This window comes from Rhinoderma darwinii, chromosome 4, assembly GCF_050947455.1.
Source record: "Rhinoderma darwinii isolate aRhiDar2 chromosome 4, aRhiDar2.hap1, whole genome shotgun sequence".
In the NCBI taxonomy this organism is placed as follows: Eukaryota; Metazoa; Chordata; class Amphibia; order Anura; family Rhinodermatidae; genus Rhinoderma; species Rhinoderma darwinii.
Window position 1 is genome coordinate 334,499,275 of NC_134690.1, and position 144,179 is coordinate 334,643,453.

Genomic DNA, 144,179 nt, shown 5'->3' on the forward strand with positions numbered 1-144,179 from the left:
CAGCTTCTGGCAGTGCAGACACAGCCGTGTTCTCCAGAGATCACGCTGTGTCGTCACTCACAGGTCCTGCATCGTGTCGGACGAGCGAGGACACATCGGCACCAGAGGCTACAGTTGATTCTGCAGCAGCATCGGCGTTTGCAGGTAAGTCGATGTAGCTACTTACCTGCAAACGCTGATGCTGCTGCAGAATCAACTGTAGCCTCTGGTGCCGATGTGGCCGACACGATGCAGGACCTGGGGCAGGAAGTGAATGACGTCACAGCGTGAACTCTTGAGAACACGGCTGTGTCTGCACTGCCAGAAGCTGGGCGTTCTGAAGAGAAGTGGATGATACTTCTCGTCAGAACGCCCAGCTAGTAAAAGAAGTAAAAACGCCGCGATGTACGCACATAATACACGCCCACTTGGACTTTTACTTTAAACACCCCCACTTGGACTTTTGCAAGCCTCATTTGCATAAATACAAAAATGGTCATAACTTGGCCAAAAATGCTAGTTTTTTAAAAATAAAAACGTTACTGTAATCTACATTGCAGCGCCGATCTGCTGCAATAGCAGATAGGGGTTGCAAAATCTGGTGACAGAGCCTCTTTAAATCAATGTGTGCGCGGTCCGTGATTTGCGGACAGCCCAAAGCCGTCCTTGCTGTAATCACGCACCGAGGCCTTACTGTGTGCAGCAGGAGACTAGTGACATCTGTGTGGCTAGTTATACGTAGAATTTTTGTTCCAAGTCATATACATTGATAGTTGTGTTTTCTGTAAAATAAAATTTTTGTTAGAGGGTTGCACGTCCGGTTCACGTGGTGGCTTATGTTATTTCAGTTGAAGATGACGCAGATCAAATACGTTGGATGGTTGCCAATTAAAAAAATAATAATTGGTTATCTACAATGTTAACGTAGTACTGCATCCTTTAGATAACATTTTTGTAGATCTGATATCTTGGCCTTAAGCGAGGTAGTACTTTTAATCAAGCCCAACGACATGCAGCTAAAATGCAATACTTGGAACGACTGCAGCACTCCAGTGAAAATAAACCCAAGCAGGTGGTCCTGAAGTGGTTAAGAGCTTCATATAAGAAACCTGCGTAAACAAAACCATGCAAAATCATCATTTGGCTATGAGAATTTTAATCTTCATTTACAAGGGAATACAAAATGCAATACAAAAGTAATACAGATGGTTTTTTTTATTATTTAAAGAGCAATAAAAAAAAAAATCTATTAAAAACAGACTTTAAAAAAAAACCAGCAACATACTAATAAAAGCGCAAATCATTCAAGATTAATTTCAGTAATAACCTGCAGGGATACATTTATATAAAATAAAACTACTAAAGTTAACATTTTTGCCAAAAAGTAAATAGTAGCTTTCATCTGGATTATAAACAAATGGCACATTAAGAGGTATGAAATGGCCTCAAGTCTTACGCTCCCAATATAGCTAAATATATATATACCCTTATAATCTGTACAACTGTCCCCATTACTACAGAACACAAACACATTTAAAGTGCCATTGCCTGGGAGAGTATCAGAGGATCGGTCATAATACATATATCCTGCATGCACAAGGCCGTATTACAGCTCTATACCACCTCCGAGTTGTATAGAACCGTAATAAGGCACACAATACAGAGGCACAGGTCGTATGGAGCCACAATAACGCAGTGTGCCGTCATACAGCCTCCCGCATGTGACTGTGCCATTTGAATGAGGCTTAACCCGAACCTCGAGGCTAGTAAGGTTCACAGTGATCAGACTGACACAAATCAACGTTTAATGACCTATCCCAACAATAAGTCGTAAAACATACATTTTGGGAAAACCAGAACTATGAACAGGCAATTTTGTGTCAACAGTTTGTATCGAGCGTAAATAATGTTTAATCCAATAGATAACCTTTTTGGACTTACTTTTGTAGCATACCGACAGCTAATGCATGTAGTTTAACATCCGCTGTGTTGCGATAATCAGAGTTTCTGAAGTAATTTAAATTTAAGCACAAGTGTAGAACATGCGTATATGTCAAACATATCACAAGAGATTCAAAAATCCGATCAAGAAAAAAAAGAATACACTATTTCCTACATATCAAAAAATAACGTCTATGAAAATCATGCATTAGTAACCGTTCTGGAAACAAAATCCTATCAAGAAAAAAAATCCATTGGGCAGCAGTAGAATGTTAACCCCCTCCACACACACATCCCCATGACTCTAAAAACATAAGAGGGTGGTTTATAAAAACTTGGTGCAATTGCAAGCAAAAAAATAAATAAAAAAGTGATTAGTAAAACTATTTACATTTTTTTTAAATATGGGTTTATCCTCTACTTTAAAGCGTACCTCCGCTTTCAGTGAATAACTATTGTAGTGCAGGAGTGTGCATTATAATAGGTTTTCTAAAATCACTTCTCTTACCGATTTTGCTTTGAGCAGCAGCACGGACGGCCTAAAGTCTGCGCCGCCGGAGGCTCATAACCATGTAGTTAGAGAGAGGGGACGTCCTGCTCATCTCTATGGCTCCTGTATCCAGTGTCCGCCAGCGCTATAGAATCCTAGAGCGCTAATGACTGTTCTGCCTACGGGAGCCATGGATACGAGGAGGACACGGTCCCTAACTGCAAAGACTTTACACGCTCCGGCACCATAACAGTTTTTCACTGAAGGTGGGGGTATGCTTTAACCAAGTGTAATGAAAATAAAATAAATAATTAATTCAGTGTGAACACATTTATATGTTAAGGATTTTTTCAATAGTGTATATTTTTATTAAAGGGTTCCTTTCTGTAAAGAGGGATCCTAACTTTAAACATCCATATTAGTTGTGATATGCAACATACCTAAAAATCATATTTTTATGCAAAGAATTAAACAAGCCGGTAACGTTCATATGTAACATTCTAACTTAAACACTTGTAAAAATACTACAATGTCATACGGTATTCTATAAATAAGGTTCCGGCTTTCTAAAAGTTTGTTCATGGAAACAAAAGCATGTACGCGACTTTGGGCATCAGTCGCAGCAGGGACAGCAACAGCAGAGCATCTTCCGGCACGGATGCTTCCTCTTATATTCTACCGCTTGTTTGACTTGAGCTTTTGCTGCGCCAACATAATCTTTAACTTTTTCCATGTTTAACTCCACAACATTCAGAGTCTCCGCCTGCTCTTCAACCAATAAGGCCATCTGCAAGAAGAGATCATGGACCTCTTTTATACGCGTCTCCAGTTTGATCAGCTCTTTATGCCGTGTTTCTATTTCATTTAGTGCGGAACGTGCAACTTTAACGTCAGAAAGAAGGTTTTCAGAGAAGACATCCCATTTCCCTTGTTCAATCATATCTTCAATCTGGTTTCCGGAAACGTCCTTCCCCATAATCTCAAGCTGACGCTGGATTCGGATTTTGCAGTTCTCCCGTTGAACCATTTCAGCTTCATTGTATTCAACCATGGCTTGCTGGAAAGCACGCGTAAGGGTAACAAACTGAGCCTTGGACACACGCGCGATGACTGAACTTTCCCCATGCTTGTTTTCAGCATCTTCACTGAGGTTTTTGAGACTCTGGAGTTTCCGGTGGATACCTTCTCCCCGTAACTTAATATCTTTAGCGATACTGTTGGAGTCCCTTTTTATGCTGCTAAGGCGTCGCATAGAAGTAAGAAAGCGCGTGGTTTGCTTCCCCAAGCGTTTCACATCAACCTTTAACAAGTGGTTTTCTGTCCGGATGAGTTGTATATCTCGGTACAGGACTTCCAAAGAATGGTCCGTTTCAAACATAGCAAGGTCTTGCGGAAAGTCCTCATCACCACTCTCAACATATTGATTGTGAAGTCTTGCATATTCCAATAGCTCACTCAGACGGTCCTTCATGATTACTGCAAAAAAAAAAAAAAGTGTAAATATTGGTGAAGGAATAACAAAAGACAGTGTCCGTGATGTTGCCAAAATGAACAACTTCGAGATGCAGCAAATAAATAGTTGCCTTTCTTTCTGTGACTTCCTTTTGCACTCGGAGTGTGACCAGCTTCAGCAGTGTTACAGATGTGTGAGGTTTGTTCTTGTGTAATAAACCAGCTATGGCAGATCTATTAGATATGCCACCCATGCCTGATCAATGAGGATCTGACCGCTGGGGGCATCAAGGGCCTAGAAGAAAGGATCATCCCTTTAGAGGCTAATTCACATAGTCTCATTAGAGCTCAATGTCGTACAAATCTGTAATACGATGCCCACAGCCTGCTACTGACCCATACTATGTTTCTGTATTACAGATACATACAGTGGTTAGGTCCTGTGGATGGGACACTTGTCCCTGGATCCGGTGTTTGTAGTTAGCATGCCCAACATCATTAAGCATTTCATTAAATTCATAGGTGTTCTAAACTTTTGACAAGTTGTGGTCATATAATCATACATTTTCTTTAGAACGTCCATGGTTACATGGAGATACGCAGACACCTCCCTACTACAGTCTAGGTACGCAGTGCAGAAAAATACTGACCAGCGCGCCAAATGGCAATAAAAGGCAAAGTCTTTATTCAGTAAGGATTAAATACATATGCTGTGACCAAAGGGCCACGTTTGCCCCCAACTAGTAACATTTGGATGTTTAAAATCCTTGCTAAATAAATAAATTTGCCTTAGTTTGCCATTTGAAATGCTGGGCATGTTTTTTTCTTGCTGGTCCTTCTAGTACAACTGAGCTGTTCCCCCACAGAGTACTGGTGGTTCCATCATTTGCCTGTACCAAACAACTAGCAAGAGGGTGAAATGCTTAGTCTGTAATTTTCCATGTATACAGTGTGCCCATTGAGTGCCAATGTGGAGATGTGTAGGTCACAATACACTTCATCTCCATACAGCTGCAATCCCCAAGAAACATTGCAAGCTTTCAGTACAGGAGACTCTCTATATGTTAATAGTACAGGACCCCTTTAAAATAGGATAGGATTTTTTTTCACACCGTTGGCTCATGACTAGTAGGGAGCACTTTTCATCTTTGTTTGTGATGGTTTCATTCCATTAAAAAATAAAAATAAAATGGAATATAAAGCATAGGACATATCAAAACCAAAAGTTTTTTTAAATGATCTTATTAAGGCCTCATTCAGACAAGCATGTTTCACGTCAGTGTGCGGTCAGTTCATATAACGGACCGCACACTGACCCATACAATTCATTGGGGCTAATCACAAGTCCTTGATTTTTCACGGAACGTGTGACCGTTGCGCGCAACTCACTGCATGTCCCATTCTGGTCCAATTTTGAGCATCAGACTTGCCCATTGAAGTTAATGGGTGAGTGAAAGCAACGGACAGCACACGGACGACATCCGTGTGCTGTACGTGTTTCACGCATCAATTGCAGGAAAAAAAGAGCAGAAATTTTTTTTGTAAAACCATTAAGTGCTTGCAGAGGAGAAACACGGACAAGAAAAAACGGTTGATACACGGAAACCACACGGAGTCATATGCGAGAAACACTGCCCATTTTTTTTACGCACGCAAATCGGACACGATCGTGTGAATAAGGTCTAGGAAGCAGCAAATAAAACATAATAAGTCCCACAGCAAGAACAAACATTTTTCAAGCTTCTGGATTTTATTAGGATACCAAGATCTAAGCTATTGTCCATATATTCTAGTTGCGGCAAGCGTTTAAAGTTATTACAAATTACATCCGTCCTTTGTATTGAAAGGGTTAAATGTTTTAGTAAACAAACCCAAAAATAGAAAAAGTTTCTGTTTTCATTAGAGGTGCTTGCTTAAAAAAAAAAATACGTTTATTTCATAACAGCAGTAAAAGATGTGGTGTTTTTTTTTGTTTGGACTTCGTAGGCCCTGTTGACACTAATGATCTAGATATATCGCTCACCAGTTCAACCCCCCCCCCCCTTCCTCCCTTGTTACATTGATTGACAGAGGCCAGGCAGCGTTAACAGGCGCCTTCATGCCTGGCCCGATACGATCTGTAACACGGGCATGTCCCTGCTCTTTACTCAGCGCATGTGCAGTACGATGTTTCGGCTCTTCGTTCTAGTCGGCACTACTGCGCATGCGCCGAGTAAAGAACAGGGACACACCCGCGTTACAGATAGTACGGGGCCAGGCATGAACGCGCCTATTACGCTGCCTGGCCCCTGTCAAATCAATGTTAGGGTATGTTCACACGGCCTATTTACGGACGTAAATCGGGCGTTTTTGCCCCGAATTACGCCCGAAAATAGCGCCTCAATAGCGCTGACAAACATCTGCCCATTGAAAGCAATGGGCAGACGTTTGTCTGTTCACACGAGGCGTATATTTACGCGCCGCTGTCAAATGACGGCGCGCAAATAGACGCCCGCGTCAAAGAAGTGACCTGTCACTTCTTTGGCCGTAATTGGAGCCGCTATTCATTGACTCCAATGAATAGCAGCGCTAATTACGGCCGTAATTGACGCGGCGTTCAAGCGCCTGCACATGCCGGTACGGCTGAAATTACGGGGATGTTTTCAGGCTGAAACATCCCCGTAATTTCAGCCGTTACGGACCCCCGCCGTGTGAACATACCCGAACTGTCAAATCAATGTAACAAGGGGGGGGGGGGGGGGGAGCGACGTAAGAGCATTTAGGTGCAATGGTGACGCCCTCGTTGCACCTAAGGGTATGTTCACACGGCGGGGGTCCGTAACGGCTGAAATTACGGGGATGTTTCAGCCTGAAAACATCCCCGTAATTTCAGCCGTACCGGCATGTGCAGGCGCTTGAACGCCGCGTCAATTACGGCCGTAATTAGCGCTGCTATTCATTGGAGTCAATGAATAGCGGCTCCAATTACGGCCAAAGAAGTGACAGGTCACTTCTTTGACGCGGGCGTCTAGTTACGCGCCGTCATTTGACAGCGGCGCGTAAATATACGCCTCGTGTGAACAGACAAACGTCTGCCCATTGCTTTCAATGGGCAGATGTTTGTCAGCGCTATTGAGGCGCTATTTTCAGACGTAATTCGGGGCCAAAACGCCCGAATTACGTCCGTAAATAGGCCGTGTGAACATACCCTAAATGCTCAGTAGCATAAACCTAATAAAACAAATTTCTCTACAAAGGAGGCAGGAAGCACAAATTGTAACTACACTCTAGAAACAGGTAAGGCCCCATGCACACGACCGTGTTCGGTCCGTGATATACGGTCCGCATGTCGGCTGCATGTCCCGGACCGAACACAGTGCAGGGAGTCGGGCTCCTAGCATCACACTTATCTATGACGATAGGGGTCACTGCCTGTCCGCGGAACTACTGTCCCGTACTGTAATCATGTTTTAGTGTGTGACAGTAGTTACGTGGATAGGCAGTGACACCTAGCGTCATAGATAAGTATGATGCTAGGAGCCCGGCTCCCTGTACTTTGTACGGTCCGGGACAAGCGGCCGACATGCGGACCGTATATCACGGACCGAACACGGTCGTGTGCATGAGGCCTTAGTCTCCTCTACAATACCCTGTTACTAGTTTTATATGGACAGGCTGGTGACAATCCCTTTAATGACCATCTACATTTTTCAGGTTTTTACCTCTGGATTTCAGCAGCCATAAGGTTTTTATTTTCTCAATGATGTGGCCGTATGAGGCCTTGTTTTATGTGTGAGAAATTGGATATTTTTTTCACAGTTTGGAGGTAGAACTTTTTTTTTTTTTTTACTGTGTGAATATAGGAAAAAGCGATTCTCTGCATAGTTTTTCTTATTTATATTTTATCCCGTTCACGTTTCACGCGAAATATCCCACTAGATTCATTCTTCAGGTTATTACGGTCGTTTAGATACCTAATATGTGTAGTTTTTTGTTTTTATTTAGTGTAGTGGGCTCTAAAATATATTTTATGCAAAAAAAATTAGATTTTTTTTTGTTACTTTTTAAAAAAAATCCCATTAACCCTTTCCCCCTGTATGCATTCTGGGCCCTAATGACCAAGCAATTTTTTTAGTTTTTCCATCGTCACATTCGAAGAGCTATACCTTTTTTATTTTCACGTGGACATGGCTGTATGAGGGCTTGTTTTTTGCGGGAGGAGTTGTATTTTTCAATGGCACCGTTTTGGGGTATGTAGAATTTTTTTATTAACTTTTTTTTTGGTGGGGGGGGGGTATAAAAAAACCCTAGCAATTTAGCCATTGTTCTATGCGTTTTACATTTACGCCGATTACTGTGCGGCGTAAATAACATGCTATTCTATGGGTCGGTACAATTATGGCGATACCAAATATGCATAGTTTTACTACTTTTGCAGAATAAAAACACTTTTGAACTAAAATTATTTTATTTTGCATCGCCGCTTTCCAAGAGCCATAACTTTTTTATTTTTCCGTCAATGTCGCCATATGAGGGCTTGTTTTTGTGTGGGACTTCTTTGCTACCATTTAGGGGTACATGGGACTTATTGATTAACCTTTTATTATAATTTTTTTTGGGGGGGGGAGGGGATGTGAAAAAAAAATAGCAATTTTGCAGTTGTTTTTTCCGTTTTTTTTTTACGAGGTTCACCTTGTGGTTTAAATAATATGATAGCTTTATTTTTGGGGTCATTACCATATATGTGTAGTTTATTGTATTTTTACAGTTTTACTAAATACAAGTTTTTTTTGTTTTAATGTGTACATTAATAATTTTTTCAGCCTCAGGGTATGTTCACACGCAGTGAACAAAAACGTCTGAAAATACAGAGCTGTTTTCAGACGGAAAACAGCTCCAGATTTTCAGACGTTTTTGTAGCAACTCACGTTTTTCGTGGCGTATTTTACGGTCGTTATTGGAGCGGTTTTTCAATGCAGTGAATTAAAAAACGGCTCCAAAAACGTCCCAAGAAGTGACATGCACTTCTTTTTCGCGGGCGTCTTTTTACGCGCCGTATTTTGACAGAGACGCGTAAAATTACACCTCGTGGGAACAGAACACCGTAAAACCCATTGAAAGCAATGGGCAGATGTTTGTAGGCGTAATGGAGCAGTTTTTTCAGGCGTAATTCGAGGCGTAAAATGCCCGAATAACGTCTGAAAACACTGCGTGTGAACATACCCTCACTAGGAGATTTCACTATGCGACCTTTAGATCGCAGATATAATGCTTTGGTATACCAGAGAATTATTGCCGGTCAGTATAAAACGGACAGGCATCTATTAGGAAGTGCCTCTGGCACGTCCTCATAGGTATATAACCAGGGCAGACCTGGTGGCCTTTGTTAGGCCCTCAGCTGCCATGGCACCCTATCGGATGACCACAATTGCATTTGCGGGCCGCCGATGGGTGACAGAGGGAGCTCACTCCCTCTGTAAACCACTCAAATGCAGCGGTCGCTAATGACCGCGGCATTTGAGGGGTTAAACGGCCATAAGGGATAACTATTTATAAAACGTAATTTTTTACTTGTAATGTATTAGCATACTCCTGTATGCTGACACATCATACTGTGTCACTATGACACAGGGTGCTGTTAGGGCACACTATGTGCTGCCCTAACAGAAGGCAAACTGAACAGACAGCCCTGGGGTCCTTCCTAGGTCCCCAGGGCTGACTGCAGCTTTGACGCGATCAAAGATGGGAGTTCCCTTTGGTCTTGCCACTGTCACAGACCGCAGCGATCAAAGTGTTAAATAGCCGGGGTCCGAGTTTTCCAACCGCAGCTGTATTCAGCAGGCTGCTCTATGTTCAGGAGCTGTTAGTTACAGCTCCTGCTTAGAGGAGGAGTGCTCACAGCATCGCTCATCGGCCTCTTCTACAGTGACGCCAAAAGACGTCGCTGTAGACTAAGCACATGCACCGCCTGCCATCAAAAGATGGTGGGCGGTCGTTAAGGGGTTAAAGAGTAACTACACTTTCAAAAATTGTTATACAGTATGTCCGAGACATATCAGAAGTTTGGATCGGTGGGGTCTGGGTGCGGAGACTACCGCCATCACTGAAACAAAGTTAGAGAAGTGCTCAGCACATTCGGCTGTGATTGGTGCGCCGTGTTAGGCTGAAGATCGGCTCACATAGAACTAACAGGAGGCGCGGATCACAGCCGAAGATGCAGGGCACTTAGTTGAGCACTTCTGTACCTTCTTTTCCGCTACAGTGGGGGGGGGGGGTCGCAGTACCCGTACCCCCACCGATCCAAACTTCTGATATGTCACTCTGACCTATCAAAAGTTTGATAAAAGTGTAGTTAAAGAGGCTCTGTCACCAGATTTTGCAACCCCTATCTGCTATTGCAGCAGATAGGCGCTGCAATGTAGATTACAGTAACGTTTTTATTTTTAAAAAACGAGCATTTTTGGCCAAGATATGACCATTTTTGTAGTTATGCAAATGAGGCTTGCAAAAGTCCAAGTGGGTGTGTTTAAAAGTAAAAGTCCAAGTGGGCGTGTATTATGTGCGTACATCGGGGCGTTTTTAATACTTTTACTAGCTGGGCGCTCTGATGAGAAGGATCATCCACTTCTCTTCAGAACGCCCAGCTTCTGACAGTGCAGATCTGTGACGTCACTCACAGGTCCTGCATCGTGACGGCCACATCGGCACCAGAGGCTACAGTTGATTCTGCAGCAGCATCAGCGTTTGCAGGTAAGATCGACTTACCTGCAAACGCTGATGCTGCTGCAGAATCAACTGTAGCCTCTGGTGCCGATGTGGCCGTCACGATGCAGGACCTGTGAGTGACGTCACAGATCTGCACTGTCAGAAGCTGGGCGTTCTGAAGAGAAGTGGATGATACTTATCAGAGCGCCCAGCTAGTAAAAGTATTAAAAACGCCCCGATGTACGCACATAATACACGCCCACTTGGACTTTTACTTTTAAACACACCCACTTGGACTTTTGCAAGCCTCATTTGCATAACTACAAAAATGGTCATATCTTGGCCAAAAATGCTCGTTTTTTAAAAATAAAAACGTTACTGTAATCTACATTGCAGCGCCTATCTGCTGCAATAGCAGATAGGGGTTGCAAAATCTGGTGACAGAGCCTCTTTAAACTGTTTAGGAAATTAAAGTGGCACAGGAAACCGATTAATAGGGTGAAGTCATCTACAAACCAATAAAGGAAAAATGACTCACAAGTCATGACTATGCTTCTCCAAGCGAAACTTTTATGAAGATTTTTTTCTTTTACATGGAGTACTGGACTTCAACATTTTGTCTTGTTGTGGCCTGTAAATCTACGGTCTGTCCAAAGAATGAAGAAACTGCAAACATGAAACAAAATGTACAATGGGACACATATGGGACACCTCAGATGCTGCAAAAAGACGACCTGTGCAATATACGGTTGGACTTCCATGCTGCTGTGATGTTTACAGTGCCATGTTCAGTGGGTACTGGAGGAAGGGAGAGCATCTTTTAGCAGGCAACCAATTACAAAGCCCCCTTTGTTCTTCATGAAAAGGGGGCCAAGATTAAAAAAACACAGCAAACAAACAAAAAAAAAACAAACCCCTTTAATGTGAAATGGAATGTACTGCACAACTAATAGCAGCAGACCTGAAAAACAGGCTTTGGGGCCCTACTTGAATTTTTATGTAAAGTTTTGAAGTCTTCTCAAGGGTGTGATCACTAACAAAATTTGTCAAGCATTTTTATGGACTATGAAAGATCATATTTTCAATGCAATATAGGATAAGATGTTAAATTTAAGGGTATGTTCACACGGCTTATTTACGGACGTAATTCGGGCGTTTTCCGCCTCGATTTACGTCCGAAAATGCGGCTTGATAGCGTCGGCAAACATCTGCCGATTGAAAAGCAATGGGTTTTACGTTGGTCTGTTCCCACGAGGCGTAAATTTACGCGACGCTGTTAAAAGACGGCGCGTAAATAGACGCCCGCGTCAAAGAAGTGCCTGTCACTTCTTCAGACGTAAATGGAGCCGTTTTCCATTGACTCCATAGAAAAACAGCTCCATTTACGTCCGTAATTGACACAGCGAAAAAGCGCCTCAACATGCCATTACGCCTGAAATGACGGAGTTTTTCTCCTGAAAACAGCCCCGTAATTTCAGCCGTAACGGACGCTGCCGTGTGAACATACCCTAATACAGAATAATGCAAATGTGGTTTTTGATGTGGGCATTCGCAAAAGCAGGGAGCTCTATAGGAGCATAATTGTGAGAGAAAAAAATTAAAGATAAATTGCCACTGGGGTTGAAGTCACGGGAAAAAACACCCCACAAACACCAGCTTCTTCATTCTGGAAATCAGCGGTGGTCCAAGAGCAAAGACTTTATCAACGTGAGCTTCTCACATGCGTCCATGTCCCTTTCAAAGGGAAACTGTCAGCAAAGTCATGCAGCCCTAACCACTCGCGGCCAGTGTTATGTATCGGGCTCAAGTAGAACAGCAAAATAATACAGCAATAGTGACAGTTAGGCCTAATTCACACGAGCGTATTTCACGTCCGTGTTACGCGCGTGAAAATAACGCACGTCACACGGACCTATGCAAGTCAATGGGGACATTCAGACATTGTGTTTTTCCCGCAGCGTGTGTCCGCTGCGTGAAACTCACTGCATGTCCTATACTTGTGCGTTTTTTGCGCATCACGCACCCATTGAAGTCAATGGGTGCGTGAAAATCACGGACAGCACACGGACGCACATCCGTGTGCTGTGCATGATTCACGCAACAGTTGCTAAAGAAATTAATTTGAAAAAGAAAAACACCTTCAGTTTATTTTGCGGACGTGAAAACGCGTGACATACTGATAACATACGCGCGTAAAAACCGCACACGCGCCATACACTGATATCACACGGAACTGCAATGCAGGAAAAACGCTGTCACTGTCACTTTATGCTGCCTTGTCAGCGTGCCAGTATTTAGATTTTATGGTTACGGCACACGCCCAGTTTCGGAGGCGACGAGGAGTCAAAGTATATGCATATATTCATGCTCCCCCCTCCAGCGGCTGATCGACACTTTTCTTCCGATAACTGACACTATTCTCCCTATGCACAATCAGTGGCTGAGCATGAATATATGCATGTACTTTGACTCAATCGATTCCGGAGCTAGCCGCGTTTCGCAAGTATAAAATCGAAATACTACTGAACATTACTAAATAAGTGATAGTACGCTGAAAAAAGCAATTCCTTATACTGCCCTCAGACAAAAGCAGCATAAAGTGGCTCACTTAAGAACTGCAAGAGCGTCCCTCATGTGGCAATTCGTTTGCAGGGGACATGTAAGGCCAAACAGAGCTTTTCCTGGCGATAACAGTTGATTTGCAAGGGTTTCAGGAGGGGAATATTTGACAATCTGTTTCTCACCGGGGCAGTTATACGTGCACTTTTGGCCTGGAGGACAGAACAATTTTTTTTCCTCTCCGCATCCCAGCACGCATTACTTTTTTATTTTTTTGTTTTTTGTATGGAGACTGTTTTTTTTGCAGGACGAGTTGTACTTAAAGAGTCTCTGTCACCACATTATAAGTGCCCTATCTCCTATATAAGGAGATCGGCGCTATAATGTAGGTGACCGTAATGCTTCTTATTTAGAAAAACCATCTATTTTTACCATGTAATTAGCGATTTTAGCTTTATGCTAATTACTTTCTTAATGCCCAACTGGGCGTGTTTTTACTTTAGACCAAGTGGGCGTTGTACAGAGGAGTGTATGACGCTGACCAATCAGCGTCATGCACTTCTCCCCATTAAATTTAGTCAGCGCATAGTCACTGCGTTGTTCGCTATGTGCGGTCTTATATACATATTAACGTTACTGAAGTGTTAAGACCGTGAAGACATTCCTTCCAGCCAGGACGGGATGTCTATTCACAATCCCTGCACTTCGTTAACGTTTCTGTGGTACTTAAAGCAGAGCAAAGCGTAATCTCCCTGTAACCTGTCATTTACAGCAGGACCTCGCGAGATTACGCTTGCTCTGCTGTAAGTACCACGGAAACGTTAACGAAGTGTCGGGATTGTGAATAGACGTCCCGTCCGGTCTAGAAGGAATGTCTATTCACTGTCTAAACACTTCAGTAACGTTAATGTGTCAGTATAAGACAGCACATAGCGAACAACGCAGTGTCACGATGCGACTAAATGAATGGGGAGAAGTGCATGATGCTGATTGGTCAGCGTCATACACTTCTTTGTACAACGCCCACTTGGTCTAAAGTAAAAACACGCCTAGTTGGGTATTAAGAAACTAATTAACATAAAGCTAAAATCTCTCCTAACGTGGTAAAAATAGATTGTTTTGCTAAATAAAAAGCACTGCTGTCACCTACATTACAGCGCCGATCTCCTTATGTAGGATATAGGTCACATAATGTGGTGACAGAGCCTCTTGTTAATGTCCCAATCAAAATTGCTCCTTCCTAATAGTTTAATTCATATAATTTTTTATTTGGGCAAAAATGCAGAAAAAAAATCCCCCCAAAAAACACTGTTCTGTTAGTTTATTTTTTTACCGCAAACACCAATCGTCATAAATGACGCTATACATTTGTCGTGCAGATGGTTATGGTCGTAGTGGTACAAAGTGTGTACTATTTTTTGTTTTGCGACTTCTATTTTGTAAAGTTATTTATTGTAAAAATGCGAATGAGTGTGTATTTTTCTTTTTACAGATTATTATTTTTTTTTTTTTATCTCATAGGGGGATTTTTCTACTTTAACGTACTGGCATATATCTATATGCCAGTACATTTGCCTGTGTACTAACAGTACACGGGCAGTTGTTAGGGCATAACTGTGTCCTAACAGGAAATCTGGTCAGAAAGCCCTGGGGTCCTTAAGTGGACTCTGGGCTGTCTGGCCATACAAGGCATGTCCCTCGATCGCATCACAGGGATTCCCTGTGACGCCATCAAAGGGGGGTCCACCTTCTCATTTACCTTTTAAATGCCGCAATCAGCTTTGATTGTGGCACTCAAAGGGTTAACTTCGAAGGGTAGCAGTTTCTTTTATATCCGCCGTTAGAGCAGGGCTGCGGCTGTGTATTGACTTGACCATGCGATTTGACCACTTGTGCCCGTGCGATCAGTGTGACGTCTATGGTAGTCATGATGTGGCCACGTCCAGCCACTCATGACTAGCATAGCCTTAAAGGTTTTATTCACACCGTTATATTATGGTTTTATGTGAATTCCAAATTTTCCTAGATTTCTTTGGGGGGGGGGGGGTACAGGTTTACAAGTGTAGTGCATTTCATACATATAAAACAAAAAGTAAAAAAATACGTAAACAGTCATCCCATAGTCCTACAATATTCACTTTTTTAAAAAAGGTGTCTGCATTTTAGATAAAACTAGTCAATACTTCCTACCACAAAGCTCAAGGAAGTTGCAACAGTCAAGATCAGCAGCATAGTTAACGGACTATTGCATTAGAAGAGAGCCCTTACAAACTAAGTGTTCTGACAAAACAAATATTTAGGAACGGTTTTGCAGAACAAGACAGACTAAAAAGGTGCAAAAACATTACTTTAAACTACTACTAACTGCAAACTATATGGCTGCCAAGACAAGCACTACATAGATGGGACTTTTCTGAAGGGACAGAATGAAAGCAATGCCCGGGGCAGCATATTGCCATCATGGAGATGTTGAAGGCCAATATAAACAATGGCAGTACTCAAGTAAATAGCAAAGGCATCCAGCCGTTGGGATAATGATCTCAGAATTATATTGATATCTGGTCATGAACGTACTGATTGAGCGGTCAGCATAATCTTTAAGGTGAACCAGCGCTTAGGTTTCTTTCTATCTCAGTTTAAGATGAATCCATTGTAGCTACAGTTCTGTGGTGCTACGTCCGGAGACAGAAAAAATAATTAATCTATTGGAAAAAATGTTAGCGTGATGTAAAATGCAGCGTGTTTTAAGATAGATTAAGATATGCGACAGGAAAGTTGATTCAGATGTCAGAACTATGTGCTTTGTAACCTCAACCACCACCTTTAGGCTGGGTTTCCAAGTGCCGGATACGCTGCGTAAAATTACAAAGCAAACCCGCAGCACATTCCGTCTGAAAAACTGCATACTTATCGCAGCCGTTGACACGTCCCTCCTTTGACGTCCAGTCCGGCCTTCCTGGATGACGTTTCATCCCATGTGACTGCTGCAGCCTGTGATTGGCTGCAGCGGTCACATGGGATGAAACATCATCCCAGGAGGCTGGACAGGTGGAAGAAGCTGGGAGTTCTGGGTAAGTAGAAGCTTTTTTTTCCCCCCAGAGTTGCAATTTTTGCGGTGAATCACTGCGATTCTGCCTCAAAAGTCGCAACACATGGCTATTTGGTGCAGATTTTGTATTCCTTCTGAATTCAATGGGGGAAAACCCGCAACAGAAAATAAACGAAAAACGCAGCATAAATGGACATGCTGCGGATTTAAATTCCACAGCGCAGGTCAATTAACATTTCCACGGCATCTTTTTTGCGCAGCGTGGGCATGAGATTTTAAAAATCTGATCCACTTTGCTGCTACGGAATTTCCGAACAGAAATTGCGTTGTAGAAATTCCGCAGTGAATTCAATGGGGATGCAAAACCCGAAAACAGAAAGTCAAGTGTTGCGACTTTTGTGGTGGAATCCCAGCGAGTACGTAAATCACAGGGGGTAAGCATGAACGACATTTCTTCACAGCGCTGCTTTCCGTAGCGGAAATTATATTCGAATAAACGCAACACCATGTGGGGCAACTTTTCAGACAGAATGTACTGCGGGTTCCTGATCGGCTACGCTGCATGATTTTCAACAATTGAATCCCCGGCCAGAGCATCGCAAAATCTCTGGCCGGGGACTTCAGTCTTGTAGCTAGCACCCCCCTGCCTGAAGATAACAAGCCCCCCCACCCATCCCCCGTAGATAACACGCCACTGTAGGTCCCTGTAGGAGTGGAATCCCCGGCGGCCAGACCCCGCTCTATGGGAAGCTACCAGCGTCACTAGCCATATATGGACAGTGACGTCAAGGGGTCACTCCTGGAGCAGAATCCCCGTTCCGCTCTGGCAGGGGATTCCGCTCTCCTGACGTCACTGTCCATATATGGAGAGAGTCACCAGGGGCTCCGTCTGAGGAATCCCCGGCCATAGGGATTCCGCTCCTACAGTGACACTATCTACAGGGGAGGGTGTGGGATCTACAAGGGGAGGGGTTCTATATATAAGGGGGTGCGCTTTCTACAGGGGGTGTGGCACTATCTACAGCCCTATTTGGACACAATGATGCAGAACGGCCATGAAAAACCGACAGTTGATCAGTTTTTAATGCCCATTTTTTTTTCCCCACAGTTGTGTGAACGTAGCCTAGGGGTCAGTTCACACAGTTTTTTTGGCACTTATTTTGACGCGGCAACCACGTCAGAATCAATGACAAAAACAGCCAAAATCGCCCCCATTGGTTTCAATGGGTGCCAGAGGTGTTTCTTGCTTACCTGCCACTGACCTCCCATTGAAATCAATGGGAGACAGAAAAAAAAAAAAACTTGCAGTGCTTGTTTCTGAGCGTTTTTCGCCCATGGTCCTTGTATCATCTTCAATGGCCACGGGCGAAAACCGCAAAAGAAAAAAAAAACGCAGGCAATTCAAAATCTGCCTCACAATTCTTGAAGGAATTCTGAGGCAGATTTTTTTCTGCCTGCAAAAAACGCAGTGTGAACAGGGCCTAACAGTTCCGGGATATAGATGAGACAAACATTACTGCGCATGCCTGACCACCAACAGCAACACAACTTCTAAACAGAGGAGATGTAAGTTGATAACTTTCAAAAAGTACAGTAACAAAAACAGAACTAGATTACCTCCATGTTTATTTTTTGATCATGCATCAATGTTTACCTATTTATCTTAGGCCTCATGCACACGAACGTGCTTTTTCGGCCGCAATTCTCCCGAAAATCCACGGGGGAATTGCGGCCCCATTCATTTCTATGGAGCCATGCACACGACCGTAGTTTACGGTCCATGCATGGCCAGGGAGCCCGCACCGCAGAAAGAACGAACATGACTTATTACGCCCGTGTACTGCGGGTCGGGCTCATTGAAAATAATGGCCGTGGCCATGTTCATTGCCCGCGATTTGCGGGCGGCTCGCGGCTGACAGTCCGCTGCTGGCCGACTCGAAAATCACGGCCGTGCACATGGCTACGGTTGTGTGCATGAGCCCTTAATGGGCAAACTCCTTTGAATACATCAGTTTGCTACAAAGTATCAAGTGTAGGTAAAAATGTATCAGTCTGAAGTTCAGCCTGCTAAGTTCACAGAGAAATACCTGGATTAGATACATTTGTAGCAAGTACTCAGTGTGAACTGACCCCAATACTGAGTTTTTTGGGCGCCGATTTTGACTCGGTAAACCGCGTCTGTAGACACACCAAAAAAAACACAGGCAAAATCGCCGCACATTGATTTCAATGAGAGGTAGAGATGTTTTTTTCTCAGGTGGCTTTTGGCGGCTCATTGAAAAAAAAAACAAAAAAAACGGCATCCTTTCTTGCTGCGGTTTCCACCTCTAACCTCCCATTGAAATCAATGGGAGTCAGAAAAAACCTGCAGCGCTCGCTTCTGAACGTTTTATGTGGCGTTTTTCCCACGGGAAAAAAACGTGTTAAAGTACATGCTGGCAGTTCAAAACTTGCTTTAAAATTCCTTTAGGAATTTGGAAGCAGATTTTTTTTTTTGTCTGCAAAAAACACACTGAACAGGGCCTAAGCCCTTATTCACACGACAGGGTTTCCCGGCCGGGAAATGGCCGTTCATAAAACGGCTGTCACACGGCTGCAGTAGGAACAATAGACCCCTAATGGGGCTATTCACACGACCGATTTTTTGACTGCCCGGTAAACCTGTCGGCCAAAAATAGGGCATGTCCCATTTTTTGACGGTTTACCCGGCCCCCATAGAAGTCTATGGGGTCGGGTAATACACGGCCATCACCGGAATGTGTCCCGAGTGACGGCCGTGTCTTCCGTCGCTCGCGCTCTCTCTCTCTTCCTCCTCAGTGCATGTGAGGAGGAGGGTCTTTTTTTGCTCCCTGTAGGAGTCGGAATCACCAATCACCGGCCGGGGATTGGAGATTCCGCTACAGGAGAAGTGAGTGACTACACTGTCCATATATGGACACAGCGACGTCACTCAGTTCTGAAGCGGAATCCCCGGGTCAGGGATTCCTCTCCAGGAGAAGGTCAGTGACTGCACTGTCCATATATGGACATTGAAGTCCGTGACTTCTCCTGGAAAGGGGGGATGGGTGCGACCTACAGGGGACTTGGTGGCATTACCTACCAGGGGGCTGGGTGGGATTACCTACCAGGGGGCTGTGTGTGGCAACAAATTGAAATGAAATTCATCAAATTTTAAAACGGACAGGGAAAAAAAAAAAAACGGATGCAGAACGGGTCAAAATCAGCAACACGGCCCGAAATGGAACGGATGCAAACCGGCCGGGAAAAACTGCCAATTTTATCGGCCAACACTCGGACCCTGTCGTGTGAATGAGGCCTTAGCCCTTATTCACATGACAGGGTTTCCCGTCCGGGTGACGGCCGTTCATAAATCGGCCGTCACCCGGCTGCATTAAGAACAATAGACCCCTAATGGGGCCATTCACAAGAGCGATTTTTTGACGGCCCGGGAAACCTGGCCGTCAAAAAATGGGACATGCCCTATTTTCGGCCGTTTACCCGGCCCCCATAGAAGTCTATGGGGCCTGGTAATACACGGCCATCACCGGAATGTGTCCCGAGTGATGGCTATGTATTCCGTCGCTCGTGCTCGCTCTCCTCCTCCTCACAGTGCAGAGTGCATGTGAGGAGGAGGAGGAGGGTCTTTATTTGCTCCCTGTAGGAGTCGGAATCCCCAATCCCCGGCCGGGGATTGGGGATTCCGCTACAGGAGAAGTGCGTGACTACACTGTCCATATATGGACACAGCGATGTCACTCACTTCTGCAGCGGAATTCCCGACCTGTGGCAGGGAATTCCTCTCCAGAAGTCAGTGACTACACTGTCCATATATGGACATTGAAGTCAGTGACTTCTCCTGGAATGTGGGGGGGGGATGGGTGCAACCTACAGGGGGCTGTGTGGCATCACCTACAAGGGGCAGGGTGGAATTACCAACAAGGGGCAGGGTGGCATTACCAACAAGGGGCTGGGTGGCATTACCAACAAGGGGCTGGGTGGCATTACCAACAAGGGGCTGGGTGGCATTACCAACAAGGGGCTGGGTGGCATTACCAACAAGGGGCTGGGTGGCATTACCTGCAGGGGGCTGGGTGGCATGATCTACAAAGGGCTGTGTGTGTCAACAAAGTTAAATGAAATTCATCCGATTTTAAAACGGACAGGGAAAAAAAAACGGATGCAAAACGGGTCAAAATCGGCCGTTAAAAACGGCAACACGGCTCGGAACGGAATCGGAACGGATGCAAACCGGCCGGGAAAAACGGACGATTTTATCGGCCGACACTTGGACCCTGTCGTGTGGATGAGGCGTTAGGGTTGTCAGTTTTATCAGATATCGAATGGAAATAAAAACAAACAAACATTGAAAAATTTAAATGAAAACACATAAAAAAAACTTAAACTTTTGATAATAAAATGGTTAAAGGCTATGTACACTTGAAATATTTTTATTTAAAAAAAGAAAAAACTAAATTCTGTGTTTTGTCCAACTTTCTTAATACTTTATTAAAAATTATTTTAACTTTTTGAGCTACAGCTGTTTTCTATCCTGTATACAGAGAGATACAGGTTTCAGCGCTAGATACAGCTGCTGTCAGGTCAGCGGCACTGACAGGGGTTCGGTGACAGCAGGTCGATACACAGGATCGAGCGTTTTTTCCGATCACATCTAAGTTCATAACTTAGATGTGATCGATAGCAGGTGGATAAAAAGTATTTAGGGAAAAAAAAAAAAATTTAAAAAAAGGTGGACATATATAGCCTTAAGCATTATTTACATAAACATCCCTTTAATTCTACTTGATTACAATTCACCATTCCCATCTTTATGTTTTAGAAAAGGGTCATGAAAAGTTCAGTGGAACTGCTAGATTTGGTGGCGATGCCGAGAGCGTTCTACCACTTTTGGGTCAAGCAATGTAGAGGAATGTGTATGGCGCAGAACTCAATCCTGTGCATACTGCTCAACAAAATGGAAAAAGTGCCCTGTACACCCACACACCGCAAGTTTTATGGCAAGCAACTAGCAAAACACGGATAGGTAGTTCAGAGTTACTTAGAGACCAGGTGAAACACAAGGTTATACAATGTCCATTGAATGAAGCAGCATTTAAAACACAGGGGTATTCCCAACTTGAACATTTGGCATATCCACAGCATATGCCATAAATGTCTAATAGATGCAGGTCATGGCTCGCTCCATTCTGTTCCATGGTAGTTACGGAAACCGCTGAGCAGCGTTTGGTCGGCTGTTTCTGTAAGGGTATGTTCACACTGCATTTTCGCTGCATTTTTTACGGCTGTTTTTGGCGCGGTTTTCTATTGAGTCAATGAAAAACGGCTCCAAAAACATCCCAAGAAGTGACCTGCACTTTTTCGCAGCCGTTGGAGCAGAACTGCATTTTTCCCATTGAAATCAATAAGGCAGATGTTTGGAGGCGTTCAGTTTCCGATTTTTGGGCTGTTTTTTCAGGCTTTTATGGCCCGAAAAACGGCCGAAAATAGGCCATGTGAACATACCCGAACTCTCATGGAACAGAATAGAGAGAGACGCACGCATGCGCATCCCCCTCTTCTTTAGTCCCCACCTGGAATCGGAAATTTGCAGCTTCCGTACCAGACGAAACGGGTGTCCAGTGACTCCTGTTCTTGATAAAAGGTGTGAATCCCAGAGCTAGGACCCGCATCAGACATTTATGGCATATCCTGTTTATATATGACAAATGTCTAAGTTTGGAAAAACCCTTTTAACTCTCCAAAGACAAAAACACAAGCAACACTAACCTGTATTTTGTGCCTGATCAATTCTTGAATCCTCCATCTTGCTACAGGAATAATATTACCACCATCGAGTAATTTGAAATGACGGATCCTACATTAAATCATTTATTGTAAGCCCACCGAGTCTTTAAAGCGTCTCAGACTGTGCACACAGCTGTTGGCTTATGAAGGGAGCAGCGTGCTATGGCTTCTTTTAAGAGACCAATCACATGACTTAAGTTACCGAAAAGGAAAAAAAGAGGATGTTTGATAAAGACAGAAATAGCATGCACTTCTCTTTTTTTTTTTTCTTTAAAAAGGACTTAAAAAATAAAACGTGGCAGGGAACATTCAGTAGATTAAAAAAAAGTATGTACACAAACGAGGCAGCACACAGAGTCTCTCCATGAGGCAGCAAACGCCCTTCTATAAGCGCTGCTTCTACGGGAGAAAGCAGGCCATGATTATTTTTCCCCCCAGGCTCTGTAGGAGTTTGGCTGTGCCGCTGTATAAAACCAGTGGCACACGGAGGTACCGTATGAGCCAATATCAGTCTATGTGCTCCATGTTCGATTCGCACAACCTGAGCCCTGAGACTTGTTTTATGCACACCGTGTTTTGATGAGTTTTTCATAGCATTTTTATTCACGTTTTTTGTGGTGTTTCTTTGGTACTGCTAGTGTTTTTTTGTTGTTTTTAATGTAACAGACATCCATAGTAAAAAAGTTAAACAAAACAAAAAAAAAATACACACAGTCGCTGCGCTATTTGCGGTGAGTAGCATTTTTTTTTTTTCCCACGTGCAGCATGCTCTGGGTGTTTTTTCCTTACCTCCCCCCCATAGACTTCTCTATAGGACTTTAAAAAAACATCAGAAAAAAATAATAATTGCATGTGCAAAATGACATTAGGTGAAAAACAGCACCCAAAAAATGCGGTTGTAACGGTCACATTTTTTTTCATGCAATTTAAACCGCCAGGAAAATAACAGGTTTGTGAAAGAAGCCTAATAGTATAATGCAGGGGTTGGGAATGGGGGGATAACAGCTTTAGCAAATTGCAGAGCTACTCAAATAAAAAAACGTTGCTAAATACGTTAACAAATACAGTACAATGAATGCTCTACGATAATAGTTTTCTGTGCAGTTGAAAATCTTTCTAGATTTAGCACTACACATGTAAGATTGTATTCACACGGTGCGGCTTTGCAGCATGCAGCTTTTAATGCGATTTGCCGCGGTTTCCATGCCAATTGCAAAAGCGCAACAAATCGTGATAAAACAAAAACCGCATACAATATAGTAGTGGGGGTTTCAATCACGCTGCAAAGGACATGGTAAAACCACACGTATAAATACACCCCAATGCTGGGTTGCCACGAATGTCCGCAACGTAATTCTGCAGGAAAGTGAATGGGATTTTAAAAAGCGAATACCCACGCTGTGGGAAAAAAAAAAAAAAAAAAACGCAGCAAAAATTGACCTGCGGTGTGGATTGAAATCCGCAGAATGTTAATTTATGCTGCGTTTTCATTGCTTTTCGGTTGCGGGTTTTCCCCTTTGAATTCAACGGGGATGTAAAACCTGCAACAAATAGCAAAGCTTTCGGCAGTCACATGGGCTGCAGCGTTATCCTAGGAGGCAGTACTGCACGACAAAGTAGGAACACAACGCCATGACTACGGCAGGGGTAAGTATGGACTTTTTTTTTAGCACGGCTTTCCGCAACATGGAGCGGTTTTTTTTCAGACAATGTGCTGCGAGTTCAGATACGCGGTGTAGTTTTATGCAGCGTATCTGACCCTGGGAAACCCGGCCCAAGGGTATGTTCCCACACCGGGTACAAAAGCCGCAGCATAAATTGACATACTGCAGAATTGAAAGTTGCACCCAGCAGAACACTTTCCACACGACTTTTCTGCATTTTTTTTTCCTACAGTATGTGGCAGGTTTTTAGCGAAATCTCATTCACTTTTCGGTTACTGTAAATGCTGCGGAAATTCTGCAACACTTACGCTACGTGGAAATCTAGTCTAAAGCGCCAGAGCTTAGAAACTCCTACCAGCGCTTAAACGTGTCCCAAACAATGTTGGACTTGTGAAAAATAAAATCCACGATGTTGTAGTGTACTTAAAAAGTAAATAAATAAATTCTCTTTTGATAGTTTCATGGAAAAAAAAAAAAAAAAAGAAGAAGAAGAAGGTGTCCAAGGGCCAGGACCACAGGAATTCAAAGAACACTAAAGAAATAATGCCTGCTGCAGCAGGCATAACAAAGTCTCACCAACAAAGGAGCACTCTGAGCATGAGTAACAGGTCTGGGGATCCTACACAATAGCTTTGGTGCTCTACTTCCTTACATCTCGATCACACCTGCATTGAAGGTTGGTGGGGGCCTCAATCGTAGATCCGGCCAAGAGTACCAGAAATACAATAGCACAGCATGCTGATGGAGCAGAGCAACCGAATGGCGAATGCTGGTGTGAACCCAGCCTAACAACCACATACTACATACAAAAAAAAATTAAAGTAAATAAGATTAGTGCGATACTAAATGTGTATATAGATATATATTTTTATATTTTCTGTGATGTGCTACTTTTAGGAAGAGAATATATATATTTTTCTTTTTGTTCCTTTTGTGTCGCTTTATTCTGAGAGCCATAACTTTTATTTTTCCATTTATGGAGCCGTTGAGGGCTTGTTTTTGTGGGGCGAGATAGTTATTGGTATGATGTTGGGGGACCTTTTGATCACTCTTTACCAGCAATGCTTGCATTGTGAATTTCTTTTCTATGACCTTCACCCGGTAGGTTAAATAACATTTTTACAGATGCATTGGTACTAATTAGTAGAGATGAGCGAACCGGGACAACCGAACTCTGTTTCGGTCCAAACATCGTGAAAAGTTCGGTTCGCAGCGAATCCGAACTTCACCGGGTTCGGCCGAACACGTTTTGACCGAACCCGGCTTATGAGTCACTGATTTTCCGGTACGCGACATCAGGAGATAGTCACTGTCCACGGTGCTGAAAGAGTTAAGCGATCGGCAGTAACTGTTTCAGCACCCTGGACAGTGACTTCCGTTCACAAGATACATCAACGTGTAAAAAAAATAAAAAAAAAATAGAAGGTCGGGCTGGATGCCGAAAGAGGGACGCGTCACCAAGGCAACGGTGACGCGTCCCTCTCTTGACATCCAGCCCGACATCCCTGGATGACGCGACAGTCCATGTGACCGCTGCAGCATGTGACCGCTGCAGCATGTGATTGGCTGCAGCGGTCACATTGGCTGAAACGTCATCCAGGGATGTCGAGAGGGACGAGTCACCAAGGCAACGGCCGGGAGACAGGACTGGAGGAAGAAGCAGGAAGTTCTCGGTAAGTACGAACGTCTTTTTCTTTTTTACAGTTTGCTCTATATTGTGATCGGAATTCACTGTCCAGGGTGCTGAAAGAGTTACTGCCGATCAGTTAACTCTTTCAGCACCCAGGACAGTGACTATTTACTGACGTCGCCTAGCAATGCTGCCGTAATGCCGGGTGCACACATGTAGCCATCAGTCATTACGGGAGCTCCATACATGATTTTTATGGGCTTTCTTGAATTACAGGTTTGGTCCGAACCAAACTTTTTCAAGAAATTTGCTCAACTCTACTAATTAGGTTTACTTTCTTTATTGCTCACATAATTTGTGAAAAAAAATGGGAAAAGGTTTTTTTTTCTTTTTAACTTAGTTATATTTTTACAAGTTTTATTAAAACTAGTCAAATTTTCTCTACTGGGACTTCTTTTCTTGGGCTGCAAAATATTGTAAAAATGTTAAGAAAGTAGTTCAGTAAAAATGAAAACAAAATGATTGACTGGTGGAGAGGATACATTTCAAATATTGTAGAAAACATATACACAATAATGATGCAGGGATAATTCGGCTGGGTTCACAGAGTTTTTTGCAGGTGGAAAATCTGCCACAAAATTCAGTTTGAAATTTTGAGGCAGATCTTGCTCTGCCTGCACGTCGCAGTGTTTTTCGCCCGCGGCCATTGACCGCCGGAGGCAAACAAACGCAGCAAAATACGCTTTCTCTGCCGCTTATTGATGTCAATGGGAGGTCAGAGACGTAAACGCCCGAAGATAGGGCATGTCCCTTTTTCCCGCGAGAAATCAATGGGAGGCATTTTCAGACGCGGTTTCCGCGTAAAAAAAAAACAAAACTGTGTGAACTCCCCCTTAGAGGCTACCTTTGCTCGGACTTATTTATTTATTTTTTTGCCGATTTGCTTTCTAGATGCGGAATTAAACAACTTTCTTCTCTCTTCTACTCTCCTCAACGTTGAAATTGCAACACCAGGAAGAGAAAGCCGTAAGGAATAGCAGGTGTCGCTAAGATCTGCAAATGATCACATTTTCAAGCAGCTAGCTCCAATCTGTGGCATGTGGGAGAGGCATAAAAGCCAGATTGAAAACAAAGTTTTTTTTAGCCACATGAATCCTTAAAAAAAAAAAAAAAAAAAAAAAGAAATCTGATCAAATGGTGTGGGATTATTGCGTGATGCCTCCTGTTCATTGACGTGCCAGTTAATCGCCACTTGTTGCAAACTGAGAAGGATAGAATCCTTCAACTGAGACACATTGGTTTATCACTCCGGCAGACCGCTACGCGCCTAGGCAAAGATGTCAGCACTGTTCAATGTTGCTTGTCCAGGGGGTTCAGAGAACAACAACGAACGGGAATGACCGCAAAAGGTGCGCGGAAGCGAACTTCTGCACGGACGGATCGGAAGAATGGCGCATAGTGATCCATTCTGTACTGCAAGTAAAATTAAATATGACATCCCAAGCCTAGGGCGGCAACCAGTGTCGACACAACCCATCAGAAGGCGTTTGCACGACATGGGGCTATGAGCCACACGTCCAGCTACAGGTATTTCATTGATCACACGCCACAACTCTCAAAGGCTATCAGGGTGCACAGCAAGACTGTAATAGAGATCTATCCTTTTCAATGATGAGTCCCGCTTTTGTCTCGGATGCAATGATAGCCTGATATTGGTCAGGTGACCACATGGGCAACACCACGAAGACGCCTTCACAAGGAACGTCACACCGGTCCTACTACCGGGATCATGGTGTGGGGTGGCATAACGAATTGTAGCCGGACCCCTCTAGTGTTCATTTCAGGTACACCAACAGCTTGGTGTTAATTTGGTCGTGGAACCAAATGGTACGGCCATTTCTCCAAAGTGTCCTAGAAGTCGTTTTTCAACAGGGCAACGCCAGGCCGCATGTTGCTCAAGCTACTGTGAGCAACTTGAGTGGCCTAAACATTCTACCATGGCCTGCAGAGTCTCTGGACTAGTCTCCCATCGAGCACATCTGAGACGTCATTGGTCAGCAATTGCAAAGGGAGCTGCTGGCAGCTGACTTTGATGATTTGCGTGCCCAAGTGCATTTGGCGTGGCATAGCATTCCTCAGACAACCATTAATAACCTCATAGATAGCATGCCAAGATGTGTAAGTGCGTGTATTGCTGCTGGGGTCGCTCATACTCTATACTGAATAAATCAAGATGTTTAGAATATTTTGTTTCCATTTTTTTTATCATTTGCATATCACTAACACGTCTATCGGTTCTGTGATTTCCACAACTTTACCTTCTTGGTGTTGCAATTTCAATGTTGAGGAGTGTATATAGTCTTTATTCACCCCTTCCCACTGCAGCCACTTTTGACCTTCCTGACAGAGACTTATTTTTCAAATTTGACATGTCACTTTATGTGGTAATAACTTCGGAATGCTTTTGGATTGAGTAGCTTTTTATTGAATAGTTTTGTGTAAATTTTGTTCACGAAAATACCAATAATACAAAATCGCAGAGTCCCATAAATTGAAAAACAACAATACAAGTATGTAAAGAATTAAGAGATTCGTAGAGGAGAACTCCACTTGTATTCTTAAATTAAATGAAATAAGTAATCTCTCCACGCTCAGGTGTACACCACCTATTGGATTGTAGAAATATTAGGAAAGGGGAAAAGAGGAAAAGGAGCGTGGAGGGTTAAATGTCGCCTTCAATTGTATTGATACCGACTGCAATAGGGACAGAAAGATTATATTATGTAATGTCCCCTTTTAATATTGCCACATTGTAAAATTATCAGTGTTACAATGTATAATTGCGACTTATGTCAGTTTTATCAAAGTAGAAATTCTATTGGTTACTTTCACCACTTTGATAAAAATGACGCGCGTTTCACTGACCGAGGTCAGCTTCTTCCGGGGGCGGGAGCATTTTGTTTCTGAGGCTATTTAAAGCCCAGAATTTGATTGACATTACGTATTGCCAATCAGTTACATGGTGATTCGTTAAACTATTACTCATCTAAAGGGAACTATAATTCTGTTCCCGTCCGTGATTGCAAAACAAAATAAAATCATCCCGTGCAGGATTCTCCTCAGCAATATTTAATAGGTTAACAAAACCTTTGATATTTATTTGTATGTCCAAACCATTAGGACATATTATATTAAAAGATGTCACTTCTCATGCTCTATGTTGTTCATTAAATTTAAAAGTAATATGCTACTAGACTGTCGTTAACTTTAATTATTCTATTATTGGACCTACAAAATCTTTATTATTTATTATTGTTTTATTGTATTTTATTTTTATTTTTTTATATAATGTTATATTAATTTTATTTAATTTTTGATTATTTTAACTTGTTTTTTGAAAGATTTTTTAAGGTTTTATGTAATTTTTATATATATTTATTGTTTTTGGTAATTTCTGACCCTTGTAGGAAAAATACTAAATTACATTCTTTTCTAAGTAAAACCCTATATACATACTTTGTATCAGTTAGATAAATTAACCCAAAAATTAATCTACCTTCAATAGCAAATGAATTCATGTGAGCAATATCACTGTTTCCCTGTACTCTTTAGGTAGATATTCCTTGAGATCATGGCATTTGGTTGCACACAATATACCAGGATCTCCTATTATTTATAATCTAATTCCATGGACTTATTGCAAATATATAATTGACCCAAGACTGTTTTGATAACATTGATTCCAGGTTGACCATTCTGGGAGATTGGAATTGTTATGGATGGTGTAATGGGAGTGTCACATATTTACAGAAAACAGCCAAAGTTGAAGGATTCGTTTAAACCATGTGGATTCACAGAGTTCATGTTGAAGATCCACTTACTCTCTTCTTGTAATAATAAGGAGTCCACATCTCCACCTCTGATTCCCGTAGTGAGGTGGCAAATCGCCCAGCCTGATAATTCTCTAAAATTGAGATTATGGCTGTGTTTAAAGTGTCTGGCCACTGGTGTTGGTTGGAACTGTTTATTTTGTTTTTTTGTCTCCATTTCCACTTTATCATAATTTCTTATGTTTCCAATATGTTCCCTTATTCTAGATTTCAGGTCTCTCTTGGTTTTTCCCACATAATGTAGGTTACACGTGCATCTTAGGACATATATCACCCCCTTGGTGGCACAGGTGATATGTTCCCGAATTTTGTAATAATCTCCTTGTCCATTTTTGAAACCCTGCTTTTTTATGAGGATTTGACAGGCTGTACATAGGCCGCATGGATAAAACCCTGGGTATTTTTGTTCTTTCTTTTTTATACAATCCCTTGAAAAATGACTTTTTACAATATGTTGTTTTATGGTGTTACTTTTTCTATAACCTGAGGAGATTGTTGTACCGAGATGTTCTTTAAGGTCTTCGTCCAGTAGTAAGATCTGCCAGTGTTTTGCCATGATATTATACATTTCTTGCCATTTATCGTGTAATGTGGTAATAAACCTTACTTTGTTGTCAATTTTCGACTTTATCTTGGTGACTAGCAGTGTGTCCCTGTCTGTCCTGAGTGCAATGTTATAAGCCTGTTTTATCTGATGTCCAGAGTAATGTCTATCCTTCAATCTTTGTTTCAAATCTACTGCTCCATCCTTGAAGTTTTCAAAGGTAGAGCAGTTTCTCCTTAATCTCAGGAATTCCCCTTTGGGGACCCCTCTAATTGTTCTTTTGAGGTGGGCACTATTAGCATCTAGCAGGCTATTGGTAGCTGTCTCTTTCCGATACAGGTTCGTAACAATATCACGATTAAGATCAGTACCAATTTTAATATCTAAGAATGTGACCTCCTGCCTGCTGTAATTTAGGGTTAATTTCAAGTTCAAATCGTTGGTATTAAGTTCCTTTATAAAGTCCAGCAATTCGCCCTCTGTACCACTCCAGATGAACACGATATCATCAATGTATCTTCGCCATGTCGTGATCCTATCTATGTACATCTGGAGTGGCTCCCCAAAAACAACTTCTTCTTCCCACCATCCAAGGAACAAGTTGGCAAAGGTAGGTGCACAGGTTGTCCCCATCGCCGTTCCTTGGATTTGTAGGAAGAAGCGGGAGTCAAACACAAAATAATTCCTACTTAAAATAAATTTCAGAATCTTGTTGACAAAAATCCTCCTGTTGGGGTTATAACCTTGTTCTCGTCCCAAGAAAAAATCCACAGCTTTGCAGCCTAAATCATGTCTGATACTCGTATAGAGACTCTCTACATCCAGGGTTACGAGAATTTCTCCCTCTTCCAAGTTGGCATTGTTTAGCTCTTGGAGTATTTGCATCGTATCCCTGGTGTAGGAGGGTAGTCTATATACAAAATCTCTTAATTCTTGATCCAGCCATTGACTGCACCTCTCAGTTAGGCATCCTTGGCCAGACACAATTGGTCTGCCCGGTGGATGTTCCGCATTTTTGTGAATTTTAGGCAACATATAAAAGGTTGCCACCTTAGGATGTCCAACCGAGAGAAACTTAGCCTCACCTTCCGAGATGGCCCTTTCTTCTACACCTGAATGAATAAGTCTCTCATATTCCTGTAGGAATTGAATGGTGGGATCCCCCCAAAGGGGTTTGTAGCAATCCTTATTATTAAGCTGTTTTTTGGCTTCCCTTGTGTAAAGATCCTTTGGCCAAATGACCACATTCCCACCCTTGTCGGATTGTTTGAATACTACATCCGTCCAGATTTTAAATTCTTCAAGAGCCTTATATTCGTCACGTGTGATATTATTTTGTCGTGGATTGTCACTTATTTTTAAAAGATCTTTTGTGACTAGTTCCACGAAAACTTTAACTCGTGGACATATGTCCAACGGGGGCATTTTCTTTGATTTTAACTTTAATCTCGGATTTAGCGTGTTGGTTTCCTCTAATGCTACTGTTTCGATTTCCAAGTCAATTTCTTCACTCAAATATTCGCCTTCTATAGCTAATGCTTCTAAGTCCTTCAAAGTTGCACTTTCTTGTGCATTAAGACTCCTATTGAGGGGGTCCATTAACCTAGCTCTTTGAGTAAAGATTTTTTTATATATTAATTTTCGACCAAATAAATGTAAGTCTTTTATAACCTCAAACTTATTTAATCTAGGTGTTATACAAAAGTTATAGCCTCTTTTAAGGATATTCATTTGTGCTTGCGTCAGCACATGTTGTGACAAATTAATTATTTGCATTGTGTTGTATTCACCAGGGTGTGTATTTATCTCCTTCTCCTGCCTTTGGGGGGACCTCCTCTGTCTCTCTGTTGTCCCCTGTATCCCCAACGTAATCTGTCCCGTAAAAAAGTCTGTTCTTGTAGTGTCTCTGGGTTTAAATAGCCCCTGGAGGTGCTGCTTTTTGTTCTTTCGGATTCCCCCTCTATTTCCGAAGAGTCTGAAACTTCAGATTCACTATTTTCTTGATTATAGCGAGAGAATCCTGGTTTAGCACTCTTTTGAAAATTTTTGTCAGCAGCCCTCTGTGATCTATTACCCCAGATATAAACTGAGTTCGACTTATAATCACGCTGGTCACGTAAAAATTTCCTTCTCTTTTTTTCTTTTATTTTGATTTCAATTTTATCAATCTGGACCAGGACTTTATCAAATTTATCCTCAAATTCTTTATTTTGTTTGTGAATTTCTAGGGCTTCTATTGTTTTGTTGAGTTGGGGTTCTATTTTTTCTAATAAGATGGATTCATCTTCCACCAAAATTGTCATCAATGTTCTAGAGCAGACTGTCAGAGCTTCCTCCCATCTAGTTTTTAATTCTGGTTTACTGAGTTCATAGCTTGGGAATAACGGTATTCTCAAACCTCTGGTGATTAGATTCAAAGACAGATATCGCTCTAGTGTGGACTTAGTCCACCAGGCTTGAGTCTGTTGTAGCGTTAAGTCCTTAAATTGCTTCAAAAGTAATGAAATATCAAAATTAGGATTATCCGCTTCATTTGTTAGTACATCTTCTGCTGAGAATAAATTCTGCACTGATGATAGTTGTTTGTTTTGTCGTTCTTTAATTTTATCCACTATATTGTAAGTAGCCATGAATTCAAACTAATCACCCTAAGTGGAAGATCAAGAAGTATCCTAGCAGGACACAGGTTAGTTAAGAGATTCGTAGAGGAGAACTCCACTTGTATTCTTAAATTAAATGAAATAAGTAATCTCTCCACGCTCAGGTGTACACCACCTATTGGATTGTAGAAATATTAGGAAAGGGGAAAAGAGGAAAAGGAGCGTGGAGGGTTAAATGTCGCCTTCAATTGTATTGATACCGACTGCAATAGGGACAGAAAGATTATATTATGTAATGTCCCCTTTTAATATTGCCACATTGTAAAATTATCAGTGTTACAATGTATAATTGCGACTTATGTCAGTTTTATCAAAGTAGAAATTCTATTGGTTACTTTCACCACTTTGATAAAAATGACGCGCGTTTCACTGACCGAGGTCAGCTTCTTCCGGGGGCGGGAGCATTTTGTTTCTGAGGCTATTTAAAGCCCAGAATTTGATTGACATTACGTATTGCCAATCAGTTACATGGTGATTCGTTAAACTATTACTCATCTAAAGGGAACTATAATTCTGTTCCCGTCCGTGATTGCAAAACAAAATAAAATCATCCCGTGCAGGATTCTCCTCAGCAATATTTAATAGGTTAACAAAACCTTTGATATTTATTTGTATGTCCAAACCATTAGGACATATTATATTAAAAGATGTCACTTCTCATGCTCTATGTTGTTCATTAAATTTAAAAGTAATATGCTACTAGACTGTCGTTAACTTTAATTATTCTATTATTGGACCTACAAAATCTTTATTATTTATTATTGTTTTATTGTATTTTATTTTTATTTTTTTATATAATGTTATATTAATTTTATTTAATTTTTGATTATTTTAACTTGTTTTTTGAAAGATTTTTTAAGGTTTTATGTAATTTTTATATATATTTATTGTTTTTGGTAATTTCTGACCCTTGTAGGAAAAATACTAAATTACATTCTTTTCTAAGTAAAACCCTATATACATACTTTGTATCAGTTAGATAAATTAACCCAAAAATTAATCTACCTTCAATAGCAAATGAATTCATGTGAGCAATATCACTGTTTCCCTGTACTCTTTAGGTAGATATTCCTTGAGATCATGGCATTTGGTTGCACACAATATACCAGGATCTCCTATTATTTATAATCTAATTCCATGGACTTATTGCAAATATATAATTGACCCAAGACTGTTTTGATAACATTGATTCCAGGTTGACCATTCTGGGAGATTGGAATTGTTATGGATGGTGTAATGGGAGTGTCACATATTTACAGAAAACAGCCAAAGTTGAAGGATTCGTTTAAACCATGTGGATTCACAGAGTTCATGTTGAAGATCCACTTACTCTCTTCTTGTAATAATAAGGAGTCCACATCTCCACCTCTGATTCCCGTAGTGAGGTGGCAAATCGCCCAGCCTGATAATTCTCTAAAATTGAGATTATGGCTGTGTTTAAAGTGTCTGGCCACTGGTGTTGGTTGGAACTGTTTATTTTGTTTTTTTGTCTCCATTTCCACTTTATCATAATTTCTTATGTTTCCAATATGTTCCCTTATTCTAGATTTCAGGTCTCTCTTGGTTTTTCCCACATAATGTAGGTTACACGTGCATCTTAGGACATATATCACCCCCTTGGTGGCACAGGTGATATGTTCCCGAATTTTGTAATAATCTCCTTGTCCATTTTTGAAACCCTGCTTTTTTATGAGGATTTGACAGGCTGTACATAGGCCGCATGGATAAAACCCTGGGTATTTTTGTTCTTTCTTTTTTATACAATCCCTTGAAAAATGACTTTTTACAATATGTTGTTTTATGGTGTTACTTTTTCTATAACCTGAGGAGATTGTTGTACCGAGATGTTCTTTAAGGTCTTCGTCCAGTAGTAAGATCTGCCAGTGTTTTGCCATGATATTATACATTTCTTGCCATTTATCGTGTAATGTGGTAATAAACCTTACTTTGTTGTCAATTTTCGACTTTATCTTGGTGACTAGCAGTGTGTCCCTGTCTGTCCTGAGTGCAATGTTATAAGCCTGTTTTATCTGATGTCCAGAGTAATGTCTATCCTTCAATCTTTGTTTCAAATCTACTGCTCCATCCTTGAAGTTTTCAAAGGTAGAGCAGTTTCTCCTTAATCTCAGGAATTCCCCTTTGGGGACCCCTCTAATTGTTCTTTTGAGGTGGGCACTATTAGCATCTAGCAGGCTATTGGTAGCTGTCTCTTTCCGATACAGGTTCGTAACAATATCACGATTAAGATCAGTACCAATTTTAATATCTAAGAATGTGACCTCCTGCCTGCTGTAATTTAGGGTTAATTTCAAGTTCAAATCGTTGGTATTAAGTTCCTTTATAAAGTCCAGCAATTCGCCCTCTGTACCACTCCAGATGAACACGATATCATCAATGTATCTTCGCCATGTCGTGATCCTATCTATGTACATCTGGAGTGGCTCCCCAAAAACAACTTCTTCTTCCCACCATCCAAGGAACAAGTTGGCAAAGGTAGGTGCACAGGTTGTCCCCATCGCCGTTCCTTGGATTTGTAGGAAGAAGCGGGAGTCAAACACAAAATAATTCCTACTTAAAATAAATTTCAGAATCTTGTTGACAAAAATCCTCCTGTTGGGGTTATAACCTTGTTCTCGTCCCAAGAAAAAATCCACAGCTTTGCAGCCTAAATCATGTCTGATACTCGTATAGAGACTCTCTACATCCAGGGTTACGAGAATTTCTCCCTCTTCCAAGTTGGCATTGTTTAGCTCTTGGAGTATTTGCATCGTATCCCTGGTGTAGGAGGGTAGTCTATATACAAAATCTCTTAATTCTTGATCCAGCCATTGACTGCACCTCTCAGTTAGGCATCCTTGGCCAGACACAATTGGTCTGCCCGGTGGATGTTCCGCATTTTTGTGAATTTTAGGCAACATATAAAAGGTTGCCACCTTAGGATGTCCAACCGAGAGAAACTTAGCCTCACCTTCCGAGATGGCCCTTTCTTCTACACCTGAATGAATAAGTCTCTCATATTCCTGTAGGAATTGAATGGTGGGATCCCCCCAAAGGGGTTTGTAGCAATCCTTATTATTAAGCTGTTTTTTGGCTTCCCTTGTGTAAAGATCCTTTGGCCAAATGACCACATTCCCACCCTTGTCGGATTGTTTGAATACTACATCCGTCCAGATTTTAAATTCTTCAAGAGCCTTATATTCGTCACGTGTGATATTATTTTGTCGTGGATTGTCACTTATTTTTAAAAGATCTTTTGTGACTAGTTCCACGAAAACTTTAACTCGTGGACATATGTCCAACGGGGGCATTTTCTTTGATTTTAACTTTAATCTCGGATTTAGCGTGTTGGTTTCCTCTAATGCTACTGTTTCGATTTCCAAGTCAATTTCTTCACTCAAATATTCGCCTTCTATAGCTAATGCTTCTAAGTCCTTCAAAGTTGCACTTTCTTGTGCATTAAGACTCCTATTGAGGGGGTCCATTAACCTAGCTCTTTGAGTAAAGATTTTTTTATATATTAATTTTCGACCAAATAAATGTAAGTCTTTTATAACCTCAAACTTATTTAATCTAGGTGTTATACAAAAGTTATAGCCTCTTTTAAGGATATTCATTTGTGCTTGCGTCAGCACATGTTGTGACAAATTAATTATTTGCATTGTGTTGTATTCACCAGGGTGTGTATTTATCTCCTTCTCCTGCCTTTGGGGGGACCTCCTCTGTCTCTCTGTTGTCCCCTGTATCCCCAACGTAATCTGTCCCGTAAAAAAGTCTGTTCTTGTAGTGTCTCTGGGTTTAAATAGCCCCTGGAGGTGCTGCTTTTTGTTCTTTCGGATTCCCCCTCTATTTCCGAAGAGTCTGAAACTTCAGATTCACTATTTTCTTGATTATAGCGAGAGAATCCTGGTTTAGCACTCTTTTGAAAATTTTTGTCAGCAGCCCTCTGTGATCTATTACCCCAGATATAAACTGAGTTCGACTTATAATCACGCTGGTCACGTAAAAATTTCCTTCTCTTTTTTTCTTTTATTTTGATTTCAATTTTATCAATCTGGACCAGGACTTTATCAAATTTATCCTCAAATTCTTTATTTTGTTTGTGAATTTCTAGGGCTTCTATTGTTTTGTTGAGTTGGGGTTCTATTTTTTCTAATAAGATGGATTCATCTTCCACCAAAATTGTCATCAATGTTCTAGAGCAGACTGTCAGAGCTTCCTCCCATCTAGTTTTTAATTCTGGTTTACTGAGTTCATAGCTTGGGAATAACGGTATTCTCAAACCTCTGGTGATTAGATTCAAAGACAGATATCGCTCTAGTGTGGACTTAGTCCACCAGGCTTGAGTCTGTTGTAGCGTTAAGTCCTTAAATTGCTTCAAAAGTAATGAAATATCAAAATTAGGATTATCCGCTTCATTTGTTAGTACATCTTCTGCTGAGAATAAATTCTGCACTGATGATAGTTGTTTGTTTTGTCGTTCTTTAATTTTATCCACTATATTGTAAGTAGCCATGAATTCAAACTAATCACCCTAAGTGGAAGATCAAGAAGTATCCTAGCAGGACACAGGTTAGTTAAGAGATTCGTAGAGGAGAACTCCACTTGTATTCTTAAATTAAATGAAATAAGTAATCTCTCCACGCTCAGGTGTACACCACCTATTGGATTGTAGAAATATTAGGAAAGGGGAAAAGAGGAAAAGGAGCGTGGAGGGTTAAATGTCGCCTTCAATTGTATTGATACCGACTGCAATAGGGACAGAAAGATTATATTATGTAATGTCCCCTAAAATTAATATAACATTATATAAAAAAATAAAAATAAAATACAATAAAACAATAATAAATAATAAAGATTTTGTAGGTCCAATAATAGAATAATTAAAGTTAACGACAGTCTAGTAGCATATTACTTTTAAATTTAATGAACAACATAGAGCATGAGAAGTGACATCTTTTAATATAATATGTCCTAATGGTTTGGACATACAAATAAATATCAAAGGTTTTGTTAACCTATTAAATATTGCTGAGGAGAATCCTGCACGGGATGATTTTATTTTGTTTTGCAATCACGGACGGGAACAGAATTATAGTTCCCTTTAGATGAGTAATAGTTTAACGAATCACCATGTAACTGATTGGCAATACGTAATGTCAATCAAATTCTGGGCTTTAAATAGCCTCAGAAACAAAATGCTCCCGCCCCCGGAAGAAGCTGACCTCGGTCAGTGAAACGCGCGTCATTTTTATCAAAGTGGTGAAAGTAACCAATAGAATTTCTACTTTGATAAAACTGACATAAGTCGCAATTATACATTGTAACACTGATAATTTTACAATGTGGCAATATTAAAAGGGGACATTACATAATATAATCTTTCTGTCCCTATTGCAGTCGGTATCAATACAATTGAAGGCGACATTTAACCCTCCACGCTCCTTTTCCTCTTTTCCCCTTTCCTAATATTTCTACAATCCAATAGGTGATGTACACCTGAGCGTGGAGAGATTACTTATTTCATTTAATTTAAGAATACAAGTGGAGTTCTCCTCTACGAATCTCTTAACTAACCTGTGTCCTGCTAGGATACTTCTTGATCTTCCACTTAGGGTGATTAGTTTGAATTCATGGCTACTTACAATATAGTGGATAAAATTAAAGAACGACAAAACAAACAACTATCATCAGTGCAGAATTTATTCTCAGCAGAAGATGTACTAACAAATGAAGCGGATAATCCTAATTTTGATATTTCATTACTTTTGAAGCAATTTAAGGACTTAACGCTACAACAGACTCAAGCCTGGTGGACTAAGTCCACACTAGAGCGATATCTGTCTTTGAATCTAATCACCAGAGGTTTGAGAATACCGTTATTCCCAAGCTATGAACTCAGTAAACCAGAATTAAAAACTAGATGGGAGGAAGCTCTGACAGTCTGCTCTAGAACATTGATGACAATTTTGGTGGAAGATGAATCCATCTTATTAGAAAAAATAGAACCCCAACTCAACAAAACAATAGAAGCCCTAGAAATTCACAAACAAAATAAAGAATTTGAGGATAAATTTGATAAAGTCCTGGTCCAGATTGATAAAATTGAAATCAAAATAAAAGAAAAAAAGAGAAGGAAATTTTTACGTGACCAGCGTGATTATAAGTCGAACTCAGTTTATATCTGGGGTAATAGATCACAGAGGGCTGCTGACAAAAATTTTCAAAAGAGTGCTAAACCAGGATTCTCTCGCTATAATCAAGAAAATAGTGAATCTGAAGTTTCAGACTCTTCGGAAATAGAGGGGGAATCCGAAAGAACAAAAAGCAGCACCTCCAGGGGCTATTTAAACCCAGAGACACTACAAGAACAGACTTTTTTACGGGACAGATTACGTTGGGGATACAGGGGACAACAGAGAGACAGAGGAGGTCCCCCCAAAGGCAGGAGAAGGAGATAAATACACACCCTGGTGAATACAACACAATGCAAATAATTAATTTGTCACAACATGTGCTGACGCAAGCACAAATGAATATCCTTAAAAGAGGCTATAACTTTTGTATAACACCTAGATTAAATAAGTTTGAGGTTATAAAAGACTTACATTTATTTGGTCGAAAATTAATATATAAAAAAATCTTTACTCAAAGAGCTAGGTTAATGGACCCCCTCAATAGGAGTCTTAATGCACAAGAAAGTGCAACTTTGAAGGACTTAGAAGCATTAGCTATAGAAGGCGAATATTTGAGTGAAGAAATTGACTTGGAAATCGAAACAGTAGCATTAGAGGAAACCAACACGCTAAATCCGAGATTAAAGTTAAAATCAAAGAAAATGCCCCCGTTGGACATATGTCCACGAGTTAAAGTTTTCGTGGAACTAGTCACAAAAGATCTTTTAAAAATAAGTGACAATCCACGACAAAATAATATCACACGTGACGAATATAAGGCTCTTGAAGAATTTAAAATCTGGACGGATGTAGTATTCAAACAATCCGACAAGGGTGGGAATGTGGTCATTTGGCCAAAGGATCTTTACACAAGGGAAGCCAAAAAACAGCTTAATAATAAGGATTGCTACAAACCCCTTTGGGGGGATCCCACCATTCAATTCCTACAGGAATATGAGAGACTTATTCATTCAGGTGTAGAAGAAAGGGCCATCTCGGAAGGTGAGGCTAAGTTTCTCTCGGTTGGACATCCTAAGGTGGCAACCTTTTATATGTTGCCTAAAATTCACAAAAATGCGGAACATCCACCGGGCAGACCAATTGTGTCTGGCCAAGGATGCCTAACTGAGAGGTGCAGTCAATGGCTGGATCAAGAATTAAGAGATTTTGTATATAGACTACCCTCCTACACCAGGGATACGATGCAAATACTCCAAGAGCTAAACAATGCCAACTTGGAAGAGGGAGAAATTCTCGTAACCCTGGATGTAGAGAGTCTCTATACGAGTATCAGACATGATTTAGGCTGCAAAGCTGTGGATTTTTTCTTGGGACGAGAACAAGGTTATAACCCCAACAGGAGGATTTTTGTCAACAAGATTCTGAAATTTATTTTAAGTAGGAATTATTTTGTGTTTGACTCCCGCTTCTTCCTACAAATCCAAGGAACGGCGATGGGGACAACCTGTGCACCTACCTTTGCCAACTTGTTCCTTGGATGGTGGGAAGAAGAAGTTGTTTTTGGGGAGCCACTCCAGATGTACATAGATAGGATCACGACATGGCGAAGATACATTGATGATATCGTGTTCATCTGGAGTGGTACAGAGGGCGAATTGCTGGACTTTATAAAGGAACTTAATACCAACGATTTGAACTTGAAATTAACCCTAAATTACAGCAGGCAGGAGGTCACATTCTTAGATATTAAAATTGGTACTGATCTTAATCGTGATATTGTTACGAACCTGTATCGGAAAGAGACAGCTACCAATAGCCTGCTAGATGCTAATAGTGCCCACCTCAAAAGAACAATTAGAGGGGTCCCCAAAGGGGAATTCCTGAGATTAAGGAGAAACTGCTCTACCTTTGAAAACTTCAAGGATGGAGCAGTAGATTTGAAACAAAGATTGAAGGATAGACATTACTCTGGACATCAGATAAAACAGGCTTATAACATTGCACTCAGGACAGACAGGGACACACTGCTAGTCACCAAGATAAAGTCGAAAATTGACAACAAAGTAAGGTTTATTACCACATTACACGATAAATGGCAAGAAATGTATAATATCATGGCAAAACACTGGCAGATCTTACTACTGGACGAAGACCTTAAAGAACATCTCGGTACAACAATCTCCTCAGGTTATAGAAAAAGTAACACCATAAAACAACATATTGTAAAAAGTCATTTTTCAAGGGATTGTATAAAAAAGAAAGAACAAAAATACCCAGGGTTTTATCCATGCGGCCTATGTACAGCCTGTCAAATCCTCATAAAAAAGCAGGGTTTCAAAAATGGACAAGGAGATTATTACAAAATTCGGGAACATATCACCTGTGCCACCAAGGGGGTGATATATGTCCTAAGATGCACGTGTAACCTACATTATGTGGGAAAAACCAAGAGAGACCTGAAATCTAGAATAAGGGAACATATTGGAAACATAAGAAATTATGATAAAGTGGAAATGGAGACAAAAAAACAAAATAAACAGTTCCAACCAACACCAGTGGCCAGACACTTTAAACACAGCCATAATCTCAATTTTAGAGAATTATCAGGCTGGGCGATTTGCCACCTCACTACGGGAATCAGAGGTGGAGATGTGGACTCCTTATTATTACAAGAAGAGAGTAAGTGGATCTTCAACATGAACTCTGTGAATCCACATGGTTTAAACGAATCCTTCAACTTTGGCTGTTTTCTGTAAATATGTGACACTCCCATTACACCATCCATAACAATTCCAATCTCCCAGAATGGTCAACCTGGAATCAATGTTATCAAAACAGTCTTGGGTCAATTATATATTTGCAATAAGTCCATGGAATTAGATTATAAATAATAGGAGATCCTGGTATATTGTGTGCAACCAAATGCCATGATCTCAAGGAATATCTACCTAAAGAGTACAGGGAAACAGTGATATTGCTCACATGAATTCATTTGCTATTGAAGGTAGATTAATTTTTGGGTTAATTTATCTAACTGATACAAAGTATGTATATAGGGTTTTACTTAGAAAAGAATGTAATTTAGTATTTTTCCTACAAGGGTCAGAAATTACCAAAAACAATAAATATATATAAAAATTACATAAAACCTTAAAAAATCTTTCAAAAAACAAGTTAAAATAATCAAAAATTAAATAAAATTAATATAACATTATATAAAAAAATAAAAATAAAATACAATAAAACAATAATAAATAATAAAGATTTTGTAGGTCCAATAATAGAATAATTAAAGTTAACGACAGTCTAGTAGCATATTACTTTTAAATTTAATGAACAACATAGAGCATGAGAAGTGACATCTTTTAATATAATATGTCCTAATGGTTTGGACATACAAATAAATATCAAAGGTTTTGTTAACCTATTAAATATTGCTGAGGAGAATCCTGCACGGGATGATTTTATTTTGTTTTGCAATCACGGACGGGAACAGAATTATAGTTCCCTTTAGATGAGTAATAGTTTAACGAATCACCATGTAACTGATTGGCAATACGTAATGTCAATCAAATTCTGGGCTTTAAATAGCCTCAGAAACAAAATGCTCCCGCCCCCGGAAGAAGCTGACCTCGGTCAGTGAAACGCGCGTCATTTTTATCAAAGTGGTGAAAGTAACCAATAGAATTTCTACTTTGATAAAACTGACATAAGTCGCAATTATACATTGTAACACTGATAATTTTACAATGTGGCAATATTAAAAGGGGACATTACATAATATAATCTTTCTGTCCCTATTGCAGTCGGTATCAATACAATTGAAGGCGACATTTAACCCTCCACGCTCCTTTTCCTCTTTTCCCCTTTCCTAATATTTCTACAATCCAATAGGTGGTGTACACCTGAGCGTGGAGAGATTACTTATTTCATTTAATTTAAGAATACAAGTGGAGTTCTCCTCTACGAATCTCTTAACTAACCTGTGTCCTGCTAGGATACTTCTTGATCTTCCACTTAGGGTGATTAGTTTGAATTCATGGCTACTTACAATATAGTGGATAAAATTAAAGAACGACAAAACAAACAACTATCATCAGTGCAGAATTTATTCTCAGCAGAAGATGTACTAACAAATGAAGCGGATAATCCTAATTTTGATATTTCATTACTTTTGAAGCAATTTAAGGACTTAACGCTACAACAGACTCAAGCCTGGTGGACTAAGTCCACACTAGAGCGATATCTGTCTTTGAATCTAATCACCAGAGGTTTGAGAATACCGTTATTCCCAAGCTATGAACTCAGTAAACCAGAATTAAAAACTAGATGGGAGGAAGCTCTGACAGTCTGCTCTAGAACATTGATGACAATTTTGGTGGAAGATGAATCCATCTTATTAGAAAAAATAGAACCCCAACTCAACAAAACAATAGAAGCCCTAGAAATTCACAAACAAAATAAAGAATTTGAGGATAAATTTGATAAAGTCCTGGTCCAGATTGATAAAATTGAAATCAAAATAAAAGAAAAAAAGAGAAGGAAATTTTTACGTGACCAGCGTGATTATAAGTCGAACTCAGTTTATATCTGGGGTAATAGATCACAGAGGGCTGCTGACAAAAATTTTCAAAAGAGTGCTAAACCAGGATTCTCTCGCTATAATCAAGAAAATAGTGAATCTGAAGTTTCAGACTCTTCGGAAATAGAGGGGGAATCCGAAAGAACAAAAAGCAGCACCTCCAGGGGCTATTTAAACCCAGAGACACTACAAGAACAGACTTTTTTACGGGACAGATTACGTTGGGGATACAGGGGACAACAGAGAGACAGAGGAGGTCCCCCCAAAGGCAGGAGAAGGAGATAAATACACACCCTGGTGAATACAACACAATGCAAATAATTAATTTGTCACAACATGTGCTGACGCAAGCACAAATGAATATCCTTAAAAGAGGCTATAACTTTTGTATAACACCTAGATTAAATAAGTTTGAGGTTATAAAAGACTTACATTTATTTGGTCGAAAATTAATATATAAAAAAATCTTTACTCAAAGAGCTAGGTTAATGGACCCCCTCAATAGGAGTCTTAATGCACAAGAAAGTGCAACTTTGAAGGACTTAGAAGCATTAGCTATAGAAGGCGAATATTTGAGTGAAGAAATTGACTTGGAAATCGAAACAGTAGCATTAGAGGAAACCAACACGCTAAATCCGAGATTAAAGTTAAAATCAAAGAAAATGCCCCCGTTGGACATATGTCCACGAGTTAAAGTTTTCGTGGAACTAGTCACAAAAGATCTTTTAAAAATAAGTGACAATCCACGACAAAATAATATCACACGTGACGAATATAAGGCTCTTGAAGAATTTAAAATCTGGACGGATGTAGTATTCAAACAATCCGACAAGGGTGGGAATGTGGTCATTTGGCCAAAGGATCTTTACACAAGGGAAGCCAAAAAACAGCTTAATAATAAGGATTGCTACAAACCCCTTTGGGGGGATCCCACCATTCAATTCCTACAGGAATATGAGAGACTTATTCATTCAGGTGTAGAAGAAAGGGCCATCTCGGAAGGTGAGGCTAAGTTTCTCTCGGTTGGACATCCTAAGGTGGCAACCTTTTATATGTTGCCTAAAATTCACAAAAATGCGGAACATCCACCGGGCAGACCAATTGTGTCTGGCCAAGGATGCCTAACTGAGAGGTGCAGTCAATGGCTGGATCAAGAATTAAGAGATTTTGTATATAGACTACCCTCCTACACCAGGGATACGATGCAAATACTCCAAGAGCTAAACAATGCCAACTTGGAAGAGGGAGAAATTCTCGTAACCCTGGATGTAGAGAGTCTCTATACGAGTATCAGACATGATTTAGGCTGCAAAGCTGTGGATTTTTTCTTGGGACGAGAACAAGGTTATAACCCCAACAGGAGGATTTTTGTCAACAAGATTCTGAAATTTATTTTAAGTAGGAATTATTTTGTGTTTGACTCCCGCTTCTTCCTACAAATCCAAGGAACGGCGATGGGGACAACCTGTGCACCTACCTTTGCCAACTTGTTCCTTGGATGGTGGGAAGAAGAAGTTGTTTTTGGGGAGCCACTCCAGATGTACATAGATAGGATCACGACATGGCGAAGATACATTGATGATATCGTGTTCATCTGGAGTGGTACAGAGGGCGAATTGCTGGACTTTATAAAGGAACTTAATACCAACGATTTGAACTTGAAATTAACCCTAAATTACAGCAGGCAGGAGGTCACATTCTTAGATATTAAAATTGGTACTGATCTTAATCGTGATATTGTTACGAACCTGTATCGGAAAGAGACAGCTACCAATAGCCTGCTAGATGCTAATAGTGCCCACCTCAAAAGAACAATTAGAGGGGTCCCCAAAGGGGAATTCCTGAGATTAAGGAGAAACTGCTCTACCTTTGAAAACTTCAAGGATGGAGCAGTAGATTTGAAACAAAGATTGAAGGATAGACATTACTCTGGACATCAGATAAAACAGGCTTATAACATTGCACTCAGGACAGACAGGGACACACTGCTAGTCACCAAGATAAAGTCGAAAATTGACAACAAAGTAAGGTTTATTACCACATTACACGATAAATGGCAAGAAATGTATAATATCATGGCAAAACACTGGCAGATCTTACTACTGGACGAAGACCTTAAAGAACATCTCGGTACAACAATCTCCTCAGGTTATAGAAAAAGTAACACCATAAAACAACATATTGTAAAAAGTCATTTTTCAAGGGATTGTATAAAAAAGAAAGAACAAAAATACCCAGGGTTTTATCCATGCGGCCTATGTACAGCCTGTCAAATCCTCATAAAAAAGCAGGGTTTCAAAAATGGACAAGGAGATTATTACAAAATTCGGGAACATATCACCTGTGCCACCAAGGGGGTGATATATGTCCTAAGATGCACGTGTAACCTACATTATGTGGGAAAAACCAAGAGAGACCTGAAATCTAGAATAAGGGAACATATTGGAAACATAAGAAATTATGATAAAGTGGAAATGGAGACAAAAAAACAAAATAAACAGTTCCAACCAACACCAGTGGCCAGACACTTTAAACACAGCCATAATCTCAATTTTAGAGAATTATCAGGCTGGGCGATTTGCCACCTCACTACGGGAATCAGAGGTGGAGATGTGGACTCCTTATTATTACAAGAAGAGAGTAAGTGGATCTTCAACATGAACTCTGTGAATCCACATGGTTTAAACGAATCCTTCAACTTTGGCTGTTTTCTGTAAATATGTGACACTCCCATTACACCATCCATAACAATTCCAATCTCCCAGAATGGTCAACCTGGAATCAATGTTATCAAAACAGTCTTGGGTCAATTATATATTTGCAATAAGTCCATGGAATTAGATTATAAATAATAGGAGATCCTGGTATATTGTGTGCAACCAAATGCCATGATCTCAAGGAATATCTACCTAAAGAGTACAGGGAAACAGTGATATTGCTCACATGAATTCATTTGCTATTGAAGGTAGATTAATTTTTGGGTTAATTTATCTAACTGATACAAAGTATGTATATAGGGTTTTACTTAGAAAAGAATGTAATTTAGTATTTTTCCTACAAGGGTCAGAAATTACCAAAAACAATAAATATATATAAAAATTACATAAAACCTTAAAAAATCTTTCAAAAAACAAGTTAAAATAATCAAAAATTAAATAAAATTAATATAACATTATATAAAAAAATAAAAATAAAATACAATAAAACAATAATAAATAATAAAGATTTTGTAGGTCCAATAATAGAATAATTAAAGTTAACGACAGTCTAGTAGCATATTACTTTTAAATTTAATGAACAACATAGAGCATGAGAAGTGACATCTTTTAATATAATATGTCCTAATGGTTTGGACATACAAATAAATATCAAAGGTTTTGTTAACCTATTAAATATTGCTGAGGAGAATCCTGCACGGGATGATTTTATTTTGTTTTGCAATCACGGACGGGAACAGAATTATAGTTCCCTTTAGATGAGTAATAGTTTAACGAATCACCATGTAACTGATTGGCAATACGTAATGTCAATCAAATTCTGGGCTTTAAATAGCCTCAGAAACAAAATGCTCCCGCCCCCGGAAGAAGCTGACCTCGGTCAGTGAAACGCGCGTCATTTTTATCAAAGTGGTGAAAGTAACCAATAGAATTTCTACTTTGATAAAACTGACATAAGTCGCAATTATACATTGTAACACTGATAATTTTACAATGTGGCAATATTAAAAGGGGACATTACATAATATAATCTTTCTGTCCCTATTGCAGTCGGTATCAATACAATTGAAGGCGACATTTAACCCTCCACGCTCCTTTTCCTCTTTTCCCCTTTCCTAATATTTCTACAATCCAATAGGTGGTGTACACCTGAGCGTGGAGAGATTACTTATTTCATTTAATTTAAGAATACAAGTGGAGTTCTCCTCTACGAATCTCTTAACTAACCTGTGTCCTGCTAGGATACTTCTTGATCTTCCACTTAGGGTGATTAGTTTGAATTCATGGCTACTTACAATATAGTGGATAAAATTAAAGAACGACAAAACAAACAACTATCATCAGTGCAGAATTTATTCTCAGCAGAAGATGTACTAACAAATGAAGCGGATAATCCTAATTTTGATATTTCATTACTTTTGAAGCAATTTAAGGACTTAACGCTACAACAGACTCAAGCCTGGTGGACTAAGTCCACACTAGAGCGATATCTGTCTTTGAATCTAATCACCAGAGGTTTGAGAATACCGTTATTCCCAAGCTATGAACTCAGTAAACCAGAATTAAAAACTAGATGGGAGGAAGCTCTGACAGTCTGCTCTAGAACATTGATGACAATTTTGGTGGAAGATGAATCCATCTTATTAGAAAAAATAGAACCCCAACTCAACAAAACAATAGAAGCCCTAGAAATTCACAAACAAAATAAAGAATTTGAGGATAAATTTGATAAAGTCCTGGTCCAGATTGATAAAATTGAAATCAAAATAAAAGAAAAAAAGAGAAGGAAATTTTTACGTGACCAGCGTGATTATAAGTCGAACTCAGTTTATATCTGGGGTAATAGATCACAGAGGGCTGCTGACAAAAATTTTCAAAAGAGTGCTAAACCAGGATTCTCTCGCTATAATCAAGAAAATAGTGAATCTGAAGTTTCAGACTCTTCGGAAATAGAGGGGGAATCCGAAAGAACAAAAAGCAGCACCTCCAGGGGCTATTTAAACCCAGAGACACTACAAGAACAGACTTTTTTACGGGACAGATTACGTTGGGGATACAGGGGACAACAGAGAGACAGAGGAGGTCCCCCCAAAGGCAGGAGAAGGAGATAAATACACACCCTGGTGAATACAACACAATGCAAATAATTAATTTGTCACAACATGTGCTGACGCAAGCACAAATGAATATCCTTAAAAGAGGCTATAACTTTTGTATAACACCTAGATTAAATAAGTTTGAGGTTATAAAAGACTTACATTTATTTGGTCGAAAATTAATATATAAAAAAATCTTTACTCAAAGAGCTAGGTTAATGGACCCCCTCAATAGGAGTCTTAATGCACAAGAAAGTGCAACTTTGAAGGACTTAGAAGCATTAGCTATAGAAGGCGAATATTTGAGTGAAGAAATTGACTTGGAAATCGAAACAGTAGCATTAGAGGAAACCAACACGCTAAATCCGAGATTAAAGTTAAAATCAAAGAAAATGCCCCCGTTGGACATATGTCCACGAGTTAAAGTTTTCGTGGAACTAGTCACAAAAGATCTTTTAAAAATAAGTGACAATCCACGACAAAATAATATCACACGTGACGAATATAAGGCTCTTGAAGAATTTAAAATCTGGACGGATGTAGTATTCAAACAATCCGACAAGGGTGGGAATGTGGTCATTTGGCCAAAGGATCTTTACACAAGGGAAGCCAAAAAACAGCTTAATAATAAGGATTGCTACAAACCCCTTTGGGGGGATCCCACCATTCAATTCCTACAGGAATATGAGAGACTTATTCATTCAGGTGTAGAAGAAAGGGCCATCTCGGAAGGTGAGGCTAAGTTTCTCTCGGTTGGACATCCTAAGGTGGCAACCTTTTATATGTTGCCTAAAATTCACAAAAATGCGGAACATCCACCGGGCAGACCAATTGTGTCTGGCCAAGGATGCCTAACTGAGAGGTGCAGTCAATGGCTGGATCAAGAATTAAGAGATTTTGTATATAGACTACCCTCCTACACCAGGGATACGATGCAAATACTCCAAGAGCTAAACAATGCCAACTTGGAAGAGGGAGAAATTCTCGTAACCCTGGATGTAGAGAGTCTCTATACGAGTATCAGACATGATTTAGGCTGCAAAGCTGTGGATTTTTTCTTGGGACGAGAACAAGGTTATAACCCCAACAGGAGGATTTTTGTCAACAAGATTCTGAAATTTATTTTAAGTAGGAATTATTTTGTGTTTGACTCCCGCTTCTTCCTACAAATCCAAGGAACGGCGATGGGGACAACCTGTGCACCTACCTTTGCCAACTTGTTCCTTGGATGGTGGGAAGAAGAAGTTGTTTTTGGGGAGCCACTCCAGATGTACATAGATAGGATCACGACATGGCGAAGATACATTGATGATATCGTGTTCATCTGGAGTGGTACAGAGGGCGAATTGCTGGACTTTATAAAGGAACTTAATACCAACGATTTGAACTTGAAATTAACCCTAAATTACAGCAGGCAGGAGGTCACATTCTTAGATATTAAAATTGGTACTGATCTTAATCGTGATATTGTTACGAACCTGTATCGGAAAGAGACAGCTACCAATAGCCTGCTAGATGCTAATAGTGCCCACCTCAAAAGAACAATTAGAGGGGTCCCCAAAGGGGAATTCCTGAGATTAAGGAGAAACTGCTCTACCTTTGAAAACTTCAAGGATGGAGCAGTAGATTTGAAACAAAGATTGAAGGATAGACATTACTCTGGACATCAGATAAAACAGGCTTATAACATTGCACTCAGGACAGACAGGGACACACTGCTAGTCACCAAGATAAAGTCGAAAATTGACAACAAAGTAAGGTTTATTACCACATTACACGATAAATGGCAAGAAATGTATAATATCATGGCAAAACACTGGCAGATCTTACTACTGGACGAAGACCTTAAAGAACATCTCGGTACAACAATCTCCTCAGGTTATAGAAAAAGTAACACCATAAAACAACATATTGTAAAAAGTCATTTTTCAAGGGATTGTATAAAAAAGAAAGAACAAAAATACCCAGGGTTTTATCCATGCGGCCTATGTACAGCCTGTCAAATCCTCATAAAAAAGCAGGGTTTCAAAAATGGACAAGGAGATTATTACAAAATTCGGGAACATATCACCTGTGCCACCAAGGGGGTGATATATGTCCTAAGATGCACGTGTAACCTACATTATGTGGGAAAAACCAAGAGAGACCTGAAATCTAGAATAAGGGAACATATTGGAAACATAAGAAATTATGATAAAGTGGAAATGGAGACAAAAAAACAAAATAAACAGTTCCAACCAACACCAGTGGCCAGACACTTTAAACACAGCCATAATCTCAATTTTAGAGAATTATCAGGCTGGGCGATTTGCCACCTCACTACGGGAATCAGAGGTGGAGATGTGGACTCCTTATTATTACAAGAAGAGAGTAAGTGGATCTTCAACATGAACTCTGTGAATCCACATGGTTTAAACGAATCCTTCAACTTTGGCTGTTTTCTGTAAATATGTGACACTCCCATTACACCATCCATAACAATTCCAATCTCCCAGAATGGTCAACCTGGAATCAATGTTATCAAAACAGTCTTGGGTCAATTATATATTTGCAATAAGTCCATGGAATTAGATTATAAATAATAGGAGATCCTGGTATATTGTGTGCAACCAAATGCCATGATCTCAAGGAATATCTACCTAAAGAGTACAGGGAAACAGTGATATTGCTCACATGAATTCATTTGCTATTGAAGGTAGATTAATTTTTGGGTTAATTTATCTAACTGATACAAAGTATGTATATAGGGTTTTACTTAGAAAAGAATGTAATTTAGTATTTTTCCTACAAGGGTCAGAAATTACCAAAAACAATAAATATATATAAAAATTACATAAAACCTTAAAAAATCTTTCAAAAAACAAGTTAAAATAATCAAAAATTAAATAAAATTAATATAACATTATATAAAAAAATAAAAATAAAATACAATAAAACAATAATAAATAATAAAGATTTTGTAGGTCCAATAATAGAATAATTAAAGTTAACGACAGTCTAGTAGCATATTACTTTTAAATTTAATGAACAACATAGAGCATGAGAAGTGACATCTTTTAATATAATATGTCCTAATGGTTTGGACATACAAATAAATATCAAAGGTTTTGTTAACCTATTAAATATTGCTGAGGAGAATCCTGCACGGGATGATTTTATTTTGTTTTGCAATCACGGACGGGAACAGAATTATAGTTCCCTTTAGATGAGTAATAGTTTAACGAATCACCATGTAACTGATTGGCAATACGTAATGTCAATCAAATTCTGGGCTTTAAATAGCCTCAGAAACAAAATGCTCCCGCCCCCGGAAGAAGCTGACCTCGGTCAGTGAAACGCGCGTCATTTTTATCAAAGTGGTGAAAGTAACCAATAGAATTTCTACTTTGATAAAACTGACATAAGTCGCAATTATACATTGTAACACTGATAATTTTACAATGTGGCAATATTAAAAGGGGACATTACATAATATAATCTTTCTGTCCCTATTGCAGTCGGTATCAATACAATTGAAGGCGACATTTAACCCTCCACGCTCCTTTTCCTCTTTTCCCCTTTCCTAATATTTCTTCATGTAAAGAATTAAGCCAACATGGCCTTTGTTCAAACTCATATTACATCAAATATATGATGTCGAACTCCTGCAAAATATAAAGCATATAAATGCAATCATATCAAACATCGGTAACTAAATCAGCGACATCACATTTCATACAGAAGTGCACTAAGTGTCCCCTTCAAAAAGAAAAAAAAAACAAAGAGGGAGGGAGGTAAGATATAGGGTGGAAGTGGATCATAACCATCTTTATGTATTACAAAAGTGTACGGTTCCTCCAGGGAGCCCAAATGCTGTCAAATTTTTCCAAAATACCCAAGATATTTGAGAGGCGGTCATTGACCATTATCCACGAGATCTTGGAGATCAACATCTCCATAGATAATGTAGATGAGTGCCAAGCGATAGTAATTTTAGCAGCCAAAAATACGTATTGGATAAATTTACGAGTGTAAGCTCCAACTGATGGGATGGGGCCGCACAGCAGTGCTGTAGTAACATCGATGGGAGGTTCAACTTGAATAACTTGTCGAAGAAGCTAGTAAACCGGTTTCCAAAAAGCAACGACTATTGGACACTCCCATAGAATATGCAAAAGTGTGCTCTCAGCACCACACTGCCTAAAGCAATGAGAATCAGCAGAAGGATTAAAGCGAGCCATACGAGTCGGAACCATATACCCCGCCTCAACCAGGGATGTATTAATCGATAATTTCGAAGTCAGACACGCCGTCTCCCTCCACTGTTCCAGGTCAACCACAGAGCCCAGATCATGCTCCCAACAGATCATGTAAGAAAGTTTACCCACGAGATCATCTTATGTCTAGTTCTAGGAAGCCAACAAAGCCATTCAAAAGGTAGCCAATGTACGGACATCCCCCATCTTGGACTTCCAGGCTAAGAAGAAGTGGTGTATCTGCATATATCTCAAATGTTCTGATGGGGGCAACAAGTGTGATTCTTTAAAGTAATCCAAAGTTCTAATGTCTCCCCTATAAAGAAATCCTTGATCCTGTAGAACCCTTTGTTAAGCCACCAGCGGAATTCCGAACTGCGCAGACCCGGAGGGAATGCAGGATTACAAGTAATAGTCATAATAGGATTATGAGGTGATTTAATATGAAACTTCTTTCTAAGTAAATCCCACAACTGTAGCATCTGAGAAAGCACAGGGGAGAGGACCGGAGGTCTATCTGAGGACTCCATCCACAACGTTTCCTGCGGGAAACGAGAACACGCGGACATTTCTATTTGTGTCCATTGTGGGCAATAGGGCCGTACATAAATATCTGTAAACTGAACCAATCAGGCCGCATGGTAGTAATGCCTTATATTAGGAACTCCCAATCCTCCCGCTAATTTCGGAGTGAACAAGGCTGTCCTCTGTATTTGAGCGTTTAGTGCCCCATATGAAAGATATAATAGGTGTTTGAATCATTTTAAGCGATTTCTGTGGGACCACAATAGGAATCGTGCAAAGTAGTAAAGTAGTCTGGGCAAAATAGTCATTTTAATTGAAGCAATACGACCAAACCAGGAGAGATTAAGGGGAGGCCATCTATTAAGATCAGCAGCTATTTGTTTAAATAGTGGAGGGAAATTTTCATTGTATAGGGTCGCTATAGTGGGTGTTAATTTGATACCTAAATACGTTAGTCTACGAGCATCCCAGTGAAAGTCAAAATTGAGTTGTAGGAGCTTAACTACCCTATCCGGCAAGGTAAGATTCATTGCTACAGATTTGGTATGATTAACCTTAAGGCCAGATAGTGCACCGAACTGATCAAGGATATGGAAAAGATTCGGCAAAGTAGAAAGGGGAGCCGACACAAATAATAGGATATCATCCGCAAATAGTGCACACTTATGTTCAGCTCCCCCCACCTTCACCCCCTGAATGTCGGGAGAATTCCTGATGAGATTGGCCAATGGTCCGATAGCCAGCGCAAAAAGGGAGGGTGATAGAAGGCATCCCTGATGCGTTCCTGTGTGTATAGGAAAGGCTCCCGACAAATATCCTCTAGAATATATTTTAGCTGTATGTATGCGATATAAGATCTTAAGAATAGACAAAAAGCTGGAACCAAAACCCATCCTATCAAGGACAAAGAACAAATAGTCCCAGGATAAAGAATTAAATGCCTTCTGAAGATCAAGGCTTAATAGCATACATTGACGTCCAGACGTAATATCCCATCCCGAGCGGACTGCCAAAATAATATCTACAGCCCGTCTCGTCTGATCCTCCGCCTGGCGAAAGGGAATAAAACCCTTTTGATCTTTGTGTATATAGGAGGAAAGGAAGGAATTCAATCTGACCGCCAAAATTTTAGTCATAATTTTAAGATCTACATCAAGAAGGGAAATCAGATGATAATTAGAATGATCGGTATGATCCTTATGAGGTTTGGGAATAAGATGTATGTAAGCCAAATTTGAAAAAGGAGGCAAACTGTTTCCCCCCTGATAGGCATTAAACAATTCTACCAAATATGGGGCCAGAACCTCTCTAAAGCGTTTGTAGTAGCCTGAAGAGAAACCATCCGGTCCCGTTGCTTTGTGAGCCTTCAGATTTTTAACAACATCAAGCACTTCATCCAAGCTAAATTCAGCGTCCAGCACCTCTCTATCCCCTTGAGAAAGATTAGTAGGGAGAGCAGTTTCCATAAGGGCTTCAGCTTTACGAATATCAAACTTAGCAAACCGAGTAATGCCCCAAATTGTGGCAATGGTCACAGTGACTGATATAATAAACCAGAAAGAGAAGAAAAGTCACAACCAAGTATTTGCAAAATTACAAACAATCTTTATTTCAGTCAAAAATACACAGAAAACACATTACAACTATACACAGTAAAAAGAATGAACCCTCATAAAGAGATGGAATCCGAACAAAAAAGCAGCCTGGTCCCCCAGATGTTAAAATGGTCAAAAGATCCCACAAAGAGCATAAATCAATATTATTAGGCAGGTGCTAAGCATAGTACATTTGCACAGATAGATACCTAAAAAAATATACATGCAAAGTGCAGTCATAGGCAAACTAATGAGCAGTATACCTACACCTACGTAGTGGAAAATGAGCAGGAGATCAGGACCGGGAGGGGAGACCGCTGCCAGACCCGACGCGCGTTTCGCTGGTGCTTCGTCAGGGGTGATATCAAACTTAGATGGTGCCGAATACAAAATTTATGCATGCTGTATAAAAATCATAAAAAGGCTTTCAAAACCTTTGTAGGATTCTGTGAAAGCGTTAAATCAGCTAAGCGTAATTTCTGAGGTGTTGAATCAACTAATCTAGGCGTGAGACGCCTAGCAAGTAATGTCCCCAGTTTATCCCCTTGTGAGAAAAATGTATGCTGTGACCACCTAAGGCTTTTCTCCGCCCAACTAGTCAGACACAAATTCAATTCGAGCCTCCGCAAGTCGAGCTTTTGTAGCGTCCGATGGATCTTTTTTAAATAGACTAGACAAATCTGTAAACCTTTTTTCCTTTGAAGCTAATAACTCTTTAGAACGTTTCTTATTTCGCGAAGCTATCTGAATGATCTTCCCCCTAATCACGGCTTTATGAGCCGCCCAATTGGATATCACTGAAGTGTCCTCGGCTTTATTGAGCAAGAAATGTTTCCAATGCCTGTTGAATTTCTTTGACTATCTCCTGGTCTGAAAGTAAGGATTCATTCAATCTCCAAGATGAGATAGGAGGTCTACCACAGAAAAATCGGACAAACTAACCATAATCGGATCATGATCAGACCAGGGGGTAGCCAAAATTCTAGCATCAGTGACCTTGGGAAGCAAATAGAAAGCAGAACATGATCTATGCGAGTGTGAATATTATGAGCTGAGGAAAAAAAGGCATAGTCCTTTGCAGTGGGATTTAAATCCCGCCAGATATCTATAAACATCAGAGTGAAAGAAACGCGCTACCTGAAAGCTAGTTGACGTAGGAGGAATATATCGCACCTGAGATGCATGCGATTTATCCATAGAAGCATCCAAAGCAATATTAGAGCCCCCCCCCCCCCACAGTTATCGGGCCCACGATTGAAGCTAACGCTACATTCGGTGGAAAAACCCGGTTGGTTAGAATTCGTGGCATCGTAGGTAAACAACGTTACAGGAGAGTCCTGTAACAGACCTGTGACCAAGATATACCTGCCATCTTGATCAGAGATAGTCTGATGAGGTGTGAATGGAACAGACCTAGCCATCCATATGCCTACCCCCCTGTGCTTAGTAGATGCGCTAGCCAAGAAGTGTTGTGTGTAATGTCTATGAAAGTATGATGGAACAGAGGAAGTAGGAAAATGCGTTTCCTGCAGAAACAGTATATCGACAGGAGTAGACTTATAAAATACAGAAAGGCTTTACAACGTTTGATCGGAGAATTAAGGCCCTGCACATTGTGAGTAAGTAAACCGTAGGCTTTAGTGATCACCGTGGTAGCCATCATAAAGCAGGATCTGGAACCCTACGCTAATTAATATCTTTCTATAGAGAAGAAGGGCAGAGATAGGGAAAAAGGGGAGGGAAAGGGAGTGAAAAAAAAACAAAAAAACAGAACAGACATAGAAAACAGTTAGTACTGGACATAGTCTACTGACTAGACAGTTAAGAAGGACTGCAAGGTGGGGGCAGCAGACCTTCGAGAGGGCAAAGCATATCCATAAGTTCAAGTGCAAATATTTGGACCATTAAAACATATTGTCCCGGAGTGCGTTTAGAAATGCATAACCATCAATGTCACGAGTGCATTTCCCAACTACTACCACATATTTAGCCCCAGAAATGATACTATGTGGGATCTAAGACATGAGGAACTGGCTAACATAAACATGGAATCACACACTGAAATCAAACATCACATCATATACTTTGCATATAGATAGCCATAGTGTGGTGATCTTTGGAGAACGAGTTCCATCAATGCTGCGCCCGAGCCCACAAACAAGGCACGAGATCACAGGTGGAGAGCCCCAAAGGGAGACATATGCATGGTGCAGTGTCCCCTAGGAACCGGAGGACTGCAACCGGTATTCGTTGTAAAGAACTGAAATCAAACTCAAAGTCGATCCTCTAAGACGTTATAATCCACAAAGGAGGATCCCTCATCCGCCATCCACTCATCAAGGAGGATTAGGTTGTTGGCGTCAAGAATTGATGCGCTGTTCCCGAGGTGCAGCTTCTCGACCTCCCTGCGTGCGCCATATCGGTGACAACGGAGGAGCTTGCAAAAACGATGTAGAGTGAGACGGATTGGAAGTTTCTGGCATCGGGAGGATGTTTAAGTCCCTCAAAAGCTCCTCCCCTTCCTGCAGTGTGGGAAAAACCATATTGCCTGTTGTTGCGCATACAGAGGAGGCAAAATGGGAATGCCCACCTGTACGTAATCGCATGGTATTTGAGGGTCTGCAGTATAGGATGTAACATTCGTCTTTTTTGTATGGTTTGTGGAGCCAAATCTGCAAAAATCTGAATAGTGGTGTTACAGAGTGTGATCACCGAGAGTTTCCGTGCCGTTTCCATCACTTTCTCCTTAACAGAGTAATACTGGAGTTTCACTATAATATCTCTAGGAAGTCCATCTCGCCTTATGGCAGTCAATGCTTTGTGAGCTCGGTCAATTTCCATATGAGATTCCGATATACCAGGTATCGAGCATACGAACCACCTGCGGCACATCTGTAGGAGATTCAGGTATTCCCCGGATCCTAAAGTTATAGCGTCGAGACTTTGTGGAGATCATGGTGGACTGCAGCTATTAAGGACCAGACCTCCCCCATCTGAGCTTGCATGGCTCTAGAGGTGCATGAGAAAATGGCTTCCTCTGACAGGGCGGATGTAATGGCCGACGGGAGGAGAGGGTACTGTACCTCAAGTGAGGGTGGAGGTTGCGCTGCTCCCAGTTCCGGAATCGGGATCTCAGCCATCAGACCCTCCTCAACTTCTCCAGCTGTCTGTGGGGTCCAATGTCTACTGCTAGCGTAATTATATGCTGGGTTGCCCTCACGAGGTGTGAAGCCTGGCTAGAAGACGTCCGCCATGTTCAGCTGCGCGCATGCGTCCCCCTTTGGAATGCTTTTACCTATCCAAGGGATTCGGAGATAGTTTTCTCATGACACCTTGGACTTTAAGTTAGTGGTAAAATTTGGTCGATACATTCAGTATTTAATTGTGAAAAAAAGGTAAATTTTGCGAAAAATTGCAAAAATGTGCATTTTTATCAATTTAAATGCATCGGCTTGTAAGACTAAATAGTTAAACCACACAAAATAGTTGCTAATTAACATTTCCCATATGTCTACTTTATGTTGGCATTATTTTTTGAACATCCTTTTATTTTACAAGGCTTAGAACTTTAGCAAAAACTTTTCACATTTTCAAGAAAATTTCAAAAGGCTATTTTTACAGGGACCAGTTCAGTTGTGAAGTGGCTTTGAGGGGCCTATACAATACAATCCCCCATAAGTCACCCCCATTTTAAAAACAGCACCCCTCAAAGTATACAAAACCGCATTTAGAAAGTTTCTTAACCCTTTAGGCGTTTCACAAGAATGTGGAGGTGAAATTTACAAATTCAATTTTTTCAGAAATTCATATTTTAATTTAAAAAAAATTCTGTAACACAGAAGGTTTTACCAGAGAAACATCTCAATATTTATTGCCCAGATTCTGCAGTTTTTGGAAATATCCAACATGTGGCCCTAGTGTGCTAATGGACTGAAACACAAGCCTCAGAGTCAAAGGAGCACCTGATGGATATTATTGCCTCCTTTTTATTAGAATATATTTTAGGCACCATGTCACGTTTGAAGAGGTCTTGTGACGCCAAAAGAAAGGAAACACCCCAAAAAAGACCATTTTGGAAACTACACCCACAAGGAATTCATCTAGTCATCTAGGGGAGTAGTGAGCATTTTGACCCCACAGGTGTTTCATAGATTTTATTAGAATTTGGATGTGAAAATGAAAAATTTCCATTTTTCCAATAAGATGTAGTTTTAGCTAAAAAACAAAAACAATGTCCACAAGGAATAAAGAAGAAAAAGCCCCCTAACATTTGTAAAGCAACTTCTCTGAAGTACGGAAATACCCCATATGTGGGCATAAACTGCTGCTTTGTGCAAGGGTCAGAAGAGAAGGAGCGCCATTTAGCTTTTGGAGCACAGATTTTGCTGGATTGGTTTCTCGACACCATGTCGCTTTTGCAAAGCCCCTAAACTACCCAAAAGTGACTCCATTTATGAAAGTACACACCTTGAGGAATTCATCTAGGGGTGTAGTGAGGATTTTGACCCCACAGGCGTTATAGATTTTATTAGAATCGGGCAGTGAAAATAAAAATCCTTTCTTCAATGAGACGTAGATTTAGCGCAAAATTTTTAATTTTCTCAACAAATAAAGGGAAAAAAGAACCCCAGCATTTGTAAAGCAATTTCTCCAGTGTCCAGTAATACCCCATATGTGGTCATAAACTGCTGTTTGGGCACATGGTAGGGCTCAGAAGAGAAGAAGCGCCATTTGGCTTTTGCAGTGCAGATTTTTCTGGATTGTTTTCTGGGCGCTATGTTGCATTTGCAAAGCCCCTTTGGAACTAAAACAGTGGAAACCCCCAGAAGTGACTTCATTTTGGAAACTACACCCCTCGAGGTATTCACCTAGTGGTGTAGTGAGCATGTTAACCCTGCAGGTGTTTTGCAAAAATTAGTGTGCACTCGATGTTGCAGAGCGAAAATGGCAATTTTTCCATAGATATGCCAATATGTGGTGCTCAGCTTGTACCATCATAACAAGACAGCTCTCTAATTATTAGGCCTCATTTACACGAGCGTATTATACGCGCGTGCGACGCGCGTGCTTTTCACGCGTGTCGTACGCACCTATAATAGTCTATGGGGCTGTTTAGACGATGCGTGATTTTTGCGCTGCGTGAGTGCGTTGCGTAAAACTCACGACATGTTCTATATTCTTGCGTTTTTCACGCAACACGCACCCATTGACTTCAATGGGTGCGTGAAAACAACGCATGCCACACTGACGGTCCTGCGTTGCATGCGCGAAAATCACGCAAGAGCTGTCAAACTCCTGAATGTAAACAGAAAAGCACCACGTGCTTTTCTGGTTACAAACATCCAAACGGAGTGTCAAATTCGAGATGAGCGCACCGAACTTCACCGGGTTCGGCCAAACTCGTTTTGACCGAAACCGGTAAAAAATGTTCGGGTACGCGACGTCAGGAGACAGTCACTGTCCACGGTGCTGAAAGCGTTAAACTGGTTCAGCACCATGGACAGTGACTTCCGCTCCGAAAATCCATGAACCTGTAAAAAAAAAAAAAAGTTCTGACTTACCGATAACTCCGGTCCGACCTCCCGGGATGACAGTTAAGTCCAAGTGACAGCTGCAGCCAATCACAGGCCAAGCACAGGCTGCAGCCAATCACAGGCCAAGCACAGGCTGCAGCCAATCACAGGCTGCAGCGGTCTCATGGACTGCGGCGTCATCCTGGGAGGTGGGGCCGGATGACAAGAGTGGGACGCGTCACCAAGGCAACGGCCGGGAGCCCGGACTGGGGGAAGCAGGAAGTTCTTGGTAAGTATGAAAGTCTTTTTTTATTCACAGGTTGGTGTATATTGTGTTCGGCATTCACTGTCGAGGGTGCTGAAAGAGTTACTGCCGATCAGTTAGCTCTTTCAGCACCTTGGACAGTGACGGGCGTCGACTAGCCTCATCTCTATGATGGCGGCTGCGCGAAAATCACGCAGCCGCGCATCATACACGGATGACACACGGAGCTGCCAAGTGCCTTTTGCGCGCGCAAAACGCAGCGTTTTTTGCGCGCGCAAAACGCACACGCTCGTGTAAATGAGGCCTTATGCTGTGTTTCCCGATTTTAGAAACACCCTACAATTGGGTCTGATCTTTTGCCTGAACATTCGAACAGGCTCAGGAGTGAAGGAGCACCATGCGAAATAGAGCCCTAATTTGGCAGTTTACAAAGTATTGGTTCACAATTGCAGAGGCTCTGATGTGAAGTAATAAAAGAAACTCCTGAGAAGTGACCCCATTTTGGAAAATACACCCTTCAAGGCATTTATTAAGGGTTGTAGTGAGCATTTTCACCCCACAGGTCTTTTCCATAAATGATTGCGCTGTGGACGGTGTAAAGTAAAAATGAAATTTTTTCCCTAGATATGCCATTTCAGTGGCAAATATGTCGTGCCCAGCTTGTGCAGCTGGAGACGACCCAAAAACTGTTAAAAGGGTTCTCCCGGATATGGCGATGCTATATATGTGGAAGTAAAAAGCTGTTTTGGTATTATGTAGGGCTCAGAATGGAGGGAGTGTCATTTGGAGCGTGGATTTTGCTTGGTAGTAGTTTTGTTTGGAGTTTTACCGCTATTTTAGTTTATAATGTGGGGGTACATGTAAGCCAGGCAGAGTACATAAGGGGCATAATCAGGTGGTAAAATAATGGGGTAAAAAAAAAACAAACAATAAAATAATCCATAGATGTGTATTACGCTGTGAAGCAATCCTTTATGCACAGGCCGGTGTTGCACTTAGAAATGGAGTCCTTACTTATCCCCCTTTTGCTCCACACTCCGCACCTTTGCAGTTTGGGGAATTTTGTCCTGGTATATTACGGGCACCCTCGCTTCCAGTAGATATGTTGGGGCCCTCACCTTCCTGGTTCCCTACTTTAGGGCCTTGATAAATCGCCTCTCGAAACAGAAGAAATGTTCCCCTCAGGCCTGCACAACTGCATATTTTTTATTACCGGACTTATTGGAGCCTTAACTTATTTTTTCATAGACGTAGTGGTATGAGGGCTGTTTTTGCAGAACGAGCTGTAGTTTTTATTGGTACCATTTTGTGGTACATGCGACTTGTTGATTACTTTTTATCCTATTTTTATGGGAGGCAAGGTGACCAAAAAACAGCAATTCTGGCATTGTTTTTTAGGTTTATTTTATACAGCATTTACCATGCATTATAAATTACATGTTAACCCCTTAGTGACCAACAATACTCCTTTTTAACGTTCGTCACTAAGGGGCCTTAGGCTAGGCTGACGCCTTTTAACGTGAGCCTAGTCGAAGGCTGGTCAATAGCGACCGCGGCATTTAACTTTGTTTACAGAGGGAGTGCGCTCCCTCTGTCACCCATCAGCAGCCCGCGAATGCAATCGCGGGTCTCCGATGGGTTGTCATGGCAGCCGGGGGCTTGATAAAAGCCCCCAGGTCTGCCCTGGACATATGCCTGTTAGGATGCGCCGGAGGCACGTCCTTACAGATTGCCTGTCGGATTTACACTGACAGGCAATAATGCTCTGGTATACGAAGTATACCAGAGCATTATAGCAGCGATCAGAAGATCGCACAGTAAAGTCCCCTAGTGGGACTAATAAAATAAGTAATCAATGTGAAATAAAGATTATTAATAAAAAGTACAGTAATAAAAAGTGGTTTTATTTAGTAAAAGTGTAAAAAAAAAAAAAAAAAAGTACACCTATATGGTATCTCCGCGACCGTAATGACTCCATTAATAAAGTTAATATGTAATTTAAACCGCAACGTGAACACCGTAAAAAAAAAAACTGCAAAAAACAAAATGGCGAAATTGCAATTTTTTGCCATTGCCCCCCAAAAAAGTAATAAAAATGAATCAATAAGTCCCATGCACCCCAAAACAGTACCAATCAAAACTACATCTCGTCCCGCAGAAAACAAGCCCAAAAAATCACTACATTGATGGAAAAATAAAAAAGTCCTCTTGGAAAGCAACGATGCAAAAACAAATAATTTTAGTTCAAAAGTGTTTTCATTGTGCAAAAGTCGTAAAACATAAAAAACCTCTACATATGCGGTATCGCCGTAATCGTACCGACCCATAGAATAAAGGTAACATGTTATTTACGCCGCACAGTGAACGGCGTCGATTTAAAAACGCATAGAACAATGGTGGAATTTCAGTTTTTTTTATAATCCCCCAAAAAAACGTCATAAAAGTTAAATAAAAAAAATTATATGTTCCCTAAAATGGTGCTATTAAAAAGTACAACTAATCCCGCAAAAAACAAGTCCTCATACAGCTATGTAGACGAAAAAATAAAAAAGTTATAGCTCTTTGAATGCGACTATAGAAAAACGAATAAAATAGCTTGGTCATTAGGGCCTAAAATGGGCTTGTCACTAAGGGGTTAACTTTATCCTGCGGGTTAGTACGATTTTTGCACAATAAAATTACTTTTGTAAAAAGAATGTATTTTTTGTTGCCATGTTGTAAGAACCATAACTTTTTAGTCGACCATTTTTGTATACAAATTTGTATACAAATTTGTATACAAATTTTTGTAGGGCAAAGTGACAAAAAAACAGAAATTCTGGCATTGTTCTTTATGGGGTTTTTTTCCGCCGTTCACGTTGTGGAATAAATAAAATATTTTTATATTTCGGTCCATTTGTCGTGAGTATACCAAATATCTATGGTTTATTTAGGTTTTTCAATAATAAAAGGACTTCATAAGGGGAAAAAAAAAAAAAAAAAAAGAAAGACCATTGTGTTTTACTTTATTACTTGTAATTTTTATTATATTTTTTACTACTTTTTTTGCACTTTGTTTTTAGTCCCACTACGGGACTTGAAGGTCCAACTGTCAGGTTTTTTTTTCTAATACATTGAACTACCTACGTAGTGCAATGTATTAGATCTGTCAGTCATTGACGGACAGCAAGCCGATTAGTCTTCATCTCCGGGCGGGGCCTAATCTGCTTCTGTGACGGCAGCCCTGCGATCGCATAGCAGGGCTGCTGATCTGCTGCCAACCACCAAGATGCAGCGATCGCTTTCGCACGAGCTTTCCATGACTTATCCATACAACAAATGTCGGGAAGGGGTTAAAAACTTTCATATTATTTTGCTGCTGTAGAGTCTGCATTGCTCCTTCACCTAGCTGGTGTGCTGCAAATCCAATACAACACTGTTCCTGGTGTCAGCTCTCTGCATGAGGTTTTACAGGGACGAGGAAAGCACACAACAGCATTGGTTTTGTGTTCTGCAAAACACTGGTCCATCGGACCGCAAAAAAACTTAGTTGTGCATTTGGGCATCAGGTCTCATGGATCCACAACAATTCACCAGTATTGGTGAATCCACAAATCTTGGCTATAAAATTACTTGTCTTGAGGCCCGTATTTGCAGCCCCTTACACTGATCCGTTTGCATGGGGACATAAAAATGAATAGATCCGCAATAATGCGGATAAAGTGCAGTCGCAAAAGCACGTTCGTGCGCATGAGGCCACACGGCGTAAATGATGCAGAATTTCGGCAATGGAATTCTCTGCAGAATTGCCGCAGCATTTACAGTGGCAGCAAAGTTAATGGGTTTTTCCCCCAAATCATCAAATTATCTCTGATTCACAGGATAGAGAATTTTCTGATCGCTGGGCCCCCCATCGATCAAGAGAACGTGGGGCCCGAAACCCCCATATCCTCCTCACTGCACCCCTTGAAGTAAGGAGGAGCTTGAATAGAGCGGCGGTCGAACGCGGTTTCCGTCTTTCCCATAGACATCGAATGGAGCGGCAGCGCGCATTGCACGGACGCCGCTCCATTCAAGCTTCTTCACAATAACAAATCACAGAACTAAATCCAAAAGGGACATCATGTTCTAATCAATGATCTGCATCAATATCTTCAACAAAACCTTAGACAAATAAGGGAGGTGGGAATCCAGCCTAAAGGAGACACTACCTCTCCTCATTTGAATGAACTCCTGGTTTTGGCTTCAAAAACCGTGATCAAAACCTGCACGACTACTAGCACTTTATGGGCGGGTTCACACATGGCGGAATTCCACTTAAATTCCGCTGCGGACACTCCGCAGCGTTAATCCGCAGCGGAGCCGTTTCTCCATTGACTTAAACTTTAAATTAGCAGTGTTCGTTTACACGATGCGTACAATTCCGCTGCGGAGCATAGGCTGCGGAGCGGAATTTGGTGTCCGCAGCATGCTCTGTCTGTTGCGGAGCAGTGGCGGACTCATGGCGGAATTTCTCCATTGACTTCAATGGAGATTCAAAGTTCCGCAATGAAGTCCGCAGCTGTCATGTGTGCTGCGGATACGTCTTGCTTTTTTAACTTGACATTTCTTCATTCTGGCTGGACCTATGTATTTCTAGGTCTACAGCCAGACTGAGGAAGTCAATGGGGCTCCCGTAATGACGGGAGCGTTGCTAGGAGACGTCTGTAAATAGTCACTGTCCAGGGTGCTGAAAGAGTTAAGCGATCGGCAGTAACTGTTTCTGCACCCGGGACAGTGACTACCGATCCCAATATACATGTATCTGTAAAAAAACATATAAGTTCATACTTACCGAGAACTCCCTGCGTCTGTCTCCAGTCCGGCCTCCCAGGATGACGTTTCAGTGTAAGTGACGGCTGCAGCCAATCACAGGCAAAGCACAGGCTGCAGCGGTCACATGGACTGGCGCGTCATCCAGGGAGGTCGGGCTGGATGCCGAAAGAGGGACGCGTCACCAAGACAAGGGCCGGTAAGTATGAAAATCGTTTCCTTTCACTAGGGAAAGTGCTGTCCCTTCTCTCTATCCTGCACTGATAGGGAGAAGGGAAGCACTTTTCCCGCAGTCTGCAGCAGCTAGTCCGCATCAATGTACTGCACATTTTGTGCAGATCCGCTGCAGAATCTGCAACGCAGATTCTGTGCGGCATCGATGCGGACAGTTGCGGAGGAATTCCGCCATGTGTGGTCATGCCCTATAGGTTATATTCACAAGTAGCGCTTAAGACTACATGCTTTTTTTTTTTACCGCGATATGGCGCATTTTTCAATGCAGTTGCTGTTAAAATAAAGCAACCGCATTGAAAAGTGCACTAAAACCGCATGAGGATATTTAGATGCAGTTTTTAACTGCACTTCTACTGCGATGTGTGGCCAGGATTGTAGTAGTATTTCCGAGGTAAAAAAAAACAAAAACCGGTAATTTTCTGTTACATATGAACGGGATTGTGACAATCCCATTCACATGCATCGTATGCGGACTGTTGTCGGATTTGACGTGGATTTTGCCAAAGAATCCACACCAAAAGCCGTGTCAAATTCAACACATGTGAAGGGGGCCTAAAATTTCAACAGCCAAATTAATTAGAATGAAAACCAAAGTAGAGGAGATTTGACACGGACTAATTTTATTAAAGGGGTTATCCAGTCGTAAGAACTGGATGGCCTATGCTCAAGATAGGCCATCAATATGTGATCGGCGGTACACGGTATTAATCTTCTCTCAGTCATTTGTATTAGGGCTGATTCAGACGAACGTTGCATTTTTGCGCGCGCAAAAAACACGGCGTTTTGCGCGCGCAAAAAACACTTGACAGCTGCATGTGTCATCCGTGTATGATGCGCGGCTGCGTGATTTTCGCGCAGCCGCCATCATAGTAGAGATGAGTCTAGTCGACGTCAGCCACTGTCCAGGGTGCTGAAAGAGTTAACTGATCGGCAGTAACTCTTTCAGCACCCTCGACAGTGAATGCCGATCACAATATCGAGAAACCTGTTAAAAAAAAAATAAAAGAAAAAGTTCGTACTTACCGAGAACTTCCCTCCCGACCGTTGCCTTGGTGACGCGTCCTTGGTGACGCGCCTCTCTTGACATCGGGCCCCACCTCCCTGGATGACGCGGCAGTCCATGTGACCGCTGCAGCCTGTGATTGGCTGGAGCTGTCACTTGGACTGAATTGTCAACCCGGGAGGTCAGACTGGAGGAAGAAGCCGGGAGTTATCGGTAAGTCAGAACTTTTTTTTTTTTTTTACACGTTCATGTATATTGGGATCGGAAGTCACTGTCCAGGGTGCTGAAACAGTTTAACTCTTTCAGCACCCTGGACAGTGACTATCTCCTGACATCGCGTACCGGAAATTTTTTTGCCGGGTTCGGCCAAAACGAGTTCGGCCAAACCCGGTGAAGTTCGGATCGGTTGTCCGGGTTCGCTCATCTCAAAGACACTCCGTTTGGATGTTTGGAAACAGAAAAGCACGTGGTGTTTTTCTGTTTACATTCATCCTTTTGACAGCTGGTGCGCGAAACAGTCGGTTCGCACGGAAGTGCTTCCGTGCGACCTGCGTGGTTTTCACGCACCCATTGACTTCAATGGGTGCGTGATGCGCGAAATACGCGGAGATATTGAGCATGTCGCGCTTTTTGCGCAGCGGACAAACGCTGCGCAAAAAGCACGGACTGTCTGTACTGCCCCATAGACTTGTATTGGTCTGTGCGTGGCGCGTGAAAACCACGCGGCCCACACAGACCCAATAAACGTTCGTGTGAATCCCCCCTTACTGTGAACCGCCGCTACAAGTGTGTCATGGATTTACAGTACGAGCAGTAATAGTAATGAAGGGGTTAGCAGCGCTTGTACGAGTGCCGCGGCCCTTTCAAAACAGCTGATCGGTGCGGGTGCTGGGAGTCGGACCGCCGATCAAAGATTGATGGCCCACCCTGATAGGCCATTAAAAGGGGTTGTCCAATTTTATAAAAACTGAGGACCTATCCACCAGATAGGTCATCAGTATATGATCGGTGCGTGTCCGACACCCGGACCCTGCACCGATCCGCAACTCCGGCTTCGCTCAGACAACTGCATAGCAGCCGTTCGGCGGAACTGCAGCTCTGCTCCTATTCACTTGAATAGGAGCAGATCTACAATACCGCCGAACAGCCGCTATTCTATGACAGGAGCCATCTGCTTCCGGCAACATCGTCCGGCGCCCGGAGGGCCAGATCGGTGTGGGGTCCAGGTGTCGGACATGCATTGATCATATACTGATGACCTATCCTGTGGATAGGTGATCAGTTTTCAGAAAGTGGACAAACCCTTTAATTTCTTACGACCAGACAACCGCTTTAGTCTAATCTATTTTCACCATCCCTCAGATTCCAAAAGGTTTTTGTTTGTGCTATACATTCAGTAACTATCCTGTTTATTCAGGTAAAATAAAAACATGTAGGACATATAAAGCCATATTCATAATTTTTCTAGTTGCGATTGTAAACCCTCAATAATTTGTCAAAAAAGATAATTTTCAGGTGTAAAACACCTCCACACACCCAGTCTTTAGGAAGAACTCAGGATGAGAATTAGTTTACATACAGATCTTTTGATTTTATTTTTTTAAATATGCGCCACCCAAGTGGAATTACCTCACACCTCCAAATATATACAATATTTACAAGGAATCTCCCTGGATTCCGGTTTGACAATTTTCCTCATTATGAGAACTCTATATGCTACAAGAATAGGGAGGGTACAGAGGTGTGCGGTCATAAGTTCATAAAAAAGCGATTACCGGTAAGTAATCAATCTTTTACCCTTTCACCTATGACAGCACCCCTGGAGATGTACAATAGAAGTTAATATTTAGGGTAGGACCACAGCTTGTAGTACCTTTCTACCAAAGGCCAAGTCAGAGGCTGTAATCGGTAATACTTAGGCGGTGTTCACATCAGCGCTGTCTTTTCGTTCCGGGGGAAACCCTCAATGGAAATGCAAATGGAAACCATAGCTTCCGTTTGCATCACCATTGACCTTAATGGTGAAGGAAACATTGCTAATGGTTTCCGTTTGTCACCGTCAAAATAACGGAATCCTTTCACAACGACGGAACACCTCAACGGAAAGGCAACGATGTAAACAGGCCCTTAAAGAGGATCTGTCACCAGTTTATCAATTCCCTATCTCCTAACTAATCTAATAGGCTCTTTGCTGCTGAAAACTAGTGTGATTTCTTTTTAAAAAAGGTTTATTTGCAAAATTATGAGCATTTTTCCAAATATGCTAATGTGGCTCTAATAGCCAAATAGGAGGGGACTCTTTCTTTTCACTCTGGGCGGTGTAATGTTTTCTGTATGACGCTGTCCAATCAGCATGCAGCTTCTCCCCCTTCCCTGCCCAGCAACAGTGATCATATAGTATACCGCTTACATTCCCAACTTGCGATATCTCCGGTTGTGTCACAGCTGTCACAACTGCGATCCTGGTGTCATATGAAAGATAAGATTCTCCTCCTTCATATGCCCCTGGAACCGCTGCTCTACGTGGTCCACAGCCCCGAGATATGACTATTTGAAGTGAACCCCCTTTCCTCCAGTTGTAGTTTCAGTGTGTGTGTGTGTGTGTGTGTGTGTGTGTGTGTGTGTGTGTGTGTGTGAAGCAGCTTCATGCTGATTGGACAGCGTCAGAGGCTGTGAGGAAGCTCCACCTCAGGAGAATCGCTGCTGTTACCTCCCACTTGTCTAATAAAGGCTCATTTACATATTTAGAATAATGCTCATAACTTTAAAAAAAAAAAAACTACCTTTATTTGCAAAGTAAATCACACTGTAGTTATCAGCAGCAAAGCGCCTATTAGATTAGTTAGGAGATAGGGAATTGATAAACTGGTGACAGAGTGACCAAGGTTTGAGGAGAGCTCCATGTAGCAGCCTTCCACATCTGATCTAGGGATGATTCTGCTCTCTCGGCCCAGGAAGTGGGCACAGCCCTGGTGGAGTGAGCTCCAAAGAACTCTGGAGACTGGAGATTCTGATTTACATAGGCCATACACTTAGCTTGTTTAATCCATTTAGCTATAGTAGATCTACTGGCTGCCGACCCCTTCAACAGAATAAACAGATTTTTAGAAAGTTCTTAAATTCTTTGTGATCTTTAGCTACTGGACCAGGCATCTACTTACATCTAGGCAGTTAAAAAGGGACAGTCACCAGTTTATCAATTCCCTGATAAAAAAATAATTATTGCACTGTAGTTAAAATCAAATCACAAAGTTATGAGCATTTTTCTGGATATGTAAATGAGCCTTTATTAGGGCCTGTTTACATCACCGTTCATTTCCATACCGGGGTTCCGTCGGAGGAATGCCGCAACGGAAAGTGAAAGCACAGCTTCCGTTTCAGTCACCATTGATCTAAATGGTGACGGAAACATCGCTAATGGTTTCCGTTAGTCACCATTCCGGCAGGTTTCCGGTTTTCCGACGGAATCAATAGCGGAGTCGACTGCGGAGTAACAGCAGTGATTCTCCTGAGGTGGAGCTACCTCACAGCCTCTGACCCCGTCCTATAAGCATCAAGCTGCTTCACACACATTGTGAAACTAAGGCTGGAGGGAAGGGGGATCACTTCAAACAGCCATATCTCGGGCTGGTGGCATATGAAAGAGAAGATTCTAATCTTTTTTGGGATCGCAGTTCTAGATGTGACAACCGGAGATATCGCCAGTCGAATACACAGTCAGGAATGGAAGTTGTATACTATATGATCACACTGTGTTGCTGGGCAGGGAAGGGGAGAAGCTGTATGCTGATTGGACAGCGTCATACAGAAATATTTAGAAAAATAACTTTGCAAATATATTTTTTTTTTAAAACAAATTACACTGTAGTTAGCAGCAGCAAAGTGCCTATTAGATTAGTTCGGACATAGGGAATGGATAAACTGGTGACAGAGTCCTTTTAAATTGCTGCTCCCTCTGATTTTTAGGGGAAATCACAAAAGGAGGGGAAAATAATCTCTTGGTTTAGATGAAATAGCGAGATTACCTTAGAAAGAAAACCTGGTAAGGTTTTTAAGAGGACTCTCCTCCATATACCCTACTATTAGAAGATAAAGGCAGAGAGGGCCTGTATCTCGCTTACTCTACGTGCGCTACGTAATGGATAACAAAAACGTCATTTTGAGTGTCAGCATCTTTAGGGTTATAGAGTCTAGTGGTTAGAACGGTGAGTTTGTCATAGCCTGGCGAACAATATTTAAGTTCCAAGGGGGAACCGAGGATCTAATCTGGGGTTTAAGCCTAGAGGAGGCTGCCAGGAATCTCCTGACCCAGGGGTGTTCCGCAAATCTGAAATTAAAAAAATGGAACTTAATGCGGAAATCTGAACTTTTCGGGTATTCGGCTTGAAGTTTTCATTTAATCCTGCCTGGAGAAAATCTAATATCAAGGCGATATCTGGTTTAGCTGGGGAATCTATGTATATTCCCACAAAGTTAATAAATGCTTTCCAGGCTCTCAGATATATCTCAGAGGCAACCGGTTTCTTGCTTTCTAGCAGAGTGGAAATGACAGACTCTGAGAACCCGCTCTGTCTAAGGATTACCCTTTCAGGTTTCCAGGCTGTCAGATGAAGTTTTGGTATTTCTGGGTGCATGACTGGGCCCTGGTATAGGAGATCTGGTATGGTCAGGAGAATCCAAGGCTGATCTGAGGACATTCTACTTAACGATGGTCTCTTCGGCCAGAAGGGGGCTATTAGTACTGTTGAAGCCCTGTCTTCCCTGATTTTTCTGATCACCCTTGAGAGAAGACATACGGGAGGAAAGGCATAGCCCCTCTCCTGATTCCAACACTGGGAAAATGAATCTATTGCTGTTGGGTAGTCTGTGGGATCCAGGGAGAAGAATTTTTACCTTCCTGTTTTCTCTAGACACAAAACACCCCACTTGTAAAAAAAAATGTCTGATATATTTCTACATTCAGTGACCATTCTGACTGGGACAACCAAGTCTGTCACCTGGTTGTCCCTTCCCTTCAGGTGGACGGCTGAGAGGGTCAACAGATGGTGCTCTGCCAGAGCAAAATATCTGGGAAGATAAATCCATCAGCGGAAATTATCTAGTCCCCCACTGATGATTTATATATGCCACTGTGTGGTGTTGTCTGAATAGATCTTTACATTCTGTCGTAACGAACTCCCCAACCTCAAGGACTTGTATCCGTGGTTCTGTTGAGAGTAGGGGGTTGTTACGCATGCAATGCCCCGCCCTGTTCAACCACCATCGGAGGGACAGCCTGGCTGAGGATGAAATGTGGCGGGATTGATCTAGGGAGAGACTGCTGTAGAGCCCTGGGTCTGAAACGAGCCCACAATACTCTTGGAACGAATGACATCATGAGGCCCAGAACAGACAGCTTTCCTGAAAGAGGTCATATGGATTAACCCCTTAATGACCACCAATACGCCTTTTCACGGCGGTCACTAAGGGGTCTTAGGCTAGGCCGTTGCCTTTTCACGGCGGCCCAGTCTAAGCCCTGCACGGGTGTCCTGTGCAGGCTGGAGCCAGGTCTCGGCTGTCTGATGACAGCCGGGCTCCTGCTCCAACGACCGCGATCAAAGTTTACTTCGAACGCGGCCGTACCACCCGTTAAATGCTGTGGTCAATAGCAACCGCGGCATTTAACTTTCTTACATAGGGAGGGAACTCCCTCTCTCACTCATCGGCAGCCCACAAATGAAATCGCGGGCCTCCGATGGGGTGTCATGGCAGCGGGGGGCCTGATAAAAGCCACCAGGACTGCCCTGGGCCAGAGCCACGGCCTAATAGATGGTCTGTCAGATTTACACTGACAAGCAATAATGCTTTGGTATACTAAAGCATTATAGCAGCGATCTGAACGACGCATAGTAAAAGTTTCCTAGTGGGACTAAAAAAAATAAAAGCATTGTGAAATAAACATTTTTTTTTCCATAAAAAGTTTTTATTTCGTAAATGTGTGAAAAATAAATAAAAGTACTCATATGGTATTGCTGCAACCGTAATGACTCAAACAATAAAGATAATATGTAATTTAAAGAGAACCTTTTACCTCCCCAAACATGTGCAGCGGAGTGCAGCATGTTATAGAAAAGGCTTCACAAACCCTGTCTCACATAAAATTATTTTTCTAACTACCTCAGTTATTTACATATCGGTGCCGTTCTATTTGGCGCCCAACATGTACATAAGCCCCTGAACAGTCAATGGGGAGTTTCTAACTAAAAGGCAAGGGGGCGTGATGTCTCCGCTCTGACACTGTCCAATCAGCTGCGGACAGTGTCAGGACGGCTAGCGGTTTTCTCTCCCACGAGAACACACAAAGACTTGGTGGTTGTGCTTCAAATAGCGTGGGCGCGCACGCACGGCCGTTCGCGCGCACATCGACGGATGCAAGTAGATCTCGTTTCCTTCTCCTCGTCTCTGCTTCTCGTTCTGTGGCGGCGGAAGTGGTGGTGTCGATGTGCGAGCGAACGGCCGTGCGCGCACGCCATCCCGCAGCACAAACACCAAGTCTCTGTGTATTCTCGCGGGAGGGAACACAGCACAACTCCTATCTGTTGAATCAGGGTCAAAGTAATTTGTTCTATCCTGTTGAATTTATGATGGAACATCGTTAGCTATTTTTTTTTTGTTTTTCTATAGTCGCATTCAAAGAGAACTGTATTTATCTTTTCGTCGACATAGCTGCATGAGGACTTGTTTTTTGCAGGATTAGTTGTACTTTTTAATGGCACCGTTTTGTTTTTCACTTTTTTATTTTGAAACTTTAATATACTGGCATATATCTATATGCCAGTACATTAGCCTGTGTACTGCTAGGTATGTCCTAACAACTGCCTGTGTACTAAGTATGCCTGAACAACAGGAAATATGGTCAGACAGCCCTGGGGTCCTTCAATGGACCCGGAGCAGTCTACCCATATATGGTAGGTCCCACGATTGCATCACAGGGATTCCCTGTGACGCGATCCAAAGGGCACCCCGCCCTCTCATTTACCCCTTGAATGCTGCGGACAGGTTTGATCTCCGCATTCAGGGGAATAACGACGGAGATGAGAGGTTTCTCTGATCTCCACTGTTAGAGCGGGGCTGTGGCTTTGTAATAGTCATTGCCCCGCTCCTGACAAGTGCGCGCGGCCAGCAAGAGGTGATGCGGCCGGAGCTGCACTAATGAGCGCCAGGAACTGAAGACAGAACATGGGGGTGTTTTGTAGTGCGCCCATGTTCTCGGTCTTTAGTGCCAGCGCTCGTTCGTGCAGCTCTCGTCGCATCACATCATGCGGACCGCGCGCACACTTGTCAGGACTCAGGGGCGGGGCAATGGCTGTATTACACAGCCGCAGCCCCGCTCTAACTACATTTGTGTGTGTTACCATACTTAGTATCAAAATACATGAAATAACGGTTCCGATGCATCGTGCAACCCTAATATACATACACAGTACTAAGCACTCTATACCATGAAAAAAAAAGTACCACATCCAGGCGGTGAATCAGTGCAGAGATAGCCGGGAATGTCAGAAACAGACTAGCTCACTTCGCTACGTTTTTTTCATATCTTCCACAGAAGTAAATAGGGGTTACAGAAACAGCGTAGCACAGAGAGCACCAGACTGGACAGGGTCAATGGGGGATGTAAAACTTGCAACAAATAGCCAAGTGTTGCGACTTTTGCTGTGGAATCGCAGCCAATCACAGGCTGCAGCGGTCATATAGGCTGCAGCGTCATCCTAGGAGGCCGGACTGCACGACAACGTGGCCGCACCCATCAGAGGGGCATACCCCTTTAATGTATACGTAGGGAGCTTTTCTGGTGTATACAATAAACAAAGGCTGTGACGGATGCCCAAAAGTGTCATTTGTCACTCTTAGACTATTATGGCATCTGTTTTACAGATAACATATGTTAAACAAATTACAGAACAGCCTGTGGGTAACGGACAGCACTATTAGTCATCTGTGACAGACATCAGTCACTTATAGGCTATTATGGCATCCATCACCAAAACGGCTCCCACTTTATTACATTTTTAAATAGAGATATCTATCTATCTATATATATATATATATATATATATAGCTCTCTCTCTCTCTCTCTCTCTCTATCTGACTCTTATCCTACGGACAAGTTTAGCATGTACATTCAGAGATTTAGGAAAAAAACGTGTTGTGGATAGGGCCCAAGATGACAGAGGCATTCACTGTGGCGGTTATCTTTGGCTAGACGAATAAAAAGGGGACGCGCTCAGTGTCATTTTTTTCTAAAACAATAGCACTTCTAATCGCAATTTTACAGATTCTACATATAAAAAACTTTAAGCAACTCTGCAAATACATCGCTTGAATTATCTTGTACTTATCTGGAGTTACATCATGTGTCATAACTCGCTCTTATCCAGGGCTGGGTCGATATTCAGCTGACTTCCTGTTAGCTGTCAGGCTGCATGACCTCACACATACCAACTCCTGTACAGAGCCTGCATCAAGACATGTTTACACCAGATGCTGTATCGTAGTTTGGAAATGGACAATTCCCACATTGCCCTGCATTATAGGATCTCATCTTAGGCCCCTTACTTCCCATTTTTTATTTTATTTTTTTGCAATTTATTTTTTTTACCTTAAAAACATTCAAATATATACATAAAGTATCCCACTAGTGTCAGACTAGGGTTCCTTGGGCCCACCAGAGGAAGTGCTTCTGGGGTCCACACTACACCCACACAGAACAGGTGCACGTCCACTTAATTGAATCATAATCTTTGTTATTATTACACACAGACAGGACTCATCAATAAGGTCGAATATGTTATCTGTGAATCAACCTATAAGAAATAGACCCAGTAGCAAGTGATTAGCACCAAATGTGGTGGTCTTCTGCTGGACCTTTGGTGCCCATTCCCGTATCAGAGGCTGAGCCCACTGGAGGAATGTCTAGTGCTCTATTGAGCCTGTCTGATCTGTATAGTTTTCTGTGGGTGCAACATTTGCCAAAGTGTGTCATTTTGGCATAAGTTTCCGTGGCAAACATCAAGAACTGGTGAATCGGCGACAGAAGGAACGAAGGATAGTCCATCTGGTCCGATCAAATAGCTGAAAAAGTTAATGTTGGCTACGATAGAAAAGTGTCAGAACACAGTGCATCGCGGCTTACTGCATGTAGGGCTGCGTAGCCACAGACAAGTCAAGGTGCCAATGCCCCGGTCCATCTAGAAAGAACCTACAAATCGACATTTGAGTATCAGAACTGGCCATGGAGCAATGGAAGAAGGTGGTCTGATGAATTGCATTCACTCTTGCATCGCTTACCTGGGGAAAAGATGGAACCAAGATGCACTATGGAAAACACAAGCCAGAGGAGGCCGTGATGCTGTGGGAAATATTCTTCAGGGAAACCATGGGGCCTGGCATTCAGGTGGAGGTTACATGTACCACATATCTAAACATTGCTGCAGACCAAGTACACCATTCACGGAAACGGTATTCCTTAATGGCAGTGGCTTCTTCGCAAGATAATGCACCCTGCCACACTGAAAAAAAATTGCTCAGGAACGGTATGAGGGACATTACAAAGAATTCAAAAGGTGTTGACCGTGCCTACTAATTCCCAGATCTCAAATCGGATTTGCTGCTATTGTCTTAGTGACAGATACCACAGGACACCTTCAGAGGTCTTGTGGAGTCCATGCCTTGACAGCTCATACCGGTTTTGGCAGCATGAGGGGGACCTACACAATATTAGGCAGGTAGTTGTAATTGGCATATAGTTTGATCCCTTTTTTGCAGTTTGTTTTATTTTAATAAAGACTACGATTGAAAGTTGGCTTGCGGACTGAAAACTCCATCACCTCCTGGAGAACTTATTCACATGGCTGTATGTGTGATCTGTGAGAGCCATATGCTTTGTGCCAAAACCAGATCCCAGGCAGAAAGCATAAGGTCGGGTTCCCACGGGACGCATACGCTGTGTACAAACCACGCAGCGTATCCGACCTGGAACCCACAATACATTCTATCTGAAAACTGCACCACACTGGCAGCGCTAAAAACCAAATACTTACACACCGTGTTCCGAATTATTATGCACATTGGATTTAAGTGTTATAAACATTTAATTATTAGTTTTTCAATTAAACTCATGGATGGTATTGTGTCTTAGGGCTCTTTGGATCATTGTAATCAATCTCCGACACCTGTGATAATTAGTTTGCCATGTGTGCCTAATCAAAAGAAAACTACTTAAGAAGGACGTTCCACATTATTAAGCAGGCCACAGGTTTCAAGCAACATGGGAAAGAAAAAGGATCTCTCTGCTGCCGAAAAGCGTGAAATAGTGATGATAATGAAAACATTGGATATTTCAAGAAAACTTAAGCGTGATCATCGTACTGTGAAAAGATTTGTGGCTGATTCAGAGCACAGACGGGTTCGTTCAGATAAATGCATAATGAAGGTTTCTGCCAGACAAATTAATAGGATTAGGAGAGCAGCTGCTAAAATGCCATTGCAAAGCAGCAAACAGGTATTTGAAGCCGCTGGTGCCTCTGGAGTCCTGCGAACCTCAAGGTGTAGGATCCTCCAGAGGTTTGCAAGTGTGCATAAAGCTATTATTCGGCCACCCCTAAACAATGCTCACAAGCAGAAATGGTTGCAGTGGGCTCAGAAATACATGAAGACTAATTTTCAAACCATGCTGTTTACTGACTAGTGCCGTGCAACCCTGGATGGTCCAGATGGATGGAGTAGTGGATGGTTGGTGAATGGCCACCATGTCCCAACAAGGCTGTGACGTCAGCAAGGAGGTGGCGGAGTCATGTTTTGGGCTGGACTCATGGGGAGAGAGTGGGTAGGCCCCTTTAGTGTCCCCGACGGTGTGAAAATGACCTCTGCAAAGTACGTAGAGTTTATGACTGACCACTTTCTTCGTGGTACAAAAAGAAGTACCGTGCCTTCCGTAGAAAAATTCATGCATAACAATGCACCATCTCATGCTGCAAAGAATACCTATGTGTCATTGGCTGCTATGGGCATAAAAAGGACAGAAACTCATGGTGTGGCCCCCATGTTCACCTGACCTCAACCCTATTGAGAACCTTTGGAGCATCCTCAAGCAAAATATCTATGAGGGTGGGAGGCAGTTCACATCTAAACAGAAGCTCTGGGAGGTTATTCTGACATCAAGCAGAAACGGTCCAAATATTCACAAATTCAATGGATGAAAGAATTGTGAAGGTGATATCAAAGAAGGGGTCCTATGTTAACATGTAACTTGGCCTGCTAAGATTTTTTTGATTGAAAGAGCTTTTGATCTCGGTTGTGCATAATTTGAAACAGTGCATTTTGAGTTTTTTACTTCTAAAAAAAAAAAAATCTGTTATTAGGAGATTTGTTCAATAAAATTCGCATTATACTCCAACGGTTGATGGCTTGAAGATTATACTGACTGTCATTTGCATCGACTATTTAGGAAAATTAGCGAAAAATAACATTTGCATAATAATTTGGAATGCGGTGTATGTAGGTCGTTGTTATGGCGATGCATCCCTCCATCTCAGTCCGGTCCGGCCTCCCTGGATGACGCTGCAGTCCATATGACCGCTGCAGCCTGTGATTGGCTGCAGCGGCGGTCACAAAGTATGTAACGTCATCCGAGGAGGCCGGTCCTCTGATGTCAGCCATATCCCATGTGACTACCGCTGCGGCCGGTGATTGACTGCAGCGGTCACATGGGATGCTTTATTAGGCCAGGCTGCAGGAAGGAGGAGGGCATTCGGAGTATGATGTATTTTTTTTTTCCGTAGATGCGATTTTTGCGGCGTAATCGCTGTGGAAAACCCCAGCATGTCCCTTAACTTCGGCACCTCAGGTCAATTTATTAACGTTTACGCTGCATTTTCTTCCCACAGCGTGGGCATGAGATTTTCTGAATCTCATCCACGCAGCAGCTACTGTACATGCTGCGGAATTTCCGCACAGAATTCTTTTGCGGAAATTCCGCAATGTTTATGCTACGCTGGAACCCAGCCATTAAGCCTCTCCCAAATCTTTACATGGTCTCCACAAAAACGGACATTAAAATATTCTCAGATTACTTTTTACCCCTTACTGACATTTGTCGTAAGTATGTGTCGCGGAAAGCCAGTGCTTTCCGCAATTTGTCGTATACTGATGACAAATGGATGGCACGGGCGGGTGTATGTTACAGCTGACACCATGCTGTAATGGCGGGGACCGAAGCTAGCTCCGATCCCCGCCATTAACCCCCGAAATGAAGCGGTCAAAAGTGACTGGCTACCAACTAAAATGCAGCAATCGCCACCCCAGCGCCTGTAATAGCAACCGAAGGCCTAATACTGGCCTTCCCAGTCTGCCGGCTACAGAACCCTCCTAGGCACTGCTGTAATGGCAGTGAACGGATGCAGCAATCAAAAGCGACAGATGCAGCAATCAAAAGCGATCGCTGCATCTTCATGGATTGCCCTGTGATGCGATCACAGGGGTGCCGATGGCCTAAATGGCGTCCTGGTCTGCCAAATACGGGAGCCGATTAGGCCCCGCCCAGAGGCAGGGCCTAATTGGCTTGCTGTCAGTGAATGACTGACAGTTCTAATACATTGCACTACACACAGTGCAATGTATTAGAATAGACATCATACAGTTGGACCTTCAAGTCCCCTAGTGGGACTAAAAAAATGTAAAAAAAAAAAGTGGATACAAAAAAATAACGTTTCAAGTAATAAAACCAAATCACCCTTTTTCCCTGATCAAGTCCTTTATTATCTAAAATACAGAAATACACATCTCATATCGCTGCGTCCGTAACGGCCTGAACTATAAAAACATTGTTTATCCCGCGCGGTGAACGCCGTAAAAAAAAGACAAAAAAAACAACCCACACTAAAAAACTATGCCAGAATTGCTGTTTTTTTGGTCACTTTGCCTCCCAAAAAAAAAAAAAAAGGGATTAAAAGCGATCAAAAAGTACCAATAAAAACTACATCTCGTCCCGCAAAAAACCAAACTGCCCTCATTCGACTACATCTATGAAAAATACAATAAGTTAAGGCTCCCATAAGTCAGTAGAAATGCTCCCCTCGGGCCTGCACTACTGCATAGTATTTGTTTCTTGTTTTATGAGGCCATTTATCAAGGCCCTAAAATTAGGGAACAAGGAAGGGTAGAGCCCTAAGTCTGCTGGAAGCGAGGGCTCCCGTATTATACCAGGACAACACTTTCTCAGCAAAATTCTGCAAACCACAAAAGGTGCAGAGTGTGGACCAAAAGGGGAATAAGAAAACGACACCATTTATCAGTGCGACACCGACCTGTGCGTAAAGGATTGCTTCACAGCAAAACACACATCTATGGATTATTTAATTGTTTATTTTTACCCATTAAACCACCTGACTATGCCCCGGATATACGCCAAGATTACATATACCCCCACATTATAAACTCATTTACTAGTAAACTACTACCATGCAAAATCCGCGCTCAAAAAGCAAATGGTGTTGCCGCCCTTCTGAGCTTTATACTCTGCCCAAACGGCAGTTCAGTTCATCGCCATACCCGGGAGGACCCTTTTAACAATTTTTGGGGTGTGTGTCTCAAGCTGCACAACATATTTGCCACTGAAATGTCACATCTAGGGAAAAATTGCAATTTTTACTTTGTACCATCCGCAGCACAAGCATATATGGAATAGACCGGTGGGTCAAAAATGCTCACTACACACCTTAATAAATGCCTTGAGGGGTGTAGTTTCAGAATGGGGTCACTTCTCAGGGGTTTCTTTCATTATTTCACATCAGAGCCTCTGTAATTGTGAACAAATACTTTGTAAGTCGCCAAATTAGGCCTCAATTTCGCATTGGTACCTTTTCACTCCTGAGTCCTGTCAGATGTCCTGGCAACAGATTAGGGCCACATGTAGGGTGTTTCTAAAACCAGGATACACAGCAAAATAATTAGAGAGCTGTCTTTTCATAGTTTCACAAGCTGGGCACCACATATTGACAGATCTATGGAAAAATTGCCATTTTCAATATGCAACATCGAGTGCACACTAATTTTTGGAAAACACCTGCAGGGTTAACATGCTCACTACATCCCTAGGTGAATACCCTGAGGGGGTGTAGTTTCTAAAATGGGGTCACTTCTGGGGTGTTTCCACGGTCTTGGTCCCACAGGGGCTTTGCAAATGCGACATAGCACCCAGAAACCAATCCAAAAGCCAAATGGCACTCATTCCCTTGTGAGCCCTACCATGTGCCTAAATAGCCGTTTACGTCCACATATGGGGTATTGTCGTACTTGAGAGAAATTGCTTTACAAATGTTGGGGTGCTTTGAGCTAAATCTATATTTTATTGTGCAAAAAAAAAAATGTCACTACCCAATTCTAATAAGGTTTATGAAACACCTGTGTGATCAAAATGCTCACTACACCCCTAGATTAATTCCTTGTGGGTGTAGTTTCCAAAATGGGGTCTTTTTGGGGGTGTTTCTTTTGTTTTGTCATCACAAGACCTCTTCAAACCTGACATGGTGCCTAATCTTGGAAATAACTATTGAGTTATGTTCCTCTGGTAAAACCTTCTGTGTTACAGAATAAAATAAAAATTGTATTAAAAAATAATTTCTGCAAAAAAAAAATAAAAAAAAAAAATATGAAATTTGTACATTTTACCTCCACTTTGCTTTAATTCTTGTGAAACGTTTAAAGGGTTAAGAAACTTTCTAAATGCTGTGAGGGTGCAGTTTTTAAAATAGGCTGATTTATGGGGGTTTGTATTGTATGGGCCCCTCAAAGCCACTTCATAACTGAACTGGTCCCTGTAAAAATAGCCTTTTGAAATTTTCTTGAAAACGTGAGAAAGTTCTGCTAAAGTTCTAAGCCTTGTAATGTCCTAGAAAAATAAAAGGATGTTCAAAAAAAACTATGCCAATCTATAGTAGACATACGGGTAATGTTAATTAGCAACTATTTGGTATGGTATAACGGTCTTTTAAGCAGATATATTTAAATTTATAAAAATGCACATTTTTGCAATTTTTCACTAAATTTGAGTTTTGTTTTTTTTAACAATACTTAAAGTATCGACCAAATTTTACCACTAAAAGTCCAATGTGTAACGAGAAAACAATCTCAAAATAGCTTGGATATGTGAAAGCATTCCAATGTGATTACCACTAAAGTGAGACATGTCAAATTTTTAAAATTAGGCTCTGTCAGAAAGGTCAAAAGTTTCAGCAGCGGGAAGAGGTTAAAGCAGATCTGTCAGTCTATGCTGCCCTATGTAAGGGCAGCAGTTTGTGAGGACAGGTCCACTCTATTAGCCCAAATAACACAATAAAAAAAACAAAAAAAAAAAACATTGTGCCATTTGGCCAATAGGAGCGATCAAAGAATCCAGTCCACTCAGTAACAAGTGCTGTATTCATGAGGGGACCCCCACCTATTGCTGGAAGGAAGGAGCCATGGCACACTGCAATTCCCTTCTGATTTTTTCCTACACTGTGACACTTAGTCACGGCACCGTACAGGTGCTGAAACTCAGACAGATTTGCAGTTCTCTGCATCAGAGGATCAGCGTTGCGCTGTACAGAGGAAATGCAGAACGGTCTTAAATTCATCCCCATTGTTTTTGTGATTGGCAGTCCCAGCGTGTGGACCCTGAAAGTGATAACATATCCTAGTAATATGCCATTACTTTATTATTTTGGAAAACCCATTAGGGCTGATTCAGACGAATGTGGCGTTTTTGCGCACGCAAAACACGCGGCGTTTTGCCTGCGCAAAAGCCACCTGCTCCGTGAGGCAGCATCATATGCATCATATGCTTTTTGCGCAGCCGACATCATTATGACACGCCATTTGGAGGTTTGTAAACAGAAAAGCACGTGGTGCTTTTCTGTTTACATTCATCCTTTTGACAGCTATTGCGCGAAACAGGCAGTTCACACGGAAGTGCTTCCGTGCGGCATTCGTGGTTTTCACGCACCCATTGACTTCACGCACCTATTGAACATGTAGCGCTTTTTACGCAGCGGACAAATGCTGCGCAAAAAGCACGAACTGTCTGTACTGCCCCATAGACTTCTATTGGTCTATGCGAGCCGCGTGAAAACCACGCGGCCTGCACGGACGCAATTCACGTTCGTGTGAATCCGCCCTTAGGCTGGTTTCAGATAGAGTTTACTTGTGTTTTTTACATTTAAAATCTATGGTAAAATAGGAGAAAGAAAAACCCAGCAGGTTCAAGGTACTGCGTATTTTTTTCCATAGGACTTTAAAGACGGCAGAAAAAAAAAATGACGTACAAAATTACACTAAAAGAACTCTACCGAAAACATCCTTTTTACATGCATTTTAAAACACAGAAAAAGAATAACAAAAAGCGTGTGTGAAGAGGCCCATTGTAACGTCTATGTCCGCGGTCTGTCGTTCTAACTTACCCCTTGATGACCGCGGCCATGGACGTCCTGCTGCTGTACTGCGTCGTCCCCCTGTGAGGCGCCGGCATTCACTTCCGGGTATCGAGCCGGTCTCCCGGAAAATCATCAACAACTCATGAATTCCTGGACTATAAGAGGTTCACCGCCCTTCTTATCTTTGTTTGAGCGTTGTTGTTGTTTCCCTTAGGGTATGTTCACGCGCAGTGACCAAAAACGTCTGAAAATACGGAGCCGTTTTCAAGGGAAAACAGCTCCTGATTTTCAGACGTTTTTTGAGCAACTCGCGTTTTTCCGGCCGTTTTTCATAGAGTAAGAGAAAACGGCTCCAAAAACGTTCCAAGAAGTGTCCTGCACTTCTTTTGACGAGGCAGTAATTTTACGCGCCATATTTTGACAGCGACGTGTAAAATGACAGGTCGTCGGCACAGTACATCGGCAAACCCATTGAAAGTAATGGGCAGATGTTTGCCGATGTATTGGAACCGTCTTTTCAGGCGTAATTCGAGGCGTAAAACGCCTCCATTACGCCTGAAAATAGGTTGTGTGAACCCAGCCTTAGTCTGTCTTGCACATGGTCTCCTAAGTGTCTTCTATCCTCCCAGTGTTTCCCATGCCATCTGTACCATCCTGGTCTACTGCGGTGCTGAGCTGTTGTCGTGTTGTGCTACATCTCCACGCCTGTTCTACTACTCTACGCCTGACGTCTACCTGCTGCCTGGTCACAGCCGAGCCTGCCTTGCTACGGTCTACACTGCTTCAGGTACCCTTTTCTGGACTATAGACTCTGTACCATACCTGTATGGCCAGCTGCCATCCCGGTACAGCCCAGTGTGTCCACACCCGCCTCGTGACACCCTTCACATTTAAAGAATTGCGTAAAAAAACAAAACAAAAACATTTATATTAATATATATACACACACACACACGTCCTTCTCAATTTATTCGATCAAAAAGTTTAATTTATTTCAGTAATTCAAAAGGTGAAACATATTATATAGATTCATTACACACAGAGTGATCTATTTCCAGCATCTTTTTTTCTTTTAATGTTGATTATGGTAACAGTTAATGAAAACCCCAAATTTTGTATCTCATAAAATTAGATTATATAAGCCCAATTTAAAAAAATGATTTTTAATACCGAAATTTAGGCCTACTGAAAAGTATGTACAGTATCTGCACTCAATACTTGGTCGGGGCTCCTTTTGCATGAATCACTGCATCAATGCGGAGTGGCATGGAGGCGATCAGCTTGTGGCACTGCTGAGGTGTTATGGAAGCCCAGGTTGCTTTGATAGCGGCCTTCAGCTCATCTGCATTGTTGGGTCTGGTGTCTCATATTTCTCTTGACAATACCCCATAGATTCTCTATGGGGTTTAGGTCAGGCGAGTTTGCTGGCCAATCAAGCGCAGTGATACTGTGGTTATTAAACCAGGTATTGGTACTTTTGGCAGGGTGGGCAGGTGACAAGTCTTGCTGGAAAATGAAATCAGCATCTCCATAAAGCTTGTCAGCAGGGGGAAGCATGAAGTGCTCTAAAATTTCCCGGTAGACGGCTGCGCTGACTCTGGACTTGATATAACACAGTGGACCAACACCAGCAGATTACATGGCCCCCAAACCATCACTGACTGGAAACTTCAGAATGAAGAGAAAAAAAAAAAAGAATGAAGAGAAAAAAACCACGGCGCCACTTGGTATGGATCAAAGACGATGAGGTAAGAATAGGAGGAAATATGTATGCTCACCGTGTGGTTTAAAAGAGTTCAGCGTCGGGGTCCATGGGGTAGCTGCTGCCAGATCCGGGCCGGTCGCCTAGGAGACCGCTTGAGTACGAGAGATGCAGATAAAGCAAAGGATCTATAATGGCGCTGCTGCTTGTTTGTGGACAAAGTAAGTATCCTGAGGTCAAGTATAGAGTTTTGTAAAAAACTGTTTATTCGCAACGCGTTTCAGCAGTTCGGTGCTGAAACGCGTTGCGAATAAACAGTTTTTTACAAAACTCTATACTTGACCTCAGGATACTTACTTTGTCCACAAACAAGCAGCAGCGCCATTATAGATCCTTTGCTTTATCTGCATCTCTCTGACTGGAAACTTCACACTGGACCGCAACAACTTGGATTGATGCCTCTCCACTCTTCCTCCAGACTCTGGGACCTTGATTTCCCAATGAAATGTGTCATCTGAAAACAGGACCACTGAGCAACAGACCAGTCCATGCACACTTCCATCCCCGTTTTCACGGATCCGTGTGTCCGTGATTGGATCAGTGTGGTTCCCGGGTGAACACTTCCGTGCGCCACGCATGGTACTTACTGTCCAGCGGTAGTCACTGTCCAGGGTGCTGAAAGTTACTGCCGATCAGTGCAGCCCCTACTCTCCATCCAGCACCGATCGTAACTCTTTCAGCACCCTGGACAGTGACTACCGCTCGACAGCGAGTATCATGCACGGCGCTCACAACATAGATTTCTAATGTTTCCTTCAAAAACCTCAACTCAGAAAAAAAAAGTTTATACTTACCCAGAACTCCCTGCTTCTTCCTCCAGTCCAGCCTCCTGGGATGACGTTTCATCCCATGTGACCACTGCAGCCAATCACAGGCTGCAGTGGTCACATGGACTGCCGCGTCATCCGGGGAGGTCGGACTGGATGTCAAAAGAGGGACGCGTCTATCGCTGTGGATGCTCTGCCCGAAAGGGCTGCCCCTTCTCTCTATCCAGCACTGATCGCCAGCCTCTTCTCTCTATCCAGCACTGATAGAGAGAAGAGGCTGCCGATCAGAGCTGGATAGAGAAGGGGCTGCTGATTAGTGCAGTGCAATATCTCTCACTCCGTGTAATTCTGCCCGTCCGGCCGTTGCTAGGCAACAGCTGCATTACACACGGATGCCTTCAGTTTTTTTGACGGACCCATTGACTTGTATGGGCCCCACGGTAACGGAATTTTGGACCAAAGTAGGACATGCTCTACGTTTGTTGGAACAGAACCGTCAAAAAAACTGAAGTGTGCATGGCCCCATTGAAATGAATGGGTCAGGGTGCTAGCCGTCAAAAAAAAACGGCCAGCACCCTGAAGGAAAAAACCAAAGTGGGCATGGGGCCTTAGGAAACCTTTGCAGGTGTTGTGTTGATTAGCTGATTAGAGTGTGACACCATGAGTCTACAATCTTCAACTTTTACCTAATATTAAAATTTTCTGAGAGACTAAATTTTGGGTTTTCATTAAAAGATGCTGTAAATAGATCAGTGTGTGTAATGAATCTATATAATATAAGAGTTTCATAATACAGCATGCAATAGAGCAAAAAATAAAAGAAGAAATGTGTGGGTCTGATGGCACACTGAGATACAGTATGGGCTAGTAGTAAACTATGAAAGCAGTATTATGGATGCGTAGAACAAAGCATTAAAGCCTAAATAAAGCGCTCCAACTGAGATAGGACCTCTTTAAGAATCTTCTTTGCCATAATCCTCATTTCGATATGAAAGCATTTCCCAACTCCATTGTGAAAACACCCAGAGTACAGTGAAGGTTTCTAAACAGGTTATGGTTTGTTTCTTCACAGAAACGCCTCTTGTAACAAGTTCTCACATGTACCACAGAGAAGTAAATCAGCTTGTGAAACCACCATCTACACTGCTGTATGCCGATGAGAATATTTTAAATTACAATGGAAAAAAAAAAAAAAAAGCACAGGGCGCTATAAATGTCAATTTCCTGACACATAGGCCTGACACTCACTCAGAAGTTTAGTCAGCAGGTTATGAATGAGTATCAACGGCAGGCTGAAAACTGCTCTCAGAATTTCCAAGTGTGGTTTTGGATTGAGATAGGCCTCGTCCACACATAGCAGAATTTCTGCGTATTTTCTGTCCGGAATTGGACAGAAAATACAGTAGCAGCAAAGTGGGTGAGATTTAACAAATCTCAACCACACGCTGTGTAAATATTCAAAGCAGAAATTGGGAAAAACGCCACAAAATAAACACCATTTTCTGCAGTCAAAAACGCAGGAAATGGTGTGTTTTTGCCGCAGCAGAAAACCTGCTACTTTCAATGGAATTGCTGCAGAAATTTTCTGCAGCAATTCCGTTACGTGTGGACAAGCCCATACAGTAGATAGAACAAAATGTAGCAGTTCTCACATTAAATCAGAGCTTCCGAATCACAGAAGACCTCTCACTAAACATCAACAAGCTGCCTGTAATCTGGTCATCATGTGCTTCACAAATGTGAAAAGATTCCCCAGCCGATCACTTAAAGGGGTTTTCCAGCTTCTGACAACTGATGACCTATCCACCGGATAGGTCATCAGTACATGATCTGTGCAGGTCAGACACCCAGACCCTGCACAGGTCAGCTGGTCCGGTGCCTCTGTGCACCGGACCAGTGGCTGAGTGGAAGTACTGCAGTGAATAGGAGCAGACCTGCAGTTCTGCAGCACGGCCGCTATGCTATGTACGGAGCCAACTGCTTCCGGGCTCCGTACATAGCATTATGTGCCACAACACTCCTGGGGCCAACGAAGCGGCTTATCACTGCGGGGTCTGGGTGTCAGACCCGCATCAATGATATACTGATGACCTATCCAGTGGATAGGTCATCAGAAGGTGGACAACCCCTTTAAGTAGAAGTAAACTATGGCTATACTCCCTATGGCCTCTAAAAAATTCAGATCCCATGAAAGCAGTACTTTATTTTCTTTCAACCAGTGTACAACTCTGATTGACAGGTCTCCTGATTTAGAACATTATCCTGCCAATGCAGTTTTTAGGATTTTCCATTGTGGACTTAGAAGTCGTGTGTAAGCCTTAGAGGTATGTTCACACGCAGAGTCAAAAACATCTCAAATTCCGGAGCTAGTTTCAAGTATTTTGTGCCACTCGCAATTTTCGCAGCATTTTTCGCTGCGTTTTTTTACAATCTATGGAAAACGGCTCCAAAAACGTCCCAAGAAGTGTCCTGCACTACTTTTTCGCGGCCGTTTTTTTACGCGTAAAAAAAACAAACACTGCGAAAAACGCTTCGTCGGAACAGAACGCCGTTTTCCCATTGAAATCAATGGGCAGAGGACATTCAAAAATACATACATTTTAGCCATGTTAGCTTGTCAAAAAGCATCAATTTCTAAGGCTAAGTTCACACAACCTATTTTCAGACGTAAACGAGGCGTATTATGCCTCGTTTTACGTCTGAAAATAGGGCTATAATACGTCGGCAAACATCTGCCCATTCATCTGAATGGGTTTGCCGACGAACTGTGCAGACGACCTGTCATTTACGCGTCGTCATTTGACAGCTGTTAAACGACGACGCGTAAAAATACAGCCTCGGCAAAAGAAGTGCAGGACACTTCTTTCAGACGTAATTCGAGCCGTTCTTCATTGAACTCAATGAAGCACAGCTCAAAATTTACGGCTGTCAGAGAAGCCTCGCAAAATGCGAGGAGCATTTACGTCTGAAACGAGGCAGCCGTTTTCTCCTGAAAACAGTCTGTCTTTTCAGACGTAAAAGCCTGCTACCGTGTGCACATACCCGAAGAGTCTAATAAGGGTGAAGCCCGATTCATATCTACAGTGGAAGCCCGGTTAGCTATTGCGCTATGGTTTCTGGTAAATCCACAGACACCCAGCTGGAAACCCAAAAGAACCCATTCAAATAAATGGGTTCTTGTCGGGCGCCGGTTTTCTCAACTGTTCAACGGAACCTGCGTTTCTGGCATTTTCATTGTTCGGCATTCTGCTATTCTAGAGGTGCAAAACGCAGATGTGAACATAGGCTTAGGTCAGTGCCAACAGGAGTTTTCACTTATTATTGGACTCCAGTTCACGTGGAATGCAATATTTACATATCATGCTACACTTTGGGCCTTCAATTAGTACTTTGGAAAGCTGTTTAAAGAGAACCTTTCACCTGCCCATACATGTGCAGCATGTAATGGGCAGGGCTGCACAAACCCTGGGGCACTTTACATTTTTTTCCTACCCGCCTCCGTTACTTAGATATCGGTGCCGTTATATTTGGCGCCCGATATTTAAATAACCCCCTGAACGGTCAATGGGGCATGTAATGGCATGGGGGTGTTACTATGGCTGGGACACTGTCCAATCAGATACGGACAGTGTCACAACAAGAGCAGGAGAGAGGAGAGCGTGTGCATGCAGCTCGGAGTTGTGCGCGCGCGCAGACACACACACTCGCTTTCCAGCATTTGGCAGACAAGAACAAGACTGTGTGATCTCTCTCGCGAGAGATCACACATTCTTGTTCAGCTAAAGAGTGAGAGCATGCATGCTTGCACAGCTCCGAGATCAATGGCAGGAGCACAGCTGTTATACACAGCCTGGCCCCTGCCGCAATCGAAGTGCGCTCCGATTCCGGCAGTTTAACCCATTATATGCCGCTGTCAAAAGAGACAGTGACATCTAATGTGTTTGACAGAGGGAGGGAGCTCCCTCTGTCACCCCATCGGTGCCCCCGCAAAGAAATTGCGGATCGCCGTCGGGTTTCCATGGCAGCCGGGGGGCTAACAAAGACCCCCAGGTCTGCCTTCAGCATCTGCCTGTTAGGCCATGCCAAAGGCATGGCCTAATAGATTGCCTGTCAGTTTTACACTGTCAGGCAATAATGCTTTGATATACTAAGTGTGATTAGCAGATCGCATAGTGAAGTCCCCTGGTTGGACTTAAAAAAAAAAAAAAATATATGTAAAAGCAGTTAAAGAGGCTCTGTCACCAGATTCTCAAATCCCTATCTCCTATTGCATGTGATCGGCGCTGCAATGTAGATAACAGTAACGCGTTTTGTTTTTTAAAACGTTCATTTTTGGCCAAGTTATGAGCTATTTTATATATATATGCAAATGAGGTTTGAAATGGACAACTGGGCGTTTTTTTTTCGTTATGTCCAACTCGTGTTTTTAACTGGGCGTGTTTACGTGTATGACGCTGACCAATCAGTGACCAGTCAGCGTCATACACTCATCTCCATTGATTTACACAGCAGCGATGTGCAGCCACATAAACAGAGATTAACGTTAATCAAGTGTCCTGATAATGAATACACATGATCATCCAGCCTGGACGTCATGTGTATTCAGAATCCTGACACTTCTGACTCTTTTCTGTGAGATTTCCAGCAAGTGAAACTAAATCTCGTTTACCTCCGTAATCTCACGAGATTTTGTCCAAAAAAAAAAAAAAAAAACAACGGCAAAATGCTCTCTTTTCTCCCATTCCCCCCATAAAAATTTTTTTTATAAAAGTTAATCTATAAATCCTATGTACTCCAAAATAGTACTAATGAAAGCTACACCTTGGCCCGCAAAAATCAAGCCCACATACGGCTACATTGACGGAAAAATAAAAAAGTTACGACTCTTGGAATGCGGCGATGCAAAAACAAGTAATTTTTTTCTAAAAGGGTTTTTATTGTGCAAACGGAGGAAAACATAAAACCTTTACATATTTGGTATCCCCGTAATCGTGCCGACCCATAGAATAAAGCTTATATATAAATTTGCGCCGTTTACTATGCAGCCTAAATAACAACGTGAAAATCAATGCTGGAATAGATGCTTATTTTCAATTCTCTCTTAAAATAAAGTTAATCGATATATTATAAGCATCTAAAAATGGTGCAAATACAAAATACAACTCGTCCCGCAAAAAACAAGGCCTTATACGGCTATGTCGACGGAATAAAAAAAAAAAAGTTACAACTCATGGAATGCGACCTTGAAAAAACAAAAAAAAACCCTTGGTCATTAACGCGCAAAATGGCCTGGTCATTAAGGGGGTTAAACACAAAATCTTGACGGGCCGCGGAGTGTCATCCGCAATTCACGGACCATGCACATACTGATTTCAGTGAGCTCAGACCGCAAAAAAAAAAATAGGACATGTCATTATACGGTCTGGACAATACACGGAAACCATGGTCCTGTGCATTGACCCATAGGTTAACAAGTGTTTTATATTATCCGCAATTGTGCACAGTATTTGGCCGCAAACGCACGGTCGTATGTATGAGGCCTAAGGCCACTTTCACACTGCGTATTTTGGTGAAAATATGTAAAAAAAAAAAACAAAAAAAAAAACCAGGAGTTGGTATTTGACTGCTGACAAACTATACTAATCGAGTCATAATTTATGGAGCAATTTATTGAGTTTATAAAAATTAACAGGCCCAAAATAGAGAGACATTGGGGCACATTTCTGAAGACTGGCATTCTGCAGAGTGACGCACCAGTCTTAAAGGGGTTTTCCGATACCTATAATCATTTTTTAACCTTGCACCTATGATTATTTTCTATATTAAAAAAAAAACTAAAAAAAAAACACGAACATTCATTTTTACAATTTTTTATTTTCTTTTAGACGAAATTCACACAAACGTGTGCGTTTTGCGCTTGTGGCAGTTCCATGTGGCATCAGTGCTTGGCTGAATGTTTTTCACGCATATGCCATCCTTATGACACGCGGTTTCGATGCTTAGAAACTGCAATGAATGTGGTGCTTTTTTTTTTTTTCCTTCACTTATTTAACTGTAGCACGAATCACGCACGAAACACGGAAGTGCTTCCGTGTGCTGTGCGCGATTTTCACGCACCCATTGACTTCAATGGGTGCGTGGTTCGCAAAACATAGGACATGTCGTGGGTTTTACGCAGCGGACACACGCTGCATGAAAATCACAGACTGTCTGAACAGCCCCATTGAGTTACATAGGTCCGTGCGACGAGCGTGATTTTCACACGTTCGTGTAAATAAGGCCTTAGCATTAGGGGATGTGCACACGCGGAGTCAAAAAGGTCTGAAAATACGGAGCCGTATTCGGAGAAAACAGCCTCTGATTTTCAGGCATTTCTGAAGCTTCTTTTAATTTTGAGCTTTTTTTGAGGCGTTTTCATAGTGTTCAATGGAAAATCAGCTCCAAAAAAAAGTCTCAAGAAGTGACATGCTACTTTTTACGGAGTGTCTTTTTACGCTCCGTTTTTTAAAACAGCGGCGTAAAAAGATTGTCATATGAACTAAATGCTGTTTTTCCCCATTGATTTCACTGAGCAGATGTTTGTAGGCGTTCAGCTTCAGTTTTTTCAGGCGTTTTTCGAGGTGTAAACGCCCCGAAATACGCCTGAAAACACTGTGTGTGAACATACCCTAACTCTTTTACAGTCAGAGGTTCATTTACCTCTGTGTGTTTCTACCGGTCATTCTGCTCCCGGCATGCACCGCTTGTCCCCCAGCATGCCATGCGCTGGGAGCAGGGACTAAACATTAACTAGGGGCTGTGCATGCGCAATATATTGTCATTTAGTGCGCACGCGTGATTCAAATACATATTTTTCTAACTGCGCATGCGCTGGCTTAGGCTGCGTTGCTTTCCATTGAGGGGTTCAGTCGGAGCTTTGTGTCGGGGGAACCCCTCAACGGAAAGGCAAACGGAAGCCTTAACTTCCGTTTGCATTACCATTTATCTCAATGGTGACGAAAACTTTGCTAATGGTTTCCATTTGTCACCGTTGTGAAAGGATTCCATTATTATGACGGAATAAGTAGTTCATTCTATTGATTCTGTCAAAACAACGGTGACAAACGGAAACCATTAGTAAAGTTTCCGTCACCGTTGAGATCAATGGTGATGCAAACAGAAGCTAAGGTTTCCGTATGTCTTTACGTTGAGGGGTTCCCCCAACGAAGAGCTCCGTCAGAACTCCTCATTGGAAAGAGAACGCTGATGTGAACAGGCCCCTACTAGAGACATTCAGCATACTACAAGAACGTCACTGATAACACGCTATTCGTGGGGGAAGACCGGAAATGAGGCACATAGACCGGGCGGCACATCAGCGGAAGAGAAAACTTGAGATGTTTGCAGAGTAATGTGACACTACTCGCGAATAGAAGACATCAAAATTTTTGCATCGATAAGTATATTAGAAAGTTAGCTTAATACATTTGTAAAACTTTGTTACAAGACTTTTTAAATAAAGGTAGAAAACCCCCTTTAAAAGGGGTTGTCAGTTTTCTGAAAAATGAGGACCTATCCGCTGGATATGTCATTGGTATATGATTGGTGCGTGTCCAACATCCGGACCATTTCGCAACTCCGGCTGCCTCCGTACACAGAATGTTTGGAACGGGATGCAGTAGTTGGAGCCGAAATCAAATGGCACCGACCACTGTCTAGCAGCCGTTCGACGGAACTGCAGCTCTGCTGCCATTCTTTGACCGGAGCCATCTGCTTGCGGCAACATCGTCTAGCACCCAGAGGCAGTCGGAGTGCCGGATCGGTGCGGGTGTCAGACACGTAGAGACAAACTGATGTCCTATCCAGTGGATAGGTCATCGGTTTTCAGAGAGTGGAGAACCCCTTTAAGCGTACGTTCTCAAACGTTACCTGTTGGGAATAGTGTCACTACTATACCCTACGTTATCCAGAAAAGCAGCAGTACACTTTACTAAGGCTTCGCTCAAATCTGCATTGGGGGTCCTGTTCTGATGTTCCGTCTGAGCTTTTCGTCAGAACGGGACCCTGAACAGAAACCAGACGTTTCGGTTTCCATCACCATTGATTTCAATGGTGACAGATCCAGTGCACATGGTTTCCTTTTGCCTCTGTTGTGCACAGGATCCATAGTTTTGCCAGAAGCAATAGCGTAGTCAACTACGCTATTGCTACCGGCAAAACGACGGGTCCGGCGCACAACAGAGACAAACCATGGCACTGGATCCGTCACCATTGAAATCGTCTGGTTTCCATTTGTGTATGTTCAGGGTCCCGTTCTGACATTCCGCAACGCAGATGTGAACAAAGCCCAAATCAGTCGCTTTTACAGAGGCAAACTAGAATTGTTGCCTTTGTCAGAAAACATGGAATTTGAGTTGCATTGATAGATTCCCTCATTTTGTTAGAAAGTACAAAGCAAATAGGTGAGGCCTTGTTCACCCCCAGGCCACCAACAACAATAGTAGTGCCTCATCACTATCACAAAAAGAAAAACAAATGCACATAGTTCAGAGTTTGCTGTAAAAATTCGTTATTTGTTTGAAGGGGAAAAGAAAAAACAAATGTTTGGTCTCATTTATAGAAGCCAAGCGCAGAGAAAAAGTGGAGCCGTTGTTTCTTGCAACCAATTAGAGCTCTTCTTTCATTGTCTTAACTTGTACTGGAAACATAAAAGCTGCTGTTTGATTGGTTGCTCAGCGTCACAGAAGTGAATATACGGCAGATAACATAACCATTGGAGTCGGCTACCGCCCGCAACACAGTCCCAGCATTGCTGCATGGACTCACCTCAGGTAGTTGGGACTGCAATCTCTCGGTCCGGATGAGAAATAAGTGAGAATGAAGAAGAAACGCTGTACACCGGTCATTTCCCGGGAGGCACCATGTCTCTATATCCCTTATGCTGCCTAATGACAGTAGTCGTGATCTTCCTTTGTCAGTAGCTTTACAGCTTAGGCGTCTCTACACACAGGTGGAGGGAGTGACGAGGGGAAGCGGCGAGTGTCAGATATACTCCGCATCTGAGAGGAGGTGTTTCCATCACATGGCTGCGGCTTGTTCACAGTGCATTCCCCTCCTGTGATTCCGGTCTGCGTTATGTGTACTGTATGTTATCTACTGCGGCTGTCGATGTGGGGCAAGTCACTGTGATTCCATGTGTTGTAGGTACAGGCTGTTACTCCTGCTGGATCCGTACTGTGTGTCAGAGGTGAATAAGCGCGGGAATGTAGTCCCTTGTCAGTGTGAACCTATGGCCTGCAGTGATTTTATTACACTACAGGTGCTGAGGTAAAACAAGCGCGTCTACTGCTAGAGCTATCACTAGAGATTGGTTTGCTGTTTGGGGAACATTTTTCATGGGTTCTCCATGGTAAGAAGGTTGGGACTCGGAGTCCTCATTTACTGTCTGTTCTGCCTCCCTCCCACCTATTAACAGTACGCTGAGCTATGGGGAACTGACACAGTGGAAACTCCTATGAGCGGAGCTGTGCATCCTTCACTTAGTAGCGTAGGTGCTTGTCATTTACTAGAAAGGGAATAGAACCGCAGAGGGGCACATTTATCACAAGCGGTAATGGCAGTTTTTTGGTGGAACTGCATTGAAAACCATGGTGTTCAGCAGAGACGCCTCTATCGGGATCCCTGACCCTACTTACGACATTCCTATAATTACGGTAAACCACAATTTTTACACATTGCTACGTCATTCTTGACTTAAATGAATAAGGAAAATGAGAGACACCTTGGAAAGGATATGTGGTGGTCCAAGAAAGTCGTATAAAATATATGGCCAGGGCTATACGACGACTTTGGCCACGATGAAACCGATAGAGTAGGGACCCACTTTGAAAGAGGTCGCCGTGAAGTGGCAAGTGTGCTTATACAGTTTGATCGAAATGTTAACAAAGAACCTCCTGTTCATGGCTACAAATTATGCCTAGCGCCTCAGATCAACGTGTATATATTGTGGATGTGCGGTCCATGTCTAGTTTCTCACTATGCTGATATTGTATATTCTATCTGCCTCCATTTTTTACTTGGCACCAGCACTCCACACATTTGACCCAGCTAATTTTAATTTAGGAATGACCTCATAAGTGTTTCTGCTCTTACTTGTGCTCTCAGTTGGCCCCTAGGAGCGCATGGTAAGGTGCACTGGCGTAGCTATAGGGGTCGCAGCGGTCGCAATTGCGACCGGGCCCCGAAGCCAGGGGGGCCCACGGCCCCCCGCACCACATCAATAAAAAGTTACTATAGTAACTCGGGCCGCGGGCCCTTGTTACTATAGTAACATACTTTACTTACCTTCCTGGTTCCGGATCGCAGCGGAGGTCCTGACGTCAAGCGCTGTGCGCAGCGCATGACGTCACAGCGCTATGCCGCCGCGCACAGCATCGAGACGACAGAACTCCCGCCGCGGCCGAAGAGGAAGGTAAGATTAGCCCTGACTGGCGGGGTCTGACTCCCGGGACCCGCCAATCAGCTGTTTTGAAGGGGCCGCAGCACTCCTACGAGTGCTGCTCCCCTTCATTCCGGTCACACTGTGAATCGGTGTCGGCGATTCACAGTGTGGGCGAGTAGTGAAATGAAGGGGAAGCAGCTCTCGTACGAGTGCTGCGGCCCCTTCAAAACAGCTGATTTGCGGGTCCCGGGCGACACATCAGCTATTGATGGCCTATCCTGTGGATAGGCCATCAATGTTTAGGGACTGCACAACCCCTAAGCCTACGATGTAGCAGGCTTAGGGGGCCCATGAGACAGGATCACAGATTGTGTGATCCTGTCTGCTGGGCCCTGTATCTAAGCCAATCACATGGTAGGCTTAGATACATGGCCCATGCGTGATCCTGTATGCTGGGCCCTGTATCTAAGCCTACCACACTGTAGGTTTGGATACAGGGCCCCAGCACACAGTAATCTTATACTGTATAAGATTACGGTCTGCTGGACCCTGTATCTAAGCCTACCTTGTGGTAGGCTTAGATACAGGGTCCCACAGACAGTATCACACATGGGCCCTGTATCTAAGCCTTAGGGTATGTGCACACACACTAATTACGTCCGTAATTGACGGACGTATTTCGGCCGCAAGTACCGGACCGAACACACTGCAGGGAGCCGGGCTCCTAGCATTATAGTTATGTACAACTCTAGGAGTCCCTACCTCGCTGCAGGACAACTGTCCCGTAGTATAATCATGTTTTCAGTACGGGACAGTTGTCCGGCAGCGAGGCAGGGACTCCTAGCATCGTACATAAGTATGATGCTAGGAGCCCGGCTCCCTGCACTGAGTTCGGTCCGGTACTTGCGGCCGAAATACGTCCGTCAATTACGGACGTAATTAGTGTGTGTGCACATACCCTAACACACGTGTTACTAATCATTTTTTGTGTGTTTTCTTACAGGTTCGGTCGTTGGACTACGGTGGATTCCAGGACTACTTCGATGACAGCTTTTTTTAATTGTCAATAAAATGGTTAATGAGGGTTGTGTGGGTTTTTTTTTTATTTCAATAAAATATTTTTTCTATGTCTTTGTGTTTTTTTTTTAAACTATATTATTACCGCCTTAGTAATGGTCGCCAGCTGATTGACAGCATCCATTGCTAAGGCGGGGCTTAGTGTTAGCGGATGAAGAGGCTAACACTAACCCACTTTATTACCCCGGTACCCACCGCCACCAGGGGTGCTGGGAAGAGCCGGGTACCATCCAGTACCTGACCATCTGTAGTGATGGTCGGCCACTGGGGTGGCCGCAGGCTGGTATTATCAGGAGGGGAAAGGCCAAAAACAGTGGCCCTTCCCACCCTGGTGATGCTGCCTGCTGCTGCTTTATTGTATCTGGCTGGTTATGAAAATGGGGGGGACCCCACGTCATTTAAAAAAAAAATAATAATTGGAAAGAACGATGTCAGGTCCCCCCCAATTTTCATAACCAGCCAGATACAACACAGCAGCAGCAGGCAGCATTACAAGGGTGGGAAGGGCCACTGTTTTTGGCCTTCCCCAGCCTAATACTACCAGCCTGCGGCCGCCCCGGTGCCTGCCCGTCACTACAGATGGTCGGGTACTGGTTTGTACACGGCTCTTCCCAGTACCCCTGGTGGCGGTGGGTACCGGGGTAATAATGGGGGTTAGTGTAGCCTCTGCACCGGCTAACATTAAGCCCCGCCTTAGTAATGGAGGTTGTCAATCAGCCAGCGGCCATTACTAAGGCGGTGATAATAAAGTTTAAAAAGATACAAGCACATAGAAAAAATATTTTATTGAAATAAAAAAACACAACCCTCATTAACCATTTTATTGAGAATAAAAAAAAACGCCGTCATTGAAGTCCTCGAATCCGAAGTCCAACAACCGAACCTGTAAAAAAAACACAAACACACAAAAATAATCAGTAACACATAAAGAAGCAAAATTATTATTCTTACCTATCCTGGGTCCAGCGCTGGAGACGCAATGTCAGCGAGCTGGGCCCTGTATCTAATCCTATCATGTGTGATACAGTCTGCTGAGCTGTGTATCTAATCCAATCATGTATGATACTGTCTGCTGGGCCCTATATCTAATCCGATCATGTGTGATACTGTCTGCTGAGCCACTGTATCTAATCCTATCATGTGTGATACTGTCTCCTCAGCCACTGTATCTAATCCTATCATGTGTGGTACTGTCTGCTGAGCCACTGTATCTAATCCTATCATGTGTGATACTGTCTGCTGAGCCACTGTATCTAATCCTATCATGTGTGGTACTGTCTGCTGAGCCACTGTATCTAATCCTATCGTGTGGTACTGTCTGCTGAGCCACTGTATCTAATCCTATCATGTGTGATACTGTCTGCTGGGCCACTGTATCTAATCCTATCATGTGTGATAATGTCTGCTGAGCTGTGTATCTAATCCTATCATGTGTGATACTGTCTGCTGAGCCACTGTATCTAATCCTATCATGTGTGATACCGTCTGCTGAGCCACTGTATCTAATCCTATCCATAGTTTATAGGGTCGTAGTGCTATAGATATGCTATGCTGTCTCATATACACACTTTTTTTTTGGGCGGACACATATGAATTGGGGCTATTTCCCGGACATTTTAAGCCCTGAGGGTATGTTCACACGGCAGCGTCTGTTACGGCTGAAATTACGGTGCTGTTTTCAGGAGAAAACAGCACCGTAATTTCAGCCGTAATGGCATGTGCAGGCGTCTTTCGCTGCGTCCATTACGGAAGTAATTGAAGCTGGTTTTCCATGGAGTCCATGGAAAACGGCTCCATTTACGTCTGAAGAAGTGACAGGCACTTTTTTACGCGCCGCCTTTTGACAGCGGCGCGTAAAAAAAAATGACCGTCGGCACAGAACATCGTAAGACCCATTCAAATGAATGGGGAGATGTTTGCCGACGCTTTTGAGCCGCATTTTCGGACGTAATTCAATGCTAAAACGCCCAAATTACATCCGTAAATAGTGGGTGTGAACCCAGCCTTAGTGACGCCCCGGCTGCTAGTGCTGCATTGTTGGGTCACTTAGGAGACCCAGCGATGCAGCTGAAAGCTGCGGACCGTCGGCCATGAGAAGTTTGCGGGGGGGGGGGGGGCCCAGTAAGAATTTTTGCATCGGGGCCCATGAGCCTCTAGCTACGCCCCTGGTAAGGTGAGCTTATTCCATCTGTTCACATGTTGTGGTGCTGTGGGCAATGCTCCCTCTAAGGCCTCATGCACACTTCCGTCACCATTTTCACTGCTTTTTCTCACGGATCCGTGTGATTTCCATGTGTACTCAATGTCCGTACCGTGTTTCCGTTTCAAACTGACGTTGAGCTTCCATGTTTTCCGTTAAAAAAAACGGAAGGTATTGAACTTTATTTGAACTTGTCACATGTCCCAGTCTGTGATCGTTGGCACGCTCTGCCATTGCTAGGGCAACGGATCCGTCAAAAACTGACGACACACGGAAAACTTCCGTGTGCCGTCTGTTTTTGTTTTTTTTGACGGACCCATTGACTTCTATTGGCACAGAATCACTGACCAAAGTAGGACATGCTCTACATTCGATGGAACGGAACAACAGATCTGTCACAATAACGGAAGTGCGCATGAGCCCATTGAAATGAATGGGTTCAGGGTACTATTGGTGACAAAAACGGATAGCACTCTGAAGGAAAAAACTGAAGGGGGCATGAGGCTTAAGTCTTGGCAGCTCCTGAGCGGAGCAGTTAGGGAGCAGGGCAATTCTCCATCAATGGTGGGCGATCTGATGATGAAAAGTAATACCCCCAGTAAATGCTGATATAGCGACTAAATAAGAGACTAAGGCGGGATTCACACGACCGGGTCGGGTCCGAGCCCGAGTGCCGGCCGGTAAAATCGGCCATTCTGCCCGGCCGGTTTGCATAAAGTTATGCATCCGTGCCGGGCCGGGCAGATCCGGACAGTGACATCAGCGGCAGCTCCTGAAGGGGAATCCCCATGTGTTCGGGGATTCCGCTTCAGGAGTTTCCCCTGATGTCACTGCCCAGATATGGACAGAGACATCAAGCGCTCTGTCCAGGAGCGGAATCCCCGAAAACACGGGGATTCCGCTCCTTCAAGGAGCTAAAGTGCGGCTAGCACATAGCAGAGCGGGGAGATACCTCCCCGCTCTGCTATAGTGGCGTCGCTGCAGTAGTAGCAGCCGCAGCAGCAGCAGCTGCTGCTACTACTACTAGCGGCGCCATCGAAGGTGTTGCCGGGCCAGGGTGCTTTTAACAAGCAGGGGAAGGGAGCCAGCGCAGCGCTCCCTCCACCTGCTGTACACCCCGGCCCTGCAACACAGTGTACAGCGATGCCATTCGTCAGAATGGCATCAACTCCTCCTCCTCACATGCACTCTGCGCTGTGAGGAGGAGGAGATAGAGCGCAAGTGCCGGGAAACCCGGCCATCACTCGGAACACATTCCGGTGATGGCCGTGTAATACCCGGCCCCATAGACTTCTATGGGAGCCGGGTGTCCGGGCAAAGATAGAGCATGTCCTATTTTTTGACGGCCGGATTTTCCGGCCGTCAAAAAATCGGTCGTGTGAATAGCCCCATTAGGGGTCTATCATTCCTAATGCAGCCGGGTGCCGGCCGATTTATGAACGGCCGGCACCCGGCCGGGAAACCCTGCCGTGTGAATGAGGCCTAAGAAAACTTATTTTAAATTAGTTTTTAAATTATTTTTTTTAAATGCTAAAATATTACAAGTCCAGCAGTAGAATAGACCGTTATAAACACCAATTAAAGGCATCAATGAAAGAATCCTTCATTGCACCACTGTCCCTATAGATAGCGCCACACATACCGCCTCTAGATAGCAACGCACACAGCCCCTGTAGAGAGCGCCACACAGCCCCTGTAGAGAGCGCCACACAGCCCCTGTAGAGAGCGCCACACAGCCCCTGTAGAGAGCGCCACACAGCCTCTGTAGAGAGTGCCTCACAGACCCACTTTAGATAGTGACACACACATCCCCCTGTAGACAGCTTCACCCCCCTGTAGATAGTGCCACACGCGGACCCCACCTGCAGATAGCGCCACACGCGTACCCCCCTGAAGATAGGGCCACACGCGGACCCCCCGTGCAGATAGGGCCACACGCGTACCCCCCGTGCAGATAGGGCCACACGCATACCCCCCGTGCAGATAGGGCCACACGCGGACCCCCCGTGCAGATAGGGCCACACGCGGACCCCCCGTGCAGATAGGGCCACACGTGGACCCCCCTGCAGATAGCGCCACACGGACCCCCCTGCAGATAGCGCCACACGGACCCCCCTGCAGATAGCGCCACACGGACCCCCCTGCAAATAGCGCCACACGGACCCCCCTGCAAATAGCGCCACACAGACCCCTCTGCAGATAGCGCCACACAGACCCCCTGTAAATAGTGCTTCACTGTACCCCTCACCCCTTGTATATAGTGCTACACAGCCCCCCTCCTCCCCTTGTATATAGCGCTACACAGCCCCCCTTCTCCCCTTGTATATAGCGCTACACAGCCCCCCTTCTCCCCTTGTATATAGTGCTACACAGCCCCCTTCTCCCCTTGTATATAGCGCTACACAGCCCCCTTCTCCCATTGTATATAGCGCTACACAGCCCCCCTCCCCCTGTATATACTGCCAGACAGTTACTTAAAAAAATAAAATAAGATTGTACTTGCCTTGCCCCGTTCCAGCGACAGACGGAGCGCTGCACTGCCTCTCTGGGGGGACGCATGCGTAGATCGGTGTGGTGTCATCACCCTGTGTGACTTCTAGCGCCTTATAGGCTGCAGGCCTAACGTGACCTGCAGCCAGGGCCGGCCTTAGGTTGGATGGCGCCCTGTGCGGGACTCTCTATTGCCACCCCCTACACAAACCAAAAATTAACCACATATATAGACAAGCACATACTGGAAAATATATATTGTACATGCATAAAGACAGATTATTTAGACATACAGGCAAATATACATACACACATTCAGTAAATATATAGACGTACAGACACCTATACACACACACACCAGCAGATAAATACCCAGACAGGGACATATACAAATACATAAAAGGCACATTAACAAACACACCAATATATCCCCAGTACAGATGATAATGTAGATTTCACGTGCAGCCCTATGTAACACCACAGATAACCCACAGTAATAACTCTCTAAATACAGATAATGTGGTAGATGATAACTGTACCCACAGACACATATAAACAAACACACACACACACACACACACACACACACACACACACACACACACACACACAGGGGCAGATTTATATATAGGGGGCAGCAGGGTATAATAAGGGGCAGCACAGATATCTTCATTTTATCTGTTCTACTTTAATATTGAACACACACTTTTACAAAGAGACACACACACACACACACACACACACACACACACCTTTTGTGTCCACCCATGTGTTTGGCTAAAAAAGAAAACATAGCCGAAAGTTGCAGTAACACCTGCACCAAAACTGTATGTGTAATATTGGCCTTAGGCCAGGATCACACACACAGTTTTGATGCAGTTTTTGGGTCAGATTTTTTTAAGCCAAAGTCAGAAGTGGATCCAAAAGAAAGGCAAGGTATAAAAGAAAAGACTGATGCATCTCCTTTCTTTTGTGTCCACTTCTAAGTTTGGCTCAAAAACCTGCATCAAAACCATGTGTGTGATCTTGGCCTTATACTGTTATTTGAGTACGTGCAAGGTTTCCATTATGAAGTGGACCGCAGGAGCTAGCACAGGTGTAGGCAACCTTAGCGAGCTGGAGATCTACATTTGTAATTTGGGAGTGTCTTGAGATCTACTTGGTATTGAGTTGTGACAGGACCATGAGGGGAATGGTGTGTTAGATATCGGGCCTTACTGGGGTCTTGCTCCCTGGATGGGTATTACTTTTTTAATCAAATATAGCACCTCAGAAAATACATGAGAATACAGCACTGATCAGACGCAGTCACATGCAAAATACACAACAATAAGTTTAGGGCTACACTGACTGCAACACAGGACGCGTGGCCAAAGATCGATGTGATGCCCTTGCTGCATTGCAGGTAATTAAATTCAATGTAGCCACGTTGCAACCTGCAGGTTACCACAACACAACTGTCACAAAAAAATCCAGCAGGTTCGGATTTCATGCGACTGTTGTGTCGAGGCAACTTGCAAGTCACAACATGTCTACATTGACATTAAGGGTATGTTCACACGGCCTATTTACGGACGTAATTCGGGCGTTTTTGCCCCGAATTACGTCCGAAAATAGCGCTGACAAACATCTGCCCATTGAAAGCAATGGGCAGACGTTTGTCTGTTCACACGAGGCGTAATTTACGCGCCGCTGTCAAAAGACGGCGCGTAAATAGACGCCCGCGTCAAAGAAGTGACCTGTCACTTCTTTGGCCGTAATTGGAGCCGTTATTCATTGACTCCAATGAATAGCAGCGCTAATTACGCCCGTAATTGACGCGGCGTTCAAGTGCCTGCACATGCCGTTACGGCTGAAATTACGGGGATGTTTTCAGGCTGAAACATCCCCGTAATTTCAGCCGTTACGGACGCCCTCGTGTGAACATACCCTAACTGCAATGCAGGCAGGGCAACATAGCGATTTTTGGTCATGTGGCCTGTATTGCGACCAAAGTCCTTGTGTAGTCTTATATCCAGTGACTCACATGTGATGTCTTCTCTGATGTAGATGTTCTCTTTCTTCATCTTCTCCTCCAAGCCCAGACCTCTAAGATTGCTTCTTCCAGCCACGACTCGTCTCTGCAGAGTTTGCTGACCAGACAGCTTATGTTCCTCACTTTTCCATCAGTCTTTCCACCTTCTCATCCCAAATGTCCCATCCTGGTGCCCTAACTCCGTCACCCTGCTGCTAGCACTGATACTGTGCCAGCTGTTCTGCCTAGTGCGCCCAAATACTGTACTGCATAAATATTAGTGCCATGCAGATATTCCCCCCCCCCCTGAAAATTCTGGTACCACATAGATAGTGCCCCGTACAGTAATTAAAATTGTGCCAAGCTAATCGTGCCCCTGACAGTCATAATGGCCATTAAGTGGCTCAAAATTTTTTGTGGGAAAGTCGATCGTGCCCCTGACAGTAATATTGTTCATGCACTGCTTCCAAAAATAGTATGAAGCAGAGTTACCCCATTAGTAATAGTGCTTCCCCATAGGGCCCCTAATAGTAATAATGCTCTCCCAGAGAGCCCCATTAGTAATAGTGCCCCTTCTAGTAATAGTGCTCCCCTGCAGTGCCCCCATTAGTAATAATGTTCCCCCGCCATCCTCCCATTAGTAAAAGGGCCCAACATAATGCCCTCATTTGTAATATTGCTGCTTCAGAGTACCCACATTAGTAATAATGCTCCTCCACAGTTCCCCTATTACAAATAGGGCTCCTCACAGTACCCCATTAGTAATAGTACTCCCCCACTGTGATCCCATTAATAACAATGCGCCCATTGTATCCTCAATGGTAATAATGCTCTTCCAGAGTGCCCCATTAGTAATAGTGGCTTCCAATAGTAATAATGCTAGCCCACAGTGCCCGCCATAGAGCCCTCAATATTAATAGTACTCCCTAACCGTAATAGTGCCCCTAACAATTATAATACCCTTTAAGTGGCCCAATTATTTATAGGGAAAGTTAATAGTTCCCCTGACCGTAATAGTGCTTATGCAGTGCTTCCAAAAATAGTGCTCCCCCACTGTGCCCCCTTTAGTAATAGTGCTTCCCCACAGTTCTGTTTCAAAAACAGTGCCCTCAATTTTAATAAAGCTCTCCAGATTCCCTTCATAGTAATAGTTCTCCCCGTTAGTAGTAATGCTCCTCCACAGTGCCTCTATTAATAGCAATGCTCCACAGTGCCTCTATTAATAGCAATGCTCCACAGTGCCTCTATTAGTAATAGTGCTCCTCCACAGTGCTCCATTAGTAACAGTGCCCCTAATTGTAATAATAGTCCTCCAGAGTGCCCCTTTTGTAATTGTGTCCCCAATAGTAATAATGGTCCCCAGAGCTTCCCCTTTTTGTAATAATGCTAGCCCATAGCTCCGCCATTAGTTACAATACCCTTAATAGTAATAGAACTCCCCTATAGTAATAATGCTCCCCCACAGTGCCACATTAGTAATAGTGTGCCCCTATTATTAACAGTGCCCCCATAGTGCACTCAATTGTAATAATGCTCCAGAGTGCCCCCATTAGTAATAGTGCTCCCAATAATAATAATTATCTCCATTGTGCCCTCAATTGTAATAATGCTCCCCCAGAGTGCCGCATTAGTAAAAGCGGTCCTCCACAGTGCTCCCATTAGTAACCGTGCCCTCCATAGTGTCATCAATTGTAATAATGTTCTTCCAGAGTGCCTCATTTGTAATAGTTTCCCCAATAGTGTTAATGCTAGCCAAGACAGCCCCCATTAGTAACCGTGTCCCCCTTAGAAACGGTATTATTATTCCCCATAGTAGTTATGCTCTGCCACAGTGCACCCATTAGTGATAGTGCGACCCCACAGTGTCCCTATTAGTTGTAGTTCTCCCCACAGTTCCACCATAATCTTTATTCTGCAGTACTGATTAAATCCTGGCCACAATCTACTTAACACCCGATGGCGATCTAGCATAACAAAGACTTTTAGGTTTATGGTTCACCTATAAACGCAAGAGCACTTATCCCCAGCTTGGACATCTCTCAATGTGTGGTCCTTACAAAACCTACTAGCTTTTACCATAAATTATATGGAAATTGTGTGAGTAGTCTAAAATATAATATTGACCCTCACACAATAGGAGTGGCCCAAAGTTGTAAATGAAACTTTAGCAAGAGAACAAATTATATTATTGAAGTATGGTAAACCTCAGACCATGTGGTAAATGTATCCTTGTGTTCTCATGTGACGAGTAGAAAATGCTTGAAAAATATTGCACCCAAAGTTAGGCTTCATGTACACACCCATGTTACAAATCCATTTTGTACTAGAAATAGGGCATCCATAGAGATGCGTGGAGTCTTAATTACATAGTAATGACATGCTTCCTCGGATACCATACTACAGAGCTGTTCTCCCCTGGAAGCATTACTTCTAGTTGAAAATAGCTCCGTACGCATGGCTTCCTGCAACTCAGTGATATGGAACTTTATGGACCCCTCTACAACTTGCATTTAGGAAAAATGGAGTTAGTTTGCAATAAATTCATTGTCAGGTTTAACTATTAGTAAAAAAATGTAGTTGTGTAATCATACGATTTTATGATGTTGGAACATATAGACTTCCTATAACTCTATCCCTGTTAACAATAAAAAACATTGAATTAAAAAAGGAACAATAATATGACCTCTTGTTATTTACCAATTTACTTCCTCTTTTTGTGTGTTTCTGGGAAAGCTAGACAACAGTCAATAATACTGTCGTTACAGCTCCTCCCATTGTTTCTTGTCAGGCTCCTGACTCGCTGATGATGCCTAAATTTACCTCTCTGGCCCTGATGTTATCTCTGCTATCTGAGTGTCTATGAGCTATATCCTCCTTCCTAAAACTCAACATGGGCAAAACCACATTCATTATCTTTTCACCATTGATTCTTAGCCCCCAACCAGAACTATTAATCACACCTAACGGCACTACACTTTCCCCAGTCTGACAGACCACACATCCAAGCCCTGACAACCTGATCATGTTGCCGCCAGCTCAAAAACATTCCTCAAATCCGCTCCTTCCTCAACTTTGAGTCAACCAAAATGCTTGTGCATACCCTAATCATCCCGCAGATTACTGCACAATCCTCCTCTGTATCCTTCCCTCTAACATTCTAACCCTCCACTTCCCTTGACTCCTCTCTGCCAGTCCCTTCATTGGCTAGCTATTGCACAGTGAATACATATGACATACAAGGCGCTCTGCAACCTGTGCCCTCCATACATCTCTGTCCGAATCTCCAAATATATCTCCCCCACACATTCACTGGTTCCCACAAGACTACCTTTTATGCTCTCTTGTCTGCTCCTCCCATCATTGCCGCCAAGTTTTTGCTCATACATACCACATGCTGTGGAGCTCACTACCACAACACATCCGACTGTTCTACCCTTCAGACCTTCGAAGACAGGTCCCTCTATACTTCTGTGGCAGTCTGTAAATGCATGTTGTCTATAAGGTGCGCACATGTTGAAACCCCTGAGTCCCCAACCCATGGAAAAAACACCAACATTTGTGATGCTCACTACTCTTATTAAAAAATATTGAATAGAATGAGGGAGGCGGAATGATTGCAAAACCACATTGGCTAAACAGGAAGCACCTTCGTGTTCTCAATCAATTTCACCATCTTAATGGATGTCCGATCATTTCCACCAGCATGCACAATCAATGCTTCCTGGGTCTCCCTATTGCTGCAGCGTTTTCCACCAATCTGGCTAGTTCTGCCCAGTATAGACCTCTTTTCCTGATCCACCGAATCCTGGCAGTCTTTTCCTCTTTCCAGTCCCAACAGTGTGCCTTATGATCTTCTCGCTCTTTCAGCTGCCCAATACACAAATGAATGGCCGATCATCCAGACATTTGTTGAAATTGTAAAAGACAATACCATTAGAAATCATGCTGTAAGACCAAGACAAGTCCTGTAAGCCCTAGACTTCCATCTCCCCAACCACAATATGTATTCATCTTTCCCTTGATCTGCTGCCTCTGATGCTCCCTCTTTGCAGCTCACTTCAATATATCACAACTGGTACAGAGGCAGTACTCTCCCATCTCTATGAATCAATAATAGTCCTGGCTTGTACCCTCAACTCCAAATATTCTCCTACCACCCTTTACTGAGCAAAGCTCTTCTTCAACACAACTCAAGGACCCTTTTTTATAAAACACCTCACATTCTCAACTGAAAACCTCACATCTTCCTACTGCAACCCCCAATCCTCTCGGTTGCTGATACAAGCTCACTTATCTAAATACTTAAACCAGCGTAAATGCGGACCTAAACAGCTGAAACTCAAATTTATCCCTACACCATTCACCCAGCACCCTGACCAGCTACTCTAAAGAGGCTCTGATTATAAGTGGCCTATCTTGTGCATGATGTGATCGGCGCTGTAATGTAGATTACGGCAGTGTTTTTTATTTAGAAAAACGATCATTTTTGACGGAGTTATGACCTATATTAGCTTTATGCTAATGAGTTTGCAGAGGAGTGTATGAGAGACGCTACAGAAGTGGTCAGGATTCTGAATAGACATCACGTCCTGGCTGGAGGTAATGTATATTCATTGTCTTGACACTGCAGTAACGTTATAGTGTGTTTATGTGGCAGCACATGGCGATATAGCTATATCGCTATGTGCTGTATAAATGAATGGAGGGAAGTGTATGACGCTGATTGGTCAGCGTCATACACTCCTCTGTACAATGCCCACTTGGCCATATAATAAAACACGCCCAGTTGTCCATTGAGAAACTCATTAGCATAAAGCTAATATAGGTCATAACTCCGTCAAAAATGATCGTTTTTCGAAATAAAAAACACTGCTGTAATCTACATTACAGCGCCGATCACATCATGTACAATATAGGCCACTTATAATGTGGTGACAGAGCCACTTTAAGTATTGTGAATCAATTGACTCTCCTTTTATCTTTATCACCCTGCATGTAAAATTCAAGGAACCTAATAAAGATTGCACTGACCGCAAGTAACTTTACTGGATTTCATAACCTTCTCCAGCTTCCCGAACAAAACACCAACCTCCTCCTCAGGCAACCTATACCACCACTCTGCTGGGTCAATCTTAACCCCTTGCGTACCTTCGCCGTAATAGTACGTCGCTGGCCGCTTATGCCAGCGTACCTTCGACGTACTATTACGGCGCAGGAATAAACTGTCACTATGTGAAATCACATAGTGACAGAACAGCGGCGGCAGCTGTCATTGACAGCTAACCGTCTCTGCTACCGGCCTGGGGACCAATTAGCAGTCCCCAATGCCGGCGATTGCTGTGATTGGTCAGTCTCTGAAGACTGACCAATCACAGCCGTCTGTGACGTCGTCTGCAGGAGAAAGCTCCTGTCACTTTCTCTGATCTCCTCACTTCTGTGAGATACGTGAGGAGATCAGAGAAAGCGGTGTAAAAAAACAAAACCCTTTTTATTAACCCCTTCCCGAAAATGGGCGTATAGTAACGCCCTGAGGATGAAGCGGGCACAGGAGCTGTGCTCGCTCCATCTTCATCGGATGTCGGCTGTAATATACATATATATTAAATGCCGCTGTCAATAGCGACAGCGGCATTTAAGTGATTGATACAGAGGGAGGGGGCTCCCTCTGCACCCCATTGCCCCCCCCCGCGAAAAAACGGCTTCCTGGTTGCCAGGTACGGGAGCCTATTAGATCCTGCCCAAGGCAGGACGTAATAGGCTCAACTGTCAGTTGTAAAGTGACAGTTACAATACACTGCACTACATCAGTACATACAGAAGTAGTGCAGTGTATTGTACAGGGGATCAGAAGATCAGATCTTCCAGTCCCCTAGTATGTGTAAAATAAAAAGTGAAAAAAAAGTAAAAAAAAAGTTTTAGATAAATAAATAAATACAAGTTTTACGTAATAAAAACAATAATCGCCTTGTTTCCCTGATCAAGCCCTTTATAATTAGAAAAAAAATGAAAAAAAAAGACAAATACTAGACATAATAGGTATCGCCGCGTTCGTATTGGCCTGACCTAAAAAAATATCATATTATTTATCCCGCATGGTGAACACCGTAAAAAAAATACCATAAAAAACAATGGCAGAATTTCCTTTTTTGGTCACGTTGTTTCCAAAAAAATGGAATAAAAAGTGATCAAAAAGCCGCATGTACCCAAACTTGGTACCAATAAAAACTACAGTGTGTCACGCAAAAAACAAGCCCTCACAAAGCTCCGTCGACAAAAAAATAAAAAAGTTATGGCTCTCAGGACATGGTGACACTAAAACATTTTATTTAGAAAAAAGTTTTTTTTTTTTTGTAAAAGTAGTAAAACATATAAAAACTATATAAATTTGGTATTGCCATAATCGTATCAAACCGTAGAATAAAGTAAACATGTTGTTTATGCTGCACAGAGAACGCCGGTAAAATATTATAAAAAAAATAGTGAAAGAATTTCTGGTATTTGGTCTCTTCACCTCACAAAAAATGGAATAAAAACTGATCAAATTATCGCATGTACCCCAAAATGATACTAATAAAAACGACAGCTCGTTCCATGAAAATCAAGCACTCACACAGATCGTCAACGGAAAAATAAAAAGTTCTGACTCTTGGAACGGAATAATGCAAAACGACGGGCCAGACTAATTTATATGTGCAGCAGTTCTTCACCTAAAACCCCACGTCATCATTTGCAGCCCCCATTGGTAGACCCTGTAAATGCAGCGAAAACGATGACGTTTTGGGGTCTGTGCTACATGTGGGGCTAGTGAAGAAGTCAAAGATTAGGCAATACTGGAGTGCGGATATTTTGTACAATACCACAGACACCCTTTAGAAGTGCGACTCCTGCACCCAATAATCCGGCCTGTGCATGAAGGATTGGTTCAAAGCGTACGTCACTATCCAGGGATAATTAATTTTATTATTCATTCTCCCCATTATTACATCATCCTATTATGACCTGTTGCACTCCGCACAGTTTACATATAACCTGATACACTCCACCCAGCTTACATATACCCTGATGTACTCCGCACAGTTTACATATACCCTGATGTACTCCGCCCAGCTTACATATACCCTGATGTACTCCGCACAGCTTACATATACCCTGATGTACTCCGCACAGCTTACATATACCCAGATGTACTCCTCACATATTACATATACCCTGATGTAGTCCGCACAGCTTGCATATACCCTGATGTACTCCGCACATATTACATATACCCTGATGTACTCCTCACAGATTACATATACCCTGATGTACTCCGCACAGCTTACATATACCCTGATGTACTCCGCACAGTTTACATATACCCTGATGTTCTCCTCACATATTACATATACCCTGATGTACTCCGCACAGCTTACATATACCCTGATGTACTCCGCACAGCTTACATATACCCTGATGTACTCCGCCCAGCTTACATATACCCTGATGTACTCCACACAACTTACATATACCCTGATGTACTCCTCACATATTACATATATCCTGATGTACTCCGCCCAGCTTACATATACCCTGATGTACTCCTCACAGCTTACATATACCCTGATGTACTCCGCACAGATTACATATGCCCCCACATTATAACCTGAAACACCAGTAAAACACTAAACAAAACTACTACCAAGCAAAATCTGCGCTCCAAAAGCCAAATGGCGCTCCTTCTGGGCCTGGCAGTGTGCCCAAACAGCGGTTTATGACCACATATGGTGTATTACCGTACTCTGGAGAACCGCTTAACAATTTATGGGGCGTATGTCTCCAGTGGTACAAGCTGGGCCCAACGCATTGGGCACTGAAATAGCATATATGTGGAAAATGTCAATTTTCAATCTGCAACATCCACTGTGCACTAATTTCTGCAAAACCTTTGGGGGTCAAAATGCTCACTACACTTCTAGATGAATTCCTTGAGGGGTGTAGTTTCCTAAATGGGGTCACTTCTCGGGAGTTTTAACTGTACTGGTGCCTCAGCGCAATGCAACATGGAGCCAAAAACAAATTTTGTAAAATCTCCACTCCAAAAACGAAATTGCACTTTTTCCGTTTAGACCCTTGCCGTATGTCCAAATAGCCGTTTACAACCACATATTTATTTCCGTACTCAGGAGAAATTGTGTAACACATTTTGGGGTGTCTTTTCTCCTGTATTCCTTGTGGAAATGAAAAATTCTAAGCTAAAGCTACAGGTTATTGGAAAAAAAAAATGTTTTCATTTTCACGGACCAATTCTAATAAAATCTATAAAACACCTGAGGGCTCAAAAATGCTCACTACACCTCTAATTTAATTCTTTCAGGGGTATAGTCTCCAAATTGGGATCACATCTGGGGAATTTCTACTGTACTGGTACTTCAGGGACTCTGCAAATGCGACATGGCCCCCAGAAACCAATTCAGCAAAATCAGAGCTGCAAAATCCAAATGGTGCTCCGTCCCTTCTGAGCCCTGCCGTTGGTCCAAACAGCAGTTTATTACCACATAATGGGGTATTTCCGTAATCAGGAGAAATTGCTTTACAAATGTTGAGGTGCTTTTTCTCCTTTATTCCTTATAAAAATTAGAAAATTCTATGTTTTTTCCAAAAAAAAGTCTATTTTCATCTTCACAGACTAATTCCAATAAATTCAGCAAAAAACCTGTGGGGTCAAAATGCTAACTATACCACTAGAAAAATTCCTTGAGGGGCATAGTTTCCAAAATGGGGTCACTTTTGGGGGGATTCCACTGTTTAGGTCCCTCCAGGGCGTTGCAAACGTGACACGGCACCGAAAACCATTCCAGTAAAATCAGAGCTCCAAAATCCAAATGGGTGTCATTCCCTTCTGAGCCCTGCTGTGGGTCCAAACAGCAGTTTATTACCACATATGGGGTATTTCCGTAATCGTGAGAAATTGCTTTACAAATTTTGGGGTGCTTTCTCTCCTTTATTTCTTGCAAAAATTAGAAATTTTTACGTTTTTCCAGAAAAAAAGTAGATTTTCATTTTCACAGACTAACTCCAGAAAATATAGCAAAATACCTGTGGGGTCAAAATGCTAACTATACCCCTAGATAAATTCCCTGAGGGGTGTAGTTTAAAAAATGGGGGTCACTTTTGGGCGTTTCCACTGTTTTGGCACCACAAGACCTCTTCAAACCTGACATGGTGCCTAAAATATATTCTGAAAAAAGGAGGCCCCAAAATCCAAGAGGTGCTCCTTTGCTTCTGAGGCCTGTGTTTCAGTCCATTAGCGCACTAGGGCCACGTGTGGGATATTTCTAAAAACTGCAGAATCTGGGCAATAAATATTGAGTTGCGTTTCTCAGGTAAAACCTTCTGTGGTACAGAAGAAAATGTATTACATATGAATTTTGTAAAAAAAAATGAAATTTGAAAATTTCAGCTCTACTTTCCTTCAATTCCTGTAAAACGCCTAAAGGGTTGAAACACTTTCTGAATGCTGTTTTGGATACTTTGAGGGGTGCAGTTTTCAAAATGGGGTGTTTTATGGGGGTTTCTAATATATAGGGCACTCAAAACCACTTCAGAACTGAACTCGTCCCTGAAAAAATCGCTTTTTGAAATTTTCTTAAAAATATGAGAAATTGCTGCTAAAGTTCTAAGCCTTGTGAGGTCATAGAAAAATAAAAGGATGTTCAAAAAACGATGCAAACATAAAGTAGACATATGGGAGATGTTAATTGCTAACTATTTTGTGTGGTATTACCATCTGTTTTACAAGCAGATACATTTAAAATTGGAAAAATCATAATTTCTTCATATTTTCGCTAAATGTTGGTGTTTTTCACAAATAAGCAATGAATTTATCGACCAAATTTTTGCACTAAACTAAAGTACAATATGTCACGAGAAAACAATCTCAGAATCAATTGGATAGGTAAAAGCATTCCGGAGTTATTACCACATAAAGTGATACATGTCAGATTTGAAAAAATGGGTCTGGTCCTCAAGGCCAAAATGAGCTGGGTACTCAAGGGGTTAAAGCCTAAATACGGCAACTTGGTTATAGGAATCACAATCTTATCCTCAGCATCTTGAACCCCTAGTTCCCCTAAAAACTCCACATGTTGCTCCAGTTTTATCCTGCATCACCTGACCCTGTTTTGCTCCTCTTTCGGTACCATAAGCCTGGACCAAAAGTCCAAATCTTTCTACCCATAGCTCAACACACTACTACCCGCCCAAACATAATCACTCAATCCACTGTCCCCATAAAAAGACTGTAACGACAATCAAATGTATGTTTTAGCACATTCAGACACTGATCTGGCTTCTGTTTTGCAACCGCACTGCACTACACCGGAAATCCCTTTAACCAATCCACTAGGGACCTCCTTTGACACTTCACCTCCTGGCCGTTGCCCTCCTCCTTCACTGCTACAGCTCGAAAACATCCATAAACTTTTCCTCATCCTTTTCAATAATTTCAAGAGCAAATGCAAGTTGATAGGGTACAGGTAACTGCCCCCCGACCACCATTACGCTTTTCACCAAAGGATTGGATTGTGGCACCCCACCACCCAGTCACCACTCCTTACTTCTACCTTTCCCCTTCATTATCGTCAAACTTTTGTTTAACAACTTCAACATCTTGCAATCAGTCCTACTACCTTCAACATCTGACCAACGATCGTCCAACAGATCGGAATCAGACTCCCCTCCCCCCCATCTGCTGCTGCCATGCTGCTTCTCTAAGGGTATGTGCACACACACTAATTACGTCCGTAATTGACGGACGTATTTCGGCCGCAAGTCCCGGACCGAACACAGTGCAGGGAGCCGGGCTCCTAGCATCATACTTATGTACGATGCTAGGAGTCTCTGCCTCGCTGCAGGACAACTGTCCCGTACTGTAATCATGTTTTCTCAGTGCACAATGAAAATAAATATATATAATTTTGACAATGTGATTTTCTGTTTTGTTTTTTTAATATAATCTATCTCTCACTGGTAAAACTAACCTAGCCTAAAAATTCTAGACTGTTCATGTCTTTGACAGTGGGCAAACTTACAAAATCAGCAAGGGATCAAATACTTATTTCCTTCACTGTATATATATATATATATATGTGTGTGTGTGTGTGTGTGTGTATATACAGTGAAGGAAATAAGTATTTGATCCCTTGCTGAAATTTGTAAGTTTGCCCACTGTCAAAGACATGAACAGTCTAGAATTTTTAGGCTAGGTTAATTTTACCAGTGAGAGATAGATTATATAAAATAAAAAAAAAACAGAAAGTCACGTAGTCAAAATTATATATATTTATTTGCATTGTGCACAGAGAAATAAGTATTTGATCCCTTTGGCAAACAAGACTTAATACTTGGTGGCAAAACCCTTGTTGGCAAGCACAACAGTTCAGACGTTTTTTGTAGTTGATGATGAGGTTTGCACACATGTTAGATGGAATTTTGGCCCACTCCTCTTTGCAGATCATCTGTAAATCATTAAGATTTCGAGGCTGTCGCTTGGCAACTCGGATCTTCAGCTCCCTCCATAAGTTTTCGATGGGATTAAGGTCTGGAGACTGGCTAGGCCACTCCATGACCTTAATGTGCTTCTTTTTGAGCCACTCCTTTGTTGCCTTGGCTGTATGTTTCGGGTCATTGTCGTGCTGGAAGACCCAGCCACGAGCCATTTTTAATGTCCTGGTGGAGGGAAGGAGGTTGTCACTCAGGATTTGATGGTACATGGCTCCATCCATTCTCCCATTGATGCGGTGAAGTAGTCCTGTGCCCTTAGCAGAGAAACACCCCCAAAACATAATGTTTCCACCTCCATGCTTGACATTGGGGACGGTGTTCTTTGAGTCATAGGCAGCATTTCTCTTCCTCCAAACACGGCGAGTTGAGTTAATGCCAAAGAGCTCAATTTTAGTCTCATCTGACCACAGCACCTTCTCCCAATCACTCTCAGAATCATCCAGATGTTCATTTGCAAACTTCAGACGGGCCTGTACATGTGCCTTCTTGAGCAGGGGGACCTCGCGGGCACTGCAGGATTTTAATCCATTACGGCGTAATGTGTTACCAATGGTTTTCTTGGTGACTGTGGTCCCAGCTGCCTTGAAATCATTAACAAGTTCCCCCCGTGTAGTTTTCGGCTGAGCTCTCACCTTCCTCAGGATCAAGGATACCCCACGAGGTGAGATTTTGCATGGAGCCCGAGATCGATTGACAGTCATTTTGTATGTCTTCCATTTTCTTACTATTGCACCATCAGTTGTCTCCTTCTCACCCAGCGTCTTACTTATGGTTTTGTAGCCCATTCCACCTTGTGCAGGTCTATGATCTTGTCCCTGACATCCTTTAGAAAGCTCTTTGGTCTTGCCCATGTTGTAGAGGTTAGAGTCAGACTGATTAATTGAGTCTGTGGACAGGAGTCTTTTATACAGGTGACCATTTAAGACAGCTGTCTTTAATGCAGGCACCAAGTTGATTTGGAGCGTGTAACTGGTCTGGAGGAGGCTGAACTCTTAATGGTTGGTAGGGGATCAAATACTTATTTCTCTGTGCACAATGCAAATAAATATATATAATTTTGACTATGTGATTTTCAGTTTTTTTTTTATATATATAATCTATCTCTCACTGGTAAAATTAACCTAGCCTAAAAATTCTAGACTGTTCATGTCTTTGACAGTGGGCAAACTTACAAAAACAGCAAGGGATCAAATACTTATTTCCTTCACTGTATATATATATATATATATATATATATATATATATATATATATATATATATATATATATATGTGTGTGTGTGTGTGTGTGTGTGCACGTGTGTGTGTGTGCACATATGTGTGTGTGTATATATGTGTGTGTGTGTGTGTGTGTGTGTGTATATATATATATATATACACACACACACACACACTACCGGTCAAAAGTTTGGGGTCACCCAGACAATTTTGTGTTTTCCATGAAAACTCACACTTATATTTATCAAATCAGTTGCAAAATGACTAGAAAATATAGTCAAGACATTGACAAGGTTAGAAATAATGATTTTTATTTGAAATAATAATTTTCTCCTTCAAACTTTGCTTTCGTCAAAGTCAAAGAATGCTCCATTTGCAGCAATTACAGCATTGCAGACCTTTGGCATTCTAGCTGTTAATTTGCTGAGGTAATCGGGAGAAATTTCACCCCATGCTTCCAGAAGCCCCTCCCACAAGTTGGATTGGCTTGATGGGCACTTCTTGCGTACCATACGGTCAAGCTGCTCCCACAACAGCTCTATGGGGTTGAGATCTGGTGACTGCGATGGCCACTCCATTACAGATAGAATACCAGCTGCCTGCTTCTTCCCTAAATAGTTCTTGCATAATTTGGAGGTGTGCTTTGGGTCTTTGTCGTGTTGTAGGATGAAATTGGCTCCAATCAAGCGCTGTCCACAGGGTATGGCATGGCGTTGCAAAATGGAGTGATAGCTTTCCTTATTCAAAATCCCTTTTACTTGTACAAATCTCCCACTTTACCAGCACCAAAGCAACCCCAGACCATCACATTACCTCCACCATGCTTGACAGATGGCGTCAGGCACTCTTCCAACATCTTTTTAGTTGTTCTGCGTCTCACAAATGTTCTTCTGTGTGATCCAAATGCCTCAAACTTTGATTCGTCTGTCCATAACACTTTTTTCCAATCTTCCTCTGTCCAATGTCTGTATGCTTTTGCCCATATTAATGTTTTCCTTTTATTAGCCAGTCTCAGATATGGCTTTTTCTTTGCCACTCTGCCCTGAAGGCCAGCATCCCGGAGTCGCTTCTTCACTGTAGACGTTGACACTGGCGTTTTGCGGGTACTATTTAATGAAGCTGCCAGTTGAGGACCTGTGAGGCGTCTATTTCTCAAACTAGAGACTGTAATGTACTTGTCTTGTTGCTCAGTTGTGCAGCGGGGCCTCCCACTTCTCTTTCTACTCTGGTTAGAGCCTGTGTGTGCTGTCCTCTGAAGGGAGTAGTACACACCGTTGTAGGAAATCTTCAGTTTCTTGGCAATTTCTCGCATGGAATAGCCTTCATGTCTAAGAACAAGAATAAACTGTCGAGTTTCACTTGAAAGCTCTCTTTTTTCTAGCCATTTTGAGAGTTTAATCGAACCCACAAATCTAATGCTACAGATTCTCAACTAGCTCAAAGGAAGGTCAGTTTTATAGCTCCTCTAAACAGCACAAACTGTTTACAGCGGTGCTAACATAATTGCACAAGTGTTTTCATGTGTTTTCTAATCATCCATTAGCCGTCTAACACAGTTAGCAAACACACTGTACCATTAGAACACTGGAGTGATGGTTGCTGGAAATGGGCCTCTATACACCTATGTAGATATTGCATTCAAAACCAGACGTTTGCAGCTAGAATAGGTCACTCACAGGGAAAGGGGGGCACACACTATTGTACCTAATTGTATCCGCATTCTTAGAAGGGTATTGCACAAGAACACGATACATTTCATAGTTTAATGACTAGGCAGTGTTATTTGGGCAAGGTGTAACTATATGCTTGGGCACTATATACAGTACCATACGGAGGGGGGGCAGGGGCATCAATAGAATGTACTGCACAGGGCACCAACAAACTTAAGGCTGGTCAGCCCTGTTGGCTTGCAACACAGGGAATGCTTTGGCACCCATTTCCATTTTTAGCTAGGCAACTTAGAGTGTATTCATGCACAGTGATAAGGGTGCGGCAGAAAACCTTCCCATTACTGCACCACTAAAAAAAAAGATCAGATTTGAAAATGTGTAATGTATTGCAGTATGTCGTGAAACTCACAGTCTCCGATGAAGGCCTGCCGGAGGCAGAAGTACAAAGATGGGTGACCTGGGTGCCTTTATCAGGCCTCCAGGCTGCCATGCCAACCAACGGCACGACCCCCACCCCCCCCCCCCCCCCGATCGCGTCCCGGGGGGCCTTGGAACGTTGCAGAGGGTCGCCCCCCCTGTCTTTAGTCATTTAAATGCCGCAGTCGCTATTGGCTCAGACAGGTATACACTTCATTTACTTGAATAAAAGAAGAATAGTGCAGCATTCTAGGCTGTTTTTTAGCAACAGAAACTACATATTTGTTATAGGGGTGGTTCTTCAATTATCACAGAAGTTTGCAGTTTTAACGGATTTGATTTAACCAAGTGGCACAACCACTAGAGCAGTTCTAAAACCGGGTTTGTGGATCTTGATTACGCAGGAGTTCACACCAAGTCGGGCTGCGCAAAGTGATTGCAGTCTCCACAGCCTGTCTCAACCGTACCACTACAGGTCACTGAGGGACAACCCTGTACCACACAGCTTGCCAAGCTACGCCTAGTCACTTTAAAAGAGGAATGTTCTGCGCTTTCATGGGTCACGGCTGCTACAACACTACCTTCACAGTAAAAGCTACAGAGTCTTCATTGGGAGTACCGTCTCTTTTAAGGACTCGCTCTAAACATCTTGCATCAACAGTATAATTTATGTTTCACATCAGATGCTTGCCATTATTTAACACTTTACAGTATTGTTAGTTTGCGCATCTACCGACCGGACTTCCGCAAGAGACTCAAGGGAGCGGTGCTACTCCAAACCCTTTCTAGTTTCAGGGCATTCACCAGTTTTTAGTAGCCCTCTGTTCTCTCTCACAGTGGCCTCCGTAATTCTTAAATGGAAGAAGTTTGGAACAACCAATACCCTTCCTAGAGCTGGCCGCCTCACCAAACTAAGTTATCAGGGGAGAAAGGCCTTGGTAAGAGAGGTGACCAAGAATCCAATGGTCCACTCTGGCTGAGCTTCAAAGATCCTGATTGCAGATGGGACAAACTTCCAGAAGGTCAGCCATCACTGCAGAACTCCACCAATCTGGGCTTTATGGCAGAGTGGCCAGAAAGAAGTCTTTCCTCCGTAAAAGACACATGAAAGCCCACCAGGAGTTTGCAAAAAAGCACCCAATGGACTCTCAGACTGTGAGAAACCAGATTCTGTGTTTTGATGAAACCGAGATTGAACTTTTTGGCCTCAATTCTAAGCATCATGTCTAGAGGAAAGCAGACACTGCTCATCACCTGCCCAATACATCCCTACAGTAAAGCATGGTGGTGGCAGCATCATGCTGTGGGGGTGCTTTTCAGCGGTTGAGACACGGAGACTGGTGAGGGTTGAGGGAAAGATGAATGGAGCAAAGTAAAGAGATATTCATAATGAAAACCTGATCCAGAATGTTCTGGACCTCAGACTGGGCCAAAGGTTCACTTTCCAACAAGACAATGACCCGAAGCACACAGCCAGGACAACACAGGAGTGGCTTAGGTACAACTCTGTGAATGTCCTTGAGTGGCCCAGCCAGAGCTCTGACTTGAACCCAAACGAACATCTCTGGGGAGACCTGAAAATGGCTGTCCACCGACGGTCCTCATCCGACCTGACAGAGCTTGAGAGGATCTGCAGAGAAGAATGGCAGAAAATACCCAAAATCCAGGTGTGCAAACTTTGTGGCATCATACCCAAGAAGACTGGCAGCTGTTATCGCTGCCAAAGTGTTCAATTAAGTTCTAAGTAAAGGGTCTAAATACTTGTGTCAATGCAATATTTTAGTTTTTCCTTTTCAATAAATTAATAAAGATTACTAACATTCTGTTTTCACTTTGTCATTATGGGGTATTTAGTGCTGAATGATGGGGAAAAACTTGTTTGTTTTAATTTTATTTTAACATATGGCCACAATATAACAAAACGTCAAAAAATGTAAAGGGCCTGAAGACTTACTGAATGCATTGTAAGTTGGTATAAATGATACTTGGCAAAAGTTTGTAGTTAAATTATGGCACATGATATGTAAACCGGAAAGATCTCATGGATCTTGTGTATAGGTGGAATAATACTGATCTGTTTCCCACGTCAAAGATGATTTCAGCTTATTGTTTGTATGATTCATTGATTGCTAGGCTAGTGACTCAGATTGTTATAGCATATGTCTGTACACCATAAAATGATTCAGTTTTAGAGTTTACAGTCCCATGCCCAACCAGTTTTGCTGTTGTTTTTTTTTTCTTACATGAGGCAACAGGTACTGTACCTGCAACTTCTTTGTACTTGCAACAGGTCATCAGACATGTTCCTTTAGTGAAACAAAGATGACTGAATTTATGTAATTCTAAGGCCAGTTTTACAGGATCGCAATGCGATTTGCAACCTCCAGACACATTGTAGTTGTACTGAGCCGAAATCTGATCACTTAGGGGTTGTGGCCGTAATATGGACTCTAAAATGTGGTAGTTTGAAACCGGCCTTATATTGTATGCTTTCGGCATGGTTCTCTCCTCCTTTTATTTCGATTTTGTAACTGCTTTATCAAAGATTGTAAGCCTGTATCTCCATGTAGCTTTACCTGCATTGTAAAGTGCTACAAAATTAATGTGTATAGATATCACATACATACATACATACATACATACATACTGTACATGTACTGTATCTATAAAAACATAATTTTCAATCATAGCTGCTAAATATTTGGGGCTAATCAGTCCTCAAACACACATTAAGAGTTTGGATTAAAAGCGATTTCCGTAGCAGTCACTCCTTTTAGTAATGAGGCACCTTGATTTGCAAACGCCAAATGCTTTGGATTGTTGCTTCTACTGTGGTTCTGGGGCACAGTTCTGCAAAAACAGCAGTTGACTTGATTTGTAAAGAGCATGAAATAGATCGTGTTTCTAAAATGAGACAGGTTCTTTTTTAATAAATACTTTGCACATAGTTGCGAACATGAAATTTTTTTTTTCCAGGGACACTTACGATGTGGCGTCTTTGATGGGTGTGTATTGTGGGCCGTGGCTTATCTGGTGGGTGGGCGTGGCTTTCCAGAATTTCTGCATACAAATAAGCAAAGAAAAATGTCTGCACTAGTTTGGCTGACAACTACTATGGTGGCTGGTATATCTCTGGTAATCCAATTGTATACAGGCAGGTGATGTCTCACTTTATCACTAGGGTTAGACGATATGTGCTGACCACTAGTGGTAGCATAAAAACCAGCATAGATAGTGCCACAATCAGTGCCCCTAGTAGATGGTGTTCCACACTGCCCCCTGTAGATAGTGCGGCATGGCCCCCCTGTGGAGAGTGCCACAGTGCCCTCTGTAGATAGAGCCACACATCCCTTTTTTAGATAGTGCCACAGTTCCCTTTGTAGATAGTACCACACAGCCACCTGTAGATAGAGCCACAGAGCCCCTCGCCTGTAGATGATGCCACACAGCCCCCCTGTACTAAATGCCACAGACCTCCCCCTGTAGATGATGCCACACAGCCCCCCTGTAGATGCCACGCTTTGGCCAGAGATTACTCTGCTGAAGAAGCCCCTGACGTCACTGTCCGTAGACAGTGACGTCAGGGGATCCTCCTGGACCGGAATGTGATGTCATGGGCAACCCCACAGCAGGAGTCCCGGACAAAGCGCAACTAGTGATATAAGGGGCTTGCCCAGAGCAGGTGTCCCAGGCAGAGCACTAGTAGGGCTCTTCCTGGGACTCCAGCTCTGCTCCTGACATCACTATCCATATATGGCAAGCTTTGTGGCTTGTCAATATGCATTTTGGCAAATTCCAGTCTCGCTTTTTTATGATTTGCTTTTAACAGTGGTTTCCTTTTTGGTCGTCTTCCATTAAGTCCACTTTGGCCAGGACACCGACGGATGGTGCGATTTGACACTGATGTACCTTGACCTTGGGGTTCACCTATAATCTTTTTTGGAAGTTGTTCTGGGCTCTTTGGTTACCGTTCATATTATCCATCTGTTATGTTTTGGCATTCTGGAGTGAAATGTGCTGCCCAGTGTCAGAAAGCTTGATCTCGGTCGCAGGTCGCAGGTTATCCAACAGGATAATGACCAATAGCACACAGTTAATAACATCCAAAAATGGCTAAGAGCAAAGCATTGGACTATTCTGAAGTGCCCTTCTATGAGCCCTGATCTAAATTCTATTGAACATCTGTGGAAGGAGCTGAAACATGAGGTCTGGAGAAGGCACCCTTCAAACCTTAGACAGCTAGAGCAGTATCCTCACGAGGAGTGGGCCAAAATACCTGTGGAAAGGTACAGAAGTCTCTGAGAGTTACAGAATTTGTTTGTTTGTTTGTTTGTTTGTTTGTTTGCAGTCATTGCCTCAAAAGGTTGTGCAAGAAAATATTAAGTTAAGGGTACCATCATTTTTGTGCAGGCCAGTTTCATACATTTTTATTTTTTCTGTTGAACCACAATTGTCTGATTTACATTAGTTGATTTTCAGTAAATTAAAATATATTACTTTTGTCAGTTTCAGGTTATTTCAGTGACCATTGTGGGTTTTCCTTTCTTTTTGCCGACGTGATCCTGTAGCCTAGTACAGAATTTCCCAACCTTTTCAGATTTGAGGAACCCCTGGAAAAAAAAATTTCCTCAGGGCACCCTACCAAAAATTGTTTAGAGAAAGACAAAATGGCTACGAACAAGCACTACACTCTTAGGCCTTATTCACACGAACGTGTTATACATTCGTGCTACGCGTGTTATTTTCACGCGCGTCGCACAGACCTATGTTAATGAATGGGGCCGTTCAGACTGTCAGTGAATTTCACGCAGCGTGAAACTCATGACGTGCTATATCTGGCCATGTTTCGCGCAGCACGCACCCATTGAAGTCAATGGGTGCGTGCAATTCGCGCTCGGCACACGGAAGCACTTCCGGGTGCCGCGCGTGATGCGCGCTGCAGTAGTAAAAAGAATGAATGAAAACAGAAAAGCACCACGTGCTTTTCTGTTTGTAAACATAAAACCAGAGTGTCATCATGATGACGACTGTGCGAAAATCACGCAGCCGCGCACCATATGCTGATGACACACGGACCCTTTGGGCACGCAAAACGCAGCGTTTTTTGCACACGCAAAATGGACACGTCCGTGTGAATAAGGCCTTAGGGTATTTTCACACAGCATTTTTTGTAATGCCGAAAAAAATCTGCCTCAAAATTCCTTCAGGAATTTAGAGGCAGATTTTGAATTGACAGCGTTATTTGCCATTTATTTATTTATTTTTTACGTTTTTTTTAAACTTTTGAAGCTAATGCAAAAGACGCAGGCAAAAAAACACTCCAAACGAGCGCCGCAGGTATTTTCTTCCTCCTATTAATTTCAATTGGTGGTTAGAGGTGTTTAAAGAGTTAATTTTATAAAGAAAATCCCTGACGATATGTCCCACCAGTTGCAGGTCCCAACTCAGGCACCCAACCCTATCCATTCAGTTTTTCTGGTTGAAATCAATAGAGAGGTGGCTGCACTTGTCTGTTGCAGTTACAGAAAGAGCCAAGGAAGCAGTGCTGATGGCTTTTTTGATTTGGTGAGTAAAGTTCACGGGATTTCTTTTCACCCTGATAGGTGAAGCAGGACCTGCACCTATTTATAGCATATCCTGTCTATATGCCAAAAATGTCTAAAATAAGAATCTAAGGAGTCTTGTATGAGATTACAAAAACATGTGTGTTTTCTTCTAGTAACATCACCACTCTTGTGTATATGTTTGTCTAGTATTGCAAATCGGCTCCATTCACTTCAATGGGGCTGAGCCACAATACCACAAACAACCCATGGACAAAAGTGGTCCTGTTTACGGGAAAAAGAAGAGGAGACACTTTATCTAATCTCACACAATGCATTTAACATACACTGTGTGGCCACAGTTAGAGACACCTCCCCTGTCATGACTGGATTTTCCCTGTATGTAAATTAGACACATGATACCGGAGTGCAGCATAAAATCAAGTCAGCAAGTTTTCCATAGATCAGTTTCAGCATAAAGGCTTATTAAGACGAACATATATATAGACCATGTGACAGACGTTTCTTTTAATAGCTGTCACATGCTGCATGTATTTCTATGGGGCTGTTCAGTCGACTGCGCTAATGATTCCGTCAAAAGAAGGGAACCCTTTCACAACGGTGACAAACGGAAACCATTAGCAAAGTTTCCGTCACTATTGAAATCAATGGTGATGCAAACGGAAGCTAAGGTTTCCGTTTGTCTTTCCGTTGAGGGGTTCCCCCGAAGGAAAGCTCAGACGGAACCCCTCAACGGAAAGCAAAGCTGATCTAAACCCAGCCTTACTTTTACTACAGCAGTCACTAATCTTTGATTTTGTTTGCATTATCTATCTGTATCTATCAATCTATGTTCGTGATCATATTGACACTGCTTGAGACTACTTCTCAAGATATCTTTTGAGTAGACTTTTGGACTCATGGTCTTACTGTACTTGTATCAAGCAATGTGCAGCCAAATACAACGCTGGTGCTCCAACTAACATGTATGAACACACATCTCATTGTTCCATAGAATTGATGAGCTATAACATTAGATGATTGGTTAGAGTGCCATTGCTGTCTAAGGCCTCATTTACACGAGCGTAATATACGCGCATGCTTTTAACGCGTGTCGTACGCACCTTTATTACTCTATGGGGCAGTGCAGACAATGCATGAATTTTGCGCAGCGCGAGTGCGTTGCGTAAAACTCACGACATGTTCTATAATCGTGCGTTTTTCGCGCATCACAAACCCATTGAAGTCAATGGGTGCGTGAAAAACACGCATGACACACGGAAGCTCCTTCGTTGCATGCGCGTTTTTCACGCATCACTTGTTATGTCCATGAAAAAGAGTTTATAAAGCTGGTCCAAACAAGCACAAACCAGGAAGTGCTTGCGTTTCCTCTGCGAGTGGGCCAGTCTGGAGAAACTACACACAGAGAACTGCAGGCATGCCGCGTGGGCTGGATGTAGAGAGGCTTATCAGCTTGGTACAGGCCAAAGCTGAAATCTGGGACACCCGCGCAGGGTCGTACCACGACCGCACGGCCAAGGAGGACGCCTGGGAGGAGATAGCCCAGGCACTTTTTGGGGCAGAATGGGAGAGCAGCAGAACCCGGGACCGCAGTAGGATGGGTGAGTACCATGTGTTTAGAAGCGATGCAATGTCATCCCTATTGAAGTACTGTGTCCCTGAATGTGTCTTGAGCTAAATGCCCAACTGACGTTTTCTGTTGCTGCCGCATCACCGTGTAGCATGTCATTTGCAGGGTAGGGCCCCTCATGTATTTTAGGGCTGAGTTGTTAGGGCGTTGTCGCAATGTGTGACCATGTATTTGTTTGTCCTCCAACAGTCCTGGATATCAAAACAAGATAGCGTAGCTGTAGAGACCAGTTCCGGCGAGAAATGGGGGACCGAGGTAGAAGTGGAGATGGGGCTTCTAGAAAGCGCCCCTACATGTATACGAAGCAGCTAATGTTTTTGAAGGACATAATGGAGATGCGCCCTAAAGAAATTGTGCTTTTGCATGTGTAAAATGTTTTCTTGCCCAGGTCATGTTTGCCATCGTGTTGTTTGGGGCAATGTTCTCTATTGTGTTTCTATTACAGAACCACCGACAATTTGGAGGATAGCACGGAGGACACTGACCTGCCCGAGTCATGGCCGCAACCTCCCGCCGGTAAAGAGCTGCCCCTTAGCCCGGAGCCTACACCCCTGGACACCACCCCTGTAGAGTCAGCCGGTGCCGTAGCCTCTCCGCCTGAGGAGCGCCCCCCGCGACCCACAACACGACGCCGACGAGCTCAGCAGCCAGCCGCCGCGGCACAGGTGGATACGCGGGTACTGGAGTACCTTCGGCGAGCGGCGGACGAGAACGGGCAGGACTTCTTCGCCCGGGGAATTCTTCCTCTGCTACGGAGGGTCCCCGAGGATCGTATGGCCCGCCTACACGCGGCCATCATAACGCTCATTGACTCGTCCACACCCCCCTACAATCCGCACCACTGCTTCACAGCGATCGAGCAGTGGCGCGGATTTGCCCTGGCAAGCACCACGGCTAATTTGCCGGCCCCATATAACCCACCCACCGCTAGCGCACGCCCTCACCCGTATTTGAGACCCATGGCTCCCCCTTTCCCTGCCCCAAGTTACCAGGGGCATCATCAGCACCACTATGCTGGAGAGGAACATCCTCAGCAGCTCCATGGCCAGCATAGTGGTGCTAAAATGCACGCATACTCCTCCCCGGGCCACCACTACCAACACCTGTGAAAGTGTTGGTCTGCTGGGCGTAGCAAGGCAGAGTTTTGAAGGGCTGTAAAGTCTGCCCTCTGACGTTTTTCCACCATGTTGGTGTTTATATTTGGTTGACTAGTTGTGTTCCTTTGCACCCCGTGTTTACTGTGAAGTGAAAACAGATAAACAAGGTTGTTCACAGTTTCAATTGCGTGGTGTTTTTATTTCACACCCCACCACACAATGCTTGCCACAAAATTATTTTGACTGTACACTCACACACTGCTGGGCTTGGGCCCAAATTCATGCACACGTGTTATGAGGTATTAGTTCATCTATAGGGGTTTGCCATTGTTTGCAAGAGATGTGAAAGTTTGCGTGCTGTCATGTGACTCTAGACACACTAAGGACAGTCGCAATTGAAGTCGCCTAACTTTTGGCCGACCATCATTCAATCTCATGAAAACAGGTTCCGGAATGGCAAATGGGCTGATCAAACCCCAACAGATGTAAGCTCGCAACCCACGTCAAGGGTCCTCATGTATTGCGAGTCCCTAACCCTACACGAACATAACCTCAAACAACAAACACTGGCCACTTGGGACCTGTGTCCTGAAAACTCCAAAAAATAGCCAACCCTTCAAATGACATCACGCCCCCATGGTGCGACTCCTGATGGGCTCTCAAAATATGCCGCCAAACTATCCCGCATTCGAAGTCCGGATGTGAGAGATCGCCCGAGAGGAATAGCCGGGACAGTGTCGCTGGTGGCTGCATGTGTTAGGATATATTCTGCATCAAAGGTAGCATCATGAATGCGGCAGAAGTTATGCAGAACTACACACACTTGTATGACACGTGTCACATTCTGCATGGACAATTGCATTGTCGACAGAAAGACCCGCCATCTGTTCGACATAATGCCAAAGGCACATTCCACACATCTGCGAGCTCGGCCTAGGCGGAGATTGAACATGCGGCGACGCTCATCCAAGCCCCTTCTTGCAAAAGGCCGCATGATTTGCATTGTCAGGGCAAACCCCTCATCCGCAACGATGACATATGGGATTGGGGGTCCGCTGGAGGCAGGGAGGATGGAAGGTTCCGGCACCGCCAGTCGATTATTCAAAAGTCGCTTCCCCATTCTTGATGAATGGAATATGCGGGCATCTGCAGAGCTTCCATACGAGCCGATGTCAACAATAGTGAAACAATAATTTGTGTCCGCCAAGGCCAACAATACCATAGAAAAAAACTGTTTGTAGTTATAGTATCGCGAGCCACTGCGTGGGGGCTTCTTCATCCGAATGTGTTTGCCGTCTAGGGCACCAATACAGTTAGGAAATTGAGTTGCCCGAAGAAATCCCTCCGAAATTCGTAGCCACTGTTCTGTCGTGGGCTGAGGCATGACCGTGGGCTTTAATCTCTGCCACAGCACGACACAGGTGGATGTGACAATGAAGGAAATGGTGGTCACTCCCAAAAGAAATTCGAAATGTAAGAATGGTAACTATTGCCTGTGGCCAGAAATCTAAAAAGCCATGAGAAAACAAAAGCAATCAACAACACATGTTAGGGGGGACTTGTAAAACAGACAGCTTCATTGAACAAGTAATTGCAAGTGCACACATACCTCAAGGTCACAAGCAGACGTTCCTCAGTGGAAATGCAGCGTCTCATGTTGGTATTCTGGTAGGTGATGCCAGGGCGAATCTGCTCAAGCAGAAGATCAAATGTGTCCACAGACATGCGGCAGAATGCTCTAAATTTATCGGGGTGCAGACGTAAGTCCTCATACAGAGTATGAAAATGCCCTTTGGAGATTCGTTGGGCCACAAGTGGATGAACCCAAATGCGACTTCTTCCACGCGTCTGGTGCTGCAGCATGGGTCGGCGTTCCCCAAAACGACGCAAACTCATCCACGCAAGAAGCACACGTGCCAGCGACTGAGAAGGCATAACTGTGCCTTGCAAATCCAAAAACGTGTCAACTGGTGAAACACACACTGGGGTTTCTGCAGAGGCTGCAATTAAGGCGCGTAACCTGTTTTCCCAGCAAGCAGGGGTTGGGCCAGCAGGCCTATTTGTAGACTGGCCTCGCATTAACGACCTCTGCGTTTTTTACGCTCGTTTTAAACGCTGGTCGTGCGCACGTTAAAAACGCAACAACGCTGCGTATACGCATGGAAAACGCAATGGCAACGCGCGCAATACGCAGCGTGTTTTTCGTGTTCAAAACGCACACGCTCTTGTAAATGAGGCCTAAGAGTAACAGAAAGGCAAGACTCTAGTGGGCAAAATAATCTAAAAACTATATCACCGAGCAGTAGAAAAACATTGGCTGATCAAATGAATCCAGATTTCTGCTGCACCATGATGATGGCAGGGTCAGAATTTGGCACAAGCTGCAGGAATAGATGAACCCTTCCTGAGGTGGTCTTATTGTGTGGGGATTTTTTTTTTGGCACACCCTGGGTCCTCAGATACCTGTGAATGGACGTTTGGACAGTAGGGCTTACCTAAGCATTGTGAAAAGCAAGTACATCCTTTCATGGCAGCTCTTTACCCTATGGCAAAAGGACACTTTAGTGGCAACTGCAAGAAGCTGTCCTGTCCGCATGGACCAATTTACCCGCACAGCGATTTCAACACCTAGTGGAATCTATGCCAGGATAAAGTTTTTGCAGTTCTGAAAGTAGGCCCAACACGCTAATAGATGGGTGTCTCTAATTAAGTGGCCACTCCTTCATTTGCTCTATATTATATTGTACTGTTTTCTAATATCTCTTCATTATACTTTAAATATAAGACTTTATTATTTCAACAAATTTATAGTAGGCTTATCAGATATTTTAGAATCAAGACTCAACTTGAAAATAGCAATTTCTGCAAATCACTGTCTCTTTCCTTCTGATCTTCAGGCTTCTAAAACAAGAGGTGTAGCTCAAAAAAACAATTTTGTTAAATAGCTTGTAAACACTGGCTCATGTAACTAAGCCCTTGTTTTTAAATATAAAATCGTGAAAAGCGTTTCCAGAAAACATGTATATTTATTATTTTCTGCTGCTCTAGAAATGTTGTGTATGCCTACACAATATCAATGTTCAAAGGTTAGATTTGAACTCCATATTACCAGTAGATATAGTTATAACGTATGTAACCTATAAACTATTTCAATACATTACATAACATACGTTGCACTGATGAAGATTCTGTATTATAGTTTCAGAACAGCATTCATAATTCTGCTGGTTTTTATTTGAAACTGTCAACAATTTTGTTGATAGAAAGATCTCTAACAGCATAACTGAACTCCAATAATGCAGTGAGAGAGTTTCTTTTTCATATATCTGTTTACAGCACAATGCCTAGTGTAAAGACTACATGTCCCAGAATGCAGACATTGTGTCAGCTGGGAATGCTAGTGTTTAAAAAATAAATAAATAAATAAATAAAGATTCAAACCACTGCCTGCTCTATCTCTGTGTGGCCTTTTTTTTCCCCTACTGACAAAAAAAACAGCATGAAAACCACAGTTTCCAGAACTAGGAATGAAAATATAGGTTCATCCAGGCAGAGGCTGAATATACAGGTAACTGCGCTGTGTGCGTGGCTCGTTTCATAGTATAAGGGAGTTATGAAAACCTCCAAATACAAAGATAGAAATCAGCTCTACACCGAACAAGTGACAAACTTGCAGGAGGTTTTTCAAATCCAATAGGCTTCTGCATAAACTGTATATACGAGTGGTGCTCAGTGTCAAAGGTTTTGCCATAGAAAATATCTAAAGAGGATGTAGTGCGAAATGGCCATAGGCCATTTGCTGTGTGTATATGTTCTATGTCTACCTGCGTGAAGATGTCAAAATAAAAGGAACTTCGTGATGTTTCGAGGTGATTTCCATGGATTTTTTTCCCTCTTTGCATATAGGAATTATGATATTTTCTTTTATTACAAAACCTTTTTATGGAGCGTTTTTAAAATATAACAAGAACCGCTTACTGTGGTAAAGAGAGAAATACAAGGTGCAAAATACAAAGTACAGTATACAAGGAACAATGGTAGTACATACTTAAACAAGGTTATTGTATTAGAAGCTTAAAATGCTAGAATGAGGATCATAACGCGAGAACTACATATGAATGGGCATTCTGGAAAATGAGGCTACTAAAGGACAAGTAATAGACTATCGCCCCATACATTTCCACAGACTTCATACTAAAAACAGACATAGGCAACAGGACATAATCCTAAGAACGCAGAACTTTGCAGAGCCAAAGCAACCAGGACACATAGTAAGAGATACAAGAGCCAAAACTGTATCTAGGCTTGGATACCTCAGTCCGTGTAAGTAGGAGCTTTTCTTCAAGTGGTTTCAATTAGGGAAATGGTTTTGCCAGCATGACCATTGCTTAGAAAACTAGCGTAGTGATGTTGATGAGAAGCTAATGGTTGCTCTAAGACAAATGTTTGTTTGACTGTGCTAATAAGTGTGTGAATATCTGGTATAGTAATAGATTTCCATTGTCGAGCAATTAACACTTTGGCTACAATTAAAATGTGAGCTACAACAGAGTGGCAGTTTGAAGGCCAAAGATCGATGCCAAGTAATAATGACAGCTCTAGAAATGAGCTGCAAGTCAATACAGTGAAGGAAATAAGTATTTGATCCTTTGCTGATTTTGTAAGTTTGCCCACTGTCAAAGTCATGAACAGTCTAGAATTTTTAGGCTAGGTTAATTTTACCAGTGAGAGATAGATTATATAAAAAAAAAAAAAACAGAAAATCACATAGTCAAAATTATATATATTTATTTGCATTGTGCATAGAGAAATAAGTATTTGATCCCCTACCAACCATTAAGAGTTCAGCCTCCTCCAGACCAGTTACACGCTCCAAATCAACTTGGTGCCTGCATTAAAGACAGCTGTCTTAAATGGTCACCTGTATAAAAGACTCCTGTCCACAGACTCAATTAATCAGTCTGACTCTAACCTCTACAACATGGGCAAGACCAAAGAACTTTCTAAGGATGTCAGGGACAAGATCATAGACCTGCACAAGGCTGGAATGGGCTACAAAACCATAAGTAAGACGCTGGGTGAGAAGGAGACAACTGTTGGTGCAATAGTAAGAAAATGGAAGACATACAAAATGACTGTCAATCGATCTCGGGCTCCATGCAAAATCTCACCTCGTGGGGTATCCTTGATCCTGAGGAAGGTGAGAGCTCAGCCGAAAATTACACGGGGGGAACTTGTTAATGATCGCAAGGCAGCTGGGACCACAGTCACCAAGAAAACCATTGGTAACACATTACGCCGTAATGGATTAAAATCCTGCAGTGCCCGCAAGGGCCCCCTGCTCAAGAAGGCACATGTACACGCCTGTCTGAAGTTTGCAAATGAACATCTGAATGATTCTGAGAGTGATTGGGAGAAGGTGCTGTGGTCAGATGAGACTAAAATTGAGCTCTTTGGCATTAACTCAACTCGCCGTGTTTGGAGGAAGAGAAATGCTGCCTATGACCCAAAGAACACCGTCCCCACTGTCAAGCATGGATTTGGAAACATTATGTTTTGGGGGTGTTTCTCTGCTAAGGGCACAGGACTACTTCACCGCATCAATGGGAGAATAGATGGAGCCATGTACCATCAAATCCTGAGTGACAACCTCCTTCCCTCCACAAGGACATTAAAAATGGCTCGTGGCTGGGTCTTCCAGCACGACAATGACCCGAAACATACAGCCAAGGCAACAAAGGAGTGGCTCAAAAAGAAGCACATTAAGGTCATGGAGTGGCCTAGCCAGTCTCCAGACCTTAATCCCATCGAAAATTTATGGAGGGAGCTGAAGATCCGAGTTGCCAAGCGACAGCCTCGAAATCTTAATGATTTACAGATGATCTGCAAAGAGGAGTGGGCCAAAATTCCATCTAACATGTGTGCAAACCTCATCATCAACTACAAAAAACGTCTGACTGCTGTGCTTGCCAACAAGGGTTTTGCCACCAAGTATTAAGTCTTGTTTGGCAAAGGGATCAAATACTTATTTCTCTGTGCACAATGCAAATAAATATTTATAATTTGGACTATGTGATTTTCTTTTTTTTGTTTTTTATATAATCTATCTCTCACTGGTAAAATTAACCTAGCCTAAAAATTCTAGACTGTTCATGTCTTTGACAGTGGGCAAACTTACAAAATCAGCAAGGGATCAAATACTTATTTCCTTCATTGTATGTGGGACTTTTTAAATTAGTTGTGAGACAGGCAAGATCAAAAGATGTGCGTTATTGCAGCTTGCTAACCGCAACCTCTCCAACACCTGTCAGAAGAAATAGGATAGATATGATGGAGCTTGGTTGGTATGGTACCAATGCAATAGTATTGGGCTTCCCAATGATTAGTACAATTAGTCACTTTAAAAGCCCTCTCCATATAGACGTCCCTAATTTACTGAAAAAGTTTTGCAAAGTTCTGATTCCCATTGAAACATGTAAACATGTTTATCACACACAGGACCGTCATTCAAAAAGTAATAAAATAGGCTAATGCCGTTTCTGTTTCTGAAGTAGGTGTCAGATTCTAATATATTTTTAGAAATTGTGCTTGGGTATAGAGAACCTTTATTGTAACTAGGTAAATTATAAGAGTTTGCCAAGCCTGGATCAAATCTTCCACATCATTTACTCACATTGCAGGCCAATTACTTAATTGAATATCAGGTATAAAGCATTCCAAGGTGCCCAATTGTGTTTAAATCACCTTAGCAGAAGGGTCAGACTAATGGCCCTTTTACACAGGCCAATGATCAGGCAAACGAGCGTTCATATGTGTAAACAGGGCAGCGATCAGTCAATAAAAACGTCCAAATGCTCGTTCATCGGCTGATCGTATTGTTTATGCAGCAGAAAATATCATTGTCAGCAGCACATCTCCCTGCGTAAAAAGCGAGATGTACTGCTGACATGATGGTAATGCATGGGGACGAGCGATCGTGGCAACGATCGCTCAACCCCATTCATTACTGATCGTAGCTCCTTGTGAAAGGAGCAAATGAACACCGATCAACGAGCTGTCTCGCTGATCGGCACTCATTGTTACCGCCAAAATTAGCCGATGTATAAGCAGTGTTAGGCCCCATGCATCACGGCCCGCGACTGCAGGCAGGGCCGGCCCTAAGATAGATGGCGCCCTGTGTGAAATGATCTTTCGGCGCCCCACCCCATCATTAAAAAAAAATGCCCCATAAAAAAATTATAATGCCCCTTTAGTGCCCCCATACAGTACAATAATAATTTTTAATAATATAATATATTACAACCCCTTCAAGGACACAGTATTTTGTCCTCTAATTGTGCCCACAGTATTATGCCATTTGTAGTACCCCTACACAGTATAATGTCCGCTTAGTGGCCCCCACACAGTATAGTGCCCCCTGTAGATTTTGCCATACAGCCTCCCTGTAGACAGTGCCATGATCCCCCACCTCCTTTTTGTAGATCGTACCATACAGCCCCCCACACCTCCCCCTTGTTGACAGTGCCATACAATCCCCAACCTCCCCCTTGTAGACAGTGCCATACAGTCCCCCACCTCCCCCTTGTAGATCGTGCCATACAGTCCCCCACCTCCCCCTTGTAGATCGTGCCATACAGTCCCCGCACCTCCCCCTTGTAGACAGTGCCCCCAAACAAAAACAAAAATTTTACTCACCTAGGCCCCGTTCCCACAACGAACTGAGCTGCTCTATGACGGGATCCTGTAGCCTAGTACAGAGTTTCCCAACCTTTTCGGACTCGAGGCAGCACTGGAAAAACAAAATTTACACAGGGCTCCCCTACCAAAAATTGTTTTGATAAAGACAGAAAACGCACTCCACTCGTAGGGCATGTTCACACACCTTTTTTGTAAGGCAAAAAAAATCTGCCTCAAAATTCCTTCAGCAACTGACAGCGTTGCGTGACCTTTTTTTTGTGTTTTTTCTTAAGCTGTTGACGTGAATGCAAAAGACGCAGGAAAAAAAGCTCCAAACGGGCGCCGCAGTTATTTTCTGCCTACTATTAATTTCAATTGGAGGTCAGAGTTGGAAACCACTTGAAGACCATCAGCTCCCCATTCACAGTAAAATGACCATCAGCCCCCAACTCACAGTAAAATGACCATCAACCCACCACTCACAGTAAAATGACCATCAGCCCCCACTCACAGCAAAATGACCATCAGCCCGCCGCTCACCGATTCCCCCTGTAGGTAGCGCCACACAGCCCCTTGTAGGTAGCGCCACACAGCCCCTTGTGGATAGCGCCACACAGCCCCTTGTGGGTAGCACCACACAGACCCTTGTGGGTAGCGCCAGACAGCCCACTTGTAGGTAGCACCACACAGCCCCTTGATGATAGCACCACACAGCCCCCTTGTGGGTAGCACCACACAGTCCCTTGTAGGTAGCACCACACATCCCCCTTGAGGATAACGCCAGGCAGCCCCCTTGTAGGTAGCGCCACACATCCCCCTTGAGGGTAACGCCAGACAGCCCCCTTGTAGATAGCGCCACACTTGTAGATAGCGACCGTCGATTCCACTCCAGGAGAAGCTCCTGTCGTCTGTATCCATGACGTCATTGGCTTCTCCTGGAGTGGAATCCCCGGTCATAGAGTCTGCAACGCTGTGACCGGGGATTCCACTTCAGGAGTTTCCCCTGATGTCACTGTCCATATATGGACAGAAACATCAAGCAGCGCTCCAGGAGCGGAATCCCCGGACACACAGGCATTCCGCTCCTTCAGGAAGCTACAGTGGCGCTAGTAGACAGCAGAGCAGGGAGATACCTCCCTGCTCTGCTATAGTGCCCCCTGTAGATAGCAACCCCCCCTTCCAGTATAGATAGCGCCACCGTAGCTCCCTGAAGGAGAGGAATCCTTGTGTGGCCATGGATTCCGCTCCTGGATTGCTGCTTGATGCCTCCCTGCTCTGCTATAGTGCTGTCGCTACCGCTATAGCAGCCGCAGAAGCTGCTAGCGGCGCCACCGCTATGGCTGCTACAGAGGTAGCGACGGCCACTAAGTGAAGAAGCGCCCCGGCGGAAAGGCGACTGCAGTTAGTGTGTGTATCCCCACTGGTAGTTGCAACGGCGCGGGGGTACACACACGCGCCGATGGCCGCCCGCATTTTCGGGCCGTGTTCCTGTACAAAGTAACGCAAAAGAACGGATATGTTCCAAAATTTTCGGAACATTTCTACGGCACGGACACCTATCCATAGCGATACGGAAAGGCCAATAGAACTGAATGGGTCCATAATTGTGGACCGTATTAGGGTCCGCAATTACGGAGAGTTTTTACAGTCGAGTGCATAGGGCCTTAGAGTTTTCCGATAATTTCTTGCATGCTAAGAATGTCGCATCAATTCTAGGACTTATTGATAACACATGTTAAAAGCCATTTAAAGAGGCAAACAAGATTGGTTTAAAGAGGCTCTGTCACCAGATTTTGCAACCCCTATCTGCTATTGCAGCAGATAGGCGCTGCAATGTAGATTACAGTAACGTTTTTATTTTTTAAAAACGAGCATTTTTGGCCAAGTTATGACCATTTTTGTAGTTATGCAAATGAGGCTTGCAAAAGTCCAAGTGGGTGTGTTTAAAAGTAAAAGTCCAAGTGGGCGTGCATTATGTGCGTACATCGGGGCGTGTATTATGTGCGTACATCGACTTACCTGCTAACGCCGATGCTGCTGCAGAATCAACTGAAGCCTCTGGTGCCGATGTGTCCTCGCTCGTCTGACACGATGCAGGACCTGTGAGTGACGTCACAGCGTGATCTGCCAGAAGCTGGGCGTTCTGAAGAGAAGTGGATGATACTTCTCGTCAGAGCGCCCAGCTAGTAAAAGTATTAAAAACGCCCCGATGTACGCACATAATACACGCCCACTTGGACTAACATTATTGTTAGTAAAGGATGACAGTGGTATGGTTGGGACATATCATTTGCACTTTATATCATCAATTCAATTTCAGGTAGCCTTGCTATACAGTTTTGGCACCTTTGCAAAAACAGCACAAATTTGAGTGTCGAACCAGGTTATATTTATATGTTTTTATTAAAATCAGTCAGTTTTCATCTTGCCCATTGCTGCTGAATAAGGATGGGCTTTTTATACACTTGTTTCATTCTGATCAAAAATAGATCAGACTTTTATCACAAACACGCAGTACTGTGCTTTGTTTTTAAAGGTATATACATTTTATAATTTTATATATATATATGTATACGTTAATGTATTTTTTCTAATATGTTAAATATTTATTTATATGAGTAAGACAGTTGTGATGGCAAAGTCCAATACCCATCATTATAAATGCGTATATATAGTTCACCTGTATACGATCAGGAGGAGCTACTACCTGACATCACGGTTTGATCTATACTGACCTTTGGGGTGAATTCACTCCTCCCTTTCTGTTTGAAAAATCATGTGTAATTGGCAATTAGAAAAAACGCTTGTCTCTTTTTTTCCCGGTCTTTCTGTGCATAAAATTATGCCTGTTTCTTGTGTATCGCTGTATGAACCTGAGGAAGTGACCTGTCTGGTCCTGAAACGCGTAGTATCTATTACAAATAAAGTCTACTTAAAAATACTTAGTTCTGAATACTTACCTGTCAGGCGCCGTGTCCCGAATGTTGCAACTTTTCTTCTCCAGATCCTGTATCCTAGAGTGTCGTGCATACATTAGAGTAATAAATTAATTATTTTGCTGTGGAATTGATGCAGCGTCATGAATCCTATAAGTCACAAGAGTTTCAGTGGAGGTCTCCTGCCGCGAGCCGTTAAGTCTACTAAGGCATCTTGGGACTACATTAAAATTCCTGCCTAAAATTAGTCACCCTTTTTGAAGTTTTTCTATTATTTTGATAGTTTAAGGTGAATTGTTAGAGGCGTATGTATTGCACAGATATGGTAGGCTACGTTATTTATAGTGCAGGTCAGGATGACAAATCTCCCCTTCACATTAGACAAACTTGGACCTCTCCACTGCAACGGGGTCCGTGCTCCTGTGGCTTTTCACTGCCAGGCAATGCATACATATTCCCTGCTGCCACTTGGTGCAGGAGAAGATTTTCAGCAGGGGTCTCCGGAGGCCATAGGGCATTCCCCGCATCTTTGTGGGTATGGATCCATACTGTCAGCGCTTCTTTTGGAGGAGCCAGGCATGAGCAAGGGAGATGAGCTTTAGCCACCTTTTGGAGCTCCCACTATGTAAAGATGTTAGCAAGGCACTGGCTTAGTAGCTCTTCTTTCGGACATCATTGGATGCTGGGGTTCCCAGGAGCAGATGGGGATGAAAGTTGTCGGTCCACGCAGTGGTTTTCGCACAGTTAGCCGTTGAGGAAGATGCTGAGTTAAACGAGTTCTTTGCGTCGACAGCCATCTTCAGTGCCATCCGGCCACACTGCTAGTGTTATGATCTTTTGATCATTTATGTGTTCGATCCTGTGGATGATATGCCATAAGTGTCTAAGGTGGGAAAAGTACCTTAACCCCTTCCCGCCACCGGACATAGGTTATGTCCATGAGATGGCTTGGGATCAAGAGCTCCGCCTGCGCCATCAGCAGTGGGTGCTGGTTGTAATATATAGCCTAGATCACGCTGCAATGGTCAAGATCAGAGCTACCACTGATTCCTTCCATTGAATACCTTAGAAGTCGTGGTCAATAGCGATTGCAGCATCTAAGTGGCTGACCAAGGGAGGGAGCTCCCTCTGTACCCCATTGCGCACTCCGCAAGTGATCGCACAGTGTCGATGGTTGCAATAGCATCCTAACAATAGTCTCCTGGTCTGCCATGTAGGGAAGTCTAGTTGGTCTTGCCAGAAAGGAAAAATTAAAGTTATAATACATTTCACTACATTAGTAGTGCAATGTATTTTACCAGCAATTAGAAGATTGGGCCATAAAGTGCCATAGTAGGACTAAAAAAAAAGTGTTTTAGAAAAATAATTATAAAAGTAATAAAAACAAGAATTGCCTTTTTTACTCGATCAAGTCCTTTATATTTTATTAATGGAGAAAAATGATAAAATGGAAAAACTGTAATTAGTATCGCCGCATTCGTAACTCCCTAAAGTAAACGCCATAAAAAATAATATTAAAAACAATGGCACCTTGCCTCCAAAAATGGGACAAAAAGTGATCAAAAGTACCCCAAATTGGTACCTGCAAAAAACAAGCCCTGACATAGCTCCGTTGATTTAAAAATAAAAAAGTTATGGTTCTCAGAATATGGCAACACCAAAACATGATTTTTTTATTTTATTTAGAAAACAGTATTTTTAGTATGCAAAAGTAGTAAAACATAGAAAAATTATATAAATTTGCCACTGTAGTGACCCGCAGAATAAAGTCTTTAATACCGTATGGTGGAAGCTGTAAATAAACAAAAAAGAGTACGTTCACACGAAACGAATATGCTGTGTAAAGGTACACAGCATATCTGCCTCGGTAGCCACAGGGAATTCCGGACTAAAATCTGCATAAAATTGTGGTGCAGTTTTTCACCTGGAATGTCCGCTGCGGAAAACTGCAGCATCCCAGGAGACCGCTGCAGTGGCGATCACATGGGATGAAACGTCATCTCAAGAGGCTGGCCCTCTGGCGTCATCCAGGCCGGCCTCCTGGGATGATGTTTCATCCCATGTGATCGACGCTACAGCCTGTGAATGGCTGAAGCGGTCACATGGGATGAAAAGTCATCCCAGGAGGCCGGCCTGCAGAACGTCAGGGTTATAAGTTGGTTTTTTTTCTTAGTTCGATTTTTGCAGTGTAATCGCTGCGATTCCGACACAAAAGTTGCAACACCTGACTGTTGCAGGTTTTAGATCCTCATTTAATTCAAATTGGAAAACCCGCAACAGAATACTGGCTATTCCGGAACCACAATTGACATGCTGCGGCTTAAAAAAACGCACCACAGGTCAATTTGTGTGCGAAATCTCCGCATATCATGTACGCAGCGCGTGGATGAGATTTCTTGAAATCTCATCCACTGCTCTGCTACTATATTGTGCTGCGAATTTTCTGCAACAACATATGTTGCTGAAAATCCGCAGGGTTTACTCCATGTGTGGACTAGCCAAACAGTGCCAGAATTACTACTTTTTGGTCTTTTCATCTCTCCAAAAACGGTATAAAAAGTGCTAAAAAAAACACATGTACCCCAAAATGGTATCAATAAATACTACAGCTTGCCCTGCAAAAAACAAGCCCTCACGCAGCATACATAAACTATTGTTGTCTATGTAGTCATAGTTATTAAAGTTTTGCACAGTTTATAGCACTGATTTTTCATATTGTCACTTTGAATCTTCTTTACTGTGTTGTTAAAGGTTTTACATCAAATTAACCGGTGTATATAATATTAATTATAAGTCTGCAAATTTAATTACATACCGCAGTTGGAATACTTCAGTAAATAAATAAATATTGTGGGTTAAATAATTGTTACCATCAAGCTCTCAGGAGCTTCCTCTTTCTTGTTCTCTGGCAATAAAAGGTGACTCATGACTCAGCAAACTGACTCATTTATTATCAGTATTAAAGTCATACCTCCCAACTTTCAAGTATCACAAAGAGGGACAAATTTTTTATTTTAAACCACGCCTCTAATCCGACCCAATCCCCGCCCATACACACCCAATTCAGCTCACGCAGTATCATGCTCCCATAGTGCTTCCCACACAGTATCATGCTCCGATAGTGCCTCCCACACAGTATAATACCAAATAGCTGCCCCTACACATTATAATGCACTCTAGCCGCCACCATACAGTATAATGCCCCATAGATGCACCCATACAGTATAAAGCCAACACAGATGCACCCATGCAGTATAATGCCCATACAGATGCCCCCATGCAGTAAAATGCTCAAACAAATTTCCCCATACAGCATAACTCCCCCATAGCTTCCCCCATACAGCATAACGCCCCCGTAGCTTCCCCCATACAGCATAATGCCCCCATAGCTGCCCCCATACAGTATAATGCCCCATTAGCTGCCCCTAGTTCCAATGTAGATAGTGACACAGTGCCCATGTAGGTAGTGCCACAGTATATTGCCCTCTTGCTGCCACCATACAGTATAATGCCCCCATACAGTATAATGCCCACATAGATTCTCCCATGCTGTATAATGCCCACACAGATGCCCCCATGCAGTATAATGCCCCAAAAAATTCCCCCACACAACATAATGCCCCATAGCTGCCACATGCAGCATAATTCCCCCATAGCTGCCCCATACAGTAAAATGCCCATACAGATGCCCCCATACAGTATAATGCCCCCATAGCTGCCCCATACAGTATAATGCCCCATAACTGCCCCATACAGTATAAAGCCCCATAGCTGCCCCATACAGCTTAAAGCCCCCCTACAGCATAATGCCTCAATAGCCTCCCCATAAAGTATAATGACCCATAGCTGCTCCATACAGTATAATGCCCCCCTAGCTGCCCTTATACAGTATAATACCCCAAAGCTGCCCCTAGTGCCCATAAATAAAGTGCCAGTGACCTCTCGTTAGTGCCACAGTGCCCATGTAGATAGTGCCCCTTTATAGTGCCACAGTACCCATGTTGATAGTGCCACCCCCATCCTGTAGACAGCGCCATTGAGACTCCCTCTAGAAGTGGAATCCCCGTCCAGAGCATAGGCCGGGGATTCCGCTCCTAGAGGGAAGCCCTGATGTTACTGTCCATATATGGACAGTGACGTCAGTGGATACTCCTTGAGCGAATCCCCGTTGCCGACTCTGGCTGGGGATTCCGCTCCAGGAGGAGCCACTGACGTCAATGTCCAGATCATCGGCAACGGAGATTCTGTTCAAGGAGTAGCCACTAATTCTGAAGCAGGAAACTATCAGCTCCCTGCTTCAGATTTAGTTCAGAGCGGAGGGAGCTCCTCCGCTCGCCAAAGACTCCCCGGCATCGTTGCCAACCTCCACTTCAGAAATGTCTGGACAACTGAGCTAAAAATCACGGACAGACCAAAAGTTTTACGGACACATTACAAAATTAAGAGTAAGGTCCCATGCACACGACCGTAGATTTCATCCGTAATTACAGACCCATTCATTTCTATGGCCGTAGAAACCTTCCGTAAAAAAATAGGACATGTCCAATTTTTTTATTTTATGAGCCATGGTCCTATACTTTATAATGGGAGCATGGTCCGCAAATGCGGATGACTGTTCACAGCCGGCCATGCCCATAATGACAGATTGTAATTACGGGCACGGTCGTGTGCACGGGGCCTCAGTGATAATAAAGAGAATAACTAACACCTTTTATAAGTGATCACACGAGTGGGATAGTAAGAAGAAGAGTACGGGCACAACTGAAGTTGAATTAAAAAATGATTAAATTAAGGCTTCTTTCACACTAGCGTTTCTATACGTTTACCTCTCTTCCATCAGAGGAAGAGAGGATCGATACATTAAACGGAAAAGCAACGGTTCCGTTAGAATTACCATTGCTTTCAATGGTAATTCTTTTGTATCAGTTGCTTTCCGTTTTGTCTCCGTTCGCTAGGTTTCCGTTTTTTTTTAAACAGAAACAAAAGTGCAGTCTGCAGAACTATTATTTCCGTTCAAAAGAACGGAAACCTAGCGAACGGAGACAAACGGAAAGCAACTGATACCAAAGAATCACCATTCCATTCAATGGTAATTCTAATGGAACCGTTGCTTTCTGTGTAACGTATCGATCCTCTCTTCCTCTGACGGATGCTGATATGAATATTGCAACCAGTATTTACTCTCCGGACACACAGTCGTCCAAGATAGATGTGAATGACAATGCAAAGACAGTGAATACTAAGGTAGAAAAAGAACCACTGGAGGAACAGGCCTGGAAAGGAGGACAATACACTGGTCCCAAGAGTAATGGTGACCTCCAGGATGGTTAGACACAAAAGCCTTTTCTTTCATTGCGCTTGATTTCTCTAACTAATTGAACCTCTGCCTCCCATTCTCCTGGCTATAAATACTTTGGACTTCCCCAAAATTTGCTCAGGTACATAATCAGTAATCGTGTCGTCTGCATTACATTCATTACAGAATATATTATGGCAGGATGTACCCTGGAGAAATGTAGGTGGATGAACCAAGTCTAGGGAAACTTCTAAACTTGACAAGATGTAATCCTGACCCTAGAGATTTAATCTCACTAGCTGGACTGTCATGGAAGTCATTTGATCTGGGCTTACGAATTTAGAAGCTCACATGGTACTGTTGTGGGTTTTGAGATTTCTTGTACCTCATGAAATTGTTCACAGGTATTTTTTCTTCACCAGGATATGACTGTGCACTGAACTTTCTATACAGCCAATGAACTGTTACAAAATCTACTAAAACTAGTGGGTTGATGTAAATGGCAAGTGAGGTGACCAGAGGCCTGTTTAGGCCACATGGCCAACTCCCTTATTGTAAGGGAGAAGAAATTGTGACAATGCATACAATACAGTAACATTTCTAGTGATGATTTGTTGTCATTTTGTTGAACTTGTGTTCTCCTCCTTCTGGATTTTATGTGAGTGTCTGACTCATCATTTTGTGTCCTATTCGTGTGTTTTTGGCAGACTCGCCAAACTGAGGTTTTTTTTGAGGGCACTGTAACAGAGAGGAGGATGCTACGCTGGCTAGTCCTGGGATGTGCTGGAGATGAGGGGCAGGACCTTATAGACCTTTCTCCACACCTTTAAAGGAACACTCCAGGAAATACTGAGCTTTAAAGCGGCAGGGGCGTAGCTAAGGGGGGGGGGCAGGCGGGGCACGTGCCCCGGGCGCAGTTCAGAGGGGGGCACCAGTGCCCCCTCCTCCTGCACTATAATTGTACCTGTGTCGCAAGGACACAGGTACAATTAGAAGCAATGAATGACCAGTGACGCTTCCGTCGATGAAAGGCGCTGACTGACTGACAGGGAAAGTCATCCTGCCCAGCCAATCAGCGCCTTTCATAGACGCCGCGTTCAACCCCCTGGAGACCTGCGCAGAAGAGAGCAGGTCTCCATGGCTGCCGGATGGCGTGGGAGCGGGAATAAGGTGAGTTTGAAATTTTAATTGTAATAGAAGTGTGTGTCTGTATCTGCGGGGGGTGTCTATCTACAGGGCTGGGCTATATACAGGGGGACTATATCTGCTGGGCTATATACAGGGGGACTATATCTACAGGGGGACTATATCTACAGGGGGGCTATATACAGGGGGACTATATCTACAGGGGGCCTATATCTACAATGGGGCTATATCTACAGGGGGGCTATATCTACAGGGCTGGGCTATATACAGGGGGACTATATCTGCTGGGCTATATACAGGGGGACTATATCTACAGGGGGGCTATATACAGGGGGACTATATCTACAGGGGGGCTATATACAGGGGGACTATATCTACAGGGCTGGGCTATATACAGGGGGACTATATCTGCTGGGCTATATACAGGGGGACTATATCTACAGGGGGGGCTATATACAGGGGGACTATATCTACAGGGGGGCTATATACAGGGGGACTATATCTACAGGGCTGGGCTATATACAGGGGGACTATATCTGCTGGGCTATATACAGGGGGACTATATCTACAGGGCTGGGCTATATACAGGGGGACTATATCTACAGGGGGGCTATATACAGGGGGACTATATCTACAGGGGGGCTATATACAGGGGTACTATATCTACAAGGGGCTATATACAGGGGGACTATATCTACAGGGCTGGGCTATATACAGGGGGACTATATCTGCTGGGCTATATCCAGGGGGACTATATCTACAGGGGGGCTATA

General features: G+C 42.8%; 1 protein-coding gene across 1 annotated transcript; it reads right to left on the minus strand.

The window, feature by feature from the left end:
• Positions 1–1,243: 1,243 nt before the first annotated feature.
• On the minus strand, positions 1,244–94,534 carry STX11 (syntaxin 11). Its single transcript, XM_075862838.1, has 2 exons — positions 93,820–94,534; positions 1,244–3,886 (listed from the first exon to the last, which is right to left on the minus strand). Exon 2 carries the CDS (start codon positions 3,879–3,881, stop codon positions 3,024–3,026), a length of 858 nt encoding a protein of 285 aa, XP_075718953.1. The 5' UTR covers positions 3,882–3,886; positions 93,820–94,534; the 3' UTR covers positions 1,244–3,023.
• Between the last annotated feature and the right edge of the window lie 49,645 nt (positions 94,535–144,179).

What these genes read in the sequence shown, in the direction of transcription:
- STX11 (XM_075862838.1), bottom strand. Translation starts at nt 3,881, where the DNA reads ATGAAGGACCGTCTGAGTGAGCTATTGGAATATGCAAGACTTCACAAT.